At 41.5% G+C, this 144179-nt stretch overlaps 1 protein-coding gene across 1 annotated transcript; it reads left to right on the top strand.

The window, feature by feature from the left end:
- The first annotated feature begins 40405 nt into the window (after positions 1-40405).
- On the top strand, positions 40406-106258 carry LOC130034950 (protein SET-like). Its single transcript, XM_056126454.1, has 5 exons — positions 40406-40425; positions 40803-40863; positions 41392-41523; positions 43795-43982; positions 105153-106258. Exons 1-5 carry the CDS (start codon positions 40406-40408, stop codon positions 106174-106176), a joined length of 1425 nt encoding a protein of 474 aa, XP_055982429.1. The 3' UTR covers positions 106177-106258.
- Positions 106259-144179: the final 37921 nt, after the last annotated feature.

A 144179-nucleotide genomic window follows, 5' to 3' on the forward strand; every position in this document is an offset into this window, starting at 1 on the left:
CAATAGATTTGTAATAACCCATGCTTTCCTGACCAATCTATTTAAAAGTACATCACTCCTTAGCCTATAGTTTAAAGATCAGCATTTGTGTCAGTGCTTAGGAATGTCCTGGTCTTTTAGGGCAGTCCTGGATATTGTGACGTGGGTCTTGTGAGAGGCATCTGGTTATCTTGTCTGACCCGCCCCCCCCACCCCCTTCTTGTGACTTGCAGCTCGGGGCACCTGTATCTGCATTCCTTGCTCAGGGGCAGAAACCAGTTATTTTGCAATGTGGGTTCCTGTTAAACTAAGCTAGATTAATTCCGGTGGTCCATTTTGGGCCTGTCCCTCACAAAAACAGTTATATCCAATAGCACACTTTCTCAAAATTCTTTAAATTGAAACTTTTACCAAAAATGGCCCTTAGTAAAATTTTCTTGCAAATCACTATTTTCTTCGTTTGAGGAGAGGATTATGGGAAGGGAAACGGCCTACATGGCTGTTCTCTGGGCCAGCTCCTGGCTCTGTACTCAGGAATCACTCCTGACTGGGCTCAGGGATCTATAAGGGGGTCCAGGGATGAAAATCAGGTCAGCTGCCAGCATGACCAGTGCCTTATTCACTCTAATTTTTCCCTTAGCCCTTGCCCTTTTTTCAAATCAATCTAAAATTTTTCTTAATAGAATTGTGCTTAACAGCCATATCCTGAACCACATGTCCCCAGCAAGTTACTTGAAAATAGTGATCAGAGCAGCAGTGTAACTGACAATAATAGTTTGTGACTTTTGAAGCTACTGTGGTGTAGAAGACTCTGCATACTATTTCAGACTTTGGATCCAATTAACTTGGTGTCCAAAACATTTGTAAAACTATTATATTGTAGCGATAGCGCTGTGGTAGGGAGTTTGCTTTGCTCACGGCTGAGCCAACTGAGTTGGGTTCAATTCCTCTCCCCTTCTTTGAGAGCCCATCAAGCTACCAAGAGTATCTCGCACTCACAGTAAAGTCTGGCAAGCTATTGACAAATTCAATATATCAAACACAGTAGCAAGTCTCACAATGAAGAGTTTACTGGGCCTGCTTGAGCATATCCATGAACAATGGGAGGACAGTGACAGTGACAGTGATTGTATTGTAGAAATACATTATATTGTAAGTTCTACCATCTGTAAAACTTAGAGTTATGACATGAACAAAATTCACCATTGTTCAATTCTAAAATCCTTTGATTATTCCCATGTGTTTGTTCATGCATTTGTTTTCCATAAACTTTGGACTTGATAAACACAAACTGTTCATAAATGAAGGACTCTTAAAAACTCAGTCTATTTCTGCTTATACTCTAGTTCATGAGGGCATGCTTTCTTAGATTTATAAGTAGAAGGGTCTATACCACACTCTTCCTGCACCTAGGCCTGCTTTGATTTTATGAATTGTCTTTAGGAACCAGCTTTTAGAAACTGACACAAAACCCACGGTGTCTCTTAGAAAGATGATGAAGTTAAGTATAAACAGGAAATGTCATATCTGAGTTTCCCTCCCTGCCCAGAGCAGAGCTCTGGCAGCCAAAGACCTCCAGAACCAGCCACAACCATGCTGAGAACACTCTCCACACACATGAAGGTACCGGCAGAGGAACAAAGGCATGCGGGTCCCGGGGCTGAGATCTCCAAGCCTGCTCGGGTCAGGACTGAGCATCCTCCACCCAGATCCTCCATCTTCCAGTAGGCAGGGGTCACACCCACCAATTGACCTCCAGTGCCGTGTAATCCCATCAACGGCCAGGACCCAGAGACTATAAAACCCAGCTCCTGGAAGCGCGTGGCCACATTTGCAGCTGTGAGACATCTTATTATCTCATTCTTACTTTGGACAACCTGGCAGACTACCGAATGTAATCTGCCCACACGGCAGAGTCTGACAAACTCCCCGTGGCATACCCAATATGCCAAATACCAGTAACAATGATGGGTATCATTCTTATAACCCTGATAGAGCCTTGAATATGGCACTTTTTAAAATCTCAGGGCAAGGACAAAGAGACATTACTGGGGCCTGCTCAAGGCAATCGATGAAGAACAGGATGATCATGATTGTGATCATCATATCTGAAAGAAAAGTTCTGAGAGCAGAAGGGAGAAACTGCTTCTGCTCAGAAAGGGACTAAAGAGAACAGTGTTGCCAAGGTTGAGTGTGACAGCAAAGGACACAACTAAGAGGTGGGGAGCCTCCACCAGGGAGCCAATAGCTGTCTAGGAAGAAACAATTATTCTTCTATCTGATTTGAGGGTAGTTACTCACTATTTTATTTTACTTTGAAAGATGGCATCGTGACCCTCCTGTGTGGACTGGGGATCTCTCATCTCTTACTCCCTTTCATCTAAAGGAAACCAAAGTACCAAATGTCAGAAGCACAGACATTAAAGAGGTAAGTGAGGAAGCTTGGATTGACAGCAATCCATGATATCTTTTTTTTGTATTTGCTATTACTGTTTGAAGAAAAGACCTGGAAATATTTCTTAGACAGATAGTCTCAGGAAAAAAATTAAAGAACAAACCACAGTATCCTAGGTGTTAGCTGAAGCTGAACCAGGAAAATGTTAGAATGGATCTTCAGATTTATATCTGACGATATCAGACCAGATATAGGAGTATCCTGGCTTGGTAGAAGGCTCCAGAGCAAAGCCAGGAAGGTAGTGGCCAGGAGGACCTAAGCCTACAAGCTAAAGAAAATCCAAATAAAGCTACTCTAAGACACATCCTAATCAGAATGATGAAAACCAGAGGTAAAGTACAAACAAAACTTAAAGCAGCAAGACCAAAGAAGAAAATTACTTACAAGGAGCATCCTTAACATTTACCAGAGACTCTTCAGATTCAACGTTTCAAGCCCAAAGACAGTGGTGGGTTAGAGTAAAGAAAAAAACTTGGAAACTCCCCCCCACACCAATCTGAAAGATCAGTGAAACCAAAAGAAGAGCATAAACAAGATGAATAAAGCACTACCAAGACTCAAAAAGAGAAAGGGAGACGGGGAGAGAGACAGAAAAACAGAGAGAGAGAGAGAGAGAGAGAGAGAGGACTCTAATAAATTGAATCAGAATTGAAAAGGGGGACATTACAACAAAAATTACCACATTCCACAGTTTCATCAGAGTTTAATTTGAAAATCATTATGCCTTGAAGAAATGGATAAATTCCTGGATTCCTATAACCTACTACTAAGGCTGAACCCAGAAGGTGTGGAATACAAGAATAGACCTATCACTATGGAGGAAATTGAAATGGTAATCAAATGTCTTCCCCCAAAACCAAAGCCCAGGTTCAGATGGGTTTGTGAGTTAATTCTTTTCAACCCTAAAAGAGGACCTACTGCCAGTTCTTTTCAAGTATTTCCTGAAAACTGAAGAAATAGAAGCACTCCCAAAGAGGTTCCATGTGGGAAACATCCCCTGACACCCAAAGCAGAAGGAAACACCACAGTAAAGAAAGTTACAGACCTATATTTCTGATGAACACAGAACTCCCTTCTGCTATCAGAACTTTTCTCAATAAAATCTAGCAAATAGAATACAACAATTCATGGGGAAAAAATGATGCATCATGACCAAGTAGGATTCATCCAGGGATGCAAGTATGATTTGCCCTTTGCAAGTCAGTAAACACAATACCCCATATCGATAAAAGAATAGATAAAATCCAATTGATCATGTCAATAGATGCAAAAAAAAGGAACTGTCCACGTGCAAGGTAAATGCCCTACTCCTTGTACTATAGTTCCGGGCCCAGGAGTTATTTTTCAAGTGCACCTTCTGTGAAAAATTCAAGAAGTATTCTATGTGTAAGTTACATTTGAAATGCAAAGATAACTATTCTAAAAGTCTAAAATAATCTATCTGACCTTAAAACAGGTCTCCGATATAATTTCCATCTGTTCTTGAAACCCTATACTAAAATGAACATTGAGAGTGCCTCCATATAGAAATATCTCTATATATTTTCTCTGGAACGTTTTTCAGATCCAAATTGCAAAATTTCGGGTTCTACATTACACCACTAACTGGTGTAATTTCCTACTGAGAAAACTTGTGTCTTCCAGGATAATTATTCTATACATTTTTGTATTTTATGTCATAGGTGTTTTTGTTCAAGAACTGTATTAGAGGAAACATATTTCTATTAAGGTATCAAAGTCATAAGAATTAAAAGTTTGCAGTGACAGAAGTTTTCAAGTATAAAGATTATCATAGCATACTTAACATCCTCTCTAATACAAGGAAGGTTTCTATAAATAAATAAATAACAATGATAATCGACCCATAAATTTTTTTATTTTATTTATTTTTTATTTTTAACTAGTGAAACACCATGAGATACAGTTCTAGATTTACAAATTTTTGTGCTTCGGTTTCGATTATACAATGATCAAATACCCATCCCTCCACCAGTGCCCATTTTCCACCACCATAATCCCAGTATCTCTCTCACAACCATCTCCCCCATCCCACCCTGCCTCTATGGCAGGGCATTCCCTTTTGTTCTCTCTCTCCTTTTGGGTGTTGTGGTCTGCAAAAGAGGCAATTGAGTGGCAATCATGTTCAGTCCATAGTCTTCTTTCAACCTGCATCTCCCCTCCTAGGAGGATCCTCCAAACACCCTTTATTTGGTGCTCCCTTCTCTATCTGAGCTACCCTTTCCTCTAGAATGCCTGGCTGGTCTCTAAGCCATGGAGTAATCCTCCTGGTACGGATCTCGGCTATTCTTGGGTATTAATCTCCTATTTTCTTCCTTTATGTCCCCCAGACGAATGCAATCTTTTTATGTCTATCCCTCTTTTTCTGACTCATTTCACTTAGTGTGATACTTTCCATGTTGTACCACTTGTATGTAAAATTCATGACTTCATCTTTGCTAACAGCTACATAGTACTCCATTGTGTAGATGTACCAAAGTTTCTTTAACCAGTCATCTGTTCTTGGGCACTCAGGTTTTTTCCAGATTCTGGCTATTGTAAAGAGTGCTGCTATGTACAAACAAGTGCAGATGTCACTTCGACTATACATATTTGCCTCTCTGGGATATATTCCCAAATGTGATATTGCTGGGTTAAATGGGAGCTCAATTTCTAATTTTTTGAGAATCGTCCATACTGTTTTCCAAAAGGGCTGAACCAGTCGGCATTCCCACCAGCAGTGAAGGAGTGTCCCTTTCTTACCACATCCACACCAGCATCGGTTACTTTTGTTCCTTTGGATGTGGGCCAGTCTCTGAGGTGTGAGATGGTATCTCATTGTGGTTTTGATCTGCATCCCCCTGATCATTAATGATGTAGAGCATTTTCTCATGTGCTTTTTTAACATTTGATTTCTTATTTGAGAAAGTTTCTATTCATTTTATCGCCCCATTTTTTGATGGGGTTGGATGTTTTCTTCTTGCGGAGTTCAACCAGTACTTTATATATCCTTAATATCAATCCCTTATCAGATGTGTATTGGGCAAATGTCCTTTCCCATTCTGTAGACTGTCTTTGTATTTTGGTCACTGTTTCTTTGGAGGTGCAGAAGCTTCTTAGTTTAAAATAGTCCCATTTATCTATCTCTGTTTTCATGTGCTCGGCTAGTGGCGTGACATCTTTGAAGATACCATAAGCTTCAACGTCGTGGAGGGTTTTGCCAACTTTGTCTTCAGTGTACCTTATGGTTTCCGGTCTGATGTTGAGGGCTTTAGTTCATTTTGATCTTACTTTTGTACATGGCGTTAGGCAGAGTTGTGAGCCCATTTTTTTTTTGCATGTAGCCATCCAGTTTTGCCAGTACCATTTGTTAATGAGACTTTCCTTACTCCACTTCACATTTCTTGCACCTTTATCAAAGATTAGATGATCATATGATTGAGGGGAGATGTCGGTGTATTCAACCCTGCTCCATTGGTCTACAGCTCTGCCTTTGTTCCAGTACCATACTGTTTTAATTATTACTGCTTTGTAATAGAGTTTGAAGTTAGGGAGGTTGATTTCTCCGATTTTCTTTTTCCCAAGAATTTCTCTAGCAATTCGTGGGGTTTTATTGTTCCATATGAATTTCAGGAGTGTTTTCTCCATTTCCTTGAAGAATGTCATGGGTAACCTTATAGGGATTGCGTTGAATTTGTACAGTGCTTTGGGAAGTATTGCCATTTTGACAATGTTAATCCTCCTGACCCATGAGAAGGGGATATCTTTCCATTTTCTCATGTCCTCTTTTATTTCCTGAAGTAGCATTTTCTAGTTTTCTTTGTACAGGTCCTTTACTTCCTTAGTTAAGCTGAATCCTAGGTACTTGATTTTCTGGGGCACAATTGTGAACGGGATTGTCTTTTTCATGTCACTTTCTTCTCTCTCACTGTTTGCATATAGGAAAGCCATGGAGATTTAGGTACTGATTTTATAGCCTGCAACTTTACTATACAAGTTTATTGTTTCTAGGAGTTTCTTGGTGGAGGTTATAGGGTTCTCTAAGTATAGTATCATATCATCTGCGAATAGTGAGAGCTTGATTTCTTCCTTTCCTACCTGAATGCCCCTAATATCTTTTTCTTGGCTAATCGCTATTGCAAGTACATCCAGTACTATATTGAACAGCAGTGGAGAGAGTGGGCATCTTTGTCTCGTCTCTGGTCTTAGAGGGAAGGCTCTCAGGTTTTCCCCATTGAGGATGATGCTTGCTGTAGGCTTGTGGTAGATGGCTTTAACTATTTTGAGGAAAGTCTTCTCTATACCCATTTTGGCTAGGGTTTTCATCATAAATGGGTGCTGTATTTTGTCAAATGCTTTCTCTGCATCTATTGATATGATCATATGCTTTTTATCTTTTCTTTTGTTGATGTGATGAATTATGTTGATTGATTTCCGAACGTTAATCCATCCTTGCATCCCTGGGATGAATCCTACTTGGTCATGGTGTATTATTTTTTTGATGAGTAGTTGGATTCTATTTGCTAGTAGTTTGTATAGGATCTTTGTTTTGTGTTCATCAGGGATATTTGTTGGAGTACACGGAGCTTAGGTTTATCAGATTGTGCCCATCACAGTGCTCCCGAGTCACTCCCATTACTTTGTCTGTCTGTAACCTCTTCTATGCTCTCTTCCCCAACCAATTTGTAAGGTCTCATCCTTCTTAGACACTGAAGCTGTACTGTAAGTCAATATTGCCTTTCTCCTCTCCTTATGTCTTTGAGCAGTTTACTTTAATGCAATGTCCTTTTGTATAGATACAGGAAGACAATTAATATTATGCTTTATAACTTAGGAATTGATTGGCTTTGAATATTATTCACTCCCGGGCATCTGCCTTCTCAACTTAAGCCTCAGTTGCCCTCACTTCCTAGCACCCCAAGGGCAGGGTCCCGACGTGGGACTGGATGGAACCAGGGCAAGCCGGTAAGTTATGTGCTACCCTGGCATCGCGATGGGCCAGGCCAAGGTGCCACGATTCTTAACTATAAGTTAAGAGGTTGATCATAGGCATTATGTCATGATCCAATAGTAACGATGAGACTAGGGCCCTGCTGCTAGGAATAGGAAAGATATCTGGCCTGAGCACTGCAGTCTGAGATCGAGATGGCCCTAGGAGAGCAATTCTATAAGCCCAAAGTATTTCTTACTGTGTCCATACAAAATGATTAATATTATGTATGCTTATATGTTGGTTGGACAAGGAGAGGAGAAACAAGTCCTAGAAGCAGTTTTCTGTGTGTCCTGAGTAGCTTGGATGAGACTGCTTTTTTGGAGATGTAGATTCCAAGCTCTAGCCAGGCTGGTCTTTGGGATGCAAATCAAGGTGCTTGCAGCTTGTGAAAGTGCTTGTGAAAGGTTTCAGCTTGGCTTTGTATCTTCTTTCCGGAGGCCAGGATTACTGGCCTGCGGATGTAAGGAAACAATGTATGTTTGCCGCCTCAGTGTTCTTTCTGTAACTCCTTTTGATGACATCATTATATTGCGCCCTTTAGAGGTACTATGATCTATATAAGGGAGATTTCAGGGCTCTCTGGGGGGACACGTGCACCAGAGAACCGGGGGACACGTGCATCAGAGAACCTGGGAAGATGGGGCTGAGGACAGAAGCTGAGAGAACAAAGGCGCACGTGCTCGAGGATTCCTGAGGCCTCCATGACATACATCTCTTCCATGTAATAAATGGCTACTAAGACCAACTAGCTTGGCCTCGTTTCCTTCCTTCACCTGACCATCGCCTTCGACCTCCCTGGAGTGGGGAAACGGCAAGACTGCCGGCCTTTTTATTTTTTGTGTGTTTACACAACTGGCGTCCCTGCCGGCCCTTTTTATTTTTTGTGTGTTTACACAGATATTGGCCTGTAATTCTCTTTTTTGGTGGTATCTCTGTCTGCTTTTGGTATCAGGGTAATATTTGCTTCGTAGAAACTATTCGGAAGTGTTTTTGATATTTTAATTTCATGGAAAAGCTTAAAGAGGATTGGGAGTAAGTCCTCTTTAAAGATTTGGAAGAATTCACTAGTGAATCCATCCGGGCCAGGACTTTTGTGCTTGGGGAGACTTTTTATTACCATTTCAATTTCCTTGATGGTGATAGGTTTGTTCGGGTATTCCAGGTCTTCTTGGTTCAGCCTTGGGAGTCTGTAGGAGTCTAAGAATTTATACATTTCCTCGAGGTTTTTATGTTCCGTGGCATGAAGCTTCTCAAAGTACTCCTTGAGGATCCTTTGAATTTCTGTAGTTTCTGTTGTAATGATCTCCTTTTCATTTCTGATTCGGTTTATTAGGGTTTTCCCTCTCCCTTTCTTGGTGAGTTTTTCTAGAGGCTTATCGATCTTGTTAATTTTCTCGAAGAACCAGCTCTTGGTTTCATTGATCTTTCAGATTATTTTTTGGGTTTCCATCTCGTTAATCTCTGCTCTGTGTTTTATTATTTCCTTCCTCCTGTTCGGGTTGTGCTCCTTTTGTTGGTCCTTCTCCAATCTCTTAAGCTGTGAGGTTAGGTTATTTATGTGGGCTCGCTCCTCTTTCCTGAGAAATGCTTGTAGAGCTATAAACTTTCCTCTTAACACAGCTTTTGCTTTGTCCCATAAGTTTTGGTAACTTGTGTCCTCATTTTCATTCGTTTCTAGGAATATTTTGATTTCCTCTTTGATTTCCTTTCTAAGCCACTCGTTGTTCAATAGTGCACTGTTTAATTTCCAGGTGTTTGATTTAGTTTTCTGTTCTTGTGTGTGATTTAGTTCTAATTTCAGCGCATTATGGTTTGAGAAGATTGTTGATACAATCTCTATCTTCTTAATTTTATGGAGGTATGTTTTGTGGCTCAGCATGTGGTCTATCTTGGAAAATGTTCCATGTATGCTTGAGAAGAATGTGCATTCAGCTTTTTGAGGATTAAGTGTCCTGTATATATCTACTAAGTCCCTTTCTTCTATTGTTTCCCTCAGATGAAGTATGTCCTTGCTAATCTTGAGTCTGGTTGATCTATCAAGAGGTGATAGAGCAGTGTTGAAGTCTCCCACTAGTATTGTGTTGCTATTGATGTCTTTCTCCAAATCTATGAATAGTTGTTTTAAGTACTTTTGCTGACCCATAAAATTTGGAGTGGCATTCATATGTAGCTATATGAGGTATCAGAGAGCTCAGTTTAAAAGTTGTAAGGCATAATAGGTAGAGAAGGATTAATCTCTTCCATTCACGCAAGCACTACTTTTTACCAAAGTTGATAGAATCAGCAGCAAAAAGTCTGCACTAATAATTTGGTCAATGTTTGAAATGACAGAGCTCTTAGAATCATAGCTATTTTCGGTGATTAATGGTGACTTGATTAGGTTAGCATCATTAGTAAGTATTAATTTCAAATGTATGTTAAAATTTGGGCAGGAGTGGAATGGTTTTGTTTAATGTACAGTAAAACATTTCATGGAATTAGTCATACCTACGATAGCATGATGTAGCATTATGTTAGATAGAATGCCTATTTTATCTCCATTGTTTTCAGGAGACAGAATATTCACGCAATGTGCTTCAGGCTGAATTTGAATATGAACTTTGAGTGTTGCGGTCAGACAAGATTTTGTGAGTTGTCCACTAACTCTGGTGCTTATTTTCTGGGACTAAAATTTTCATGCTCCTCTTATGCATTTCCAGTCACACCATGCAGAATAAAGGAGGTAGTATTGCATTCTCATGAAAACAAAGCTTGAATTTCACTGGTTGTTTGACAATATTGTCATTTACAATGTTAAGATTCTGATTGCTTACTTGAAATACGAATGTATTATTCCCCCCACTCTTGCTAATACATTCCTGTATGGAAGAATACTTATATTTATATATGTATATATGTATAAATATTGATTTCTATGCTATTTTTAAAAATATGTTCTTCCTTCTGTTAGCTCTGGGTTTCATCTTCTTCTTTCCAGGTTTTGTAAAGCTGTGTTTAGGTTGATTTGAACTTCTCCCCTCTCTCCAGATGTAGACATATGTTGCTATGAATTCTAGTGTAGTGTAGATTTTGTTGTGTCCCATGGATTCTGAGAGATCATTGTCACACATTTCGAGGAATATTTTCATTTCTTTTTTCTCTAGAGTATTTTTGTATTCAATCTCTGTGAGATAGTTTCAAAGCTTTCATGTTGCATTTCAGTCATACAATGTTTGAATACCCATCTCTCCACCAGTGCACATTTTCTACCAACACTGTCTCCAGTATAAATAACCCTTCCACCAACCCACCTCCCCCCCCGCCTCTATGGCAGACAAATTCCACCCCCAACACACACAAACACACACACCCTCTCTCTATCTATATTAGGGCATAACAGTTTGCAATGCACATACTGAGAGGCTGTCACTTTTGGGCCTTTATCTACTTTCAGTACATATCTCCATCCCGAACTATTTCTCCAACCATCATTGACCTAGATATTTCTTCACTATTCCAGCTGCCTTCTGCCCCAGCTCATGAGGCAGGCTGCCCAGCATGGAGCAAACTTCCTCACCCTGTCTCTACTGTTCTTGGGTGTCAGTCTCATATTATGTATTTCATATTCCAGAACTGAGTGAAGTCATTCTCTATGTCATCATATTTCTGACTCATTTCTCTTTGCATGATATTCTTTATGTCCATCTACCTATGACCATATTTCCTGACTTCATCTTTACAAACAAGTGCGGTGTATTTCATTGTGTATACGTATTAAAGTTTTCTAAACCAGTCGTCTGTTCATGGGCACCCAGGTTGTTTCCAGATTCTGACTGTTGTGAACAGTGCTGCAATGAACATAGAGGTGCAGATGTCATTCCTACTGTGCTTTTTTGCAACTTTGGGACATATTCTCAGAATATGTAAGCTCAATTTCTAGCTTTTAAGGAATGCCCATTAATTTTCCAAAAAGGTTGGACCAGTAGGCATTCCCTCCGATAATGAAAGAGTGTCTCTTTCTCTGCACATCTTCACCAAAACTGGTTGCTCTTGATCTTTCTGACATGTTCCAGTCTCTGTAGTATGAGGTAATATCTCATTGTTGTTTTGATTTGCATCTCCTGAGAATTTCCAATGTAGAATGTCTTTTCACATGCCTTTTAACCGTTTGTATTTCTTTTTTGAGAAAATTTCTATTTAGATCATTGACACTTTGATAATGTTAATCCTCCCTATCCATGACAGAGAATGTGTCTCCATTTCCTACTCTGTTCTTTTATTTTTTGAAGTAGTGTTTTATAGTTTTCTTTGTATAGTTGCTTCACGTCCTTAGTTAAAGTGATTCTGAAGTACTTGATTTTCTGAGGCACTATTGGGAAAGAGATTGGGTTTTGTTGTTGTTGTTTTTTGGTTGTTGATTTTGTAGCCTGCCACTTTACTATACAAATCTATTGTTTCAAGGAGCTTTTCTGTAGAGTCTTTAGGATTGTCTAAGTATTTTCTAAAGTACTCCTCCTTTTCTCTCGGTTGCCTTTGATATCTTTTTCTTGCCTAATTGCTATGGTCAGAACTCCCAGTACTACATTGAATAGGAGTGAGGAGAGTGGGAAAACTTGTCTTGTCCCCGATCTTAGAAGAGAAGGCTTTTAGTGTCTCCACCTAGACAACGATGCTGGCCTTTGGCTTGTGGTAGATGACTTTAACCATTATCTTTTTGATGAGTTGTTAAATTCTATGTGCTAGGATTTTGTTGAAGATATTCGTGTCCAAGTTAAAAAGGGATATCATCCTGTAATTCTCTTTCTTTGTTCTATCCCTGCTTTCATTTGATATCAGGGTAATATTTGCTTCTAGAAACTGTTTGGATGTGTTTCTGGATCTTACTCATGGCTGAGCCCAGGATCAATGCTTGGGGGTCACATCTGAATGTTTTCAGGGAACCATGAAATGCTAGGAATCAAACCAAAACTTGCAGCACGCAAAACCTGAACTCGGGCCATTAGATTATCTCTTTGGTCTCCCACATTTCCTAATTTTTATAGAAAACAGTAATATTAGATTAGAAACTTTGAACTTCAAAGAAAAAACGTGTGGGCATGTGAAAGTTTTCAATGGGTGAGTACTGTTCCACAGGCAGGTCCACAGTGGCTGATGGACAAGGACCTGGGGAATGGAGGAACTGGGCCCAGGCCTCAGGCTGGTCAGCAGACAGTTTATTTCTCGTTTCACCCGAGCTTGTTGATCTCTCTCCTTGAGGCAAAATGGTAGTCATAGTTTTGGTCATAGTCCCTCCCATCATGTTCCATTATCTTAGTCTCCTACACAAATAACATAAAGGAAAGAGTAAAGCAATATAAGATTATCAGTGCTTCCTGGAATCGGGTGTGCCTCAGGAGCACCGTTGTTGGAGTGGCTCAATGAACCTTAATCTCCCTACTGGAGGAGCAAGGAGAACCCAATGTTATCCAACAAGAAACCACCTAAAGGACCATAGTATAAATATTTACTATGTGCATGAGTAGTGCTACTCAATTGAACAGACATAATTGTCTTGATTGAGTGCAGTAACTGAATTAATGGTTCATAATCACAAAATGGGTGAACATAAATCAAGCTTGACACATTGACAAAAATATTTTTGAGACGATATGTGCAACAGATATTTGAACCTCAAAATTGCTCTGAAGATGAAACAGCATTGTGTGACCTAGACTTAAACCTGACAGTTTAGTAACTTTATCCACAGTGATTCAATAATAAATATAAGAAAAATAATAAATAAATAAAGTTGTGAAAAAAAGTAAGATGGAGTTCATGCCCAATTCAATCAGATAATCAGTTGCTGAATAAATAGCAGTACTCCTACATAAAAAAAAATGTTATTTGTTGATATGATGTCCCTAGCTCAAGTTAAGGTTTTTATTTAAAATTGCATATTGAAACACCTCACATTACATTTGAGTCCAAATTTGTAAATCTATCACAGATCTCTCTCCTATCTATGGGGACCTTCTTAAAAGATTAACCTTTGAGTGGAATTTAACTTTCTATCTTTAGGAGGAAAAGAGAAATAAAAGAGAAAAAGAAAAGAAAAAGAAAAAAATTTAACTTTGGAAAGGGAATGTATCCTCAGGCAACACACACACACACACAAATACACACACTCTACTAATACAGGTTGGGAATTGAGAGTTGTCATCCTTCCAGTTTAGAGTGGATTAGGATTCCATCACTATGCATCACATATGATCATTATGTGATATTATACTTATATTTTCATCTGCAGCCAAGCAGTTATGGTGTGTGGGGGTGGAGGGTTGGGGGGAGGGTAAGGAGAAACTGAGTTGGAGATGTTAGAATGTGTCAAACATCTTAGAGTACCAGCAGTTCCCTGAAACAATTTAAAAGATTTTTATGTTTTTTTTTTTACTTAAGAATCATCTGGCAGACCTAAACTATGTCCCCCACTTTCTGGAACTGGCCCTGCCTAGGGGAGGAAGTGATGGCACCTGCTGTGTGTGTGTGGTGTGAGTGTGTATGGAGAAATGTATAACAGCCATGTGTAGAGGGCCATGTGAGCTTGAAGCTTACCTGGATAGGTCACTTGAGGCCCACTGTGACACGCCTTGCATGGGTCTGCTTCTACTGGTGTTGTGATAAGAGATGGAAAGCCAGGGTAGACTTTCTTGCTGAACCCTTAATAGATGCAACCTTTCTCCTGGGAGCCATCCTTAGGGAGCCCAGCGTCATGGGGACTGGTTAGACCCACATGTGATGGGCATCAAACTCTCTGTTTCAGGGGTTTCCCCTCCTGGGGCCTAACTCCTTGGGGGGTTCTGGGTCTTTTTGAGGAGCTGTCCAGACCAAGGTGCTTCTGTGATCTGAGAGGGGGATGGAGTGCAGGCCCCGTGTGGGGCATACTGAGTCACTGAGACCCTGGTGTCTTTCTCCCTCAAGGCCTGAGAAGAGGAATGAAGACACTGGCTTAGACTGCCTTAAATTCTACACCATTGGGGTGTACAATTGAAACCATGCGTTTAGTGGTTAATGGGGACAGCTCAGTCTCACCCCAGCTGAAGTCCCTAGAGGGCTGCTCTCTTCTCTAGGTAACAAGGACCTCAGCATCTACCCACCCACGACCATATGTTCTCCATCCCTCTAGGTAGGAGAGAAGAAGCTTCTCAGGTCAGGGCCATCCAATCCCCAAAGGGGTGGGTTCCCATTTCTCCCAGCTTCAGGCTAGTCAAGACCCCAGCCCAGTCTGTGATGTGTGCTCCAGAGCCCAAAGGGAATTTCAGCCTCTGCATACCCTGGAGCTGTTCGGTTTGGGAAGAGGACAGAGTGTTTTGCCTGTCTGAATGACTGCTTCTGAATTTCTTTTTTTCTGGATGGGCTGTCTTAAGGTGCGATCAGAGGGTCAGAGGTGTGTAAGCAGTCAAGAGACTCTGAGGTGAACAGCAAATCTCTATGATACCATCCCTTCAAAGTAAGAACTAGCACTCAGGAAGAGTGGACCCCACCCTGTCCTCTTACTCAGCAAGGCACAGCACGAGACCACCATCTTTCATGAGAGACCATGAGAGTTATTTGCTTTTATTAGGAGCAGTGTAGAGAGAGCAGCCTCTAAGAGACAGGGCAGAACCTTGAGTGATAGGATATGCGTCTCTGCTTAGAATGGTGTTTTCCAAGCATGACAGGACTCTGCTCATCATTTGGATGTGGGTCTGCAACGTATTTTTGGTGAGGGTGTCGTCCACAATGTGGATGGTGGTCTGAGGCTCCCATCTTCCTTGCCTTGTATTGACGGGGTTTGTCCGCGGTCCCCAGCTCATGTTTTCGAAAATGGTCCTTTTGGGAAAACCCTTTCTTGGCGTCATAGTCGTCGTTCCTGTGGCTGGCTCTTTCCGTGTGGGAGCTATTCGTCACCATTCCCTTTGGCTCTCGGCAAGGGGATCTCGGGTAATGCAAGTGACCACTTCTCGACTTGCTTGCCTTGGAGGTCGGCTGTGGTTGCTGACTGGTAATTTTCTCCTCCAGAATGTTGCCCACAGCAGCCTTAAGTGTCTCTGCTTCTGTGGCGAGTGACCTGCTTTTCTCCGGCCTCCCATGTTTACGGGTAGTGGATGGTGTGGACTGGCACTGGGGCAGCCGGACTTCAGGTCTTTTGTCGGTGCAGGGAGAAAACCACTGCAGAAATTGGGAAAATATGGAGTCCTCTCTGGAGGCACCGTGGAGTTCGGCCTTTGAAACTTCTTGGGCCAAAACATCGGCCACCACATACTCATTATCCTGGCAGTCTCGAAGAAGTGTTTCTGTGGCACTGTTGTGGAGGAGGACCCCACTCGAACAGTCCTGAAGGACAATATCCTTTTCAGGCTCTGGAGCCTTCTTCCAACTCTCAGGCCTCTCTGGGAGTGTGGACGCATGAACATAGTTCTCTTGTGCTGGTGCACCCTTGGAGTCTTGATGATGTGAGAGGCTTTGATGGCAAGTGGACGAGCGTGTTGGGACGTAAACTCGAATGTGTCGAACATAATCACATTCCACGGGGATTTGTAAAGCTGAGAACTCCCGAATGCTGGCCATTTTAGCGTCCTGTCCCACCCCCACCAACTGGGAGCCTAATGTGGCCTCCGGTAGTCCTGCTCGCTGGTAAGTGTCTGGGGAGGGTTCAGCCCTGCTACTCTTCTTCTGGCCAGGAATCGGTGTTCCTGACTTGATGGCATCATTGTGGTCCCCTTCCTTTCTGGCAATTTCATGGTTCCAGAGCTGACTCACCAACCTGTATGGGATGATCTGAGGAGAGGACTTGCTCCTCTGACCTGGCAGAGTGGCTGCTGAGGGCCATTGCACAACCTGCTGTGGACTCAGTCCCAGGTGGTGTGTACTGACGTTCCGTGAGTTCTTATGCACCGGAAGAGCCCTTGTCAGGACTGGGAGAGACCTCCCTGGAGAGCCAACTGATTGTTTTCTGATGGCCCTGTCTGCCAGGCCGGCCAGAGGAGGTTTCTCAGAAGCTCTGGCTGAATTCATTCTGCAATCAGATTCCACTAAAGGACTAGGTGGGCTGGCACAAAGAGTCTCTCGACTCAGGAGTACGTCGAACTTCTGAATCCTTAAAATGTTTATGGACCTGAGGATCTTGAGGGGTAAGAGCCACCTGTGTCTCACCCGAAGTTTTACAACATGGCCCTCCAGCACCTTGATGAACGACAGGATGAGCTCTGGGAGTCTCCGCTGGTTCTCTATGTTAAGCACCCGGGCCTTGGAGGAGACGAGACTTGTTGGCCTTTGGCCAGCATTTGGTTGACCACGATAGTCACCAGGTTCGTAGCTCTGAGCATCTTTCGAGACCTGACTGGCCTTTGTCTCTTCCCATTTCCTGCCTGCACTCCCTTTCAAAAAAGTTTCGAGGTGCCTCTTGTGTTGGTCCGCTGTGGGGAGTTTCAGAAAGTCCCTTCTGGAGATGGTAGGTTTTGAGTGGATGATCTCTACAGGGAAATTGGCTGAGCCGGTGAGAACATCCCTTAGGATCTCCGCCACACTGTGCCCTAGATCCTGGCTCAATTGATTTGTTAATGCCATTTCCCGTGGGCACCTCCACCCATGATCTTTCCTCCATGGGGTAGTTTGGCCCTTCAGAGTAGCTGGTTTTGAGAGCCTGTGACTGTCCTGCATCTTAGACTGCCCTGGGAGCGAGTGGGCCGGGGAGTCTCCAGAGCGCTGGTGGAGGTCAGGAGGGTCTTTATGCTGAGATGTTGTGGCCGTAGGTGGTGAGGTCCCTCCACTTTCTCGTTCTGTCTTTGACAGGTAACCTTGCGTATTTTGTAGGGCACTTGGCGAAGAAGACCCTTTATTAGGCCAGAGTGTGAAGAGAGATTGGTTTAGCTCTCCTGGCGGTGAGGAAGGTGGTGTGAATATGCGACGGACCTCGGTGTCCATCTGAAACTGACTCTGGCACGGGGGCCTGATTGCAAACTTTGGTGGAGGTGGAGGGGGAGGGGGAGGGGGAGGTGGAGGGGGAGGGAGAGGGGGAGGGGGAGGGGGAGGTGGAGGTGGAGGGGGAGGTGGAGGTGGAGGTGGAGGGGGAGGTGGAGGTGGAGGGGGAGGGGGAGGTAGAGGTGGAGGTGGGGCTGCAGCAGCAGGCAAAGGCTCACTTAATGTCTTGAGCTGAGAAGGCCCTGCTTTGAGGATGCGTCTTTTTGCAAGACGGACACGTCTGGGGTTAAAGACAGTCGATGGACCTCTTACGAGAGGGTCGGCGAACCTGACAGGAGCCACTAAGGATTCACTGTGCAGAAAGGGGAGACCCCAGTAGAGCTGCCTGAAAGTCTGCGAAATGCACGCTCTCCAGTCGTCAGGGTGTACAGACTTCTCAGGATCCAACAGTTGCAGTGATCTGCATCTGGTGTTCCAGGACTGGAAACCTGTAGAGTCCTGCTCGCCACCCTGGGATGCCAAAACCTTTGCCCAAGAGTTCACGGGACCATCAGAAAAATCTTCCCTCCTTCCCCTCTTGCAGACATTCTGCTCCACTTTCTTGCTGATGAGCATCTCCAGCAACTCTTGGAAGGCAGGGTTGATGAAAGACAGGCGGGCAGCCTCAGCTTGTTGGTACATTGGCTCTCTGCAGACCAGGGGTGCTGATGAGACACAGGAAATATGCTTCTCCTGGGACTCAGAAGGGGATAAAGCCCGGAGGTTCAGGGTCTTGGTCCTCACCTCCCGCCAGGACAGAGTTGGCCCAGGACTCTCAACCTGGCCAACGCCCCAGAAGGTTTTGATGGAAGAAGCTGGCCAGTGGGCACGCGAGCTGGCGGAGGAGGCATGTGGGGTGCTGGCCAGTGGTGGGGCTTGCGATTCCCCCAGGGAGAGTGAGGTGCAGCAGACAGAGGAGGCTGTGGCGGAGGGAGGACAGCTGTCTGGCTCTCCGGGTGCTGAGAAGTGAGAGCAGAGACGAGGAGGTGGTGGTGGTGGTGGTGGTGGTGCTGGTGGTGGTGGTGGTGGTGATGGCCAGAGGCATTTCCGGGGCAAGGTTGATCTCAAGTTGCTCTGGAGCAAACGGACAGAATTAGAGAAGGTGGTGCAGCTGGGACTGGGAGTGAAGGTCCCAGGAGGTGGCAACTGGGCTGCAGGAGGAGGCGGAGACGGTGGAGAGTCCACAGTTGCAGTATCTTGGCCAGAGTCTGGGTCTGGCCAGGGCGGGTCATGAGCTGAGAGGTTTTTTATTTTTGTGTGCTTCCTTAGTTGTCTGTGGGAGATTGAGGGAACCTGTGTCAGACAGGGCCTCCTGGGCCCGGGAGTGTGGGCAGGCAAGGCGGGCGCATGCAGCCCACAGCACCTCCAGGGTCCCACAGTGATTTCACGACTTCACAATGTGCTTGAAGGCCTCACCCCAGTGCTGAGCCAGGGCCCTCCCTTCAGGTCAGCCTCAGGCTGCCTTAGTCCGGGGATCCTGTGACCCCCAGCCTCCTTCCCCATAAACCCCGAGAGTCCCAGGGGTGCAGAGAATGATTCCTTACCTCTGCATGTCTAACGCCATATTCCAAACCTCATCCAATTCTCTCAGACAGTCCCTGAAAGCTGTACATAAGGAGAGTGGGTGACAGGGTGAAGGGAGACCCGTGTACCGCCCCAGGCTGCCCCCTAACATCTCTCCCCAGGGGAGATCTTTGAGGGATCTGACTGTGGATCCTGAGTGTCAGTGTCCAAGGCCACATGGTGCTGCCTTTGTCTGGCCATTATATCTTGACAGTGCAAGATCACTTACGAACTGCTTCCCCATTCATTGTCCTTGAGGCCAGTGTCCCCTGGGAGGACACATGTTGACAAGGTTGGGACAAAGGGAAGAGGCATAAGCCCCACCTCCCCCTCCCAGGAGAGCAGTTTCAGCACAGCTTAACATCTTGTTCCCACTGGGAACAAGGGGGTTGCTCCTTGACCAGGACTGCAGGTCCACTCCAGACACACAATCCACCAGGTAGGGCCATTCCCGTGCTGCTAGGGGCCTGCGCCTGGAGACCCGAACTGTGGCGAGGTTCCTTGTTCTGTCGAAGCGTCTTCCTCGGGCTGCCTTTTCTGAGGGATGACTCTGCTACTTCCCAACTTTGGGGATCAGGAGGAAAATCCCAGGGGAAGGAGGGGAGGGGTGACGTCAGGGGCTGGCTGTGGCAGCAGCTTACCTTTGACCTTGTCGTGGGTCCTTGTCTTGTATCTCTTGCAAGACTTTCTTCGACCCTGAGAAGGCAGAAAAGGCAGACTCTGGGACTCATCTCTCACTGCTCCCTCTCTGGACTAGCTAAGGACCCTCGTGATCATGAACACATTGGACCTTCACTAACTCAGGACCTGTGGTGGTCTTCTCTTTGACTTCACTCTCAAGAAGAAATATCAGAGCAGGCTCTCGATGAGCACCCCCTCTTCTCCCCGCATTCCTTCCCGCCCTGCTCTGCTACTCAAGAAACACGTATGTTCTCAGGCATCTGGGTGCTCAGATTTGTCAGCTAGGACCTAATTTGTGGGGCCACTTCACAGGGACTCTCATCAGTCACCTCTGTGGGCCACCACTGCACAAATGCAGGGGTCAGATGCCTGCCAGTGGGTTGGGAGCTGACTTCCCACAGACACCCTGAATCTAAGATCTCTTGTCTTTGGTTGCTTCTCACAAAATTTGGGACCACTCCCAGGAGCCCTTCAGGATGCCCACTGTGATGTCTTTGCATAGAAATAGCTTAATTGTTGAATTATATTTTCCCCACTCTGCCTAGGCTGGCTTCTCCCCAGAAAGATCCTGTTTACTCTTTCCTGTGAACAGCTGTTTTGATCTTGCCCATCTCAAAAATATCGCCACTTGGTTAAAGAAAGCAGAAGTAATTAAAAAAAAGCAGAGAGAGAATAAAAAAGAAGAGAGAGAAGCTTGTTTTCTTGGTTGCGTATATGATTTCTTACCTCGTTGATGTTCCTAGGTCTTTCAGGTGGTGGTACGTATGGATTCCTCTGGATAAAAGGCCATATTAGAAGAAAGGTGGTCATAACACAAAGGATGAGAAGGACTGTGGTAATCACACAGTTATTGAGTTTTACATTAAACCAAGCAAGAATCAGGCTTTTCAGAGCAGAGAACAAAGTCGCCATCTGAATCGCACAGGTGCCAGTAGGCAAATGAGCCCTGGGCTTCAGTTTGGCCACTTAAATCTCAGACCCTCATCACTGCTTTGTGACTTGGCACAAAGGACACCAGCCAGCAACATGTGGCTGCAGCAAGTGGAGGTGGATAGTCCCAGCCCTGCCCTCAGCTCCTGCACCCTTCCTTGTCTTTGCTGAACCATCTCTCTCGCTGCCACAAAGACCTAAGCTCATTTCTTGTGAATTCCAATACAACTTGTTATTCCCTGGTTGATTTCGCATGTCTACTTGAGCTACACCAATTTCACCTTCTGAAAAATCTAGACTTGACTTTCATTTTTGTTTTATATTTTCAGGAGACTCTCCTTCCAAATGTCCTGTCTTTAACCCCTATCTTTCCCCCATAATGTGTGTCATTTTGAAGTAACCCAGTCAAGTGACTAATATTTATTATAGTGCATATTAAATTTTCTCATTTTTTTCTATGATTTCAGTTTATTTCACAGTTGTCTCCACTTTGAAAAGTTGTTTGTACAATTCTGTCCCATTTGAAAATTTGAAAAAATTAAACTGGCACTAGACTATTCTTTATTTTTAACTAGAAACACTTTTATATTAAAATTAACGTTTATGATATACAAAGGTAAAATGTAAAAGAGAAACACCTAATTATGTTGAGTATATTTTATGGAAGTGCATCAGGGATATTAGACCGATATTTCCTTTTCCAGTATCATTTCTACTTTCTTTAGATATCGGTATAACATGGCTTTCATAGAACCTACTAGAAAGGGTTCCTGACTCTTCAATATTTGGGAAGAGCTTAGAGAACAAGGGGAGTGAGTTTCCTGTAATATTTCGAGGGAGTTCACCAGTGAACCAATTTAGACCCGGGCATTTGTTCTTCTGGACATTCTTACCTACTCTTTCACTTTCCTTGCTTTTGATTCGCTTGATCAGATTCTCTCTCTCTTCCTCATTAAAGTATGGGAGATTACATGATTCTAAGAATCTGTTCTTTAGTTCTATTTTATAAAACTTTACAGCATACTTTGTTCATAGAGACCTTTATGATATTTTTTAATTTCTCGAGGAACTATTGCAGTTTTTCCTCCTTTGTCCTTGATACACTTTATTTAAAATGTATCTTCCTCTGTTCTTCATGAGTGTAGCCCAAATGATTAGGTTACTGTTTTGTAGTACCAGCTTATTGTTGAAATAACTCTTTGATTACTTTTGATTTCGGTATCAGTGTTATTGTGTCCCCATTAACCACTAAAGGCATGGTTTCAATTGTACACCCCAATGGTGTAGAATTTAAGGCAGTCTAAGCCAGTGTCTTCATTCCTCTTCTCAGGCCTTGCGGGAGAAAGACACCAGGGTCTCAGTGACTCAGTATGCCCCACACGGTGCCTGCACTCCATCCCCCTCTCAGATCACAGAAGCACCTTGGTGTGGACAGCAATTCAAAAAAGCCCAGAATTCCCCAAGGAGTCAGGCCCCGGGAGGAGAAACCCCTGAAACGGAGAGGTTGATGCCCATCACATGCATCTCTAACTAGCCCCCATGACACTGGGATCACTAAGGGTGATTCCCAGAAGAGAGGTTGCTTCTAGTAAGGGTTCAGGAAGAAAGTATACCCTGGCTTTCCATCTGTTATCACACCTGCAGGCAAGGCGTGTCACAGTGGGCCTCAAGTGACCTATGCAGGTAAGCTTCAGGCTCACATGGGCCTCTACACGTGGCTATCATACTTTTTTGCACCCACACTCACACACACAACACCACACACACACACATACACACACACACACACACACAGAGAGAGCGATGCCATCACTTCCTCACCCGGCTAGGTCCTGTTCCAGGAAATGCCTGACTGAAGCTAATGTCAGTGGAATGTATAGACTTGGTGTCCAACAGGGCACATCAGTGTACTGAGACAGCAATGTGGGATGAGATCTCTGTGACTCCGTGCAGTCAGGGTTGTCCCTGGGTCTCCCCAGATACCTTTGACGCTGAGCAAAGCCTGACTGTGCCCCACTAGGATACCTGATTTTCTCTCCACTACTGGCTCATGGGTATATCTCCAGAGGGCAGAGTCTCTGAAGGTTCTTCCTTTTGCCATGTCATGGCCTTTAAGCAAAACTTTCAGACTCCATGTGTGGGGCAGTGATATTCTTGTTTTGCACGGGTGTTTCTATTTTGTGCTCTGAACCACTGTCCAGAGGATCACCAATTTCAAACCTAAGGAAAATATTTTCAGCCTCAAAACAGAGAAAATATTTTATTCGTTTATAACTTCAATCACCTAGGTATGGTGTCATGTGTTTCATTTCATTGGGGACAAGATCTGAATTGAGAATGTCTTGCTTCATTCGAACCTTATGACACCTTTAGTGAAGGGACCTTTGAAAAGTAACTCAGCTGAAGCATTTGCAGTTCTGCCCACCAAAATGGGAGATTGGGAGCCAGCACTTTAGTGTATACACAAAGACTACTGTCCTTGTGTGGGCTTTGTTTTATTCTCAATCAAACCAGGAGAGCTATTATGGAAAGAGTTTTACAAATGACTGTATCTGATGACAGTGCTCTTTTGTCTCCTAGCAACATTCAATTCCTTAACTCTTTCTTCTTTAGAAAGTGGCAGTGACCTCAAATAGAATGTCACATATTTCCGAGATAGGACAAATTCCTAACATTCCACTTAATGAAGTGATAGACTGGTAGAATTCATTTTTTAAACAATCTGGAAATGCACATTCACTTGGCACACATCAAAAATAGTAGGAAGTAACTGTTAGTGGGCATGTCATGTAAAAGGATTCTTAACAACTGCTGGTGGGAATGTTGTCTTGTACCACCTCTGTGGACAACAATTTGGAGCCTTCTTAGAAAAATTAGTGAAATAAAGCACTAGGAAACACAATATTGAAGAGCAATGTTCAATTTTTTCAGGGAAGACAAGCATCATTTTCACGGATTACAAGATTTCTGAGAGTGGCAGAAATTTCTGTTAATTCATAATGGACCTCCCACAGAAAAATTTCATGAAATGTTCCCAGGTGGACATTGTATATGCTCTGTTAAACTCAAAGCAGAGGTACAGTAGGGATTACATGGCACTGTGGCACTGTCCTCCCATTGTTCATTGAATTTCTCGAGCGGGCACCAGTAACGTATCCATTGTGAGACTTGTGGTTACTGTTTTTGGTATATAGAACACTTGAAGACGAGCTTTCCAGACTTTGCCGTGCCGGGGGTATAGTCTACGTAGCTTGCTGGGCTCTCTGAGCGATCGTAAGAATGAAACCCCAGTTGTCTGCATAAAAGGCAAATGACCTACCTGCTGTGCTATTGCTCCAGTCCCGGGATTATGTCGATTGGTATAATTCAGCAGTTCAGTGACAGGAATCTTGGGTCCGGAAGACACAGCCATTCACTGAAATCATACACATGTCAAAGGACATTGACTTGCTTTTTAGTGAAGGTGGTGCCTCTTTTTGGTCTCAGACCCTGGCCTCCTGTCAGCGAATTACTGTTCCTGAGTATGGGATCTCATGTGATCTTAAAATGCTGGCCATTATTGACACTCTCTGAGAAATGAGAATTTGCTCTCTAGAATTGTACGATATGTGCCCGAATCCTCTTGCTCCCAGAGGACAAAGAAATCACAGCCCTACTTTAAATACTTGCAAATGTGACAGACCCAAGTACTAGAAAGTCAACGACAAAGGGAATGAGAACTGAGACTTTGGAGTTTTGGGACTGTGGAACTTTGGGGACTAGAAGGAAGACTAGATGTCAATGAAGATTGGAAGAGGACTAGGAGACTACGAGAAAAAAAGGAAGAAAATGCAAAGTGTTAGAGTGCTTTCAGATCTGGGGGAACACTAGGATGACGGAAATATAATCACTGGGACCACGACCAAAATTATGACAACAACTGTGCCTTAAGGGGAGAGATCAAACACACTGGGGTGGAAAGAAAAATAAACTGTCTGCTGATTAGCCAGAGTCCCGGGCCCTGTTTGTCAGTTCCTCGGGTCCTTTGTTAATCAGCCGCCGTGGACCAGCCTGTGGAAATGGTACTTACCCACCAACAACGTTCACATCCACCGGTTTTTCTTTGAAACTCACCGTTTCTAATCAAACACTAATATTTTCTAATAAAAATTAGGAAATGCAGGAGGCCAGAGAGATAAACTAGTGGCATGAGTTTAGGTATTGCATGCTGTAAGGCTGGATTTTATTGCCAGCATTGTATGGCCCCCAGAAACATTTAGATGAGACTCTCTGCGTTGTACCTGGGTGCACCATGAGCAAGATCCAGAAACACTTCCAAGCACTTTCTAGGAAGCAAATGTCACTCTGATATCCAAAGCAGACCACGATAGCACAAAGATAGAGACTTACTTGCCGAAATCCCTGATGAACACAGACACAAAGATTCTCAACAAAATCCTAGCACAAAGAATTTAACGACTCATCAAAAAGATCATACACCATGACCAAGTAGAATTTATTCCCGGATGCAAGGATGGGTTAACATTTGCAAGTCAATCAACATATTCCATCACATCAATAAAGGAACATAAAAAATTATATGGGCATATCAATAGATGTAGAGAAGGCATTTGACAAATTCCAGCACCTGTTGGTGATGAAAGTCCCAGCAAAAAGGGCATTGACTATATTATGTCAATATGGTCAAAGTCATCTACCACAAGCCAAAGGCGAGCATCATTCTACATGTGTTGACACTAAAAACCGTCCCACTAAGATCGGCAACAAGACAAGGTTTCCCACTCTCCTATTCAATGTAGTACTGGGAGTTCTGACCATAGCAGTCAGGCAAGAAAAAGATATCAAAGCAATGGAGAGGGAAGGAGGAGGCCTTTAGAAAATACTTAGACAATCCTAAAGAATCTGCAGAAAAGCTCCTAGAAACAATAGCTTTGTAAAATAAAGTGGCAGGCTACAAAATCAACAACCAAACAACAACAACAACAAAAACAGTTTCTTTCCCAATGGTGCCTCAGTTAATCAAGTACCTCGGAATCACTTTCAGTAAGGTCGTGAATGAATGTTACAAAGAACTACAAAACACTGCTTCAAGAAATAAAAGAACACACTAGGAAATGGAGAGACATCCCATCTCATGAAAAGGAGTATTAACACTATCAAAATGGCAATAATCTCCAAAGTTCTATTCAGATTGAATGCAGTCCCTATAAGGATACCCATGACATTCTTCAAAGAAATAAAGAAAACCACCCTGAAATTCATATGGAACAATTAACCCCCACGGATAGCTAAAGCAATCCTTGGGTAAAGGAAAATGAGTGCCATCACCTTCCCCAACTTCAAACTGTATTACAATGCAGTAGTAATTCAAAGAGAATGGTATTGCACTAGAAAAACACTGGCAGATCAATGGTACAGAGTTCAATATTCTGTTATTCTGTTGCAGAGTCTCAACTATATGACCACTTCATCTTAGAGATAGGAGCAAGAAATGTGAAATGGAGGGAGGAAAGCCTCTTCAACACATGATGTTGGGATAACTGGACAGCTACCTGCGAAAAAATGAACTCTGACCTCTGTCTAATGCCAGGCCCAGAAGTCAGATCAAAGTACATTAGAGACCTCAATGTCTGAACTGCTTCATAAGGTACAGAGAGGAAAATGTAGGCAGAACCATCCGTGCTATGGAAGCTAAAAGCATCGTGAAGGATGAAACCCCTCTGACCAAGCAAGTGCAAACTCTCCTAAACAAATGGTTCTACATTCATCTACGAGCTCCTACCCCTCTCCGGAAACAGAGAGTCAAATACACAGAGCCCCCGCAGGATGTGGAAAATACTTTCATTACCCATCTGACAAGGGGTTAATGTCCAGGTTATAGAAGACTTTAGTAGAATCATTTGTTTGTTGTTGTTTTTCAGCTATCTTAAATATTATTTTATTTTTATCAAGTTGTTCAAAGTAGTTCATTTCAGATAATATTCAATTCATTATGACATTATGTTCTTTTATATTCAACAAATAAGTGTAGTCATTATGTTCTGTCCCTGACTTTCTGACTCATTTCGTGTAGCATGATATTCTCCCCATCCATCCTCTTATAAGCATATTTCATGACGTTTTCTTTTATAACAGCGGCACAATAGCTTCTTAAACTAGTCGTCTGTTTTTGGGAACGCGGGTTGGATCCTGATTCTGGCTATTGTGTACAATGCTGTTATAAGCATACAGTTGCAGATATAATTCCTATCGTGCTTTTTTGCACCCCAAAGTTACATGCCCAGATGTGGGTCATATGGTAGCATAATTTCTAATATTTGGAGGCATTCCCTAGCAACTGGACCTTCATCCCACTTTTCCAAAATATGTATAGACGGTGTCCATTATGTCTCCCTGTTGGAAGAAACTTCTGCTTCTGTTGAGAACCTCGAACTTACAAGCACATTAACAACATTCACTCTTTATTGAATCACTGTGAGAAAAGTTACTAAGCTTTCAGGTTTAAGTCTCAGTCATACAATGGTCAAACCATTCTCCCTTCACCAGTACTCATTTTTCACTACCAAGAACCCCAATATACCCCTTTCCCACCCTGCCCAATGCCTGTAAGGCAGATGATTTCCACTTCGCTCTTCTCTACATTGATTACATTCATTATTTTGACAAAAGATGCACCATTATTGCTTAGAATTTTCTCCCCAGGTCCTCCTCCAGGACCAACCACCACCATGCTGAGACCACTCTCCGCACACATGAAGGTACTGGCAGAGGGACAAAGCCACGCGGGTTCCAGGGCGAGACCTCCTAGCCTACTCGGATTGGAGTCGAGCATCTTCCACCCAGATCCTCCAAATTCCAGTAGGCGGGGATCACACCCACCACCTGGCCCCCTGGCGCCGTGTAATCCCATCAGCGGCCAAGACTCAGAGACTATAAAATCCAGATCCCGGAACCGTGCGGCTGCATTTGCGGCCACACGACATCTTATCAGAACTTTTTTTTATGACATCTTATTGTCTCATTCCTACTTTGGACAAACTTGCAGGCTATCGAATGTAGCCTGCCCACAGGGCAGAGTCTGGCAAATTCCCCGTGGCGTACCAAATATGCCAAATACCAGTAATAATGATGGGTCTCATTCTCCTAAAGAGCCTTGAATATAATCTCAGGGCTAGCATGAAAGAGACGTTACTGGGGCCTGCTCGAGGCAATCGACGAATAACAGGATGATGAAATGAAATGAAATGAAATGAGAATTGCTGACAAGGCATTGTGAAATACTTTCTTTTCTATAGCTGGTTATGAAAATCGTATTATCTCCTGAGGCCGCAATAGCAGCCTCGTGATTTTGGATTTCTGCAAAGAGCCAGATAATTACGAGATTGGTTTCTGTGCGTCTGGTGTTATTGCTCTACCAGATAGCCGGTCCTGGGTGCAACTTGTGACCTCGTAGGGCGTGAAGGACAAGCAGGTACCGCCCCACTTCCCATGAGACCTTAGTTGCCCCTTCCCTGCTGGCTCATACCTGGCTTTCCGATAAGCTCTGAGGCTGCGGCCAGTCAGGTAGCAAAATTAACAAAAGAAAGCCCTTCCTGACTGCCCATGAGGCTCAAGGATGGAAAAACACCTAGGGGTGGTTCTCTTCTCCTCAGTCCAATAACTTAATTAATCTCTGAATTAACATCTCAATTAACATCTTAATTCTACTTCTTAATAAGAGTTGGACTGTAAGGGTAGCACTGCAGTAGGTGTTTACCTTGCATGCGGCCAGCTCTGCTGAGCTGGGTTCGATTCCTCGCCCCTCTCAGGGTGCCCGGCTAGCTACCGAAAGTATCTCGCCCCCACAGCAAAGCCTGGCAAGCTACCCGTGGTGTAATCAATATGCCAAACACAGTAACAAGTCTCACAATGGAGACATTACTGGGCTCACTCCAGCAAATTGATGAACAAGGGGAGGACAGTGCTACAATATGAGTTACTTTGTATGGACACAGTAAGTGATATATTGAGCTTGTAGGGTGGCTCTCCTGGGAACGTCTCCTGAGACTCAGACTATAGTGCTGAGGTCAGATCTATCATTCCTAACCCTAGCAGGGTCCGAATATACTGATTGCTTTGTGGATTGTGACAGTATTTGTCCATGACCATGCTCTTAACTTATAGTTAAGCGTTAAGGCACTTTGGCCTTTGGATGCCAGGGTAGCATATAGATCACAGCTTGCCCTGGGTCCAACCAGTCCCTCGCTGGAACCCTGATGTGGGGGATCTAGGAAGTCAAGGTAAATAAGGCTTAAGCCAAGAGAACAGATAGATGTCCAGGAGGTAAATATCATTCAGGGTCAATTAATTCCCAAGTTACGAAAACATAGCATTAACTATCTTCTTGTGTCCATGCAAAAAGGACATTGCTCTGAAGTAGCTTTTCAAAGGACATAAGTAGAGGAGAAAAACAATACTTACAAGTCCAGAGAGCACAAAGAAAGAGGTTACAAATAAACAGAGACAAATAGGAGCACTGTGATGGGAGTAACCCAATGAACCTAAGCTCCCTGAGGCGAGGCGGAAAGGACAAGTCAATGTTATTTCCCTGACCTGTCTGAGACACCAAGAAGTACAGCTCATCAGAGGAGAATCTGTATTTCCAAGTAGCTCCTGTAATTTCTTTACCTTTAAAGGCTGAGCTTTCTCAGCAGGCAATTTAGTCTTCACACACCTAAACACCACAGTCTTGAAAGTAAAAACATTGCCAAAACACTATATGCTGATAAACAAAACTCTGATTATGGAATGACAATTTCTAAATGTTCCGAACACACATTCAACCAAATGGGGCGTTTACATAAGGCCTGTTTATAACTGCAACCTGAAAAGCATTTTGAGGACACGCTAAGTTTGGTAGGGGGACATAAGTCTGTTTTATTCATTTTTGAGACCTGATGTTTTACACTACTGTTCATGATAGAGTTTCGTGCATGTCTGCTTGCAACATTCCAATACCACACTCAGCATGTGTGTTGAGAGTGTCTGCTTCCCTCCATCCTTGTCCTGGTTTCTTTTCTCCACCGTTGTGTGGGAAGCTGGCCCTTTGACTGACCAAGAGCCTAAGTGCCTGTGCGGCTGTCCTGACCTATGTGACCCTCAGCAGGTGAAGCCTGTGGCATGGCTATCTTGACCTATGTGACCCTCAGCAGGTAAAGCCTGTGCTAGATAGGGCTATCCTGACCTACGTGACCCTCGGCAGGTAAAGCCTGTGCTTTGTATGGGTATCCTGAGAAAACAATTGTCATGGCTGTAACTGACAATGATTAACTTAGTATAAGCCTTGTAATGCATGGTATGTTAAACTTATAGACTCTGTAACTTTCCTAACCACATTTTGAGTACGACCCTTTGTGTAGCTGCCTCACTATATATACCCCCATCACCCTCAATAAAGCCTGTCCCTTTTTCTCTCTGTTTCTGAGCTGCATTCTGTCTCTTGTGTCTCGTGTTCATTCGGTCGGTCCTTCCCAGCACCTACGGATCCTAGGGCCACCTCTGCAGGCCGGAGAGTGGTCTGGCGGGGCCCCCCCCACCGTTGGTAATCTCAGCTCTGCAGAGTAGGTCAGATATTCTGTTGAGTTTGGCCATGCGATACTTGTGTTTTTATTGAGTTTTAGGAAGTGAGTGGGACACATCTGCCTGTGAGCTGTCATTTCGGAACAGTGTTTCTTTTGCATATGTAGGCAAATTGTATCAACTATTCTTTTAGACCATTATACATTGAAATTAGTATACAAGGGAAAGGGATGTAAGGCTGGTTTAATATATAAATAAATCATCATGGTATGCTCTACCAATGAAAAAATTTATATGATCAAATCAGATATTCAGATACACCATTTGACAAGCTTCAGCAATTTATGATTTAACCATTTATGATTAAAAACAGTCTTGCTAGAATGGGGACTGAAGAAGTCTTCCTCAGTAGAGTTAAAGCCATTTACCATAAAACCAGAGCTCGCATCAAAATAACAGTGAAAAACTGCAAGCCGACCCACAGGCATGAAACCAGTTAATGCTCCCACACCACTACTCTTAAACATAGATAGCACTGGAAGGTCTATGCATGGAAATTAGGCAACAAAGAGATGTTAAAGGCATCCAGATAGGAAAAGAAGAGGTCAAGTTCTTACTATTTGCAGATGATACAATACTGAACATAGGAAACCGTAAAGAATCTACACAAAATCTCCTGGCACAATAGGAATTGTAAAGTGCCAGGCTACAGAATTGACATTCAGAAATCCATGAGTTTTTATATTCAAACCATAAAATAAAAGAGAAAAGAAATTTAAAACATACATATTCTTAGCTTTCATATTCTTGTGTTGAGATTTCCCGTGTGAAGGCAAAATCATTTTAAAATACAGCACTTCAAATAAAGCAGTATTTACCAAAGGGCAAAGGGTAGAGTAGAGCAGGGGACACGATGATGAATCACAGATTACTATGTTTTCTTTGAGGGTGAATTATTAAATATTAAACTTCCACTAAACACTGCATTATTCTTCCTTTAGCGGTATTTGTAGCTTTTATCAAGTTAAAGAAAGTGCAGTTAAACATAAAATAACAATCAATAGAATCAATTCTAACTCATAAAGCTGTTTTAGCTATTTCTGACTTTGAAAACAATCAATAATTAGATTTAATAACTACATATGAATTGCTATTTAGAAAAATCCTTTAGATAAATACAAAGCATGCTAAAAGAACTATCACTTATTAGGTTACTACTGAATATCATATCTGAATTTATCACGAGATGAGGAGGGAATTTTTTATTAATAACGAGTAAATTGGTAAAGTTTACACGGCAAATGTGGGTCATACTGTTCACTAGATCATTTGATCACTTGATATCCTGTTACTCATCGATTTGCTGGAGCGGGAGCCAGTAATGTCTCCATTCGTCCCTGTTGTGTGCTAGTGTAGCCCAATGGGTTCTGCTCATTCTAGGAACACGAAGAGCCTCAAACCGATCGTTCAGGGTCTTGACGAAGAAGTCTGACCATCTCGTAGGTGGGCAGCCACGCAATCTTTTGACGTCCCAGGGAATCCAGTTGGTAACAGCTCTAGTCCAGTGGTCATTGACAAATCGCATTAGGTGTCCAGCCCAGCCGATTTTTGATGCCTTGGCAAACGAGACAGCATCCCTGATTCTTGACAGTGGACCGAGGTCAGAACTCTGGATTCTTTCTCTCATTTAAGTGAAACTTGATACTCCAAGCACAGCTCTTTTGATTCCTCTTTGAGAGACCCAGGTAGCATTCTCATCCTGTTTTCATAGGGCCCAAGTCTCTGAGTCATATGTTAATACAGGTAGAACAGTGGAATCAAAGAGATGTGTCTCAATCCAGAGGTTCTTTGTCCTCTTAGCTATTTCTTCAACGCTCTTGAAGGCATTCCAAGCTGCTCTCTTCCTCCTGTGCAACTCAGGTGCAAGGACATTCATCATGTTGACTTCCTGACCTAGGTACACATAACTGTGGCAATACGAGATGTTTGTCCTGTTGAGAGTGAATGGAAAGTCAGGAATGAGACCATTTTATATAAACATTTCTTCCTGAGATTCAGCACGGTCGAAATCGGTCAGCATTTGTGCCACTTGGCTGATCTTTGGTGTTATTAGAATGATGTCATCAACAAAGCAGAGGTGGTGTAGTTGCCGACCATCGATCTTCACTCACATTCCTTCCCATTCCACTCATCACATGACATTCTCGAGGGTGGCACTGAAGAGTTTTGGAGAAATGGTATCACCCTGTCAAACCCCTCTCTTGACATGGATGATCACTTCTTTGTAGAATGGTGAGATCCTGGTAGTGAATTCGTAATACAGCTCATGGAGGATCCTTATGTATTGAGCTTGAATGCCCTGATTGTCTAGGGCTTCGATGTCTGCTACTGTATCAACAGAATCAAAGGCCTTCTTTAAATCAATCAATGTTAGACAGAGTGGCATCTTTTTTTTTCTTTCTTTTTTATTATTATTAGTGAAACACCATGAGGTACAGTTATAGACTTACAAATTTTTGTGCTTGGGATTCGATTATCAATGATCAAATACCCATCTCTCCACCAGTGCCCATTTTCCACCAACATGGATAATATCCCCCCACCCCCATCCCCCCCATCCCACCCTGCTCTGTGGAAGGGCATTCCCTTATGTTCTCTTTCTCTTTTTGGGTGTTGTGGTTTGCAAAAGAGACATTGAGTGGCAAACATGTTCAGTCCATAGTCTACTTTCGACATTCATCTCCCCTCCTGGGAGGATCCTCCAAACACCCTTTATTTGGTGCGCCCTTCTCTAAGAGCGGCATCTCGAACTCCCAAGAAACCTCTATGTGCTTGGTTATCGTGTAGATAAGGTTGATTGTGCTAAATCCTTTCTGGAACCTGGCTTGCTCGCATGGTTGTCCTTCATCTAGTGTTCTGCCAATCCTATTCAGGATAACTCGAGTGAAGAGCTGGTAGATGACAGACAATAGGCAGATTGGGCGACAGTTGCCAATGTTGTGGATGTCCCCCTTCTTGTACAGTAGTACAGTCCTGCTGATGTTCCATGCGGATGGTATCTTGTATTCAGACAGGTAGCATGTGAAGAGCTGTTCCAGTTTATTGGTATTACTGATAGCATGTTCCTCAGGTGTTCAGGTCTGACCTTGTCTTTGCCAGGTGCTGTTTTTTTTTTTTCCCTTTATGTTATTTTATTTTTTTTTTAAAGTTGTAGATTTACAATTTTTTGTGCTTTGGTTTCAATTATACAATGATCAGATACCCATCCCTCCACCAGTGCCCATTTTCCACCACCATGGATAATATCCCTCCCACCCCCATCCCCCCATCCCCCCTGTCTCTGTGGCAGGGCAATCCCCTGTGTTCTCTCTCTCCTTTTGGGTGTTGTGGTCTGCAAAAGAGGCATTGAGTGGCAAACATGTTCAGTCCATAGTCTACTTTCGACATGCATCTCCCCTCCTGGGAGGATCCTCCAAACCCCCTTTATTTGGTGCTCCCTTCTCTATCTGAACTGCCCTTTCCTCTAGGATACCTGGCTGGCCTCTAAGTTATGGAGTAATCCTCCTGGTGCTGATCTCAGCTATTCTTGGGTATTAATCTCATACTTTGTTACTGTATATCCCCCAGACGAATGCAATCTTTCTATGTCTATCCCTCTCTTTCTGACTCATTTCGCTTAGCATGATACTTTCCATATTGTACCACTTGTATGTAAATTTCATGACTTCATCTTTTCTAACAGCTACATAGTACTCCATTGTGTAGATGTACCAAAGTTTCTTTAACCAGTCATCTGTTCTTGGGCATTCAGGTTTCTTCCAGTTTCTGGCTATTGTAAAGAGTGCTGCAATGAACAAACAAGTGCAGATGTCACTTCGACTATACATTTTTGCCTCTCTGGAATATATTCCCAGGAGTGGTATTGCTGGGTCAAATGGGAGCTCAATTTCTAATTTTTGGAGAATCGTCCATACTGTTTTCCAGAAGGGCTGAACCAGTGGACATTCCCACCAACAGTGAAGGAGTGTCACTTTCTCGCCACATCCACGCCAGCATTGGTTGCTTTTGTTCTTTTGAATGCGGGCCAGTCTCTGAGGTGTGAGATGGTATCTCATTGTGGTTTTGATCTGCATCTCCATGATGATTAATGATGTAGAGCATTTTCTCATGTGCTTTTTTGCCATTCAGATTTCTTCTTTGAGAAAGTTTCTGTTCATTTCATTGCCCCATTTTTGTATGGGGTTGGATGTTTTCTTCTTGTGGAGTTTAACCAGTATTTTGTATATCCTGGATATCAACCCCTTGTCAGATGTGTATTCGGCGAATATCCTTTCCCATTCTGTAGACTGTCTTTGTATTTTGGTCACTGTTTCTTTGGAGGTGCAGAAGCTTCTTAGTTTAAGATAGTCCCATTTATCTATCTCTGTTTTCACTTGCTCGGCCAGTGGCGTGGCATCTTTGTAGATACCATTAGCTTCAATGTCATGGAGGGTTTTGCCAACTTTGTCTTCAATGTACCTTATGGTTTCTGGTGTGATGTTGAGGTCTTTAATCCATTTTGATCTTACTTTTGTACACGGTGTTAGGCAGAGTTCTGAGCCCATTTTTTTGCATGTAGCCGTCCAGTGATGCCAGCACAATTTGTTAAAGAGGCTTTCCTTACTCCACTTCACATTTCTTGCACCTTTATCAAAGATTAGATGATCATATGATTGAGAGGAGATGTCAGTGTATTCAACCCTATTCCATTGGTCTGCAGTTCTGCCTTTGTTCCAGTACCATGCTGTTTTAATTATTACTGCTTTGTAGTACAGTTTGAAGTTCGGGAGGTTGATTCCTCCCATTTTCTTTTTCCCAAGAATTGCTTTAGCTATTCGTGGGGGCTTATTGTTCCATATAAATTTCAGGAGTGTTTGCTCCATTTCTTTGAAGAATGTCATGGCTATCCTTATAGGGATTGCATTGAATTTATACAATGCTTTCGGTAGTATTGCCATTTTGACAATGTTAAGTCTCCCGACCCATGAGCAGGGGATATCTTTCCATTTCCTCATGTCTTCTTTTATTTCCTGAAGTAGCGTTTTGTAGTTTTCTTTGTACAGGTCCTTTACTTCCTTAGTTAAGCTGATCCCTAGGTACTTGATTTTCTGGGGCACAATTGTGAATGGGATTGTCTTTTTCATGTTCCTTTCTTCTCTCTCACTGTTTGCATATAGGAATGCCATGGACTTTTGGGTATTGATTTTATAGCCTGCAACTTTACTATACGAGTCTATTGTTTCTAGGAGTTTTTTGGTGGAGGTTATTGGGTTCTCTATGTATAGTATCATATCATCAAGGAATAATGAGAGCTTGATTTCTTCCTTTCCTACCTGAATGCCCTTAATATCTTTTTCTTGCCTAATCGCTATTGCAAGTACTTCCAGTACTATATTGAACAGCAGTGGAGAGAGTGGGCATCCTTGTCTCGTCCCTGACCTTAGGGGGAAGGCTCTCAGTTTTTCCCCATTGAGGATGATGCTTGCTGTAGGCTTGTGGTAGATGGCTTTGATTATGTTGAGGAAGGTCCCCTCTATACCCATTTTGGCTAGAGTTTTCATCATAAAGGGGTGCTGGATCTTGTCAAATGCTTTCTCTGCATCTATTGATATAATCATATGCTTTTTATCTTTTCTTTTGTTGATATGATGGATTATTTTGATTGATTTCCGAATGTTGAACCATCCTTGCATCCCTGGGATGAATCCTACTTGGTCATGGTGTATGATCTTTTTGATGAGTAGTTGGATTCTATTTGCTAGTAGTTTGTTGAGGATCTTTGCATCTGTGTTCATCAGGGATATCGGTCTGTAATTCTCTTTCTTTGTGGTATCTCTGTCTGCTTTTGGTATCAGTGTGATATTTGCTTCGTAGAAACTGTTTGGAAGTGTTTTTGATATTTCAATTTCGTGGAAAAGCTTAAAGAGGATTGGGAGTAAGTCCTCTTTAAAGATTTGGAAGAATTCACTAGTGAATCCATCCGGACAAGGACTTTTGTGCTTGCGGAGACTTTTTATTACCATTTCAATTTCCTTGATGGTGATAGGTCTGTTCAGGTATTCCAGGTCTTCTTGGTTCAGCCTTGGGCGTCTGTAGGAGTCTAGGAATTTATCCATTTCCTCGAGGTTTTGATGTTCCGTGGCATACAGTTTCTCAAAGTACTCCCTGAGGATCCTTTGAGTTTCTGTAGTTTCGGTTGTAATGACCCCCTTTTCATTTCTGATTCGGTTTATTACGGTTTTCACTCTCCCTTTCTTTATGAGTTTTGCTAGAGGCTTATCAATCTTGTTAATTTTCTCGAAGAACCAGCTCTTGGTTTCATTGATCTTTCGGATTGTTTTTTGGGTTTCCATCTCATTAATCTCTGCTCTGAGTTTTATTATTTCCTTTCTCCTGTTCGGGTTGTGCTCCTTTTTTTGGTCCTTCTCCAAGCTCTTAAGCTGTGAGGTTAGGTTACTTATGTGTGCTCGCTCCTCCTTCCTGAGGAATGCTTGTAGAGCTATAAACTTTCCTCTTAACACAGCTTTTGCTGTGTCCCATAAGTTTTGGTAACTCGTGTCCTCATTTTCATTCATTTCTAGGAATCTTTTGATTTCCTCTTTGATTTCCTGTCTAAGCCACTCGTTGTTCAGTAGAGCACTGTTTAATTTCCAGGTGTTTGATTTAGTTTTCTGTTTTTGTATGTGATTTACTTCTAATTTCAGCGCATTATGGTCTGAGAAGATTGTCGATACAATCTCTATCTTCTTAATTTTTTGGAGGCATGTTTTGTGGCTCAGCATGTGGTCTATCTTGGAGAATGTTCCATGTACGCTTGAGAAGAATGTGTATTCAGCTTTTTGTGGATGAAGTGTCCTGTATATATCTACTAAGTCCCTTTCTTCCATTGTTTCCCTCAGATGAAGTATGTCCTTGCTAAGCTTGAGTCTGGTTGATCTATCAAGAGGTGACAAAGCAGTGTTGAAGTCTCCCACTAGTATTGTGTTGCTGTTGATGTCTTTTTCCAAATCTATGAGTAGTTGTTTTAAGTACTTGGCTGGTCTCTCATTAGGTGCATATACATTTATTATTGTAAGTTCTTCCTGTTGTACAGATCCTGTGATCACTAAGAAATGGCCTTCACTGTCTCTTATGAGCTTCCTCACTCTGAAATCGATGTGGTCTGATATTAGGATGGCTACCCCAGCTTTTTTATGGGAGCTGTTTGCCTGTAGGATTGTTTTCCAGCCTTTGACTCTGAGTCTGTGTTTGCTTTGACTATTGAGATGTGTTTCTTGCAGGCAGCAGAATGTTGGGTTCAATTTTCTAATCCATCCTGCCACTCTATGTCTTTTAATTGGTGCGTTTAGCCCATTGACATTGAGAGAGATTATTGTTATGGGATTTTGTCCCATTGTTCTGTTGAAATTTGGTGTATTTGAGGGGCCTTTCTTGCCTTTAAGTAGCCCATTTAGTTGTTCTTGTAACCACGGTTTTGAGTCTATGAAGTTCCTGAGCTGTTGTTTGTCTGTGAAACTGTGTGTTGTTCGTTCTATTATGAATGAGAGTCTCGCTGGGTAAAGTATTTTTGGGGAGGCATTTATTTCATTGAGTTTTTTCACTATGTCCCACCACTGTTTTCGGGCCATAAGGGTTTCATCAGAAAAATCAGCTGTGAATTTTAAGGATGCTCCTTTGTAAGAGATTTCTTTCTTCGATCTTGCTGCTTTCAGAATTTTGTCTCTGTCTAAGGTTTTGGTCATTTTGATCAGAATGTGTCTTGGGGTATTTTTATTCAGATTTCTTCTAGCTGGTACCCTTCGGGCCTCCTGAATATGGTCACAAGTTTTCTTCAGCTCTGGAAACGTTGTAGCAACGATGTCTTTGACAGTTTCTTCTTCATCAAGGTTTTCTTCCTGTCCCTCTGGGACTCCAATAATTCTTATGTTACCCCTCTTGGCTTCATCACGATCTTCTCTTGCCATCTGTTCCCGAATTGTGAGTCTCTTTTCAATTTTCTGCTCTTTTTTGGAGAGTCTCTGAACTTCATCTTCGAGCTCACTGATTCTGTTCTCAGCAGCTGTTACTCTGCTGCTGAGGCCTTCCACTGAGGTTTTCAGTTCGCCTACGAGATTTTTCAGGTCTGACATTTCTGATTGCGTTTTCCTCATTTCTGCCTTCAAATCCTCTTGTCTTCTATTGGCATTGCTTTCCATTGTTTCTTTTAGTTCCCTAAGCATCCTAAGTAGCTCCCTCCTGAATTCCTTGTCAGAGAGGTTGTCTAACACTGCAGTACTGTTGGTGTCATCTGGGCTAGACTCTTCAATAAGAAAGTTTGGTGGGCTTTTGCGTTGCTTTACCATTGTGAAAGCTGTGGTTTAGTCCTTAACATTCACTGTTACTATTCTGCTTGATATGCAGTGTGAGTTAAGATAGGTTTATGAGTTATTGGCTACTGTGTTTCTAGTGACTGAGTTAAACTAGAGAAGTTTCCATCGAAGAAGGTAGCTTATGGTTCCTATGGCATATGAAGTGGGCTAACGCGGCCGCGGCTCCAGAAAGAGTACCTGGTACTGAGCGAGGAGTTGGGAACGTCAATGGAGCTAGCTGTGCATGGGCAGAGAGGGTCCCAGGCACTTGGGGGCGGGCTGTACCTGGTTGGAATAGGAGCCGTTCGCTTGGTTGCCCAGAGCTGGGCCTCCGGGCCCATCCCACGCAGACCAGGGGTAAAACCGGCTTTCTAGGAGGTGGAGCTAGCTGGGCATGCGCACAGAAGGTCCCAGGCCTTTAGGGGCGGGCTGTACCTGGTTGGAATAGGAGCCGTTCGCTTGGTTGCCAAGAGCTGGGCCTCCGGGCCCGTCCCACGCAGCACGTATATGTTTTCTTTCTGGGAAAATTTGGAGAGATGTCATAATTCTTCATTTTGGCACTTGTGCGATTCAGATGGAGTTGTTTTTTTTCTCTATTCTGAAAAGCCTGATTCTTGCTTGGTTTAAAGGAAAACCCAGTAACTGTGTAATTAGCCCAAACCTTCTCATCCTTTGTGTTGTGACCACCTTTTTTGTAATACGGCCTTTTATCCAGAGGATTCATACGTACCGCCACCTGAAAAACCTAGGAAAAATAATGAGTTAGAGACCATATGCAACCAAGAAAACAAGAATCGATCTTTTTTGTCTTTTTCTCTCCTTTTTATTATTTCTGCTTTTTAAAACTCAGTGGATATATTTCTGAGATGGGGAAGAGAAGGACAGCTGTTCCCAGGAAAGAATAAACAGGATCTGGGCTGGAGCACTAGCACAGCAAGAAAGGCATTTGCCTTGCAATCGACTGACCCAGGTTCAATTTCCAGCATTCCGTATGGTCCCCCAGGCACCACCAGGAATCATTCCTGAGTGTAGAGTCAAGAGTAACCCTTGAGCATCGCTGGGTGTGACCCAGAAAGCGAAATAAATAAACAGAATACTTCTGTGGAGAAACCAGCCTGGCAGAGAGGGGAAGATATAATTCACTATTTAGCTATTTCTATCCAAAGAGATTACAGTAAGTAGCTCTCCTGAGGGGCTCCTGTGAGTGGTCCCAAATTTCCTGAGAAGCAAGTGAAAACAAAATATCTTAGATTGTGTCTGTGGAAGCCAGACCCACAAACCATTGGCATGTGTCTGAACCCAGCATTTCCAAAGTGGTGGCCAACACAGGTCACTGATGAGAGTCCCTGAGCACTCGCCCCACAAATTAGGTCCTAGCTGACCAATCTGAGCACCCAGGTGCCTGAGAACATAAGTGTTTCTTGAGCAACAGAGCAGGGAGGGAAGGATTCTGGGGGTGGGGGGGTGGGGGCGTGGGCGTGCTCATCAAGAGCTTCCCTTACTCCCCTAATGTTTCTTCTCTAGAAATAAATGAAAGAAAACCACAGCTCCTGAGTAAGGGAAGGTTCAACTCTTCATGACCACTGTGGGTCCTTAGCTACTCCAGAGAGGGAGCACTGAGAAACAAGTCCCAGTGTCTGTCTTTTCTGACTTCTCAGGCTCCAAGAAAGGCCTGTAAGAGAAACAAGAGAAGGACCCATGGAATGGTCAAAGGTAAGCGGCTGCCACAGCCAGGACCTGAGGTCCCCTCTCCCCTCCTTCCCCTGGGGTTTGCCTCCTGATCCCCAGAGATGGAAAGTGGCAGAGTCATCCCTCAGAAAACACAGCCGGAGGAAGACGCCTGGACAGAACAAGGAACCTTGCCACTATCTGGGTTTCCAGGCGCAGGCCCAGAGAAGTTCGGAAATGGCGCTGCCTGGTGGACTGTGGGTCTGAGTGGACCTGCAGTCCTGGCGAGGTGTTGGGAACATTCCCAGTGGGAGCAAGAGGTTTAGCTGTGCTCACACTCCTCTCCAGGGAGGGTGAGGTGGGGCAATGCTGCTGCCCTTGTTCCAAACTGTTGCCAACATTTGTCCCCTCAGGGGACACTGGAAGGAAAATGAATGGGAAGCAGTTCTTAAGTGAACCTGCACCCCCAGGATAAAACGGCCCAATACTGATAGCACCATGTTGCTGTAGACACTGTCTCTTGGTGTCCACAGTCAGATCCCCCAAATATCTCCCCTAGAGAGAGATTTCAGGGAGACATCCCAGAGCTTCCAGTGTCTCTCTTCACCCTGTGACCCACTCTCCTTATGTGCAGCTTTCAGGTAGTGTATGAGGAAACTGGAAGGGTTTCAGAACATGGCTTTAATTATGCAAAGGTAAGGAATCTTTCTCCGCACCTCTGAGTTACAGGAAAAATTGGAAGGAAAATTGCAAGGACCTTTTCAGAAAAGGTCTTGGATTACCATAAAGACGGGAATGGTCAAATAGCCCCCAAACTGAGGCAAACTCCTAGAAGGATCCCAGTTGTTTATAAAGCACAAGACAGAGTCAGGCCCTACAAACCACCTATTTTTATGGGACAAAGTAACCGAAGGATGGAAAATCGTGGGTAGAGGTGCCAAAAAGAAATATCATTGGAAAATAATTCGATGCAGGATCTAGGGCACAGTGTGTGTCAAATCCAAAGGATGTCCTTACAGGCTCAGCCCATCAACCAATAGAGATTGTGGACTCATATAATATAAGATCGAGAAGGGAGTTTCTGAATCTCCCCACAATGAATGCAAGCAAGAGGGATATAGGAAAATTTTGAAAGCAAGTTAGGAAATGGATGGAAATAAAAGCAAGTGAGACTTGTAAAGATGCTTATAGCTTCAATCTTGTTACTTATAGTGCTCAAACAGATGCTGGGGAAAAAAGCAGCAAATATCATCTCCTCCGAGGGCCGGTTGCTCAAAATAAACAGCAAACAGAAACCACCGGATTTCATCCCACAATTTATGACGGTGCTAGTGGGCCATATTGTAAAGCTTCAGGTGAGACATAGGTGGCTTTTACCTTTCAAGATCCTCAGTCCACAAATATCTTAAAGATTCAAAAGTTCAAACTTCTCCTCAATCAAGAGACTGTCTGTTTCATCCCACCTACCCATTTAGTGGATACTGATTGTGAAGACTGATAGGAAAATGAAGTTAGCCAGAGTCTCTGAGAAACCACCTCTGGCCAGCCCGGAAGACAGGACAATGAGAATAGAAGCCATTGGCTCTCCAGACAGTTTTCTCCAGGTCCTGAAAAGGGCTCTTTCATTGCGGAAGGACCCACAAAATGGGAGGACACACAACCTGGGACAGAGAGCACAGCATGATGCTCATAGGCCCTCAGGATCCATTCTGCCTGGAAAGAGGAGCAAGACCCCTCCCCAGACCTTCCCATATAGCATTGTGAGCCAAATCAGGAAGCATGAAGTGGCCTTGAATGATGGGTGAAGAACTGAACTCAGGAACACCAATTCCCAGGCAATAGAAGATGAGCAGTGCTCAACCTTTTCAAAATTCTCACCAGCATGCAGGACTGCTAGAGGCCACGTTAGGCACCCAGTTTCTGGGGTTAGGACAGGACATAAAAACGGTCAAATTTAGGAATTATTGTTTCAAGAAGTCTCTCCAGATTGTGATTCTGTCCAAGACATTCAGGTTTCTTTTCAAACAGGCTCTTACACATATTGTCAAAGTCTCATAAAATATACAAACTCTATGGTTGCACCAGCAGAAAAGAACTGTGATCTCTTGTTGGCACTGGCAGAGTTTCCTGAGCCTCGGATAAAGGCCCCAGAGCCTGCCAACGAAATAGTACTTCAGGACTGTAAGAGTGGTGTCCGCCTTCATAACAGTGCTTAGGAGCACTTCTCCAAGAGTGTAAGGCTAATGCATATCTAGCTGCAGATGTTTTGGCATCTGAAGGAACAAAGGCTGACCTTCACAGTGCCTCCAGAGAGGACTCACCCATTTCCCAGGCACTTCATGACATCACGTCAAGGAGGAGAAGCAGCCAGGGGTATCAGGAGTTTCCCAAAATTAGTCAAGACAATACCTCCATCTCTCATGAGAAGAAGGATTCTAAGCATCCCCAAAGTGTGCAAATAGGAAACCAATTTTCAGAAAAAAACGATATGTCAAAGAATGAGCTGGCATGATCCAGATCAGTAAGTGGAGGCCTCTGTGACTGAGTCCCAAGATCTGCAAGAGAGACAAGAACCTCTAGAAAATTTATTCAAAAGCAAGTTCAGAGAATTTCTTGAATTCAGTGCTTTTTCCTCATGAACAACAAGAGACCTGAAAACCTGGTGCCCCAATGCACTCCCAAACAAGCAGAAACATGGGAGAACGGGGAAAAGCAATTCACTCACTTCGGAAGCAGAGGCACTAAACAAGGGTGCTTTTGGCAACATTCAAGAGAAAAAAAAAAACCACCCTTCAGCAACCACAGCTGTCATCCAAGTCAAAGCAAGTACAAAGATAAACACACCAAGTATTTACTTACACTACAAGAGAAACCCTTTCTGAGAGTCAAAGGTTATGTACGTGGAAAGTTACCACACTGACATAGATATCCCCAAAATCGATGTCTATTATGACAAGAACATTTTTTTAAAAGGTTCGTTTTGGAAAAATTGATATGAGGACAGTGGCCAAACTCAGTCAGCACAACTCAAGAGAGACAGGAGGCTCAGACCACCACCCACATGGTGAAGAAACTCTTACCACAAAAAGATGCAGCCTCTCATCCAATAGATCAGCAGATTACTGCCACACATGGAAAAGTCCATCAAAAGGACAGATGCATCTATTCTCACTCAAGATACTCCCTTATGTACTAGAGGCTTATCTATGTACTGTGCTCCTCAGTAAGAAACTAAATCTCATGGTATCATGAGATACGGTGGCCTCTGTCTTTGACTTCCTGCTAAGAGTACAGGGTGGGGTCTAGTTTTCCTGAGACCCCGAAGTTCCTTTGAAGGGATGGGGTCACAGAGAACTGCTCTTAAACATTTGAGTCTCTTAACTGCTTACAGCTCTGAAAAGGGGAGACGAAGGATAGGTCCCTGAAACAGGCAGGTGTACTGGGGGAGGGGAGAGTGTGAGTTGATGTGAAAGGCATCCCAATGGAAGTACAAGTGTTGGCTGAGAATCCTTCTGGGATGGATCTGAAGTACAGTAGTCTGCCTCTGTTGGGGGCGTGGTGGGAAGGTAGAGAGCTGACTTGGAGTGTGGTCTTTCAGAGTCGCTGTGGGTGTCGCTGACATCTAGCAGGAACATGCTGACCTAAAGGACTCTGAGTTCCAGCAGACGCTGCGTTTAACTCCTCCCCTGGCTGGTCTTCCACCTGGAATGGACAAAGACTGCTCTTGTCCTGACACGTCCACTCCACGCTGCAGGAGACAAGAGGCACAAGTTCAGCCAGCAGCGTATGGCAGCAACGGGGAGGGTGGAGAAGGGTGAGCAGCAATGAGAACCTGCAGCCCAGAGCCCCTGCCCTGTCCCCACCTGTCCAGGGTCCCTCCACTGCCCCCACATTTCCCTGACACCTTCACTCCGAGGGCTTTTTCCTACTTGGTGTACTATTCAATCCCCTCTTAGATCTCTCCCAGGAAGCTAGCAGCCATGGGGTTACACCACAGGCCCTGGTAAGCAGAAGAACACGAGAAGGGAAGGGGAGACACATTACCTTTGTGGACGTGCACTGAGGCTCCAGGTCCTACCAATTCATTCAGGTCAACTGGAAATGGGAGGATGGGGTCATGTGATGAGGAGAAGAGGCGAGCGCTCTCGCAGGATGTTACCACCATGTCCATCTATGGGAAACCCTGGGAATTGGGTCAAGCTTAGAGTCATCTGAACCCTGCCAAGAGTTATCTCTGAGTCTAGTACCAGGACTAAGACCTGAGCACATTTTGGTTTGCAACCCCTTGAGCTAAGACCATCCCCAACCCTCAGTATGTGCACTTACAAGAACATTTGATTAAGTGTCTTTTTTGTTAAGGGTCTTAATTAAAGGAACTGTACGTGAATGTGCTACTATTGCTAACATGACATTGTAGGTAAGGGCTTTGGTGTCAATATGTGCTTTGGCTAAGAGAGGCTTTGCTATGGGACTTATATCTGGAACCATAGATATTAACAGTCATTTTTCAAAATGTCTTATTGCTAAAAGCACTGATACTGAGTGGAAACTGGATAAGTAATATTTTTGGTACAGATATTTTAAAAAATGTGACTCGTGTGTTCCATTTATTGGTGTTAACGTTTCAGCTCGGAAAAACATATTTATAGAGCTTTTATTTAATTTTTTAAATTTTTTTATTAGTGAAACACCATGAGATACAATTATAGACTTACAAATTTTTGTGCTTGGGTTTCAGTTATACAATGATCAAGTACCCATCCCTCCACCAGCGCCCATGCTTCATCATCACGGGTCCCAGCATCCCTCCCATCCCCATTCCCCCCATCCCAACCTGTCTCTGTCTCAGGGAATTCCCTTTTGTTCTCTCTCTCTCCTTTTGGGTCCTGAGGTTTGCAAGAGAGGCGTAGAGGGGCAATCATGTTTGGTCTATAGTCTATTTTCAGCATGCTTCTCCCACCCTGGGAGGATCCTCCCAACACCCTTTATTTGGTGCTGTCTTCTCTATCTGAGCTTCCTTTTCCCCTAGCACATGTGGTTGGCCTCCAAGACAAAGGGCAAAATTACTGGTACTAATCTCAGCCACTCCTGGGTATGAGTGTCCCCTTTTGCTGCTTTATGTTCCACAGAAAAATGCAGTCTTTCTGTGTCTATCCCGCTCTTTCTGACTCATTTCGCTTAACATGATAGTTTCCATGTAGTAGTACCACTTCTATGTGAATTTCATGACTTCATCTTTTCTAACATCTACATAGTACTCCATTGGCTACAGACCTTTTAATCACGACTTATTCCCTAAAACTAAATGATATGTGAGTAGATGCTAAGAGCACTGTATTTGACATTTTTTACGTGATAGAGCATGGTTTGTATTATAGTCTTTGGAAGTTCTTTTTTCGTACAAAAACAGCTGCAATATTGACATTCCATTTTGGATGTCAAAAGTCAAATTTAATTACACATCCAAATTAGATCTGTAACCAAATTGTAACATTTTTGTTCCACACATTCTTTTATCTGAAATATTTTGGAGTTTGTAGATTTTTTCCATCGATGCTTTTCAATTTTCAAGACACTCCTCTGAATGGGAAGTTTGAGGTGGGAGAAGAATGACTTTAGGGGACTGAAGAGACAGAGTACAGTGAATTGGGCTCTCGTCTGGCCCATGTTGAGCCTAAATTCTATCCCCAATACTCCATGTGGTCCCTGAGATCCATCAGGACTGATCCCTAATCCCTGAGAGGATAGTCAAGAGAAAAGCCCAAGAATCAGTGGATGTGATCCAACACCCTGTACCCAAGAAAAGGGCAGGTTTTTTGGATTACTAAAGAGCCTATAGATCCCCTCAAACATTCACTGCCCATAACCAGACTTCAGTTCTAAGAAGGTGACCTTAAGTCCCCAATAAGATGAACATATGAAGTTTTGTACATCTCACTTCAATCTATATATCCAAGTCCTTTTCATTGAGGAAAATATTCATTTTGTCATAGAGACTAAGAGAGAGATGTTAATACTTGCCAAACATCAGAAGCAGAAAAGATAGTAGTATGTACACTCCAGTATGTACCTTATTCCCAATCATGGCTTGGAAAACTGGAATGATCAAGGCAGCATCATGTAGGATCTCTAAGACAAAATAGCAAATAAGAAAAGAATAAAGGCCTGAAAGTCATACTTTGCACTTACGGACATACTGCTTTTGTTGTCTTGGTTTGGTTTTTCAGTCGATCCCTGCAGAGTTCAGAGTTATTCAGGGCTCTGAACAAAGGATCGACTGGGAAGCTATTTGAGGAACAAGTCGGGGGACTGGGGATCAAAAATTGGCCAGGGACAGGGCGAAACAAGCAGTCCATTTTCTTACTAACCCTTCAGGCACCTGTTTCAGTACCATGCAAAATTTAACTTCCCCTGGGAGATGCCTGCCACAATCCCTTCATGGTATAACTGAAGCTGTCCACAATGTCTCCACAGTTTGAGGCCAGTTCTGAGTCAGGGCGGATGCCTGTAATTTGTCCGTATGAGCCTGGAGTTGTTCAGTGTTACAGCTCCTAGTTAAGAGCTCAAATTGGTCGGATGGCCATGGAAGACAGGAAAGAAAAGGCGTTCCTTGGACAACCCCTCTTACCCACACACACACTCACACACAGAGACACACACACAAACACATGCACACACTGCAACAACCTGTAGCCTCGAACACTCCCTTATAAAGTGCCTGGGTTTATAAATATTCTCTCTCCTTACCCTCACTTGTTTCTCCCATCAGATTGCAACCACCAATCTGGCCACCTCCTCTCAATTAGAGCTTAAGCACTAACAGAAACTCCCAACGGCCACAACTGTCACTCCTTCCTTGCAGTGCCCTCTTTACTCTGCCATTTGATTGCTTCCTGGGATTGGCCAATGTAATGCTTGTGAGGAGCTAACGAAAGATGGGCTCTATCCAGCTCCTGCCATCTCATCTCATTGGACCCACCCTTTATATATCCTCTAACCTGCTCCCTGCTTCATGATTTCATGATTTCACACCATATATATATAGTTACTTACAATCTCTACATGATGTTGCTTTGACGATTCACCATTTCCATATTATATATATATATATATATATATATATATATATATATGTATTCTGCCTTTCAGGAATTTAGTAGCAAGAGTCAGGTAAAAAAATATTTGTATTGCAAGTTATCCATCAGAAATTCAACATTGTAAATATCAATATCGTCAAATTTCCAGTGTATTTCAAGCCAAAGTGCTAATGAGAATGCAAAACTACTTTCATAATTCTGCTTCATTTGACTGGAATGCAGAAAAAGGAACTTGAAAATCTTTAGACCCAGAAAATGAGCACCATAGTTAGTTCAGATCTCACAGTATATTATCTCAGCTTATCCTTCAAAAGTCATATTCAAATTTTACAAGTAGCAAGCTCAGTGAATATTCTCAATCACCTTAAATGAATGGAGGGAAAAGTGGCATTACATCTAATAGAAATTTTACAGCATGCTATCTGAGGTATGATTAAATCCATGAAATTTTTTAATGCACTTAAACCGAGCCATTCTACTCCTGCCCCATTTTTAATATGTGTTGGCAATTAAGCATGACTAATGATGGTAACCGAATCAACTTACCATTAATGATTGAAGATTGCTATAATTCTAATAACTCTGTAGTTTCAAACATTGACCAAATAATTAGTACAGACGATTTGGTGCTGTTTCTGTCAAACTTGGTACAAGGCAGTACTTGCGTGAATGAAGAGACTAATTCTTTTCCTACCCATTATACATTTCCAACTTTTAAACATGAGCTCTCTGGTTCTTCAAATAGCTACATGTGAATACCAATTCAAATTTTATGGGTTGATTATTGTAGCACTGCAGCACTGTCCTCCAGTTGTTCATCGATTTGCTCGAGCGGGCACCAGTAATGTCTCCATTGTGAGACTTGTTGTTACTGTTTTTGGCATAGCAAATCCACCATGGGGAGCTTGACAGACTCTGCTGTGCCGGCAGGATACGCTCAGTGGATTTCTGGGCCCTCTGAGAAGGACGGAGGAATCGAACCCGGGCAGCCCAATGCAAGGCAAATGCCCTACTCCCTGTGCTAACCTTCCAGCCCAGTGTTGATTATTACTGTTATTTATTTATAGAAATCTTACCTTTACTATACTTGATGCTCACTATGTTCAAGTATCTTCATTTTTTAATTAATTTATTAATTTATTTTTTTAATAGTGAGACATCATGAGGTACAGTTGCAGACTTACACTTTTTCACTCTTGGGTTTCAATTATACAATGATCACACACCCATCCCTCCATCAGGGCGCATTTCCCACCACCATGGACCCCAGTATCCCTCCGACGCCCCAGCCCCCATTTCACCCTGCCTCTGTGGCAGGGCATTTCTCTCTCTCTCCTTTTGAGTGCTGTGGTTTACAAAAGAGGCATTGAGTGGCAATCATGTTTGGTCGATAGTCTACTTTCAGCGTGCTTCTCCTATCTTGGGAGGATCCTCCAACCACCCTTTATTTGGTGTTCCCTTCTCTTTCTGAGCTCCCTTTTCCCCTAACATGTGTGGTGGTTCCCAGGTCATTGAGTAAAATTCTTGGTACTAATCTCTGCCATTCTTGGGTGTTAGTTTTCTATTTTTTTACTTTATGTCCCCCAGATGAATGCAATATTTCTACGTCCATCCCTTTCTTTCTGAGTCATTTCGCTTAACATGATACTTTCCATGTAGTACCACTTTTATGTAAATTTCATGACTTCGTCTTTTCTAACAGCTACATAGTACTCCATTGTGTAAATGTTCCAGTTTTTATACTTGAACATTTCCGTCACTGAACTCTTTTAATTCTTATACTTTTGATACCTTAAAGGGCTGAACTGATAGTACAGTGGGGAGGGCGTTTGCCTTGTACACAGCTGACCCGGACGACCCAGGTTCGATTCCTTCGCCCCTCTCAGAGAGCCCAGCGAGCTACAGAGTGTATCTCACCCGCAGGACAAAGCCTGGCAAGCTACCTGTGACGTATTCAATATGCCAAACACAGTAACTAGTGTCACAATGGAGACGTTACTGGGCCTGCTCCAGCAATACAGATGAACAACAGGAGGACAGTGACAGTGACCGTCACCTTAATGGGAATGTGTTTCTTCTAATAATGTTCTTGAACAAAAAATCTGTGAGTGATGTAATAAAGAATCAAAAAACATAAATATAAAACAGACCTGATAATTATCCTTGAAGACTCAAGTTTTCTCAGTAAAACATTACACTGATATACCGTTAGCAACCTGAAAATTTGTCATTTGGACTTGAAAAAAGGTTCCAAAGGAAATATATTGAGATATTTCTACATCTGTGCCTCTCTCAATGTCAATTTTAGTACACCATTTCTCAGAGTTAGAAATTATATCAGATACTTGTTGTAAGGTCAGAGAGATTGCTTTAGACTTTTAGAATCGTCATCCTTGTATTTCAAGTGTGACTTAACGTATGAAATACTCCTTGAATTTTTCGGAGAAGGTCCAGTTTAAAAATATGCTGGGCCAGGAGCTATAGTACAATGCATAGGGCATTTGCATTGCTTGTGGACAAATCATTTTTCTCCATCTTCTGGTACGGTCATTTGGATTTTATATTTTCTTTTATTGATATGGGGTATTGTGTTGTCTGACTTGCAAATGGTAAATCATCCTCGCATCCCCGGGGATGAATCCTACTTGATTGTGGTGCATGATTTTTTCCCCCATGAGTCATTGTATTCTCTTTGCTAGTATTTTCTTGAGAATCTTTGCATCTGAGTTGATCAGGATTACAGGTCTATAACTTTCTTTTTTCTGGTGTTTCTGTCTGCCTTGGGTGTCATGGGGATGTTTGTCTCATAGAAAAACTTTGGGACTGTTTCTGTTTCTTCACTTTTCAGAACATGGTTGAAAAGAATTGACAGTATTCCTTTGGGGGGAACTCTTTTGGGATTGAAATGAATTCCCTAACAAGTCCATCTGGGCCTGGAGTTTTGTTTGGGGGAAGACATTTCATGACCATGTCAATTTCCTCAATAATTATAGGCCTATGATGGTAATCCAAATCTTCTGGGTTATAGGAATCTAGCCTTGGGAGGTTTTAGAAATCCAGGAATTTATTCATTTCTTCAAGGCATAAGGATTTCCAAAGTAATCTTTGATGATTCTAAGGATTACTGTACTTTCTGATGTAGTGGACCCCTTTTTATTTCTCATTCAGTTTATTAGATTTATTATTAGAATCCCCTCTCAGAGTGCCCAGCAAGCTACCAAGAGTATCTCACCTGCACGGCAAAGCCTGGCAAGTTCCCCAAGGTGTATTCAATATGCCAAACACAGTAACAAGTGTCATAGTGGAGACCTTACTGGGCCCACTCGAGCAAATCGATGAACAACGGGAGGACAGTGACAGTGATTATTAGAGTAAATTAATAATTATTAGTAATTAGTAAAGTATCAGAATTCTCTCTTTATCTACATTCCTCTCTCTCTTGTTTTAAGTCTTGCTAGATCTTTATTGATTTGTTTATTTTCTCAAAGAATCAGCTCTTGGTTTCATTGATCTTTCAGATTTTTGGGGGGTATTCCAACTTTGTTTTTACTCTATCCCACCACTGTCTTTGTCCTCAAAGATTTAAATCTGATGAGTCTGTGGTAATTCTTAAAGATGCTCCTTGTAAGTCCATTTCTTCTCTGATCTTGCTGCTTTGGGTATTGTTTGTATCTTTATCTATAGTTTCTTCATTCTGATTAGGATGTGTTTTCCAGTAGTTTTATTAGGATTTCTTTTAGTTGGTATACTTAGGGACTTGCTGGCTTTGCTCTGGAGTCTTCTACCATACCTGGATACTCCTATACATGGTCTGAAATCTTCAAACTGAAATCTGTAGATGCATTGTAACTTTTTCTGTTACAGCTTAAACCTAGGAGAATGATGTTTCATTCTTTCTTTTTTCCCTTGAGGCTTTCTGTCTAAGGAATATTTCCAAGTGATTTCTTCAGAAATGGTCACTGTCACTGTTCTCCCGTTGTTCATGGATTTTCTCAAGCAGGCCCAGTAACGTCTCCATTGTGACACTTGATATTGTGTTTGGCATATCGAATATGTCATGGCGAGCTTGTCAGGCTTTGCCATGCGGGTGAGAAACTCTCAGTAGCATGCCAGGCTCTCCAAGAGGGGCAGAGGAGTAGAACCCATGTCGGCCTGGTCAGTTATGTGCAAGGCAAGTACCTTATCCGCTGTGCTATCGCTCCAGCCTTTCTTCACAAAGTACACGTAAATAAAAACAAAAGATGTTATGAATTGCTGTTGATTCAAGCTTCCTCACTTATCTTCCTTATGTGTTTGTGCTTTCTCATTTGTGGTACTTTGGTTTTCTTGAAAGGAAAGAGTAAGAGAAGGGAGATCCCCCAGTCCACACAGGAGGGCCACAACGTTATCTTACAAATTAAAATAAAATAGTGAGTAACTACCCTCAAATATCATGAGCCATTGTTTCTTTCTTCCTAAACAGTTGTTGGCTCCCTGGAGGAGGCTCCCCACCTCTTAGTTGTGCCTTAGGCTGTCACACCCAACCTTGGCAACACTGTTCTCTTCAGCCCCTTTCTGAGCAGAAGCAGTTTCTTCCTTCTCCTATCAGAACTTCTCTCTCAGGTATGACCTTTCCTATTTACACTTAACTTTATCATCTTTCTAAGAGACACCGCGTGTTTTGTCTAAATTTCGAAAAGCTAGTTCCTAAAGACAATTCATAAAACCAAAGCCAGCCTAGTTGCAGGAAGAGCATGGCATAGCCCTTCCTAGTTATAAAGCTAGGAAAGAGCACCCTTATGAACTAGAACGCAGGCAAAGAAACAGACTGAGCTTTGAGAGTCTTTCATTTATGAGCAGTTTGTGTTCAAAATAAATTAGAGACATCAGACCAGAATCCGTAAGGTACACTGAAGAAAAGTTCAGCAAAACCCTCCACGACATTGAAGCTGAAATTATCATCAGAGACGAGATGCCACTTACCATGCAAGTGCAAGCAGAAGTAAGCAAATGGGACTATATTAAACTAAGAAGCTTCTGCACCCCAAAATAAACAGTGACCAGAAGAGAATTACAACGAGAGAATGGGAAATCATATTCACCCACTACTCTTCTTCATAAGGGGTTAATATTAAGGATATGCAAGATTCTGGTTGAAATGTACTAGAAGAAAATATCCAATCCCGTCATAAAATGAGTTGGGAGACGAGATGAATGTAAGATTTCCCTAAGAAGAAATCTGAATGACCAAAAGGCACATGGTAACATGCTCTCCATCACTAATGATCAAGGAGATGCAGAGCAAAATAGCCATGAGAGGTAAAAGGGTACAGTAGAAATGGCATCTGCACTTGTATGTTCATTGTGACACTGTTTACAATAGTCAAAGTCTGGAAAAACAACTGAGTGCCCAAGAAAGATGACTGGTTAATGCAAATTTGGAACATATACACATTGGAATACTATGAAGCTGTGAGAAAATATGAAGTCATGACGTTTGCGTATACATGGATCAAGATGGAAAGTATCATGTTAAGTGAAATGAGTCACAAAGAGAGGGACAGACATAGAGTGACTTCACTCATTTGTGGAAAAGAAAGTAGAAGAATGGGAGACTAATACCCAACAATAATAGAGATAAGGGCCAGAATGTTTGCTCCAAGGCTTGCAGGCTAGCCTGAGATGCAGGGGGTGAGGTAGCTGGGATAAAGAAGGTACCACTAAGTGAATGATGCTTGGAAGGCTCGTGCGGGATGGGAGATGTGTGCTGAACATGGACTATAGACCAAATATGATGGCTACTTACTACCTATGTTGCAAACCGTAAAATCCAAAAGGGAATGTGCCTGGCACAGAGGCAGGGTGGGAGGGATGGGAAGGGGGTGGTTGGAGGGATTCTGGGAACATTGTTGGTGGAGAATGGGCACTGATGTAGGGATGGGTACTCGATCATTGTATGGCTGAAACGTAATCATGAAATTTTGTAAGTCTGTAACTGAATCTCACAGTGATTTATTAAAAAACATTTAAAAATTATATCCTCTAGAAGATGTAGAAATTTTAGTGGGTAAAATGCATACGTTAGATGCAGTAGACCTGGGTTTGACCCCTGGACCTGCAGATGGTCTCCAAGCATTGCCAGGAGTGATCCCTGTGAACATAAGCAGCAGTAAACTCTGAGCACCTCAGGCTGAGACCACCAAACAAAAACAGGCTACTAATGAACGACCAAAGGGTCCTAATTTGTACAGTTTTACATTTTTTCTTTATCTTTCACCCCTTTTCTACCTAGAATTTCCTCTCTAATCAAGCAGAAAGATTTTCACTTAGTCACTGAGTTCTTTATGGATTCAATTATCCTGCAAACTAAACTTAAACTACAAATATAGAGGCATACACTGTGTTTACAGGAACTAAACCCACGAAAAAAGGAAATGGATTATTGCCATAGATCCTCACACTTAGAAGGCAGAAAGACGTTAGTTCCATACCTAAACATGCTGCCAATATTATCAATGTTTCATTAGCTATGTTAAGCAGAAATCTATATTCTGGAAATTTGTGAGTAGAACTGGCAGAGTGAATTGTAGAATTTCCTCATAAGAAAATGCCTGAATACTTTCACGTATATGTTTTCTTTATGGGAAAATTTGGGGAGATGTCATAAATCTTCATTTTAGTTGAAGTCGGAGAATGGCTCTAAGCACGGTTTCATGAATTCTTCATATGTTGTTCGATTTCATTTAAAAATAGTATCTCTTCAAAAAAAAACAAATGTTAGGATTCATAAATATGAAGAACAGGAAGCAGTGTCTTTGACTAACAGTTCTAAGGATTTTATATATTCCTGAAACATTTGGGTGTGGGTCACAGAAAGGACCTCTGAGAAAGAAGAATCACTGGAAAGAAAGCATTACATCCGCTCCCTGTCTCCAAGGATATATGTTCACTTGGAAAATTACTCTCGATGCTGCTTGCAGTGTTTAGTGGACATGAAATATCAAGTGGCCAACATGGCCGACCCGAGTTCGATTCCTTCGCCCCTCTCGGAGAGCCCGGCAAGCTACCGAGAGTATTCGATATGCCAAACAGAGTAACAACAAAGTCTCCAATGGAGACGTTACTGGGCCCGCTCGAGCAAATCGATGATCAACGGGAGGGCCTTTACCTTTACCTTTTATCATCAAATATTAAAAATTGAAAAAATAATTTAACAGCCTAGAAATTTCAACAAATCCTGTGTGCTATAGATAACTGAGCAAACAATGGTACGCTGCTCTCCATAGCTACACCCCATGCTGGGGCCTACTCTGCTGCACCCAGTACATGCCTCGGGACTCCATGTTGTGCTAGCCATTAAATCCAGGTCAGCACATGCAGGCATGGACCTTGATCCATGAACTAACACTGAATATCTTATTTCCTAGGGTATACATAATCTCTTTAAGGAAATTATTTTGCTACCTGTGTGATGGGTTAAACGGGTTAAAATGTCCTGGAGACCTTTATAGTCATTCACAGTGACTGAGTACAGGGGCTGCATCAGGTGTGGACCATGCTTACATATGCTTCACCTTAAGAGAAATTCATGTTGAAAATCATGAAGGACTAGAGAAAACCCATGAGGATGAGGTGTCCTTCTGTATTACACAGTACGATTCATCCTCGCCCTGGGGAGCCTTCAGTACACAGCACCTGAGCTTGGGTGGAAGAAGTCCCAGCTGAACATGGTCCTCAGAACTCCTGTTGGACACCATGCTCTCCCACTTGTAGTCACTAGCACATTTGCTTATAAATGCCCGTGAACAAAACATCTCATCTTCCAGGAGCTTTTCTTTAACAGGCATAGAAGCCCCCCAAAAAACTGTAGTATAATGATGCAGTTTTGTGGAATTGGGCGAGTGAACTCTGTCTAGGACTCGTCAGTGCAACACCAGGGTTTGTCACATAGACAGAGATGTATCCTGGATGACAGCCAGCGCTCACTCTCTGAACTCTCAGAAAAGGAGTTCAGTTAGCAAACTTCCAGAAGACTCTGTCAGAAGCCTGCGGTCATCCTTCTCATAGACATCACACATGGTTCCCCAGCATCACGTATGGTCCCCCAAGCTCCATCAGGCGTGATCCCTGAGTGCCAAACAGGAATAGACTTTGAGCACCACTGGGTGTGGTCAAAAAGCCAAAGAAAACACATACCTTTTATATCTTTGATAATTCTCAGTTCAATCTAGTTCATCTGATTATGCATTGATAAAGAGACTCCAGAAAGTCTAACAAGCACTTTTGCATTTGGTATAACTCAAGATAGTTAAAACATCTTATTGAAAACTTGTACTGTCACAATTAATTTCCTCAGACCTCATTTGCGTTTTAGACAAAGTGAATAATAGCACTGTGCTGCCCAATCTTGTTGTTCACTTACAATATTTGATCAGTCTCCTCATTCGTGAACACCAAAGTTTCCTTGATTGAACTCACGATTTTCTCTTACTGATATTTTTTGAAGTCCATCCAGTTAGAAATATTTCTGGATCATTGGATCACTGGATCATTGATATTGATTTTTTTGGCACATGTCTCATGCATGTGGCCTGAGGCAGATACAAGTGAATGCAGTTAATGTGCTACAGCTGAATCTTATGAAGACAATGTTTATGAGAAACAGCCTCTTTCCTGACGCCCCATTCACTCTCAATGGAACGACCATCTCCGAATGCAACAGCTATGTGTACCTAGGTCGAGAAGTCAACATCACAAATGACCTGGCACCCGAGCTGCACAGGAGGAAGAGAGAGGCTTGGATCTCCTTCAAGAACATTGAAGAAATAGCTAAGAGGATGAAGAACCTCTGGCTCCAGGCACTTCTCTTTGATTCCACTGTTCTTCCTGCATTAACATATGCCTCAGAGACCTGGCCTAATGCAAACAGGATGAAAACACTATCCGGGTCTCCCAAAGAGGAATTGAAAGAGCTATGCTTGGAATATCACATTTCACTCAAAGGAGAGAAAGAATCTGGAGTTCCAACCTCTATCGATGATCAAGAATCAGGGACGCTGTTTTGCTTGCCTAGGTGTCAAAAATAAGATGGGCTGGTCACATAATGCAATTTAAAGATGACCGCTGGACTAGAGCTGTCACCAACTGAATTCCAGGGGATGTCAAAAGACCACGTGGCCACCCACCCAACAGATGGTCAGACTTCTTCATCAAGATCATGAACGTATTCCTAGAGTGAACGGACACCATTGAGCTATACTAGCACGCAACAGGGACATATGGAGACGTTACTGGCACTCACTCGAGCAAATTGACGATTAACGGGAAGTTAAGTGATCAAGTGATCAATATCTTTATCAACAATGTTTTTCAGAGATACACTTAACATTGATCTCACTGATAGAGCCCTCTTAATAATCTTGTCTTTCATAAAAACCTTAATGAAAATGACAAACAAATGGAACAATTTAAATACATTCATTAACTATATATCTTTATCACACTAATCTTTAGCTAGTAATCCACTCAGTACTTGAGCTTTGAGCAACAAGACACTGAACAAAAATGATCCTTAGAAATCATGGTTCTGGACACAACTGTCATAGCCAAGATGCCCTTAGCTATAGCATTCATTGACAGAGATACTCTTAGCAAAAATTTCATATTATATTAATAGCACACTTTCTCAATACTCGATGAATCAAAATTTTTAACAAAAATGACCCTTAGGACAATTTTCTTGCAAATCATTATTTTCTTCTTTTGAGGAGAGGGGTGTGGGCAGGGGAACAGCATACAGGACTGTGCTCAGGGCTAGCTGCTGGCTCTGCACTCAGGAAACCCTCCTGACTGGGCTCAGGGGTCTCCTTGGGGGCCCAGGAATGTAACTCAGGTCAGCTGCCAGCATGGCCAGTGCCTTAGTCACTCTAACTTTTCCCTAACCCTTGCACTTTTTACAAATCTATCTAAAACTTTTCTTAATAGAATTGTGCTTAGCAAACATATTCTGAATCACATGTCCCCAACAACACCTAATGGAAATAGTGAATAGAGCAGCAGTATAACTGACAACAATACTTTGTAACTTTTGAAGCTCCTGTGGTGTAGAAGACTCTGCATGCTGTTGCAGACTTTGGATCCTCTTAGCTAGGAGTCCAAAACATTTGGTGAATTTTTATATTGTAAGGATAACACAACGGTAGGGCGTTACTCTTATGCAAGGTGAAACGACCCAAGGAATCCGGTTTAATTATTCAGCCACTCTGGGGAGTCCAGCAAGCTACGGAGAGTATCTTGCCTCACGGCAATGTCTGACAAGATATCGATGTACTCCATATGCCAAACACAATTAACAACAAGTCTAAGATGGAGATTTTCCAGGGTCTGCTTGAGCAAAGAGATATACAATGGGAGGACAATGACAGTGACAGTGATTGTATTGTAGAACTAGTATATTTTGTATGTCCTACCATCTGTAGAACTTATAGTTTTGACTTGGACAGAATTCTAGACTTTTTAGTTCTAAAATCCTTTGATTATTCCCATGACTTTTGTTCATTAATATAATATCTTGTAATAATCTATATCTTGTACAAAAACTTCAGACTTGACAAAAACAAACTGTTCAACTTTGGATCCTCTTAGCTTGGAGTCCAAAATGAAAAACTCATAAAAACTAACTCGGCTTAGAGAGACTGAGTTTTTAAGAAAGAGAGAGAAAAGACTGAGTTTTTTTAAGAGAGAGAGATAGGAAGAGAGAGACAGAGAAAGAGTACAGAGAGAGAGAGAAAGAGAGACAGAGAGAGAAATCTAATAAATTAAATCAGAAATGAAAAGGGGGACTTTACATCAGAAACTACAGAAATACACAGGTTCAACAGAGCTTACTTTGAAAAGCATTATGCCTTGAAGAAATGGATAAATGGATAAATTCCTGGATCCCTATAATCTTCTATGGCTGAACCCAGAAGTTGTGAAATACCGGAATAAACCTCTCACTATGGCAAAAATTGAAATGGTAATCAAAGATGTTCAGCAAAATCAAAGCACAGGCTCAGATGGATTTGTTAGTGAATCCTTTCCAACCTTAAAAGAGGACCTGCTTCCAATTCTTTTTCTTTCTTATTTTTAAATTTTTCTTAGTGAAATACCATTAGGTATAGTTGTACACTTAGAAATATTTGTTGCTTGGGTTTCGATTATATAATGATCAAATACCCATCCCTCCGCCAGTGTAAAATTCTTGGTACTAATCTCTGCCATTCTTCGGTGTTAGTTTTCTATTTTGTTACTTTATGTCCCCCAGATGAATGCAATATTTCTATGTCTATCCCTTTCTTTCTGAGTCATTTCGCTTAACATGATACTTTCCATGTAGTACCACTTGTACGTAAATTTCATGACTTCGTCTTTTCTAACAGCTACATAGTACTCCATTGTGTAAATGTTCCAGTTTTTATACTTGAACATTTCCATCACTGAACTCTTTTAATTCTTATACTTTTGATACCTTAAAGGGCTGAACTGATAGCACAGTGGGGAGGGCGTTTGCCTTGTACACAGCCGACACGGACAACCCAGGTTTGATTCCTTCGCCCCTCTCGGAGAGCCCAGCAAGCTACAGAGTGTATCTCCCCGCAGGACAAAGCCTGGCAAGCTACCCGTGACGTATTCAATATGCCAAACACAGTAACTAGTGTCACAATGGAGACGTTACTGGGCCCGCTCCAGCAATACAGGTGAACAACAGGAGGACAGTGACAGTGACTGTCACCTTAATGGGAATGTGTTTCTTCTAATAAAGTTCTTGAACAAAAAATCTGTGAGTGATGTAATAAAGAGTCAAAAAACATAAATATAAAACAGACCAGATAATTATCCTTGAAGACTCAAGTTTTCTCAGTAAAACATTACACTGATATACCGTTAGCAACCTGAAAATTTGTCATTTGGACTTGAAAAAAGGTTCCAGTGGAAATATATTGAGATATTTCTACATCTGTGCCTCTCTCAATGTCAATTTTAGTACACCATTTCTCAGAGATAGAAATTATATCAGAGACTTGTTGTAAGGTCAGAGAGATTGCTTTAGACTTTTAGAATTGTCGTCCTTGTATTTCAAGTGTGACTTAACGTATGAAATACTCCTTGAATTTTTTCGGAGAAGGTCCAGTTTAAAAATATGCTGGGCCAGGAGCTATAGTACAATGTGTAGGGCATTTGCATTGCTTGTGGACAAATCATTTTCTCCATCTTCTGGTATGGTCATTTGGATTTTATATTTTCTTTTATTGATATGGGGTATTGTGTTGACTGACTTGCAAATGGTAAATCATTCTCGCATCCACGGGATGAATCCTACTTGATTGTGGTGCATGATTTTTCCCCCATGAGTCGTTGTATTCTCTTTGCTAGTATTTTCTTGAGAATCTTTGCATCTGAGTTCATCAGGATTACAGGTCTATAACTTTCTTTTTTGTGGTGTTTCTGTCTGCCTAGGGTGTCATGGGGATGTTTGTCTCATAGAAAACCTTTGGGACTGTTTCTCTTTCTTCACTTTTCAGAACATGGTTGAAAAGAATTGACAGTATTCTTTTGGGGGGAACTCTTTTGGGATTGAAATGAATTCCCTAACAAGTCCATCTGGGTCTGGAGTTTTGTTTGGGGGAAGACATTTCATGACCATGTCAATTTCCTCAATAATTATAGGCCTATGATGGTAATCCAAATCTTCTGGGTTATAGGAATCTAGCCTTGGAAGGTTTTAGAAATCCAGGAATTTATCCATTTCTTCAAGGCATAAGGATTTCCAAAGTAATCTTTGATGATTCTAAGGATTACTGTACTTTCTGATGTAGTGGACCCTTTTTTATTTCTCATTCAGTTTATTAGATTTATTATTAGAATCCCCTCTCAGAGTGCCCGGCAAGCTACCAAGAGTATCTCACCTGCACGGCAAAGCCTGGCAAGTTCCCCAAGGTGTATTCAATATGCCAAACACAGTAACAAGTGTCACAGTGGAGACCTTACTGGGCCCACTCGAGCAAATCGATGAACAACGGGAGGACAGTGACAGTGATTATTAGAGTAAATTAATAATTATTAGTAATTAGTAAAGTATCAGAATTCTCTCTTTATCTACATTCCTCTCTCTCTTGTTTTAAGTCTTGCTAGATCTTTATTGATTTGTTTATTTTCTCAAAGAATCAGCTCTTGGTTTCATTGATCTTTCAGATTTTTGGGGGGTATTCCAACTTTGTTTTTACTCTATCCCACCACTGTCTTTGTCCTCAAAGATTTAAATCTGATGAGTCTGTGGTAATTCTTAAAGATGCTCCTTGTAAGAACATTTCTTCTCTGATCTTGCTGCTTTGGGTATTGTTTGTATCTTTATCTATAGTTTTCTTCATTCTGATTAGGATGTGTTTTCCAGTAGTTTTATTAGGATTTCTTTTAGTAGGGACTTGCTGGCTTTGCTCTAGAGTCTTCTACCATACCTGGATACTCCTATACATGGTCTGAAATCTTCAAACTGAAATCTGTAGATGCATTGTAACTTTTTCTGTTACAGCTTAAACCTAGGAGAATGATGTTTGATTCTTTCTTTTTTCCCTCGAGGCTTTCTGTCTAAGGAATATTTCCAAGTGATTTCTTCAGAAATGGTCACTGTCACTGTCCTCCCATTGTTAATGGATTTTCTCAAGCGGGCCCAGTAACGTCTCCATTGTGACACTTGATATTGTGTTTGGCATATCGAATATGTCATGGCGAGCTTGTCAGGCTTTGCCATGCGGGTGAGAAACTCTCAGTAGCATGCCAGGCTCTCCAAGAGGGGCAGAGGAGTAGAACCCATGTCGGCCTGGTCAGTTATGTGCAAGGCAAGTACCTTATCCGCTGTGCTATCGCTCCAGCCTTTCTTCACAAAGTACACGTAAATAAAAACAAAAGATGTTATGAATTGCTGTTGATTCAAGCTTCCTCACTTATCTTCCTTATGTGTTTGTGCTTCTCATTTGTGGTACTTTGGTTTTCTTGAAAGGAAAGAGTAAGAGAAGGGAGATCCCCCAGTCCACACAGGAGGGCCACAACGTTATCTTACAAATTAAAATAAAATAGTGAGTAACTACCCTCAAATATCATGAGCCATTGTTTCTTTCTTCCTAAACAGTTGTTGGCTCCCTGGAGGAGGCTCCCCACCTCTTAGTTGTGCCTTAGGCTGTCACACCCAACCTTGGCAACACTGTTCTCTTCAGCCCCTTTCTGAGCAGAAGCAGTTTCTTCCTTCTCCTATCAGAACTTCTCTCTCAGGTATGACCTTTCCTATTTACACTTAACTTTATCATCTTTCTAAGAGACACCGCGGGTTTTGTCTAAGTTTCGAAAAGCTAGTTCCTAAAGACAATTCATAAAACCAAAGCCAGCCTAGTTGCAGGAAGAGCATGGCATAGCCCTTCATAGTCATATAGCTAGGAAAGAGCACCCTTATGAACTAGAACGCAGGCAAAGAAACAGACTGAGCTTTGAGAGTCTTTCATTTATGAGCAGTTTGTGTTCAAAATAAATTAGAGACATCAGACCAGAATCCGTAAGGTACACTGAAGAAAAGTTCAGCAAAACCCTCCACGACATTGAAGCTGAAATTATCATTAGAGACGAGATGCCACTTACCATGCAAGTGCAAGCAGAAGTAAGCAAATGGGACTATATTAAACTAAGAAGCTTCTGCACCTCAAAATAAACAGTGACCAGAAGAGAAATACAACGAGAGAATGGGAAATCATATTCACCCACTACTCTTCTTCATAAGGGGTTAATATTAAGGATATGCAAGGTTCTGGTTGAAATCTACAAGAAGAAAATATCCAATCCCGTCATAAAATGAGTTGGGAGACGAGATGAATGTAAGATTTCCCTAAGAAGAAATCTGAATGACCAAAAGGCACATGGTAACATGCTCTCCATCACTAATGATCAAGGAGATGCAGAGCAAAATAGCCAAGAGAGGCAAAAGGGTACAGTAGAAATGGCATCTGCACTTGTATGTTCATTGTGACACTGTTTACAATAGCCAAAATCTGGAAAAACAACTGAGTGCCCAAGAAAGATGACTGGTTAATGCAAATTTGGAACATATACACAATGGAATACTATGAAGCTGTGAGAAAAGATGAAGTCATGACGTTTGCGTATACATGGATCAAGATGGAAAGTATCATGTTAAGTGAAATGAGTCACAAAGAGAGGGACAGACATAGAGTGACTTCACTCATTTGTGGAAAAGAAAGTAGAAGAATGGGAGACTAATACCCAACAATAATAGAGATAAGGGCCAGAATGTTTGCTCCAAGGCTTGCAGGCTGGCCTGAGATGCAGGGGGTGAGGTAGCTGGGATAAAGAAGGTACCACTAAGTGAATGATGCTTGGAAGGCTCGTGCGGGATGGGAGATGTGTGCTGAACATGGACTATAGACCAAATATGATGGCTATTTACTACCTATGTTGCAAACCGTAAAATCCAAAAGGGAATGTGCCTGGCACAGAGGCAGGGTGGGAGGGATAGGAATGGGGAGGTTGGAGGGATTCTGGGAACATTGTTGGTGGAGAATGGGCACTGATGTAGGGATGGGTACTCGATCATTGTATGACTGAAACGTAATCATGAAATTTTGTAAGCCTGTAACTGAATCTCACAGTGATTTATTAAAAACATTTAAAAATTATATCCTCTAGAGGATGTAGAAATTTTAGTGGGTAAAGTGCATACGTTAGATGCAGTAGACCTGGGTTTGACCCCTGGACCTGCAGATGGTCTCCAAGCATTGCCAGGAGTGATCCCTGTGAACATAAGCAGCAGTAAACTCTGAGCACCTCAGGCTGAGACCACCAAACAAAAACAGGCTACTAATGAACGACCAAAGGGTCCTAATTTGTACATTTTTACATTTTTTCTGTATCTTTCACCCCTTTTCTACCTAGAATTCCCTCTCTAATCAAGCAGAAAGATTTTCACTTAGTCACTGAATTCTTTATGGATTCAATTATCCTGCAAACTAAACTTAAACTACAAATATACAGGCATACACTGTGTTTACAGGAACTAAACCCACGAAAAAAGGAAATGGATTATTGCCATAGATCCTCACACTTAGAAGGCAGAAAGACGTTAGTTCCATACCTAAACATGCTGCCAATATTATCAATGTCTCATTAGCTATGTAAAGCATAAATCTATATTCTGGAAATTTGTGAATAGAACTGGCAGAGTGAATTGTAGAATTTCCTCATAAGAAAATGCCTGAATACTTCCACGTATATGTTTTCTTTATGGGAAAATTTGGGGAGATGTCATAATTCTTCATTTTAGTTGAAGACGGAGAATGGCTCTAAGCATGGTTTCATGAATTCATCATATGTTGTTCGATTTCATTAAAAAATAGTATCTCTTCAAAAAAACAAATGTTAGGATTCATAAATATAAAGAACAGGAAGCAGTGTCTTTGACTAACAGTTCTAAGGATTGTACATATTCCTGAAACATTTGGGTGTGGGTCACAGAAAGGACCGCTGAGAAAGAAGAATCACTGGAAAGAAAGCATTACATCCTCTTCCTGTCTCCAAGGATATATATTCACTTGGAATATTACTCTCGATGCTGCTTGCAGTGCTTAGTGGACATGAAATATCTTCTAGTTATCATCAAATATTGAAAATTGAAATAATAATTTAACGGCCCAGAAATTTCAACAAATCCTGTGTGCTATAGATATCTGAGCCAACAATGGTACGCTGCTCTCCATAGCTACACCCCATGCTGGGGCTTCCTCTGCTGCACCCAGTACATGCCTCGGGACTCCATGTTGTGCTAGCCATTAAATCCAGGTCAGCACATGCAGGCATGGACCTTGATCCATGAACTAACACTGAATATCTTATTTCCTAGTGTATAAAAATCTCTTTAAGGAAATTATTTTGCTACCTGTGTGGTGGGTTAAATGGGTTAAAATGTCCCTGGAGATCTTTATAGCCATTCACAGTGACTGAGTACAGGGGCTGCATCAGGTGTGGACCATGATCACATATGCTTCACCTTAAGAGAAATTCATGTTGAAAATCATGAAGGACTAGAGAAAACCCATGAGGATGAGGTGTCCTTCTGTATTACACAGTACGATTCATCCTCGCCCTGGGGAGCCTTCAGTACACAGCACCTGAGCTTGGGTGGAAGAGGTCCCAGCTGAACATGCTCCTCAGGACTCCTGTTGGACACCATGCTCTCCCACTTGTAGTCACTAGCACATTTGCTCATAAATGCCCGTGAACAAAACATCTCATCTTCAAGGAGCTGTTCTTTAACAGGCATAGAACCCCCCCCCCCAAAAAAAAACTGTAGTTTTGTGGAATTGGGCGAGTGAACTCTGTCTAGGACTTGTCAGTGAAACACCAGGGCTTTGTCACATAGACAGAGATGTGTCCTGGATGACAGCCAGTGCTTACCCTCTGAACTCTCAGAAACCTAGTTCAGTCAGCAAACTTCCAGCAGACTCTGTTAGAAGCCTGCGGTCATCCATCTCATAGGCATCACATATGGTACCCCAGCATCACGTATGGTCCTCCAAGCTCCATCAGGCATGATCCCCAAGTGCCAAACAGGAATAAACTTTGAGCACCACTGGGTGTGGTCAAAAAGCCAAAGAAAACACATACCTTTCATATCTTTGATAATTCTCAGTTCAATCTAGTTCATCTGTTTATGCATTGATAAAGAGACTCCAGAAAGTCAAACAAGCACTTTTGCATGTGGTGTAACTCAAGATATTTAAAACATCTTATTGAAAACTTGTACTGTCACAATTAATTTCCTCAGATCTAATTTGTGTTTCAGACAAAGTGAATAATAGCACTGTGCTGTCCCATCTTGTTGTTCACTTACAATATTTGATCAGTCTCCTCATTCTTCAACACCAAGGTTTCCTTGATTGAACTCAGGATTTTCTCTTACTGATATTTTTTGAAGTCCATCCAGTTAGAAATAGATCATTGATATTGATTTTTTTGGCACATGTGTTATGGATGTGGCCTGTGGCAGATACAAGTGAATGCAGTTAATGTGCTACAGCTGAATCTTATGAAGACAATGTTTATGAGCAACAGCCTCTTTCCTGACGCCCCATTCACTCTTAATGGAAGGACCATCTCCAAATGCAACAGCTATGTGTACCTAGGTCGAGAAGTCAACATCACAAATGACCTGACACCCGAGCTGCACAGGAGGAAGAGAGAGGCTTGGATCGCCTTCAAGAGCATTGAAGAAATAGCTAAGAGGACGAAGAACCTCTGGCTCCAGGCACTTCTCTTTGATTCCACTGTTCTTCCTGCATTAACATATGCCTCAGAGACCTGGGTCTTAGGCAAACAGGATGAGAACACATCCGGTCTCCCAAAGAGGAATTGAAAGAGCTATGCTTGGAATATCACGTTTCACTCAAATGAGAGAAAGAATCTGGAGTTCCAACCTCTGTCGACGATCAAAGACCACGTGGCCACCCACCCAACAGATGGTCAGACTTCTTCATCAAGATCATGAACGATCGGCTTGAGGCTCTTCGTGTTCCTAGAGCGAACAGATGCCATTGAGCTATACTAGCATGCAACAGGGACATATGGAGACATTACTGGCGCCCACTTGAGCAAATCGATGATTAACGGGAAGTTAAGTGATCAAGTGATCAATATCTTTATCAACAATGTTTTTCAGAGATACACTTAACATTGATCTTAGAGAAAAGTCACTGATAGTGCCCTCTTAATAATCTCATCTTACATAAAAACCTTAATGAAAATGACATAAACAAATGGAACAATTTAAATACATTCATTAACTATATATCTTTATCACACTAATCTTTAGCTAGTAATCCACTCAGTACTCGAGCTTTTAGCAACAAGTCACTGAACAAAAATGATCCTTAGAAATCATGATTCTGGACACAACTGTCATAGCCAAGATGCCCTTAGCTATAGCATTCATTGACAGAGATACTCTTAGCAAAAATTTCATATTACAGTAATAGCACACTTTCTCAATACTCGTTGAATCAGAATTTTTAACAAAAATAACCCTTAGGACAATTTTCTTGCAAATCATTATTTTCTTCCTTTGAGGAAAGGGGTGTGGGCAGGGGAACAGCATACAGGACTGTGCTCAGGGCTAGCTGCTGGCTCTGCACTCAGGAACCCCTCCTGACTGGGCTCAGGGGTCTCCTTGGGGGCCCAGGAATGTAACTCAGGAATCTAATAAATTAAATCAGAAATGAAAAGGGGGACATTACATCAGAAACTACAGAAATCCACAGGTTCATCAGAGCTTACTTTGAAAAGCATTATGCCTTGAAGAAATGGATAAATGGATAAATTCCTGGATGCCTATAATCTCCTATGGCTGAACCCAGAAGTTGTGAAATACCGGAATAAACCTCTCACTATGGCAAAAATTGAAATGGTAATCAAAGATGTTCAGCAAAATCAAAGCCCAGGCTCAGATGGATTTGTTAGTGAATCCTTTCCAACCTTAAAAGAGGACCTGCTTCCAATTCTTTTTCTTTCTTATTTTTAAATTTTTCTTAGTGAAATACCATTAGGTATAGTTGTACACTTACAAATATTTGTGCTTGGGTTTCGATTATATAATGATCAAATACCCATCCCTCCGCCAGTGCCCATTTTCCACCACCATGAATCCCAGTATCCCTCCCACCCCCATCCTCCCATCCCACCCTGCCTCTGTGGCAGGGCATTCTTTTTTGTCCTCTCTCTCCTTTTGGGTGTTGTGGTCTGCAAAAGAGACACTGAGTAGCAATCATGTTCGGTCCATAGTCTATTTTCAACATGCATCTCCCATCCTGGGAGAATCCTCCAAATACCCTTAATTTGATTCTCTCTTCTCTATCTGAGCTGCCCTTTCCCCTAGAATGCCCAGCTGGCCTCTACTGCTTCCAATTCTTTTCAAGCATTTCCTGAAAAGTGAAGAAATAGAAACACTCCCAAAGAGTTTCCATATGGCAAACATTCCCTGGCACCCAAAGCAGACAGGAGCACCACAAAAAAGAAAGGTACAGACCTATATTCCTGATGAACACTGATGCATGATCCTCAATAAAAAACTAGCAAATAGAATACAACTACTCATGTAGAAAAAATGATGCACCATGAGCAAGTAGGATTCATCCCCGGATGCAAGGACGATTTGCCCTTTGCAAGTCAGTAAACACAATACCTACTATCGATAAAATAAAAGATAAAATCCAAGTGATCATAGCACAGTGGTAGGGCAATTGCCTTGCATGCGGCCAACATGGCCGACCCGAGTTCGATTCCTTCGCCCCTCTCGGAGAGCCCGGCAAGCTACCGAGAGTGTCTCGCCCACACGGCAAAGCCTGGCAAGCTCCCTGTGATGTATTCGATATGCCAAACACAGTAACAACAAAGTCTCCAATGGAGACGTTACTGGGCCCGCTCGCGCAAATCAATGAACAACGGGAGGGCCTTTACCTTACCTTTACCATATCAATTTATATAGAAAAAGGGTTTTTCTATGTGCGAGGTAAGGTAAGGTAAGGTCTCTTTTGTTCATTAATATAATATCTTGTAATAATCAATATCTTGTAAAAAAACTGTCACGTGCTGTGCTAGTGTTGCCCAATGGCGTCTGCTCGTTCTCGGAACACAAAGAGCCTCAAAAAGATCGTTCAGGGTCTTGACCAAGAAGTCTGACCATCTCAACAGGTGGGCAGCGATGCAATTTTTTGACGTCCCATGGAATCCAGTAACACTAGCACAGCATGTGACAGTTCACGTGCTAGTGTAGCCCAATGGCATCTGCTCGTTCTAAGAACACGAAGAGCCTCAAACCGATCATTCAGGATATATTTTTTGTTAAAAAAAGTGACAGTGAAAGTGACAGGATTTTTTTTCTTAAAAAAAAGTGACAGTGACAGGATTTTGTGGAGGTTTTTGTGTCTCTTCCTCAGGGATATCGGCTTTAATTCTCGATCTTTGTGCTATCTCGGTCTGCTTTGTTATCAGGCTTCTATTTCCTTCCTAGAAACTGTTTGGAAGTGTTACTGGTTCTTGCTCATAATGGACCCAGGTTCAACACTGGGGGTCACACTTGAATGTTTCAGCGGACCATTCAATGCTTGGAATCAAATTCAATCTTGCAGCATGCAAAACCCGAGCTCAGGCCATTAGACTATTTCTCTGGCCCCTTACGTTTCCCAATTTTTATTTGAAAACATAAATATTAGGCTAGAAACTGTTAATTTCATAGAAAAATGTGTGGGCATGTGAACGATTTTGGCGAGTGAGTACTGTTTCCACAGGCTGGACCACAGTGGCTGATGACTAAGTGCCCCGGGAATGGAGGAATTGGGCCGGGCCTCTGGCTAGTTGGCAGACAATTTCTTTCTCTTTCCTTCCCATTGTGTTTGATCTCTCTCCCTCAGCCACAATTGTTGTCAAAGTTTTGGTCCTAGTCCTGGCTATCATAGTTCCATCATCCTTGTGTCCTCCCAACCTCAAAGTCCTCTAACTCTTTGCATTTTCTTCCTCATCTCATAGTCCTCTACTTCCAGTCTTCATCCTCCTCTAGAACGCCTTCTAGTTCCCAAAGTTCCAAAGTCCCAAAGTTTCCAAATCTTAGTTCCCATCCTCTTAGTCGTTCACTTTCTAGTTCCCACTTACCCCTTACATCATAGATATACAGAAATCATGAAGTGTGGGCAGACGCAAAAGTGGGGTTAAACTTTATGTTAACAACAAAGAGATGTAAAATCATTCCTCCCAGACATTAACTCAAGGAAAAAAACCTCATCTGGAGTTTCAGCACCCAGATGACTAGGTGATCGGCTCAAGGGCAGGATTCCATCCAGGGTGTATGGTTCTCTCTTTTCCTCAGCTAGTAATCCATTTACACAATCATAGTAAATTTACTTCTTACACTATTTCTGATCATTTTCTGTAAACAGATAAGAGATATACTAAGATTAAAGTTAGGCTCTTCCTGGGAATATCTCACTATCTATGCTATAACACAGTCCTCAGGCCAGGTTAGCTTTTCGAAACCCCAGCAGGGTCCTTATTCAATTACTTCTTTTTGTTCATGGCAGATTGTGTTTTTTGACCTCCCTTTTACCTTATAATTATGGTGCTTTGCTTGTTCTCTTTCGATGCCAGGGTGTCTTTTTTTATTTTTGAATCTCTGGAATTTTACGCACAGTTAATGTTTTACACATTACAGATGATTTTGAAAATACTCTGAATCTTCACCCTTTTGGTGTTCTGTGAAAATTAAAAAAGAAAAGCAGTGCAGCCTCTAGTGGCTTCATGGGTATTGCAACTATTTTTGAAATAATTCTTTATTATTATTATTATTATTATTATTATTAGTGAAACACCATGAGGTACAGTTGTAGATTTACAATTTTTTGTGCTTGGGTTTCGATTATACAATGATCAAATACCCATCCCTCCACCAGTGCCCATTTTCCACTACCATGGATAATATCCCTCCCACCCCAATCCCCCCCATCCCACCCTGCCTCTGTGGCAGGGCAATCCCTTGTGTTCTCTCTCTCCTTTGGGGTGTTGTGGTCTGCAAAAGAGGCATTGAGTGGCAAACATGTTCAGTCCATAGTCTACTTTCTACCTGCATCTCCCCTCCTGGGAGGATGCTCCAAACACCCTTTATTTGGTGCTCCCTTCTCTATCTGAGCTGCCCTTTCCCCTAAAATGCCCAGCTGGCCTCTAAGCTATGGAGGAATCTGCCTGGTGCTGATGTCAGCTGTTCATGGGTATTAATCTCATATTTTGATACTTTATATCCCCCAGATGAATGCAATGTTTCTATGTCTATCCCTCTCTTTCTGACTCATTTCGCTTAGAATGATACTTTCCATGTTGTACCACTTATATGTAAAACTCATGAATTCATCTTTTCTAACAGCTACATAGTACTCCATTCTGTAGATGTACCAATGTTTCTTTAACCAGTCATCTGTTCTTGGGCATTCAGGTTTCTTCCAGTTTCTGGCTATTGTAAAGAGTGCTGCAATGAACAAACAAGTGCAGATGTCACTTTGACTACACATTTTTGCCTCTCTGGGATATATTCCCAGGAGTGGTATTGCTGGGTCAAATGGGAGCTCAATTTCTAATTTTTTGAGAATCGTCCATACTGTTTTCCAGAAGGGCTGAACCAGTCCACATTCCCACCAACAGTGAAGGAGTGTCCCTTTCTCGCCAAATCCGCACCAGTATCGGTTGCTTTTGTTCTTTTGAATGTGGGCCAGTCTCTGAGGTGTGAGATGATATCTCATTGTGGTTTTGATCTGCATCTCCCTGATGATTAATGATGTAGAGCATTTTCTCATGTGCTTTTTTGCCATTCGGATTTCTTCTTTGAGAAAGTTTCTGTTCATTTCGTTGCCCCATTTTTTGATGGGGTTGGATGTTTTCTTCTTGTGGAGTTCAAGCAGTATTTTGTAGATCCTTGATATCAACCCCTTGTCAGATGTGTATTCGGCAAATATCCTTGGGATACACTCATGAAGAACAGAGGAAGATACATTTTAAATAAAGTGTATCAAGGATAAAGTAGGAGAAACTGCAATAGTTCCTCCAGAAATTAAAAAATATCATAAAGGTCTCTATGAACAGAGTATGCTGTAAAGTTTTATAAAATAGAACTAAAGAACAGATTCTTAGAATCATGTAATCTCCCATACTTTAATGAGGAAGAGAGAGAAAATCTGATCAAGCGAATCAAAAGCAAGGAAATTGAAAGAGTAGGTAAGAATGTCCAGAAGAACAAAAGCCCAGGTCTAGAGAGGTTGCGTCTAGTAAGGGTTCAGCAAGAAAGTATACCCTAGCTTTCCATCTGTCATCACACAAGTTGAAGCAGTCCCCTGCAGGCAAGGCATGTCACAGTGGGCCTCAAGTGACCTATCCAGGTAAGCTTCAGGCTCACATGGCCCTCTACACGTGGCTATCATATTTTTCTGCACCGACACTCACACACACCACACACTCACACACACACACTTACAAGCGATGCCATCACTTCCTAACCCGGCTAGTTCCTGTTCCAGGAAGTGCCTGACTGACACTAATGTCAGTGGAATGTCTAGACTTCATGCCCACCAGGGCACATCTGTGGACTGAGACAGCAGTGTGGGAAGAGATGTCTGTGACTCCGTGCATTCAGGGTTGTCCCTGGGTCTCCTCGGAGACCTTTGAGCATAGCCTGACTGTGCCCCACGAGGATCCCTGAGTTTCTCTCCACTACTGGCTCATGGGAATCTCTCCTGAGGGTAGAGTCTGTGAAGGTTCTTCCTTTTGCCATGTCATGGCCTTTAAGCAAAACTTTCAGACTCCATGTGTGGGGCAGTGGTATTCTTGTTTTGCACGGGTGTTTCTATTTTGTGCTCTGAACCACTGTCCAGAGAATCACCAATTTCAAACCTAAGGAAAATATTTTCAGCCTCAAAACAGAAAATATTTTATTCGTTTATAACTTCAGTCACCTAGCTATGGTGTCATGTGTTTCATTTCATTGGGGACAAGATCTGAATTGAGAATGTCTTGCTTCTTTCGAACCTTATGACACCTTTAGGGAAGGGACCTTTGAAAAGAAACGCAGCTGAAGGACTTGCAATTCTGCCCACCAAAATGGGAGATTGGGAGCCAGCACTTTAGTGTATACACAAAGACTACTGTCCTTGTGTGGGTTTCGTTTTATTCTCAATCAAACCAGGAGAGCTATTATGGAAAGAGTTTTATAAATGACTGTATCTGAGGACAGTGCTCTTTTGTCTCCTAGCAACATTCCTTAACTCCTTAACTCCTTAATTGTCAGATTAAGGATTAATTGACTCCTTAATTCCTTAATTCCTTAACTCCTTCTTCTTTAGAAAGTGGTAGTGGTGTCAAATAGATTGTCACATATTGTCACATATTTCTGAGATATGACAAAGTCCTCACATTCCACTTACTTGAAGTGATAGACTGGGAGAATTCATTTTTTAAACAATCTGACAATGCACATTCACTTGGCACACATCAAAAATAGTAGGAAGAAATTGTGTTAGTGGGCATGTCGTGTAAAAGAATTCTTAACAACTGCTGGTGGGAATGTTGTCTCATACCACCTCTGTGGACAACAGTTTGGAGCCATCTTCGAAAATTAGTGAAGTGAAGCACTGGGAAACACAATATTGAAGAACAATGTTCATTTTTTTCAGGGAAGACAAGCATCATTTTCACTGATTACAATATTTCTGAGAGTGGCAGAAATTTCTGTTAATTTATAATGGACTACCCACAGAAAAATTTCATGAAATGTTCCCAGGTGGACATTGTATATGCTCTGTTAAACTCAAAGCAGAGGTACAGTAGGGATTACATGGCACTGTGGAACTGTCCTCCCGTTGTTCATGTAATTGCTCGAGTGGGCACCAGTAATGTCTCCACTGTGAGACTTGTTGTTACTGATTTTGGTATATCGAATACATGTCCACGAGCTTTCCAGACTTTGCTGTGCTGGGGGTATAGTCTAGGTATCTTGCTGGGCTCTCTGAGAGATTGGAAGAATCGAACCCCAGTTGGCTGCATAAAAGGCAAATGACCTACCTGCTGTGCTATTGCTCCAGTCTCAGGATTACGTAGATTGATATAATTCAGCAGTTCAGTGATGGGAATCTTGTATCCGGAAGACACAGCCATTCACTGAAATCATACAAATGTCACAGGACATTGACTTGCTTTTTAGTGAAGGTGGTGCCTCTTTTTGGTCTCAGACCCCGGCCTCCTGTCAGTGAATTACTGTGCCTGAGTATGGGAACTTGGGCTGGAGCGATAGCACAGCTGTAGGGCGTTTGCCTTGCACGCAGCCAACATGGCCGACCCGAGTTCGATTCCTCCACCCCTCTCGGAGAGCCCGGCAATCTACCGAGAGTATCTCGCCTGCAAGGCAGAGCCTGGCAGGCTCCCTGTGACGTATTTGGTATGCCAAACACAGTAACAACAAAGTCTCCAATGGAGATGTTACTGGGCCCGCTTGAGAAAATCGATGATCAACTGGAGGGCCTTTACCTTTACCTTTAGCTTAGTATGGGAACTCATGTGATATTAAAATGCTGGCCATTATTGACACTCTCTGAGAATTGAGAATTTACTCTCTAGAATCCTAGGATATGTGCGGGAATTCTCTTGGTCTCAGAGGAAAAAGGAGTCACAGCCATAGTTTAAGCAATTGCAAAAGAGACAGACGCAAGTACTAGAAAGTCAACGACAAAGAGAATGAGAACTGAGACTTTGGAGTCTTTGGGACTGTGGAACTTTGGGAACTAGAAGGAGGACTAGATGTCAATGGAGACTGGAAGAGGGCTATGAGACTACGAGAAAAAAAGGAAGAAAATGCAAAGTGTTAGAGTACTTTCAAGTCTGGGGAAACACTAGAATGACGGAAATATAATCACTGGGACCACGACCAAAATTATGACAACAACTGTGCCTTAAGGGGAGAAATCAAACACACTGGGGTGGAAAGAAAAATAAACTGTCTGCTGATAAGCCAGAGTCCCGGGCCCCGTTCATCAGTTCCTCGGGTCCTTCGTCCATCAGCCGCCGTGGACCAGCCTGTGGAAACGGTGCTTACCCACCAACAACGTTCACATCCACCGGTTTTTCTTTGAAACTCACAGTTTCTAATCAAATACTAATATTTTTTCATAAAAATTTGGAAATGCAGGAGGCCAGAGAGATAAACTAGTGGCATGAGCTCAGGTATTGCATGCTGTAAGGCCGGATTTGATTCCCAGCATTGTATGGCCCATGAAACATTTAGAAGGGACCCTCTGCGTTGTACCTGGGTCCAACATGAGCAAGAACCAGAAACACTTCCAAGCAGTTTCTCGGAAGCAAATGTCACCCTGATATCCAAAGCAGACAGCGATAACACAAAGAAAGAGAATTACTTGCCGAAATCCCTGATGAACAGAGACGCAAAGATTCTCAACAAAGTCCTAGCACAAAGAGTTTAAGAACTCATCAAAAAGATCATACACCATGACCAAGTAGAATTGATCCCTGATTCCAACGATGGGTTAACATTTGCAAGTCAATCAACATATTCCATGACATCAAAAAAGAACATTAAAAATTATATGGACATATCAATAGATGTAGAGAAGGCATTTGACAAGTTCCAGCAACCATTGTGATGAAACTCTCAGCAAAAAGGACATTGACTATATTATGGCAGTATGGTCAAAGCCATCTACCAAAAGCCAAAGGCGAGTATCATTCTCCATGTATTGACACTAAAAACCGTCCCTCTAAGATCTGGAACAAGACAAGGTTTCCCACTCTCCTATTCAATGTAATACTGGGAGTTCTGACCATAGCAGTCAGGCACGAATAAGATATCAAAGCAACCGAGAGGAAAGGAGGAGGCCTTTAGAAAATACTTAGACAATCCTAAAGAATCTGCAGAAAAGCTCCTAGAAAAAAATAGCTTTGTAAAGTAAAGTGGCAGGCTACAAAATCAACAACCAAACAACAACAACAACAAAAAACAGTTTCTTTCCCAATGGTGCCTCAGTTAATCAAGTACCTCGGAATCACTTTCAGTAAGGTCGGGAATGAATGTTACAAAGAACTACAAAACACTACTTCAAGAAATAAAAGAACACACTAGGAAATTGAGACACATCCCATCTCATGAAAAGGAGTACTAACACTATCAAAATGGCAATAATCTCCAAAGTTCTATTCAGATTGAATGCAGTCCCTATAAGGATACCCATGACATTCTTCAAAGAAATAATGAAAACCACCCTGAAATTCATATGGAACAATCAACCCCCACGGATAGCTAAAGCAATCCTTGGGTAAAAGAAAATGAGTGCCATCACCTTCCCCAACTTTAAACTGTATTACAATGCAGTAGTAATTCAAAGAGCATGGTATTGCACTAGAAAAACACCTGCAGATCAATGGTACAGAGTTCAATATTCTGTTATTCTGTTGCAGAGTCTCAACTATATGACCACTTCATCTAAGAGAAAGGAGCAAGAAATGTGAAATGGAGGGTGGAAAGCCTCTTCAACACGTGATGTTGGGATAACTGAACAGCTCCCTGCGAAAAAATATGAACTCTGATCTCTGTCTAATGCCAGGCCCAGAAGTCAGATCAAAGTGCATTAGAGATCTCAATATCTGATCTGCCTCATAAGGTACAGAGAGGAAAAGGTAGGCAGAACCATTCGTGATATGGAAGCTAAAAGCATTGTGAAGGATGAGACCCCTCTGACCAAGCAAGTGCAAACTATCCTAAACAAATGGTTCTACATTCATCTAAGAGCTCCTAAACCTCCATGGAAACAGGAAGTCAAATACACAGAGCCCCCGCAGGATGTGGAAAATACTTTCAATACCCATCTGAAAAGGGGTTAATGTCCAGGTTATAGAAGACTTTAGTAGAATCATTTGTTGTTTTTCAGCTATCTTAAATATTATTTTATTTTTATCAAGTTGTTCAAAGTAGTTCATTTCAGAGATTATTTAATTCACCACCTCCACCACAAGAGGAAACTGTGTAAATATTGCTGCATTTCATCCTGGAGCCATTTAAGCCCTTGTATATGGGATTATAAACATATATTTTAAACCAAAACAAAAATCCACTACCTTTTTTATATCAGTGGGGCAGAGTAGAAGAGGTTGCATGGCGACATTCATGGCCTGGACCCCAGAATTTTCTGTGTTGCTCCCTTCCAGGAGCTTTATTTCATGGTCTCTAGATCTTGACTGCAGATAAGACAATATGGTGCCAGAGTCAGTTTGTGGGTGTCACTGTCAAGCTACTGGAAAACTGGGGAGTCGATGGGAGGAGCCCTATTTCTGGTCTGAAGGAGCTTTGGAATTTCAGTCATGGGTCCTACGTACCTGTGTTTTTCTGTAGTTTCTCCCCTCGATGAGGTAGTCCAAGTCTCTGAAAAGCGACCTTGAGCATGGCAGTTGGATGGGCTCTGGATGTTTCAGCTGCCGTGGTTCTGCTGGGGCATGGAGGGAAAATCAACACACCCCACTCAGAGTTCCCCCAGTGAAGACAGCCTTAAATTGGCTCAGAATTTTCTGTATTGCTCTCTTTCAGGAGCTTTACTTCATAGTCTCTGAATCTGGCGGTTGACGAGATTACATGGCACAGAAAGCAGTTTGTGGGTCTGACTGCCAAGCTACTGGAAAACTGGAGAGGAGACCCAATCCTGGTCTGAGCAAGCTTGGGACCTCAGTCACGGGTCCTACAGAACTGGGAAAATGTGGACTGAAAGTAGATAAAGACCGAACGTGATAGCCACTCAGTATCTGCATTGCAATCCACAATGCCTTGCTGTAAAGAGATAGAGATAGAGAGAGAGAGAGAGAGAGAGAGAGAGAGAGAGAGAGAGAGAATGTGTATGTGTATTGAGGGTGGATTTGTCTGCCACTGATGCAAAGGCAGAGATGGGTTATAGAGTAAATTATACTGGAGACACTGGTGGTGGAAAATATGCACTAGTGGACGGATGGGTGTTCAAACTGAAACTCAAATATGAAAGCTTTCAAAGTGTATATCATGGAGATTGAATACAAAAATGCTCTAATGAAAAAGACATAAATAATATTCTCGATATGTGTGCAATGACTCTCAGAATCTATAGGACACAACAAACTCTACAATAAACTGGAAATGTATAGAAACATATGCCTACTTCATGAGAGACAGGAAAAGCTCAAATCAACGTGAACACAGCTTTTACATACCTAAAGGAAGAATAAAGTTGAATTTCAGAAATAGCTGAACGAAGAACATATTTTAAAAAATAGCAGAGAATTCAATATATACACGTATATAAATATAAATATTCGTCCTAAAGAAATGTATTAGGAAGAGTGGGGCAATAATACATTCATATTACAAGTAATCAATCAATTTACCAGAAGATCAACATTGTACATGTCAATATCATCTAACAGCCAGTGTTATTCAAGCCAATATTGTCATGAGAATGCAATACTACCTCCATAATTCTGCATTGTTTGACTGGAATTGCATAAGATGGCACTTGAAAAGTTTTAGACCAAGAGAATAAGTGCCATAGTAAGTTCAAATCTCATAGCATCTTTTTGACCATACCAGTCAAAGTTCATTTTGAAATTTGGCCTGAAGCACATTTCATGAATATTCTGATTCTCCTTAAATGAATGAAGATAAAATTGGCATTCTCTCTAACATAATGCTAAATCATGCTATCTGAGGTATGAATAATTCCATGAAACTTTCCACTGTACAATAAACCGAGCCATTCTACTCCTGCACAGATTTTACCATACGTTTGAAATGAAACCTTACAAGTTATGGTGCTAACCTCATCAAGTTACCATGAATCACCAAAAATTGCTAGGATTCTAAGAACTCTGTCTTTTCAAACATTGACCAAATTATTAGTGCAGACTTTTTGCTGTTGTTTTTGTCAACTTTGGTCCAAATTAGTGTTTGTGTGAATGGAAGAGATTAATCCTTTACCTACTTATTATGCATTTGCAACCTTTAATCTGAGTTCTCTGATACCTCAGATAGCTACATATGAATTTCACTCCAAATTGTATGGGTAGATTATCATTTTTATTTATTTAAAGAAATCTTCCTTTTATTAGAGTGGATGCTAACTACAATAATCTTTATACTTGAATATTTCTGTCTCTGCAAACTTTTCATTCTTATTATATTGATGCCTTAATAGGAATGTGTTTCTTCTAATAAAGTTCTTGAATCAAAACCCTTGTGACATAAAATATAAAAATACGCACAATAATTATCCAGGAAGACACAAGTTCTCTCAGTATGCCGTTACACCACAGAGTTACCATTGACAATCCGAAAGTTTGCAATTTGGATATGAAAAACGTTCCATTGGCAATATACGGCTCAGAGTCCTGGGCCCTAAGAAAATAGGATCAAAACGCTCTTTAGGTCTACCCAAAAGGAATTGAAAGTGCTGTGCTTTGAGTATCATGCTTCACTCAAATGACAAAAAGAATCAGGGTTTCTGACCTCCATTGAGAGTCAAAAATCAGGGACGCTGTCCCATTTGCCAAGGCGTCGAAAATCAGATGGGCTGGAACCGTAATGCAATTTGGAGACGACCTCTGGACTAGAGCCATTGCAGACTGGATTTCAGGGAACAGCAGCAGATCGCGTAGCCAACCACGAACAAGTTGGTCAGACTTCTTCATCAAGACCCTGAATGATGGGGTTTGAGGCTCTTCGTGCTCCTAGAACGAGCAGACGCCATTGTGCTAGCTAGCACGTGACAGGGATGAATGGAGACGTTACTAGCACCCTCTCAAGCAAATTGATGAGTAACGGGATGTCAAGTGATCAAGTGATTTCTATTTCAAGTTACTCTCATCATTCATTGTAGCACAGAGTTTCACGAACCTTAGAAATTATATCAGAGACCTGTTATAAGGTCAGAGAGACTGCTTTAGACTTTTAGATAGTCATCTTTGCATTTCAAATATCACTTACACATACACTATTCCTCTTTTTTTTCAGAGAAGGTGAACTTGAAAAATACTTCCTGGGTCCGGAACTACAGGACAAGGAGTAGGGCATTTACCTCGCACATGGACAAACTCTTTTTCTGCATCTATTGATATGATCACTTCGATTTTATCTTTGAGTTTATCGATATGAGGTATTGCGTTCACTGACTTGCAAAGGGCGAATCATCCTTGCATCTCCGGGATGAATCCTACTTGGTCATGATGCATCATTTTTTCCCCGAGAGTTGTTGTATTCTGTTTTCTAGTCAATTATTGAGAATCATGCATCTGTGTTCATCAGGAATATAGGTCTATATCTTTCTTTTCTGTGATGTTTCTGTCTGTTTTGGGTGTCAGGGAAATGTTTGCCACATGGAAACTCTTTGTGAGTGTTTTATTTCTTCACTTTTCAGGAAATGCTTGGAAAGAAATGGCAGTAGGTGCCCTTTTAGGGTTGGAAAGAGTTCACTAGCAAATCCATCTGAGCCTGGACTTTGGTTTAGGGGAAGATATTTGATTACCATTCCAATTTCCTCCATAGTGATAGGTCTATTCCACATCTTCTGGGTTCAGCCTTTGGAGGTAACGGGGATCCAGAAATTTATCCATTTCTTCAAGGAATAATGATTGTCAAAGTGATCCCTAATGAACCTGTGGATTACGGTAATATCTGTTGTAATTTCACCGTTTTCATTTCTGATTCCATTAATTAGAGTTCTTTCTTCTCTGTGTTTGTGTCTCTCTCTCCTTAAATTTCTCTCTCTCTCCCTCTCTCTTTTTCTTTTTGACTCTTGGTAGAGCTTTATTGATCTTGCTTATTCTCTCAACGAACCAACTTTTGGTTCATTGACCTTTCAGATTTTGGGAGGGGGTGCGGAGCCAAGATTTTTTCTTTATTCTAACCCAACACTGTCTTTGGGTTTGGATGCTTGAATCGAATGAGGCTCTGGTAAATGATAAGCATGCTCCTTGTAACAAATTTTCTTCTTTGGTCTTGCTGCTTTAAGAATCGTTATCTGTGGTTTTCATCATTCTGATTAGGGGTTGTATCTTTGAGTAGCTTGATTTGGATTTCTCTTAGCTAGTAGACTTAAGACCTCCTGTCCACTACCTTCCTGCCTTTCTCTGGAGCCTTCTACCATAACAGGATACTCCTATATCTGGTCTGAGATCTTCAGACAAAAATCTGAAGATCCATTCTAACATTTTCCTCGTTCTCCTAATACCTAGGAGAATAATGTATTGTTCTTTTTAAAAAAAAATTTCCTGAGACTTTCTGCCTAAGAAATATGTCCAGGTCATTTTTCAGACATTAAAAGCAAATAAAAATAAAAGAGATCATGGATTGCTGTCAACCCAAGATTCCTCACTTATATTTCTAATGTGTCTGTGCCTCCTATATGGTGATAATTTGATTTCCTTGAGAGGAAAGGAAGTAAGAGAAGGGAGATCCCCAGTCCACATTGGAGTGCCACGATGCCATCTTTCAAAAGAAAATAAAATAGTGAGCAACTACCCTCAAATGAGATAGATGAAAAATTGTTTCTTTCTTCCTAACAGTTTTTGGCTCCCTGGAGGAGGCTTCCCACCTCTTAGTTGCATCCTATGCTGTCACACCCAACCTTGACTACACTGTTCTCTTCATCCTCTTTCTGAGCAGAAGCAGTTTCTTCTTCTGCTATCCGAATTTTTCTCGCAGATATGACCTTTTCTGTTTATACTTAACTTTATCATCTTTCTAAGAGACACAGCGGGTTTTGTTTCAGTTCCTAAAACCTGGTTCCTAAGGACAATTCATGAATGTAAATCAGGCCTAGGTGCAGGGAGGGTGTGGCATAGCCCCTTGTAGTCATAAATCTAACAAAGTGTGCCCTCATGAACTAGAGTGTAGGCAGAGATGAAGACTGAGATTTTAAGAGACTTTCATTATCGAATAGTTTGTTTTTGTCAAGTCTGAAGTTATGTCCAAATATTCATCTCTTAGTCTCTTCACTGCTCTCACATCTCTGACCCTCTAATCGCACCTAACACTGCCCATCCAGGAAAAAAGGAAGTCAGAAGCATCCATTGAGACACGCAAAGTTCATACTTTGAAGCGATGGAGAAATAGAGAATTGCTATTTAGCTCAGAGTCTCTTAACTGCTTACAAACTTCTGACCCTCTGATAGCACCTCAACACTGCCCATCAAGGAAAACAGGAATTCAGAAGCATTCATTCAGACACGCAAAGCATGCTGTCTTCTTCCAAAGCCGGAGAGCTCCAGGGTGTGCAGAGGCTAAAATTCCCTTTAGGCTCAGACACACACATCACAGACTGGGGTAGGGACTTGACTAGCCTGAAGCTGGGAGAAATGGGAACCCACCCCTTTGGAGATTGGATGGCCTGTACCTGAGAAGCTCCGTCTCCCCAACCTAGAGGGATGGAGGACATGTGGTCGGGGGTGGGTAGATGCTGAGGTCCTTGTTTGCTAGAGGAGAGAGCAGCACACAAGGGACCAGAGCTGGGGTGAGAATGAGCTGTCCCCATCTATCACTAGACACGTGGGTTCAGTTGTACCCTCAATGCTGCAGAGTCTAAGCCAGTGTTTTCATGCTTCCTCTCAGGCTTTGAGGGAGAAAGACACCAGGGTCTCAGTGTGCCCCACATGCACTGGCACTCCATCCCCAATGAGAACACAGAACCACCTTGGTCTACACAGCTCCTCAGAGAGGCACAGAACCCCCCAAGAGCCAGGTCCCAGGATGGAAACCCCGGAACCGGAGAGGTTGATGCCCATCACATGCATCTCTAACCAGCCGCCAAGGCACTGGGCTCCCCAAGGATGGCTCCCAAGAGAGAGGTGCCATCTGGTTAGGGTTCAGGGAGAAAGTCTACTTTGGCTTTTGATCTGTTGTCCCAACATCAGTAGAAGCTGGCCCCTGCAGGCAAGGGGTGTCACAGTAGGCCTAAAGTGACCTATCCAGGTAAGCTTCAGGCTCACATGGCCCTCTGCACACGGCTGTCATACATTTGTCCATACACACTCACCACACACACACACATCCACACACACACACACACACACACACACACAGCAGCTGCCATCACTTCCTCCCCCCAGACAGGGCCTGTTCCAGGAAGTGCCTGACTGAACCTAATGTCCGTGGACTGTCTAGACTTGGTGCCCATCAGGGCCCATCTGTGGACTGAGACAGAGCAAAGTGGGCTGAGGTCTCTCTGAGTCTCTGCAGTCAGGGCTTTCCCTGGGTCTCCCCAGAGACCTCTGATGCTGAGAATAGCCTGAATGAGTCCCACTAGGAACGCTGAGTGTCTCTCAACTACTGGCTCATGGGACTGTCTCCTTGGGACAGAGCTTGTGAAGGTTCTTCCTTCTGCCATGCCTTTAAGGAAAATTTTGAGACTCCATATGTGAGGCAGCGAAACTCTTATTTTCCACAGGTTTTTCTGCTTTGAGCTTTGACCATAGAATCACCAATCCCAAACATAAGGAAAACGTTGCCAGCTTCAGAACAGAGAAAATATTTTATTCTGTTTTAATTTCAGTCACCTAGGAATGGTGTCGTGTATTTTATTTCACTGGGGACAAGATCTGAATTGAGAATGTCTTGCTGACTTCGAGCCTGATGACAACTTTAGGGAAGCCTGATAACACCTTTAGGGACCATGGAAATGAAATGCAGCTGAACCACTTGCAATTCTGCTCACCAAAATAGCCTTTGGGAGTAAGCACTTCTGTTCACACAAAGGCTGATGTCCTTGCGTGGCCTTTGTTTTATTCTCAATCAAACCAGGTGAGCTACTATGTAAAGAGTTTTACAAATGACGTGTATCTGGCAAAGGTCCTCTTTTATCTCCTGACCACATTCTATTCCTTAACTCTTTCTTCTTTAAAATGAGGTAGTGAACTCAAATAGAATGACACATATTTCCAAGATATGACAAAGTCCTAACACTCCAATTACTTAAACTGATAGACTGGGAGAATTCATTTTTAAACAAATCTGATAATGCAGATTCTCTTGGCACATATCAAAAATAGAAGGAAGAATCTGTGTTAGTGCGCATGTCGTGTGAGAGAACTCTTAAGCACTGCTGGTGGGAATGTTGTCTCGTACCAACTCTGTGGAAAACAGTATCGAGCGTTCTCAGGAAAGTTAGTGAAGTGAAGTGCTGGGAACCACAATATTGCAAACAATGTTCAATTTTTATCATGAAAGTCAAGCAATATTTTCATTGATTACAATTTTTCTGAGGTTGGCAGAAATTTCTGTTCCTTTATAATGCACTTCCCACAAGAAATACTTTATGAAATGTTCCTAGGTGCACATTGTATACGTTCTGTTACACTCAAAGCAGAGGTGCAGTAGGGATTACATAGCACTGTGGCGCTGTCCTCCCATTGTTCATCGATTTACTCGCGCGGGAATCAGTAATATTTCCATTGTGAGACTTGTTGTTACTGCTTTTGCATATTGAATATGTCACGGGGAGCTTGCCGGGCTTTGCCGTGCAGGCGGGACACTCTGGATAGTTTGCCGGGCTCTCTGAGAGGGAGGGATAAACCGAACCCGGGTTAGCTGCATTCAAGGCAAATGCCCTGGCCGCTGGGCTTTCACTCCAGCCCAGAGATTACATAGATTTGTATAATTCAGCAGCTCAGTGACGGGAATCACTGGGTCCTGGAGACACAGCAATTCATTGAAATCACACAAACATCTCAGGACAGTGTGTTGCCATTTCATGAAGTCGGCGCTGGTTAAGGTCTCAGACCATGGTTTACTGACAGGGATTTACTGTTTCTGAGTATGTGAAATGTTATTTGATATTATTATTAAATTGCTGGCCATCATTGCTTGAGCTGACGCTTTCTGAGAATTGAGAATTTAGTCTCTAGTCTCCTAGGACAGGTGCGGGAGTCCTCTTGGTCCCAGAGGGCAGTGGATTCACAGCCATAGTTTCAGCACTTGCAAAAGCAGCAGATCCAAATTATGATTCCAAAGGCAGATGGTAGAGCCCTCAGTACAGTGAAACTGTGGGATGAGGTGACAGAGGGACTTTTCCAGACCAAGGGGCTCACATGTCTGTGTATGTTATTTTCCAGAAGGGATGCCTAAACCTTTGACAGACTGCTCACCTTAACACTCACCAGATACCCACCTCTATGAACATTTATTTATATAAACTATGCAAACGCTGCCAATCTACAAATGGAAACTCTGGACATTAGGTTCAGAGAAAACACTTGCCAATTTCTCTAGCTGTGTGTGCTCATTGCACAGTGGATCGTTTTTGTTCAGCTGCCTGCTCTTCTTGCTGTTTCGTCTTCAAAGCACCTTTGAGGTTCCAATGTCTGCTGCACATGTCATCTCAAAAAACATCTTATTTTTGTCCACGTGTCAAGCTTGATTTATGTTCACCCATTTTGTGATTATGAACCATGAAATCCAGGCAATGCAATCAATCAAGACAATTTAGTCTATTGAATTGAGTGACACTCCCCATACACATGTTAAACATGTATGCTATGGTCCTTTAGGTGGTTTCTCGTTGGATAATATTGGGTTCTCCTTCCTCCTACAGCAGGGAGCTTAAGGTTCATTGAGCCACACCCACAACAGTGCCCCTGAGGCACATCAGATTCCAGAAAGCACTGATAATCCTATATTGCTTTACTCTCCTTTACTCTGTCATTTGTGTAGTTTATTTAGCAATGTGCATTCGGTATAGACACGGGAAGACAGTTCGTGCTATGCTTTGTAATTTGGAAGTTAACTGAGGCCAAAATAAAAATCATGGGCTGAAACAGTAGGACAGCAGTTAGGACATTTGCCTAGCACATGGCCAACCCAGGATTGATACCCTTCAACGGGTATGGTCACCCATGCACTGCCAGAAGTAATCTCCGAGTGCAGAGCCAGGAGTTACCCCTGAGTATTGTTGTGTGTTTCCCAAAAATCAAACAATTAAGATAAGAAAAATAATATTGTTTACTACTGGGCATCTGTATTTACTTGTCTTAAGCTTCAGTTGCCCTTCATTCCTAGCACGCCAAATGCAGGGGCCGAAGAAGGGACTGGATGGACCCAAGGCAAGCTGTAAGATACCCTGGCATCGAAAGAAGACAAGCAAAGCACCATAATTATAAGGTAAGAGGGAGGTCATAGAATAAAATATGCCATGACCCAAAAGAAGTAACTGAATAAGGACCCTGATGGAGTTTCGAAAAACTAACCTGGCCTGAGGACTGTGGTCTAGTATAGATAGCGAGATATCCTCAGGAAGAGCCTACATTTAATCTTAGTATATCTCTTATCTGTTTACAGAAAACGATCAGAAATAGTAGTAAGAATAGTAGTAAGATATATATAGTAAAGGTAAAGGTAAAGGTAAAGGCCCTCCCGTTGATCGTCGATTTGCTCGAACGGGCCCAGTAACGTCTCCATTGGAGACTTTGTTGTTACTGTGTCTGGCATATCGAATACTCTCGGTAGCTTGCTGGGCTCTCCGAGAGGGGCGGAGGAATTGAACTCGGGTCGGCCATGTTGGCCGCTTGTAAGGCGAACGCCCTACCCGCTGTGCTATCGCTCCAGCCCACAATCATAGTAAATTTACTTCTTACTACTATTTATATCTTACTACTATATATATCTCGCTCGAGCAAGATATATATAGTAGTAAGATATAAATAGTAGTAAGAAGTAAATTTACTATGATTGTGTAAATGGATTACTAGCTGAGGAAAAGAGAGAACAACACACCCTGGATGTAATCCCATCCTTGAGCGGATGTCCTAGGCATCTGGGTGCTGAACCTCCAGATGAGGTTTTTTCCTTGAGTTAATGTCTGGGAGAAATGACTTTACATCTCTTTGTTGTTAACATAAGTTTTAACCCCACCTTTGCGTCTGCCCACACTTCATGATTTCTGTATAGCTATGCTGTAAGGGGTAAGTGGGAACTAGAAAGTGAACGACTAAGAGGATGAGAACTAAGACTTTGGAGACTTTGGAACTTTGGAACTTTGGGAACTAGAAGGAGTTCTAGAGGAGGATGAAGACTGGAAGTAGAGGACTATGAGACTACGACAAGACGAGGAAGAAAATGTTAGAGGACTTTGAGGTTGGGAGGAGACAAGGATAATGGAACTATGATAGCCAGGACTAGGACCAAAAGTTTGACAAAAATTGTGGCTGAGGGAGAGAGATCAAACACAATGGGGAGGAAAGAGAAAGAAACTGTCTGCCAACTAGCCAGAGGCCCCGCCCACTTCCTCCATTCCCAGGGCACTTAGTCATCAGCCACTGTGGACCAGCCTGTGGAAACAGTACTCACTCGCCAAAAACGTTCACATTCCCACATGTTTTTCTATGAAATTAACAGTTTCTAGCCTAATATTTATGTTTTCAAATAAAAATTGGGAAATGCAAGGGGCCAGAGAAATAGTCTAATGGCCTGAGCTCGGGTTTTGCATGCTGCAAATTGGATTTGATTCCAAGAATTGAATGGTCCACTGAAACATTCAAATGTGACCCCCAGTGTTAAACTTGGGTTCATTATGATCAAGAACCAGTAACACTTCCAAACAGTTTCTAGGAAGGAAATAGAAGCCTGATAACAAAAGCAGACCGAGATAGCACAAAGATCGAGAATTAAAGCCGATATCCCTGAGGAAGAGACACAAAAACCTCCATAAAATCCTGTCACTGTCACTTTTTTTTTTAAGAAAAAAAAATCCTGTCACTGTCACTGTCACATTTTTTTAAGGAAAAAAAAAGACCCTGAATGATTGGTTTGAGGTTCTTCGTGTTCTTAGAACGAGCAGATGCCATTGGGCTACACAAGCACGCAACAGGGATGAATGGAGACTTTACTGGAGCCCACTTGAGCAAATCAATGAGTAACGGGATATCAAGTGATAAAGTGATATATACATGCATATAGATATAAATATTCCTCCTTATTGGAATGTATTAGGAAGAGTTATTGGAATAATACGTTCATATTACAAGTAATCTATCAGAAGCCTAACATTGTAAATGTCAATATCGTCAAACAACCAGTGTAATTCAAGCCAATGTTGTCATGAGAATGCAATACTACCTCCATCCTACTGCATGGTTTGACTGGAAATGCATAAGACAGAACTTGAATCGTTTTGACCCAGAGAATAAGCGCCATTTGAAGTTCAGATCTCAGAGTATCTTGTCTGACCATACCACTCAGAGTTCATTTTCAAATTCAGCCTGAAGCACATTTTGTGAATAATCTCAGTCTCCTTAAAGAATGGAGATAAAATTGGCATTCTATTTCACATAAATTCCACACCATGCGTTCTGAGGTAGGAGTAATTCCATGAAACTTTCGATGGCCCTTCAACAGAGCCATTCTACTACTGCCCCAATTTTAACATACGTTTGAAATTAAATCTTATTAATGATGCTAAACTAATCAAGTTACCAACAATCAGCGAAAATTGCTATGATCCTAAGAACTCTGTCATTTCAAACATTGACCAAATTATTAGTGCAGACTCTTTGCTGGTGTTTCTGTCTACTGTGGTCCAAAGTAGTGTTTGCATGAATGGAAGAGATTAATCCTTTTCCTACGAATTATGTATATGCAACCTTTAATCTGAGCTCTCTGCTGACTCAGATAGCTATATACGAATGTCACTCCAAATTTTATGGGTGGATTATCATTGTTATTTCTTTAAAGAAAACTTCCTTTTATTAGAGTGGTTGATAACTATGATAATCTTTATACACGAACATTTCTGTAACTGCAAACTTTTAATTCTTATAACATTGGTAACTTAAGAGGAATGTGTTTCTTCTAATACAGTTCTTGAACAAAAACATCCGTGATATAAAGTATAAAAATATACAGAACAATTATCCTGGAAGACACAAGTTTTCTCAGTAGGCCATTATACCACTGAGTTACCGTTAGCAACCCGAAATTTTGCTATTTGGATCTGGAAAAGGTTCCAGAAGAAATATAGGGCTCAGAGACCTGGCCCCTATGAAAACAGGATGAGAATGCTTTTTGGGTCTCCCAAAGACGAAATGAAATAGCTATGTTTGGAGTATCACGCTTCACTCAGATGAGAGAAAGAATCCGGAGTCCTGACCTCCGTCGACAGTCAAGAATCAGGGATGCTGTCTCGTTTGCCAAGTTGTCGAAAATCAGATGGGCTGGACATGTAATGGGATTTAAAGATGACCACTGGACTAGAGCCATTACTTACTGGATTCCATGGGACGTCAAAAAATCGCATCACCGCCCACCTGTGAGATGGTAAGACTTCTTGGTCAAGACCCTGAACGATCTTTTTGAGGCTCTTTGTGTTCCTAGAAAGAGCAGACGCCATTGGGCAACACTAGCACAGCACGTGACAGTTTTTGTACAAGATATTGATTATTACACGATATTATATTAATGAACAAAAATCATGGGAATAATCAAAGGATTTTAGAACTAAAAAATGGAGAATGCTGTCCAAGTCAAAACTATAAGATCTACAGATGGTAGGACATACAAAATAAACTAGTTCTACAATACAATCACTGTCACTGTCATTGTCCTCCCGTTGTTCATCTCTTTGCTCAAGCAGACCCTGCAAAATCTCCATCCTAAGACTTGTTGATAACTGTGTTTTCATATCGAGTACATCGATAGCTTGCCAGCCTTTGCTGTGAGGCAAGATACTCTCGGTAGCTTGCTGGACTCCCCAGAGTGGCGGAGTAATTGAACCCGATTAGTTAGGTCATTCGGCCTTGCATAAGAGTAATGCCCTACCATTGTGTTATCGCTACAATATAAAAATTCTACCAATATTTTGGACTCCAAGCTAAGAGGATCCAAAGTCTGCAACAGCATGCAGAGTCTTCTACACCACAGGAGCTTCAAAAGTTACAAAGTATTGTTGTCAGTTATACTGCTGCTCTGATCACTATTTTCATTAGGTGTTGTTGGGGACATGTGGTTCAGGATATGTTTGCTAAGCACAATTCTATTAAGAAAAGTTTTAGATAGATTTGTAAAAAGTGCAAGGGTTAGGGAAAGGTTAGAGTGACTAAGGCACTGGCCATGCTGGAAGCTGACCTGAGTTACATTCCTGGGTCCCCAAGGAGACCCCTGAGCCCAGTCAGGAGGGGTTCCTGAGTGCAGAGCCAGCAGCTAGCCCTGAGCACAGTCCTGTATGCTGTTCCCCTGCCCACATCCCTCTCAAAGGAAGAAAATAATGATTTGCAAGAAAATTGCCCTAAGTGTCATTTTTGTTAAAAATTCTGATTCATCGAGTATTGAGAAAGTGTGCTATTACTATAATATGAAATTTTTGCTAAGAGTATCTCTGTCAATGAATGCTACAGCTAAGGGCATCTTGGCTATGACAGTTGTGTCCAGAATCATGATTTCTAAGGATCATTTTTGTTCAGTGTCTTGTTGCTCAAAGGTCTAGTATGGAGTGGATTACTAGCTAAAGATTAGTGTGATAAAGATATATAATTAATGAATGTATTAAATTGTTCCATTTGTTTATGTCATTTTCGTTAAGGTTTTTAGGAAAGACGAGATTATTAAGAGGGCTCTATCAGTGACTTTTCTCTAAGATCAATGTTAAGTGTATCTCTGAAAAAACATTGTTGATAAAGATATTGATCACTTGATCACTTAACTTCCCGTTAATCGTCGATTTGCTGCAGCAGGCGCCAGTAATGTCTCCATTGGTCCCTGTCACGTGCTAGTATAGCTCAATGGTGTCTGTTCGCTCTAGGAATAGGAAGAGCCTCAAGCCGATCGTTCATGATCTTGATGTAGAAGTCTGACCATCTGTTGGGTGGGTGGCCACGCGGTCTTTTGACATCCCATGGAATCCAGTCGGTAACAGCTCTAGTCCAGCGGTCATCTTTAAATCGCATTACATGACTTGCCCATCTGATTTTTGACACCTTGGCAAACGAAACAGCGTCCCTGATTCTTGATCTTCGACAGAGGTTGGAACTCCAGATTCTTTCTCTCATTTGAGTGAAACATGATATACCACGCATAGCTCTTTCAATTCCTCTTTGGGAGAGCCAGATATGTTCTCATCCTGTTTGCGTAAGACCCAGGTCTCTCAAGCATATGTTAATGCAGGAAGAACATTGGAATCAAAGAGAAGTTCCTGGAGCCAGAGGTTCTTCGTCCTCTTAGCTATTTCTTCAATGCTCTTGAAGGCGATCCAAGCCTCTCTCTTCCTCCTATGCAGCTCGGGAGCCAAGTCATTTGTGATGTTGACTTCTCGACCTAGGTACACATAGCTGTTGCATTCGGAGATGGTCCTTCCATTGAGACTGAATGGGGCGTCAGGAAAGAGGCTGTTTCTCATAAACATTGTCTTCATAAGATTCAGCTGTAGCACATTAACTGCATTCACTAGTATCTGCCACAGGCCACATCCATGAGACATGTGCCAAAAAAATCAATATCAATGATCCAGTGATCCAATGATCCAGAAATATTTCTAACTGGATGGACTTCAAAAAATATCAGTAAGAGAAAATCCTGAGTTCAAACAGGGAAACTTTGTTGTTCAAGAATGAGGAGACTGATCAAATATTGTAAGTGAACAACAAGATGGGAGAGCACAGTGCTATTATTCACTTTGTCTGAAACGCAGATTAGGTCTGAGGAAATTAATTTTGACAGTACAAGTTTTCAATAAGAAGTTTTAACTATCTTGAGTTACACCACATGCAAAAGTGCTTGTTTGACTTTCTGGAGTCTCTTTATCAATGCATAAACAGATGAACTAGATTAAACTGAGAATTATCAAAGATATAAAAGGTATGTGTTTTCTTTGGCTTTTTGACCACACCCAGTGGTGCTCAAAGTTTATTCCTGTTTGGCACTCAGGGATCATGCCTGATGGAGCTTGGGGGACCATACGTGATGCTGGGGATCCACATGTGTTGCCTATGAGAAGGATGACCGCAGGCTTCTGACAGAGTCCGCTGGAAGTTTGCTGACTGAACTCTGTTTCTGAGAGTTCAGAGGGTGAGCGCTGGCTGTCATCCAGGACACATCTCTGTCTATGTGACAAAGCCCTGGTGTCGCACTGACGAGTCCTAGAGAGAGTTCACTCGCCCAATTCCACAAAACTGCATCATTATACCACAGTTTTTTGGGGGGTGGGTTCTATGCCTGTTAAAGAACAGCTCCTGGAAGATGAGATGTTTTGTTTACGGCATTTATGAGCAAACGTGCTGGTGACTACAACTGGGAGAGCATGGTATCCAACAGGAGTCCTGAGGAGCATGTTCAGCTGGGACCTCTTCCACCCAAGTTCAGGTACTGTGTACTGAAGGCTCCCCAGGGCGAGGATGTATCATACTGTCTAATACAGAAGGACACCTCATCCTCATGGGTTTTCTCTAGTCCTTCATGATTTTCAACATGAATTTCTCTTAAGGTGAAGCATATGTGACCATGGTCCACACCTGATGCAGCCCCTGTACTCAGTCACTGTGAATGACTATAAAGGTCTCCAGGGACATTTTAACCCATTTAACCCATCACACAGGTAGCAAAATAATTTCCTTAATTATTATTATAATAATTTCCTTAATTATTATTTCCCTGGTGGGAACGCCGACTAGTTCAGCCCTTTTGGAAAACAGTATGGACGTTTCTCAAAAAATTAGAAATTGAACTCCCATTTGACCCAGCAATACCACTCCTGGGAATATATCCCAGAGAGGTAAAAATGTGTAATCGAAGAGACATCTGCACTTGTTTGTTCATTGCAGCACTCTTTACAATGGCCAGAAACTGGAAGAAACCTGAGTGCCCAAGAACAGACGACTGGTTAAAGAAACCTTTGTACATATACACAATGGAGTACTATGTAGCTCTTAGACAAGATAAAGTCATGAAACTTACATACAAGTGGTACAATATGAAAAGTATCATGCTAAGCAAAATGAATCAGAAAGAGAGGGATAGACATAGAAAGATTGCATTCATCTGGGGGATATAAGGTAACAAAATATGAGATTAATATCCAAGAATAACTGAGATCAACACCAGGAGGATTACTCCATAGCTTAGAGGCCAGCTAGGTATTCTAGGGGAAAGGGCAGTTCAGATAGAGAAGGGAGCACCAAATAAAGGGTGTTTGGAGGATCCTCCCAGGAGGGGAGATGCATGTTGAAAGTAGACTATGGACTGAACATGTTTGCCACTCAATGCCTCTTTTGCAGACCACAACACCCGAAAGGAGAGAGAGAACAAAAGGGAATGCCCTGCCACAGAGGCAGGGTGGGGGGGGGGTGGGCATGGGGGGGATATTATCCATGGTGGTGGAAAATGGGCTCTGGTGGAGGGATAGGTATTTGATCATTGTAAGACCTAAACCCAAGCACAAAGATTTGTAAATCTACAACTGTACCCCATGGTGCTTCACTAATAAAAATAATAAAATAAACAAATAAAAAAAATTTCAGAATTTCAAAATCACATGGCCACTACTGCAACCACGTGACATCATGTTATTCATAACCAGCATATAGAAAACAAATTGTCTACTGTTGCCTTTTCAGCAGATCTGAGTGTTGGGGTAAAATCTTAAATAATAATGATGGGTCTGGTGTCAAAATATTGAATGTGTGATCAAAGTAGGGAGAGAGAGTAATATGGAAATCATCTGCCCCACAGGTAGGGGGAAGGTGTGGATAGGGGTATACTGGGGTTGTTGGGGGTGGAGAATGGGCACTGGTGAAGGTATGGATGTTTAATTGTATGACCAAGACTTAGACCCGAAAGCTTTGTAACTGCTCTCATGGTGATTCAATAAATAAAATTATAAAAAAGGTAAAGACCCTCCCGATGATCGTCGATTTGCTCGAGCGGGCCCAGTAACGTCTCCATTGGAGACTTTGTTGTTACTGTGTCTGGCATATTGAATACTCTCGGTAGCTTGCCGGGCTCTCCGAGAGGGGCGGAGGAATCGAACTCGGGTCGGCCATGTTGGCCGCATGTAAGGCGAACGCCCTACCGCTGTGCTATCGCTCCAGCCCAATAAAATTATAAAAAATGAAAAAAAAAAGAGTTCAGTGACGGAAATGTTCAAGTATAAAAACTTGGAACATTTACACAATGGTGTTCTATGTAGCTGTCAGAAAAGACTAAGTCATGAAATTTACATAACAAGTGGTACTACATGGAAAGTATCATGTTAAGCGAAATGACTCAGGAAGAAAGGGATAGACATAGAAATATTGCATTCGTCTGGGGAACATAAAGTAACAAAATAGGAAACTAACACCCAAGAATGGCAGAGATCAGTACCAAGAATTTTACTCAATGACATGGAGGCCAACCACACATGTTAGGGGAAAAGGGAACTCAGAAAGAGAAGGCAACACCAAATAAAGGGTGGCGGGAGGATCTTCCCAGGATAGGAGAAGCATGCTGAAAGTAGACTATCGACCAAACATGTTTGCCACTCAATGCCTCTTTTGCAAACCACAGCACTCAAAAGGAGGGAGAGGGAAATGCCCTGCCACAGAGGCAGGCTGGGATGGGGGCTGGGGGTTGAGGGAGGGATACTGGGATCCATGGTGGTGGGAAATGCGCACTGGTGGAGGGATGGGTGTTTGATCATTGTATAATTGAAACCCAAGAGCGAAAGTGTAAGTCTGCAACTGTACCTCATGATGTCTCACTATTAAAAAAAATAAATTAATAAATTAATAAAAAAATGAAGATACTTGAACATAGTGAGCATCAAGTATAGTAAAGGTAAGGTTTCTCTATAAATAAATAAGAGTAATAATCAACACTGGGCTGGAAGGTTTGCACAGCGGGTAGGGCATTTGCCTTGCTTTGGGCCACCCGGGTTCGATTCCTCCGTCCTTCTCAGAGGGCCCAGAAATCCACCGAGTGTATCCTGCCGGCACAGCAGAGTCTGTCAAGCTCCCCGTGGTGGATTTGCTATGCCAAAAACAGTAACAACAAGTCTCACAATGGAGACATTACTGGTGCCCGCTCAAGCAAATCGATGAAAAACTGGAGGACAGTGCTGCAGTGCTACAATAATCAACCCATAAAATTTGAATTGGTATTCACATGTAGCTATTTGAAGAACCAGAGAGCTCATGTTTAAAAGTTTGAAATGTATAATGGGTAGGAAAAGAATTAGTCTCTTCATTCACGCAAGTACTGCTTTGTACCAAAGTTGACAGAAACAGTAGCAAAACGTCTGCACTAATTATTTGGTCAATGTTTGAAACTATAGAGTTATTAGAATTATAGCAATCTTCAATCATTAATGGTAAGTTGATTCGGTTACCATCATTAGTAAGGCTTAATTGCCAACACATATTAAAAAATGGGGCAGGAGTAGAATAGCTCGGTTTAAGTGCATTAAAAAATTTCATGGATTTAATCATACCTCAGATAGCATGCTGTAAAATTTCTATTAGATGTAATGCCACTTTTCCCTCCATTCATTTAAGGTGATTGAGAATATTCACTGAACTCGCTACTTGTTAAATTTGAATATGACTTTTGAAGGATAAGCTGTGATAATATATTGTGAGATCTGAACTAACTATGGTGCTCATTTTCTGGGTCTAAAGATTTTCAAGTTCCTTTTTCTGCATTCCAGTCAAACCAAGCAGAATTATGAAAGTAGTTTTGCATTCTCATTAGCACTTTGGCCTGAAATACACTGGATATTTAATGATATTGATATTTACAATGTTGAATTTCTGATGGATAACTTGCAATACATATTTTTTTACCCGACTCTTTGCTACTAAATTCCTGCAAGGCAGAATATAATATATATGTATATTATATATATATATGTAATATGGAAATAGTGAATCGTCAAAGCAGCATCATGTAGAGATTGTAAGTAACTATATATATATGGTGTGAAATCATGAAATCATGAAGCAGGGAGCAGGTTAGAGGATATATAAAGGGTGGGTCCAATGAGATGAGATGGGAGGGGCTGGATAGAGCCCATCATTAGTTAGCTCCTCACAAGCATCACATTGGCCAATCCCAGGAAGCAATCAAATGGCAGAGTAAAGAGGGCACTGCAAGGAAGGAGTGACAGTTGTGGCCATTGGGAGTTTCAGTTAGTGCTTAAGCTCAAATTGAGAGGAGGTGACCAGATTGGTGGTTGCAATCTGATGGGAGAAACAAGCGAGGGTAAGGAGAGAGAATATTTATAAACCCAGGCACTTTATAAGGGAGAGTTCGAGGCTACAGGTTGTTGCAATGTGTGCATGTGTTTGTGTGTGTGTGTGGGTAAGAGGGGTTGTCCAAGGAACGCCTTTTCTTTCCTGTCTTCCATAGCCATCCGACCAATTTGAGCTCTTAACTAGGAGCTGTAACACTGAACAAATCCAGGCTCATACGGACAAATCACAGGCATCCGCCCTGACTCAGAACTGGCCTCAAACTGTGGAGACATTGTGGACAGCTTCACTTATACCATGAAGGGATTGTGGCAGGCATCTCCCAGGGGAAGTTAAATTTTGCATGGTAGTTTAACAGGTGCCTGAAGGGCTAGTAAGGAATTGGACTGCTTGTTTCGCCCTGTCCCTGGCCAATTTTTGATCCCCAGTCCCCCGACTTGTTCCTCAAATAGCTTCCCAGTGGATCCTTTGTTCAGAGCCCTGAATAACTCTGAACTCTGCAGGGATCGACTGAAAAACCAAACCAAGACAACAAAAGCAGTATGTCCATAAGTGCAAAGTATGGCTTTCAGGCCTTTATTGTTTTCTTATTTGCTATTTTGTCTTAGCAATCCTACATGATACTGCCTTGATCATTCCAGTTTTCCAAGCCATGATTGGGAATAAGGTACATACTGGAGTGTACATACTACTATCTTTTCTGCTTCTGATATTTGGCAAGTATTAACATCTCTCTGTTAGTCTATATGACAAAATGAATATTTTCATCAATGAAAAGGACTTGGATATATAGATTGATGTGAGATGCACAATACTTCATATGTTCATCTTATTGGGGACTTAAGGTCACCTTCTTAGAACTGAAGTCTGGTTATGGGCAGTGAATGTTTGGTGGGATCTTTAGGCTCTTTCGTAATCCAATAAACTTGCCCTTTTCTTGGGTACAGGGTGTTGGATCACATCCACTGATTCTTGGGCTTTTCTCTTGACTATCTTCTCAGGGATTAGGGATCAGTCCTGATGGATCTCAGGGACCACATGGAGTGTTGGGGATTGAATTTAGGTCCAACATGGGCCAGACTAGAGCCCAATTCACTGTACTCTCTCTCTGCAGTCCCCTAAAGTCATTCTTCTCCCACCTCAAACTTCCCATTCAAAGGAGTGTCTTGAAAATTGAAAAGCATTGATGGAAAAAAATCTACAAATTCCAAAATATTTCAGATAAAAGAATGTGTGTAACAAAAATGTTACAATTTGGTTACAGATCTAATTTGGGTGTGTAATTAAATTTGACTTTTGACATCCAAAATCGAATGTCAATATTGCAGCTGTTTTTGTATGAAAAAAAGAACTTCCAAAGAATATAATACAAACCATGCTCTATCACGTAAAAAATGTCAAATACAGTGCTCTTAGCATCTACTCACATATCATTTAGTTTTAGGGAATAAGTCGTGATTAAAAGGTCTATAGCCAATGGAGTATTATGTAGATATTAGAAAAGATGAAGTCATGAAATTCACATAGAAGTGGAACTACTACATGGAAACTATCATGTTAAGCGAAATGAGTCAGAAAGAGTGGGATAGACACAGAAAGTCTGCATTTATCTGTGGAACATAAAGCAGCAAAATGGGAAACTAACACCCAGGCGTGGCCAAGATTAGTACCAGGAATTTTGCTCTGTGACTTGGAGGCCAACCACATGTGCTAGGGGAAAAGGAAGCTCAGATAGAGAAGAGAGCACCAAATAAAGGGTGTTGGGAGGATCCTCCCAGGGCGGGAGAAGCATGCTGAAAATAGACTATAGACCAAACATGATTGCCCCTCTACGCCTCTCTTGCAAACCTCAGGACCCAAAAGGAGAGAGAGAGAACAAAAGGGAATTCCCTGAGACAGAGACAGGTTGGGATGGGGGGAATGGGGATGGGAGGGATGCTGGGACCCGTGATGATGAAGCATGGGCGCTGGTGGAGGGATGGGTACTTGATCATTGTATAACTGAAACCCAAGCACAAAAATTTGTAAGTCTTTAACTGTATCTCATGGTGTTTCACTAATAAAAAAATTTTAAAAATTAAATAAAAGCTCTATAAATATGTTTTGCCTAGCTGAAATGTTAACAGCAATAAGTGGCACACATGAGTCACATTTTTTTAAATATCTGTACCAAAAATATTACTTATCCAGTTTCCACTCAGTATCAGTGCTTTTAGCAATAAGACATTTTGAAAAATGACTGTTAATATCTATGGTTCCAGATATAAGTCCCATAGCAAAGCCTCTCTTAGCCAAAGCACACATTGACACCAATGCCCTTACCTACATGTTAGCAATAGTAGCACATTCACGTACAATTCCTTTAATCCAGACCCTTAACAAAAAAGACACTTAATCAAATGTTCTTGTAAGTGCACATACTGAGGTTTGGGGATGGTCTTAGCCCAAGGGGTTGCAAATCAAAATGTGCTCAGGTCTTAGTCCTGGTTCTAGACTCAGAGATAACTCTTGGCAGGGTTCAGATGACTCTAAGCTTGACCCAATTCCCAGGGTTTCCCATAGATGGACATGGTGGTAACATCCTGCGAGAGCGCTCGCCTCTTCTCCTCATCACTTGACCCCATCCTCCCATTTCCAGTTGACCTGAATGAATTGGTAGGACCTGGAGCCTCAGTGCACGTCCACAAAGGTAATGTGTCTCCCCTTCCCTTCTCGTGTTCTTCTGCTTACCAGGGCCTGTGGTTTAACCCCATGACTGCTAGCTTCCTGGGAGAGATCTAAGAGGGGATTGAATAGTACATCAAGTAGGAAAAAGCCCTCGGAGTGAAGGTGTCAGGGAAATGTGGGGGCAGTGGAGGGACCCTGGACAGGTGGGGACAGGGCAGGGGCTCTGGGCTGCAGGTTCTCGTTGCTGCCCACCCTTCTCCACCCTCCCCGTTGCCACCATACCCTGCTGGCTGAACTTGTGCCTCTTGTCTCCTGCAGCGTGGAGTGGACGTGTCAGGACAAGAGCAGCCTTTGTCCATTCCAGGTGGAAGTACCCCAGGCCTGTTCCAGCAGAGACCAACTAACGCTTTTTTTTCAGGGATGTGATCTGGCACAACTCAAAGACCTCTGGGCTTCTTTGTAGCATTAAGAAGTTATGACCTTGTTTCAAGAGGTGTTGGAATGGTTCCAAAACTTTGCAAAATTTTGTCTGCCCTCAAAATTGGGGTCAGTTATTGTTAGAACCATTAATAATAATAACTCTTGTTGAAGTTTAGGCAACATGTTTATAATAGTGTTGATTTATTTGATGAGTTACCATTCCTCCCCATTCCTTAAGTTACCCATGCTCTTATGCTATTCTTGTCTGCCTTTCATCCTCCCATATTCACTCCCTTCTTACTTGATAATTTCAGGTTTGTAATTCATAGCCTTGGGTTTGTCTTCACTTGATACCATTTCTTTGTTTTCTCTCTATAGATACCACAGATGAGTGATATCAGTTGGTGTTTGTCCTCTGACTGATTTATTTTTGGTTCTTGGCCCACTCCTGGCAGTGCTCATGGCCTACTCCTTTCTCCTCGCTAAAGGTTCACTCCTGGTGGTGCCTGGGGACCAAACTCAGTCCTCATGTATGCAAAGCATGTCCTCTGGGCCACTGAGCTCTCTCTTTAGCCCTTTCTTCTGACTTCTTTTATTAGCATCATACCTTCCAGTTCTATGTGTGTTTCGGCAAACTGCATCAGTTCATCTTTTCTATTTTTTCTTTTCCCCTTTCTTTTTTTTTTAATTGAATCATAGTGATATACATATTTACAAAGTTGTTCATGATTGGATTTCGGTCATATAATGTTTCAATACCTGTTCCTTCACCAGTGTGCTTTTTTAACCACCAATGATCCCAGTTTCCCTCCTGCACCCGACCCCTCTCCCACTGTCTGCCACTAAGGCAAACACCTCTCTCTCTCTCTCTCTCTCTCTCTCTCTCTCTCTCCCTCCCTCTCTCTCCCTCCCCCTCTTCTTTTGGGCCTTATGGTTTTCAATGCAGATAGTTTATCTTTTCTTATAATTGCATACTATATCATTGTGCATAATAGAAATTCTTCGTCCACTCATCTGTCACTGTACATTCTAGTTGTTTTCAGGTTCAGGTTATTTCTCTAAGTGATACAATGAACATAGATGTGCACGTGTCTCTTCAAGCTAATATTCGTGTGTGGTAAATGCACAGAGAAGGAATCTCTGGTTATATGGACACTCTAGTTTTATATTTTTGGATTTCCAGACTACTTTATATAGAAGCTACCAGATGACTAGTCGATGAGGGTTCCTTTTACTACTGGTTGTTTCCCGTCTTTTGATAACGACATTCTCATTGGTGTGTGATAGTATTTCTTTGACATTCTGATTTACATTTACCTGAATAAAAGTGATGATGAACACTTTTTCATATGCCTGGCCATCCAAATGTCCTCTTTGAAGGAAGTGTTTTTTCACCTCCTCTCCCACTTTTGATGGTATCATTAAATTTTTGTTATTGTTGAGTTTTATGAGTACTTCTGTGTCTTGAGTATTAGCCCCTCATCTAATATATAGTGTGTGAACATTTCTTCCATTTAGAAGGGTGTCTTTACTTTTATCCCGTTTCTTTTGGTATGTAAAAAAATTTTAATTGGTATAGTGCAATTTTCTTATTTTTGTTATCTTTGCTAATGGAAGCAAATAACTGAAGGCACCTCTGAAATCCATATCCTAGATAGCTCTGCCTGCATATGTTCTTCTCAACATGTTCTATGGATTCAGGTTAATCTTGATGTCAGTAATCCATTCTTAATTAGTTTTTGCATATTTTATGCAAAAAAGGTTTCTTTTGTATATACCTATCCAGTTTGCTCAGGATGAATGAAGGGGCATTCCTTGCTCTACTGAGTATAGCCAGATTATTTATTTATTTATTTATTTATTTTTAAATTTTTATTAGTGAAACACCATGAGGTACAGTTGTAGACTTAAAAATTTTTGTTCTTGGGTGTCAATTATACAATGTTCGAGTACCCATCCCTCCACCAGTGCCCATTCTTCAACACCACTGATCCCAGTATCTCTCCCACTTCCCTTCCCCCCCCCCCCCATCCCACCCTGTCTCTGTGGCAGGGCATTCCCCTCTGTTCTCTCTCTCCTTTTGGGTGTTGTGGTTTGCAAAAGAGGCATTGAGTGGCAATCATGTTTGGTCTATAGTCTACTTTCAGCATGCTTCTCCCATCCTGAGAGGATCCTCCCAACACCCTTTATTTGGTGCTCCCTTCTCTGTCTGAGCTGCCATTTCCCCTAGCGTGTGCTATAGCCAGATTTTTTTTTGAAATTTTTAAAAATTTTATTTTAATGAAGCATTTTTTAATAATTTTATTAGCCATTTAGTGGTGGCAAGCAATATAAAATAAAATATTGTGGACCTGCTGTAGGGGCAGGCTTTGAGGAATGGTTAGGAAAATGGAGACAATGGTGGAGGGAATGTCACAGTGATTGTGGAATTGGGGTTGGAATATTGAATGCCTATAACAAACGCATCATAAACAACTTTGTAAACCAGTGTTTAAATCAATTGGGGGAGGAGAAAAGGAACCGGTACATATGCACAATGGAATACTAGATAGGATGAAGTCCTGCGATTCTCTGTTAGCTGGATGGAACTAGAGGGTGTCATGCTGATTGAAGTCAATCAGAAGGAAAGGGACAGATAGAGAATCATTTTTCTCATGTGTGGATTACAAAGAAACATAAAAGAGAATAACAAAAGGCTAAAGTGAATAACGGCCAACGTAACAGAACCTGGGAGTAGTTCTAGAGAACTAAGTTTGCCAAGATGGTGGGAAGGGTCCTTTAGACACTGGTGGAGGGACAATGGCACAAGTGGGAGGTGTGGTGTTAGAACACTGTATGCTGCAAAGTTTATTATTAGTAAATTTTGATCTGGCACTATAGCTGGTGGTGCTCAGTGCTTATTCTGGCTCTGCACTTAGGGATCACTCCTGGTAGAGTTTGGGAGACCACATAGGCGAATTTTTTTATTATACATTAGCTGTACATAGATCTGAGGACTTATCTCTTGGATCTCATTTCTATTCTACTCATTTGAGGGTGCATCTTGACTCCAGTTATGCACACACAAATGTATGTTTTTTATAGCTTTATAGTATAACTTAAATTCCAGAAATGCAATACCTTCAATGTTCTTTACAATTAGAACTGCTTTGACAGGGATTCTTTGATACCACACACAGTTTAGCCAAAAGGGAGTAAGTTTTATAGCAGTCAGGGATGCCATCAATACTGCCATGAAATATTTCCTGGAAGAGGCATGTGTGACATTTTATACATTTCTCAACATAGAAAAGAGCAAAGACAAACAAAACATAAATTTTGGGGCCATATCCCCGTATACTGTGTTTATCTATCTAATGAAATAGGTAAAAAAAAAAATAAGTACTACCGGATGATTTTTCCCGAGGTAATTTAGCTGAAAGAAATGTAATCTGTGACTTTACTAATTTTGTTTTTTCCTTTTTCATATTTAAATGTTTTTATTTATTTGTTTGTTTCTTTGGTTTTTGGGTCCACATCCAGCAGTGCTCGGGGGTTACCTCTGTCTCTGCACTCAGGGATCATACCTGATGGGGCTTGGGGGACCATATGGGATGCCAAGGATAGAACCTGGTAGGCCTGCATGCAAGGCAAGTATCTTATCCACTGTGCTATCTCTCCAGCCCCCAAATGTTTTTGTTTCTTTCAGTAATGACTAGCAAGAGCATTTGCTAGTTGAAGCTGTTTCTAAGAAGTCCTACATCGTCAATCCCCCATATTCTTTACTATTCCAGAGGCATCGTTCCACAATCTGCTAAGGCTTATCTTGATCCCCTTCCTGTGCTTCTGTCAGGAAATGCCGTCTGGGGTCACAGCTTGCCCCTGCTTAGCCACATTCTGAGGAAACATGAGCCCAAGCGTGAGGGCACAGCACGTCTGATCACAGGGCATGTCAGGAGCCATAATCTCAATTTCATAATCTTGCCTCTTTCATTATGTTTACATGCAGCTTTTTGTGTCATGCAAATCACATTTTTATTTATTATATACAAAATTATTTTTACTATGGACAATGCATAAATAAACTATATTACCACCAAGGCAAAGAAAACTCTCATTAACAATGTCGTATTTTTCTTACCTCCCTCTTGTTTCTATTTTTATTTAGGCTCTAAATTACAAAATGCTTAATAAAAGGGTTTCAAGCATACACTATTCCAACATCAAGTTTTTGCTTTGCAACTTTTAAAAAGGCAGTATTGAAATTTTCCTAAATATAGGTATTTTTTTTTTACTTAGAGCCTTAGCAGTTTATAGCTACCATACTGTTCAGCATTTGAGTTTCTAGCTGACCTCCTCGGGCAGTTAAGTAGGGAAATAGCTACTCTACTATACACATAAATAAATAGCTTGTTAAGAAATAAATAGTTCAACTAGATTATTGGTTCATTTTCCTTTGGGCCATATCCAGTAGTGCTCAAACATTATTCCTGACTGTACTTAGGGTTCACGCCCAAAAGCGCTCAGCAGTATACATTCAGAGCAGCGGGTCTAACCAAGTCTGTCACATGTAAGGCAAGTACCTTAACCCCTGTACTATCTCTCTGGCTCTGATTCACTTTTCTTTACACTGAAAGCACACATGAAATTCATCTGAGCCAATTTTACTTTCCCACACTTTTCACTAATAATAAATACAAAAATACATTATGTTATTTTTTCATCCTCTGGAGTTTAGAATTTTTACATTAGTTTGTTTTACTATGTGGGGAACTGGAAAATAAAAATTAAATAAGAAATATAATCATTTAGGGGAGGTGATGGAAGGGAAACTGAGACATTGCTGGTGGGAAATGTACACTGGTGAAGGAATGGGTGTGTATGACTGAAACCCAATCATGAACAGTTTTGTAATTGTGTATCTCACAGTGATTCATTAAAAAGGGGGGAGGGAGAAACAAAATTCCTTTGGAATAAAACCCACAAGTGATCATAACAAGCACCAGCTTATAAAAAATGAACAGGGAAAACATTAGAATATAAAAAATAAAAATATTTCACTTTATTCTATTAAGTAACCATATGTGCTGTTAATCCTTACTCTGTTGTTACTCAGAACTTTAGCTGTAAGTGAAAGTGAAGGTTATATTTGAAGTTTTTAGAGAATTGAACCCAGAAGCACTGCTTACTTTGTAGGTAGGAATTTCCCTGTAAGAGAAAATACAAAGTTTATATAGGCAAAGTGCCTTCCATTGATAAACTACTTAATTAAAAACATTTTCCTAGAAATTTAAGGAGTAGAATTACTTTAAAAAATTAAAATTTATTATTTTTTTCAATGTAGGATTATTGCTATTCATTCAGCCACTGATTAAGCTGATTTAAGCTGATTCAAGCTGGTATAAACTTCACTAATAATTTTTTTGTTGTTGCTTTTTGGGTCACACCCTGCGATGCACAGGGGATACTCCTGCTTCTGCACTCAGGAACCACCCCTGGCAGTGCTCAGGGGACCATATGGGATGCTGGGAATCGAGCCTGGGTTGGCTGCGTGCAAGGCAAATGCCCTCCCCGCTGTGCTATTGCTCCAGCCCCAAACACTAATAAATTTTTTAAAGAAAAAAATATGTGAAAGGGAGGGATGCCTGCACTGCTAGTAAAGATGTACAAATATTCATCTACACTGGTATCTCATAGCTTATCGATCTGGGAGATGATTGGGCAATCTCTTCAACCTAAAAAGGAAAGTAAAGTAAAGGCCCTTCCATTGTTCATTGATTTGCTCCAGTGGGCCCAGTAAGGTCTCCATTGGAGATTTTGTTGTTACTGTGTTTGGCATATCGAATACATCAGAGGTGGCTTGCCAGGCTCTGCCGCAGGGGCGAGATACTCTTGGTAGCTTGCCAGGCTCTCCTCTCTAAACCTAAGTGTTGTTTCCTGGGGGCCCAAAAGCTGGATGCAGTTTGGGACACAGACTCTATTGCCCTGTTGCCTTGCTCCTCCCACAGGTTGGGGTGAGTGACTGCTCCTGTGACCGCCAGTTAATTTCCCCCACCCTATCTCATTCAGGGAAAGAAGATACCACCATCCCCAAACCCCGCCAGCTCCTTCCCAGGCAGTGAGGGGGATTAGGCTAATAGCCTGCTAGAAAGAATCAACCTCCAGAGTACAGTGGGCATCATAGGTAAACAGCGCAGAAAAACACAATGAGGAGTGGATGAATAGAGGAGCCCTGAAACTCACATAGGTAATCTCTCTGAAGAAAATTCAGAAACAAACTAGTGAGAATGCTTAATGAGCTCAAAGATACAGTGGAATGGGCAGCCAATAAAATACAGAAGGAAATTAGACTAGTAATAAGAAAATTGCAAACAGAAATCCATTAATTAAAAATTTGGTAGATGAAATAAAAACTCAATGGGTGCCCTTAGCAGGAGAGTAACAACGGCTGGAGATAGAATCACTGAACTTGAGGATGAGATGCAGAAAACCTCTAAGGAACATCAAAAGATAGAGAAAATCCACAAAATAACTCCAATCTAGATCAGAGAACTCTGGGATGAATTGAAGAGGAACAACAAAAGAATCATTAGAGTACCATGGGGGACAGGGAGACAACCCCAAGGAGATATTAGTAGGTAAAGACATCATTCCCAGTGCTGGAGAATGCAGACATCCTGATCCAAGAAGACCACAGAGTACCATCTAAAATAGGTCCTAATAGAAAAGACCCCAAGGCATATTGTAATCAGAATGACAAATACCGTAGATAGAAATACAATACTGAGAGAAGAGGTGGAGGTGGAGGCGGAGGAGGAGGCGGAGGAGGCGGCGGCGGCGGAGGAGGCGGCGGCTCGGAGAGCGAGCAGCCAGCTGGAGCACGAGCGTGAGTGAAGCCCGGCCGCCCACCGCCCGCCTGCCCGCTCGCCGCCCCCGCCGCCGTCGCGCCGCCCGGGCCCGGCCCGGCCGCCGCGCCGCACCAGCCCCGCCGTCGTCGCCAGGCCGCAAGGGCCGCGCGCGCCAGCCGCCGGGGAGCGAGCGAGCGAGCGAGCGAGCCCGGGAGGAGGCGGCCGGAGCGAGCGAGGAGCTGCGCGTGTGGCGAGAGGGGAAGCCGCCGCCGCCGCCGCCCCCCCCCGCCGCCCGTCGCCTGCCCTTCGCGCCTCCCCGCCCGCCCCCCGCGGGAGCAGCACCACGTCGGCGCCGGCGGCCAAAGTCAGTAAACAGGAGCTCAACTCCAACCACGACGGGGCCGACGAGACCTCAGAAAAAGAGCAGCAGGAAGCGATTGAACATATTGATGAAGTACAAAATGAAATAGACAGACTTAATGAGCAAGCCAGTGAGGAGATTTTGAAAGTAGAACAGAAGTATAACATACTCCGCCAACCATTTTTTCAGAAGAGGTCGGAATTGATCGCCCAAATCCCCAACTTTTGGGTAACAACATTTGTCAACCATCCACAAGTGTCTGCGCTGCTTGGGGAGGAGGATGAAGAGGCGCTGCATTATTTGACAAGAGTTGAAGTGACAGAATTTGAAGATATTAAATCGGGTTACAGAATAGATTTTTATTTTGATGAAAACCCTTACTTTGAAAATAAAGTTCTCTCCAAAGAATTTCATCTGAATGAGAGTGGTGATCCATCTTCAAAGGCCACTGAAATCAAATGGAAATCTGGAAAGGATTTGACGAAACGCGCAAGTCAAACACAGAATAAAGCCAGCAGGAAGAGACAGCATGAGGAACCCGAGAGCTTCTTCACTTGGTTCACTCACCATTCGGATGCTGGTGCAGATGAGCTCGGCGAGGTCATCAAAGACGACATTTGGCCAAACCCATTGCAGTACTACTTGGTTCCTGACATGGATGATGAAGAAGGGGAAGGAGAAGAAGATGACGACGATGATGAAGAGGAAGAAGGATTGGAAGATATAGATGAAGAAGGGGATGAAGATGAAGGTGAAGAAGATGAAGATGACGACGAGGGAGAGGAAGGAGAGGAGGATGAAGGAGAAGATGACTAACGGAACACTGACGGATTCCAATCTTTTTTAATTTTCTCCAGTCCCTGGGAGCAAGATGCAGTCTTTTTTCTTTTCTCTCCCCCTTCCCTAGCCCTGCCCCGCCACTCCCTGTGCTCAGTCTGTCGCCCTGTTTTTTGAGGTCTCTTTTTCTCTCCTTTACACCATGGTTCTCTACCTAATTCGGGGAAATACCTTGAACAGAATTCAGTGGGGAAAGACTACTGGTTTCTGTTCCAAATTAAATTTTATCACTTCTCGTCTCAACACAGACTTGATGGAATCTACACCACCGTGCGCTGCGGGGAAAAAAGAAAGACCTTCTGCACCCTTAGCTCTGCTGAAGCTGGAGGGCCAGGCCCCTGTGTAGTAGTGCATAGAATTCTAGCTTTTTTTCTCCTTTCTCTGTATATTGGACTCAGAGATGACACTGTGTCTCTATGTGAATATGGACAGTTAGCGTTTACCAACATGTATCTGTCTACTTTCTCTTGTTTAAAAAAAGAAAAAAAATCTTTAAAAAAAATGGTGTTATAGAAGGTCAGCAAAAGGGTGGGTTTGAGATGTTTGGGTGGGTTAAGTGGGCATTTTGACAACATGGCTTCTCCTTTGGCATGTTTAATTGTGATGTTTAACGGACATCCTTGCAGTTTAAGGTGACACTTTTAAAATAAAATTCTCTCCTAATGATGACTTGAGCCCTGCCACTCGATGGGAGAATCAGCAGAACCTGTAGGATCTTATTTGGAATTGACATTCTCTATTGTAATTTTGTTCCTGTTTTATTTTTAAATTTCTTTTTTTGTTTCACTGGAAAGAAAAGATGCTCAATTTTAAACGTTAAAAAGTGTACAAGTTGCTTTGTTACAATAAAACTAAATGTGTACACAAAGAAAAAAAAAGAAATACAATACTGAAAGAAGCAAGATCAAAGAAAGGAATTACATGCAAAGATTTACAGCATGTAATTCCTTAGATTTACAGCGAAACTATTGAATGAAACCCTGTAATCCTGAGGACAGTGGTGCGATATAGTTCAAAAACTTAACAAAATGAAGGCTTCACTAAGATTCTTATTCAGATTTGAAAGAATGATAGAGAAATTCACGGCTAAACAATAGCTCAGGAACTTCATAGGCTGAAAATCAATCTTAAAAGAAAAACTCAAGGGGTAACAACTGTAAGGCAAGACAAACTCCATAAGCATAAAATCCCTCTAAAAGAAAGATAGCACAAAACCCCATCACAATAATCAATGATGTAAATGTATTGATTATAAGACACAGGGTGGCAAAATGGATTAAATAATTGAATCTAAAATTCTGCTGTCTACAAGAAACACATTTGAATAGTTCAGGCAAACACAGACTCAAAGTGAAAGCCTGGAATGTAGTTCTTCAAACAAACAACTTCCTCAAAAAAGCCAGGGTGATCATACTAGTATCCTGCGACATGCATTTTAGGCTGAAAAAGGTTACAAGAGACAATGAATGTCATTTATTAATAATCAAGGCATGCATATATCAGGAAGAAATTACACTCCTGAATGTGTATGTGCCCAATGAGGGACCAGCAAAATACTTAAAACAACTACTAATAGACTTGAGGAAAGACATTGGAAGCAACACATTATTAGTTATAGACCAGTACTGCCCTGTCACCCCTTGATAGATTAATGAGGTTAAAACCCAGCAAAGAAATACTGGATTTAAAGGATGAAGTGGGATAGAGGGAGTCAGTAGATATTTAGGGCCCTTCATCCCCCAAAAGCTGAATATACATTCTTCTCCAATGAACATGAAACAGTTTCCAAGATAGATTACATGCTTGGACACAAAACACACCTCTAAAACATTAAGAGGACAGAAATGGTATCAACTCTCTTTTCAGACCATGAGGCACAGAAATTAGAAGTTAGTAACACACATAAATGGAGAATCAAATTAAATACCTGGTAAATAAACAACTGGCTATTGAGCAATCAGTGGGTTAGAGAGGAAATCACAAGATTCCTGGAAGCAAATGAGAGTGAGGACATGAGATGGCAGAACTTGTGGGATACCGCAAAAGCACCTTTAAGAGGAAAGTCTATAGCTCTGCAAGCATACATCAGGAAGGAAGAAAGGCCCACCTAAATAACCACACAGCTTAAAATCTTAGAAAATAGACCAACAAAAGGAGCCCAAATCAGGCAGGAGGAAGAAAGAAAAAACAAAACTTAGAGCAGAAATTAACAAGCTGGAATCCCAAAACACAATCAAAATGATCGATAAAACCAAGAGCTGGTTCTTTGAAAAAATAAACAAGACCGCGAAACCACTAGCAAGACTCACACTAAAGAGAGACAGAGAGAAAGAGAGAGAGAGAGAGAGAGAGAGAGAGAGAGAGAGAGAGAGAGAGAGAGAGAGAGAGAGAGAAGAAAAGTACCTGCCACGGAGGCAGGAGGTAAGCTGGTGCTCTTGGTGGTGGGAAATGTACACTGGTGAAGGGACGGATTTTGGAAAAAGGTAAAAAAATAAACCATTGTGTCATGATGCTGGACTGGAGCAATAGCACAGTGGTAGAGTGTTTGCCTTGCATGCAGCAAGCCCGGCCAAGCCGGGTTCAATTCCTCTGCCCCTCTCAGAGAGCCCAGCAAGCTATAGAGAGTATCTTGCCCTCACAGCAAAGCCTGGCAAGCTCCCTGTGACGTATTCAATATGCCAAACAAACACAGTAACAGCAAGTTTCAAAAATGAAGATGTTACTGGACCCGCTCGAGCAAGTCGATGAACAATGGGAGGACAGTGTTTGTTGGACAGTTTGTCATGATACTAGTTTTTAAAGAGCAATTTAGGAAGTTATGAAATTGACTACCAAGCAGTCAATAATGGAAGATATACACTTGTTATATTCTCTTAATGTACCTGACTCCGGTTTATACTTTTCATTAATTTTGATGTCATGATTTCTCCAACATTCCAATGGTATATATGTATACAACTATATGTGTATATATATATATTTCATCCTTTATAAAATATTTTTACATTAAAATTCTCATAACAGAGGAATTAAGACACATTCCCTGTACATTTAAAATACCAGTTTAAAGTCTATGACATCTGAAAAAGGAATCCTCATTTACTATTCAAGGGAATTTTGTCTGTTCAGCCTCTATGAAAAATAGTATGGAGAATTTTCTAAAAAACAAGAATGAAATATCCATATGGCCTAGTGATTTTACTTTTCAACATCTATCCTCTAAGTACCAAATCTTTAATTTGAAAGATATATGAACACCTATCTTATTACAGCACCAACTGCAATAGCCGCACTATTGAAACAACCTAAAGATGAATGGATAAAGAATTTGTGGTATGTGTACACAATGGAATAATAGGCAGCTATAACAAAAAATGAAATCTTTTAGTTCACCTCCGTTTGCCTGGAACTGGACAACATAATATCAAGTGAAATAAATCAGAGGGAGAATAAAATATCAGATGGTCTCACTCAACTGTGATCTACAAAGAAACAGAGCGATGAAATGTTACTATCAAATGATAACAACTCTTATTACAAAACTGGTACTACGAAACAAGGGGAAGAGTTGGGGGGAGATAAAGAGGATGGAGGTGACACAGTGACATTGGTGGAGGCTTTGAGGAACTTTGATGGTGGGGAGTTATATTAACTGTACACACTCAAACTTTAAATGTTAACACTTGTAAACATGTGAAAACCATAATGATTAAATTTAATAAAATTAAAATCTATTAAATCTTAAAATTACTAAAAAACTTGATTAATTTATTTTTGTGTGTGAAGCAAAACAGTTTTATATTAAAATTTCCACAGAGAAAAGTAAAGGGAAAACAGGAGAGAAAGAAAGACATACCTAAGAGAGAACACAAGTTTCTTCAGGGCAGGTGGAAGTCTTATTTTCTTCTCTTGGTTTCATATAGGAAATTTGACACTAAAATCTAAATGTGGGAAATTATTTCTGTATTCAAATGGCAGTGGAATGACACAAATCTATCTGGAGTGTCTTTTGAATTCCAGTGCAGCTACTATCACTCAACACTGTGCCAACCATCTTCCTGAGATGAGAGAAAATAATAATGCATGACAAGTTGCAGTTTCCATGTGTATGTCCGCATTGACAGGTACAAAGAAGAACATGCTTTTTGTAGCTGTAAATTCATACTAATGGAGGATTGTTTTCTCTCTATTTGCCAAATGAACAAAATGACAGAGGGAAAAAACTTAGAGTCAAGTACATCTGGCAATGATGAGCACATAAGGTCATTGGGACCAAAGCCGTAATACAGTGGGCAAGGTGTTTACCCCCACCCGGAGTGATCCCTGAGCATAGAGACAGGAGCAAGTCCTGAGCATCACTGCATATGGGACAAACACAAACCAAAAATAAAGAGGCAGAGAAAGAGTATTCACTATACAAAATCTCCTCATTAGGATGGTTTCACACACACTATCTTCTGTGCTCACTGTTTAGAAATCACACAATGAAATTCTGTCTATGGGCCTATTCCAATAATTACAAAGAAAGAAAGCAGGAAATAACATGAAAAAGAAAAAGGGTGGGCTGCTGGAGAAAAAATACAAAGATTCTGTTGCACATGACCAACCCTACTTGGATCCCTGAATAGCCAGAAACTGAAAACAACTCGGGTGTCCGAGAACAGATGACTGGTTAAAGAAACTTTGGTACATCTACACAATGGAATACTATGCAGCTGTTAGAAAAGATGAATTCATGAAATCTGCTTAAAAGTGGTTGGTCATGGAGAGTATCATGCTAAGTGAAATGAGTCAGAAAGAGAGAGACTGGCATAGAATGACTGCACTCATTTGTGGAATATAAAATATCACAATATGAGACAAACACCCAAGGACAGTAGAGACAGGGTCAGGAAGATTTGTCCATGGCTGAAAGCTTGCTTTATGAGCTGGGAGAGAAGGCAGCTGGGACAGAGAAGGGATCCCTAAATAAATGGTGGTTGGAGGGATCTCTCTGGGTGGGAGATGTGTGCTGAAAATAAATAAGGACAAAACATGATGGCCTTTCATTATTGCAAACCATAATGCCCAAAAGGAGAGAGAGAGAGAGAGAGAGAGAGAGAGAGAGAGAGAGAGAGAGAGAGAGAGAGACTGTCTTCCATAGAGGCAGGGGGAGAGGTAAGGATACGAGAACATTGGTCATTGGTGATGGAAAATGTATACTGGTGGAGGGATGGGTGTTTGATAATTATATAACTGAAACTCAAACATGAAAGCTTTGTAAGTCTAGCTCATGGTGATTCAATCAAAAAAGATAAATAAAAATGATAAAATATTATTCATGAATCAAAAAAGAAGATAATACACTTTAACAAAATTGAAGGAACTCTTCATCATTGGTGGGAATGCAGACTAGTTCTGTCATTTTGGAAAACAATACGGGTATCCATCAAAAAGCTAAAAATTGAGCTCCATCCAACCCAGCAATATCATTTCTGGGAATACTCTCCAGGAGCACCAAAACACAGCAGATGTGCTATCTGTACTTCTATGTTCAATGCTGCACTACTCACAATAGCCAGAATCTGGAAACACTCCATATTTCTGAGAACAGATGATTGATTAAAGGAACCATGGTATATCTACACAATGGAATAATATGCAGCTGTTAGAAAAAATAAAATCATGAAATTTTCTTATAAATGGATGGACATGGACAATATCATGCTGAGTGAAATGGGTCAGAAGGAGAGGGATAGACATAGAACGGTTGCACTCCTGTGGGATATAAGAAACATAGTACGAGACCACTATGCAAGGACAACAGAAAGAAGAACCAGGGAACCAGGAGGATTGGTTCACGGTTGGAAGCCAGCCACAAGTGCTCGGGGAGAAGGCAGTTGGGATAGAGAAGGAACCGCTATGACAAACAAAGTTGGAAATGATCATTCTGGATAAGAATTGCGTGCTGAAAATAGGTAAAGGAACAAACAGGATAACCTCTCAGTATCTGTACTGCAAACCATAATGCCCAAAACGAGAGAGAGAGAGAGAGAGAGAGAGAGAGAGAGAGAGAGAGACAGAGAGAGAGAGAGACAGAGAGAGAGAGAGAGAGAGAGAGAAGAAAAGTGCCTGCTAGAGAGCCAGAGAGAGCCAAACTAGGGAAAGGGTAGCAGGAGGGAAACTAGGGGCACTGGTGGTGGAAAATGTACACTGGTGGAGGCATAGGTGTTGAAACACTCTATAACTGAAGCCCACTCATGAACAGTTTTGTAACTCTTTGTGTCATGGTGATACAATTAAAAAAAAGAAAATTAGTCAAATATTTTTCTATACATTTCTATAAAAATGATTATATAGTATTTCTCTTTCCTTTTTTTAAAGTGCTGAATTAGATTAATTCATTTGCACATACTAAACCATCCTTGCATCCCTAGATAAATCCCTCTTCAGTGTATAATGCATTGTTGTATATAATCTTTTTGTTTTGGATCTCACCCAAAAGTCCTCAGTGCTTACTTCTAGATCTATGCTTAGAGGTCACTCCTGGTTGTACTCAAGGAACAATATGTGGTTCAGGGGTTGAGTTGAGTTTGGTCATATGTGAGATCAACTGCCTTTTAGACCTTCAAATCTCTCTGACCACTTTGCATGGTTATTCCTGTCCCAGATAGCATATTTTTAATCTGAAGTCTATGCTGTCTAATTCAAGTAAGACCACACCATATATTTCAGGAATTGTTTGTCTTTAAGATTGTTTTCCAGATTTAGATGTTTACCTTTTATCACAATATGTCTCTTGTAGGAAGCAGAAATTTTGATTCAATTTTATGATATATCTGGCTCCTCTTTGCATTTGATTGATAAGTTTTGACTGTTGACATTAATTGAGACCATCGAGATGAAGAAATTCATTGGCATAGTTTGGTATAAGTTATTGATGTTTGTGAGGCTTGTTTTTTGGTCTTTTTCTTTGGTTGGAGGGCACACCTGGCAGTGAGGGCTGAAATAGTGAATTTACTTTTCTGTCTCTTAGTTCCCAGCACATCCCATACTTGGAATAGATCCCTCCAGATTCCTTTACCCTAACTTGTCTTCTCTCCTCTGGGGGTTAGGGGTGGAGTAGGAGACAGATGTTACCACTTGTTTCTAGTTCAGTGACTCCCAGGCCCCACAAAGCCTTTGTCCAGTTTTGGAAACTGAAAAAGAACAAGCATGAACTGTGTCTGAGTTGTAGACATAGTTATTTCCTTAACTCTGAGTGAAGACTCATTAATAAACTCAACTTTACCTCCAAGGTTTAATGAGGAATAAATTACAAAGGAAGCAAGAGTATGCACTTTCAGTGTGAAAAAGGAAACAGTGCCACCTGGAGATCGTACCAGGAATACAAGCGTTTAGGGGGTGGATGATTTCAAGTGATCTGGTGTTTTCCATGGCTAAGCCTGGAGGCTCAGCACTCGTTTTTAGATGAATACCTGTCTCCAAACTTCTCACTAGGAATTATGAGGCAGGCAGCACACTTTGGAGGCAGAGGAAGGTAATGTGGTAGGGCAAAGAGAAAGACAAAAGATGGTTGTCTGGGAATTGCAGAACTCAGATGTCTCCTCTGTTCTTACCAGTTGTGTGGCGCCAGCTCATGCTCTGAAGTTTTTGCCTGACAGAAGATGAGCTCCGAGATCTCTGACAACCGCACTTCCCTTAGTGATCATTGGCCTCTGTACATGCAGACACACAGACATTCCCACCCAACACAGCCACACAAACACAACAAAGGAGAGATCTTTGCAATGTTTACCATCTCTCTCTAGGGAATGAGCATGTATGGCCAGTCTAGTGGAGAGGGTCTCAGTGCTGGAGCTCAACAGAGTAGCAGGGTGGGACAGAGGGTAGTACCGCAGAGGCCTGAGGGGCCTGCAGGGAGAATGGGGCTCTGCAGTGGTGTCTGAGGTGAGGCATGGGCGTTCTGAATTGGGTTTTGAATCCCTATCACCAAACTGGTAGGGGCATGAAGGTCCGATCCCTGGAAAGAGCTTTTCATTGCCGATGGAGGTTTCCTTGGATTCATTCCTCCAGGAGGAGTCTGGCAGAAGCAGATCCACACCAGCCATTGCATTAGGGTCTCCTGCCATTTCAGAAGCCACCGCCCTGGTCAGACTCCAGTATGACGACTGATAATACTTGCTGTCCCAAGTCATGTCATTGGTCGGGTTGCTGAGAACAAAGGGATGCAGGGGCTGGGCTGTTCCTTCTGCCCTGGGCATATGGCCTGGGGCTGAACAAGGGCCCCACTGGTTGCTGTTCATGCCACTATCCTGCTTGCCTTGGCCAAGGCCATCAGAATGCTCTAGCTGGGACCAGAGCTCTAGAACGAGATATGTGTCAGTCTCCCTGGCATTTTTGTGAGACCCACACTCCAGTAACATTCCCCACATCAGGTCTTAATGATGAGTAGGACCAATGGAAGGCCAACAGGCATATGGCAAAATGCTCATTATCACTTATTATTGGGGAAGTCCAAATCAAGGCAACAATGAGATATCATCTTACTCAGTGAGAATGGCACATATCAAAAATATTGGGAATAATTTCTGCTGGTGGTTATGGGGTGATAAAGGAACCCTCATCCACTGCTTGTGGAAATATTGTCTGATCCACCTCTATGGAAAACAGTATGGAGAGGACTCGTAAAATCAGAAATGAGCTCCCATATGGCCCAGCAACTCCACTTTTGGGTATCTATCTCCAGGACAGAAAAACATTTATTCAAAAAAACAAAAATTGTTCATTGAGACACTCAGTTCAATAGCTAAAATTTGGAATCAACATAGATGTCCAGTGATAGATAAGTGGATCATGAAGATGTATTGTATATACACTAGGACTACTACACAGCTATAAGGAAAAATGAAATCATGTAATTTGTGGAAATATGGATGGGACTGGAAGACATCATGTTGAATGTAGTAAGCCAGAAGAAGAATGATAAACACAGGATGATATAACTTATATGGTATTATAGAATAACTGGATTATGAATTTAATGTTTTAAGGGGGGATGCCCAGATAAACCTTGGCCCCAGAGTATAATGAGGAGAAGGAAATAAAGAGGGGAGTAGTGGGAAGGGAGAAAAAACACATGAGAAGCAGCAGGGGCCAGGTTAGGGAATTCAGGTACAAAAGTGACATCAAGGGTTGACAGAATTCAATATCCAAGTCACAGAGATAACAACGCTGATATCAAGAGACCCAAACTTTAACAACTGAACTTAGAAAGGTGCCTGTTAAGAGGGGACCCTGAAGGGGACAGGAATATGAGAGACAACAAAGGAAGTTGACGCTGGCAGTGGAATCAGTGCTGCAGTATTGTATGTCTAAAACAACTATAAATGACTTGTAAATCACAGTGTTTTTTAATTGAAGAAATAAAAAAAGATAAGAGGAATGTAAAACTAAACATAAAAGCTTCATGTCCTCATTTCCCCCCATAAATCTATAGATGAATGCTATGTATTATTGGTTTGTTTCTCTTCATGCTTTCAGACGTTTTGTGTGCTAATATTAGTATGTTTATCATTTGTATGTTTATGATTTGTATGTTTATGATTTATATATGTGTTTTATATATATCGTTATATATACATATATGTAATATATAAACATATATAAACATTTATATGTTTATATATTTATATATAAACATATATATATGTTTCTTATTTCCTCATTCTTAGTAATTTGTCTTCATTTCACTTACTGTTTCTTGTACACAGCGATCAATATACCTTTTTCCATGCATAATGACTCCATGTATAGCTTTTCTATAATTAAACAGTAAATTAATGTTGAGATTTATTTTTAACAAGATATAGCTATAAGGATACCAAAATATATCTTGATTTTTCTTAAATTATAAGTGGAACTGATGACTAAATTTATTTATATATATTTTTTAATTTTTTTATTTTATAAAGTAGTTCACAGTATTTGATCAGTATGGTGGGTAAGCCAACATCTTGTTATAATGAATTCCTTCTTCAAGGAATTTTCTGTTCATTTCTTCCTTCCATTTTTGATGGGATTGGATGATATTTTCTTGTAAAGTACTACCAGTGCCTTATATATCTTGGATATTAACACCTTATCAGATGAGCATTAAGTAAATAACTTTTCCCAATATGTGGGCTGTCTTTGTACCTTGGTTGCTGTTTCTTTTGAGATGCAGAAGTTTCTTAGCTTAATGTAATCGCATTTGTTTATCTCTGCTTCCACTTGCTTGGTCAGTGGCGTTTCATATTTGAATATGTCTTGAGCTTCAGTGGCATTGAGAGTTCTAACTATGTTTTCCTCCTTATGGATTGAACCTTATGTATTCAGGTCTGATATTGAAGTCTTTAATTTATTTTGCTCTGACTTTTGTGCCTGGCATTATAAAGAGGTCTGAGTTTGAAATTTTGGATGTAGTGCCCAGTTTTCCCTGTACCACTTGTTGAAGAGGTTTTTCCTTGCTTCATTTTATATTTCTTGCTTCTTTTTCAAAGATTAGGTAATCATATATTTGAGGATCCATGTCAGGATATACACTCTGTTCCATTGGTCTCTGGTTCTGTCTTTATTATATTATTTAAACCAGGCTGTGCTTTAATTATTACTGCTTTTGTAGTGCAGTTTAAAGTTGGAATGGTGATGTCTCCTATATTCTTTTTTCCCCCAAGGATTGCTTTAGCTATTCATGGGGGTTTACTGTTCCATATGGGTTTCAAGAGTATTTGATCTTTTCTTTGAAAAAATATCATATATATCCTTTTAGGGATTGCACTGAATCTGTATAATGCTTTGGGGAGTATTTGGGGAGTATTGCCATTTTGACAATGTTAATCCTCCCAATCCATGAGCAAGGGATGTGTTTTCGTTTTCTCATATCGTCTTTTATTTCTGGAAGTAGTGTTCTGTAGATTTCTTTGCAGAGATCTTCAATTTAGTGAAATTGACTTCTAGGTACTTAATTTTCTGAGGCACAATTGTATTGTGAATGGGATAGTTTTCCAATTATCTTTCTCTCCTCTTTCATTATTTGTACATTGGAAAGCCACAGACTTTGGGGCATTGATTTTGTAACCTGTCATTTTACTATACAAATCTATTGTTTATAGATTTTTTGTATTTTGGGGGGATTTTTTAAGTATAGTATCATGTCATCTGCAAATAGTGAAAGCTTGATGTTTTTCTTTCCTATCTGTATGCTCTTTATATATTTTTCTTGACTAATGGCTGTGGCAAGTACTTCCAGTATTAAGTTGAATAGGACATGTGAGAGCTGGAAACCTTGTTTTGTGTCTGATCTTAGGGAGAAAGCCATTAGTTTTTTCCTATTGTGAATAATGCTTGCTGTGGGATTGAGGTAGATGATTTGACTATATTGAGGCAAGTCAATTCCCATTTTGTTGAAAGTTTTACCATGAAGGTGTGCTGGATCTTGTCAAATGCTTGTCTACATCTATTGCTATGATTACCTAGTTTTAATTTTTCTTTTATTGATATGGTTTATTATGTTGATTGACTTTTTTTTTGGCTTTTTGGATCACACCCGGTGATACACAGGGGTTACTTCTGGCTTTGCACTCAGGAATTACTCCTGGCGGTGCTCAGGGGACCATATGGAATGCTGGGAATCAAACCCGGATTGGTCACGTGCAAGACAAACACCCTACCTGCTGAGCTATTGCTCCAGTCCCTTGCTTGACTTTTAAATGTTAAACTATCCTCGCAACCCCAGGATGAATCCTACTTGGTCATGGTATATGATTTTTCTGATGAGTTGTTGGATTTATTTGTAGTATTCTGTTGAAGATCATTGCAGCTGATAAATATCGGGATATATATGGTCGTGATCTTCCCGTTATTCATCAATTTGCTCAAGTGGGCCCAGTAACATCTCTATCGTGAGACTTGTTGTTACTGTGTTTGACATACTGAATACGTCATGGGTAGCTTGCCAGGCTTTGCCGTGCAGGTGTGATACTCTCAGTAGCTTGCCGGGCTCTCCGAGAGGGGCAGAGGAATCGAACTCGGGTCGGCCATATTGGACGCTTGCAAGGCAAACGCCTTACCTGCTGTGCTATCGCTCCAGCACAGGATATATATATGTATGTATATATATATATATATATATATATATATATGCATTGTATTTATTTATTTATTTATTTTTGTGGTGTCTTTGGGTAATATTTGCCTCATAGCAATGTTTAGGAGTGTTTCTATTTCTTCAGTTTCCAATCTTTTCCAAGAAAAGATTGAAAAGTATTGGCAGTAACACTGCACTCCCATTGTTCATTGATTTGCTGCAGTAACATCACCAGTAACGTCTCTATTGTGAGACTTGTTACTGTTTTTGGCATATCAAATACGTCACGGGTAGCTTGTCACTCTTTGACATGCGATACTCTCAGTAGCTTGCTGGGGAGAGGAATCGAACCGGGGTTGGCCCAGGTCGCCTGTGTGCAAGGCAAGCATACTACCCGCTGTGCAATTGCTCTAGCCCTGTCCTTTTAAAGGTTTAAAGGAAATTCACTGATGAATCCACCTGGGTCTGAGCTTTTGTTTTTGGAAAGACTTGAGTATCATGTCAAGTTCCTCGATGGTGAGATGCGTCTGTTCAGGTATTCCAAATCTTCTTGGTTCATCCTTGGGAGGTAAAAGGTAAAGGTAAAGGCCCTCCCGTTGATCGTTGATTTGCTCGAGCGGGCCCAGTAACGTCTCGATTGGAGACTTTGTTGTTACTGTGTTTGGCATATCGAATACTCTCGGTAGCTTGCCGGGCTCTCCGAGAGGGGCGGAGGAATCGAACTCGGGTTGGCCATGTTGGCCGCTTGTAAGACGAACGCCCTACCCGCTGTGCTATCGCTCCAGCCCATCCTTGGGAGGTAATAGGAATTATTGCAATTTATCTATTTCTTCTAGGAATACAGGAATTTATCCATTTTCAAGGTTCTCTGGTTTCATGGTTTAATGACTCTCAAAAAATATCTGAATATACTGTGGATTTCTGTAGTTTTTGTTGTGATGTCCCCACTTCTTAGTTCTGATTCAGTTTATTAGGGTTCTCTCTGATTCTTTTTTGAGTCTTGCTAGTGGTTTATTGGACTTGTTTATTTTCTTAATGAAATAGCCCGTGGTTTAATTGATATTTTGGATTGTTTTCTGGGATTCCAGCCCAATGATTTCTGCTCTGTGTTTTATTATTTTCTTCTCCAGGGTGGTTTGGGCTTCTTTTCTTGGTGATTTTCCAAGATCTTAAGCTGTGAAGTTAAGTTATTAATGTTGTCCCTTCCTTCATGATGAATGCTTGCCAAGCTATAAACTTTCATCAACAATGCTTTTGTGTGTCCCACAAGTTCTGGTAGCTCGTGTCTTCATTCTCCTTTGTTTCCAGGCGTCTCTCAATTTTCACTTTTATTTCATCTCTAGCCTACTAGTTGTTCGGCAGTGAGCTGTTTGATTTCCAGGTGTTTGATTAGATTCTCTATTTCTGTGTAATTCACTTCTGTTTTCAGTGCGTCATTGTATGAACAGTTAATTGATACTATTTATTTCTATCCTCTAATTTTTTGGAGGTAAATTTTTTGGCCCAGCATGTGGTCTATCTTGAACAATGTCCAATGTGCCCTGGAAAAGAATGTTTATGCAGCTTTGGGGGCATAAAAAAATCATAAACATACACACACACACACACACACACACACACCTCTTCATTTCTTCTCTCAGATAAAGTATTTCCTTGCTGAACTTTAATCTGGTTGATCTATCAAGTGGTGACAAATCAGTGTTGAAATCTTCAACAGTTATTGTGTTGCTATCAACGCCTATCTTTCAGTCTGTTAGTAGTTATTTTAGGTATTTTGCTGGTCCCTCATAAGTTGCATATATATATATATATATATATATATATATATATATATATTTAACAGTGTGAGTTCTTCTGACGTACTGATACCTTGATCATTAAGGAATGACCTTCACTCTCTCTTATAACCTTCTTCAGCCTGAAGTCTATGTGTTTGATACTAGTATATCCATCTTGGCTTTTTTTGAGGGGGTTGTTTCCTTGTAGAATTGTTTCCCAGTCTTTGACTTTGAGTCTGTGTTTGCTCTGACTATTCAGATGTGTTTCTTGCAGGCAACAGAGTTTGGCTAAAATCTTTTTTTTTCAAAATTTTTATTAGTGAAACACCATGAGGTACAGTTTTAGACTTACAAATTTTGTGCTTGGGTTTCAATTATACAATGATCAACTACCCATTCCTCCACCAGTGCCCATTTTCCACCACCATGGATCCCAGTATCCCTCCCACCCCCCCCATCCCCCCCATCCCACCTTGCCTCTGTGGCAGGCCATTCCCTTTTGTTCTCTCTCTCCTTTTGGCTGCTGTGGTTTGCAAAAGAGGCATTGAGTGGCAATCATGTTTGGTCTATAGTCTACTTTCAGCATGCTTCTCCCATCTTGGGCAGATCCTCCTAACATCCTTTATTTGGTGCTCCCTTCTCTATCTGATCTGCCTTTTCCCCTAGCATGTGTGGCTGGCCTTCAAGCCATGGAGGAAACCTCCTGGTACTTATCTCGGCTATTTTTGGGTATTTGTCTCCTATTTTGTTACTTTATGTTCCCCAGATGAATGCAATCTTTCTATATCTGTCCCTCTCTTTCTGACTCATTTCGCTTAACATGATACTTTCCATGTAGTACCACTTGTATGTAAATTTCATGACTTCATCTTTTCTAACTGCTACATAGTACTCCATTGCGTAGATGTAGCAAAGTTTTCAGCAGTTTATTAACTGTAACTGTAACTGTAACTGTCACTGTCACCCCATTTTTCATCAATTTTCTCGAGCAGTCCCAGTAACATCTCCATTGTGACACTTGTTACTGTTTTTGGCATATCGAATACCTCACGGGTAGCTTGCCAGGCTCTGCCATGCGGGCGCGATACTCTTGGTAGCTTGCCGGGCTCTCCGAGAGGGGTGGAGGAATCGAACTCGGGTCGGCCATGTTGGCTACATGCAAAGCAAATGCCCTACCGCTGTGCTATTGCTCTAGCCTTTATTAATAACAAACAATATAAAATAAATTATTTTGGTTATGCTTTGGGGCAGGGTTTGGAGTTCATGATTGAGACCTCCAAAATATGGTGATGGGGAGGTAGAATGCTGGTGGAATTGGTGTTTGAATATTAAAAGTAAGTAAAGTAAAGTAAAGGCCCTCCCGTTGATCATCGATTTGCTCGAGCGGGCCCAGTAACGTCTCCATTGGAGACTTTGCTGTTACTGTGTCTGGCATATCGAATACTCTCGGTAGCTTGCCGGGCTCTCCGAGAGGGGCGGAGGAATCGAACTCGGGTCGGCCATGTTGGCTGCGTGCAAGGCAGACTCCCTACCCGCTGTGCTATCGCTCCAGGGTTTGAATATTAAACGTAATCAAATATTGTGTACTACTTCATAAAAATAATTAAAATTTAAAGAGAATTTTAACAATGTTTTTGTAATTCCCTCATGATATATATACATACATACACATGCATATTTATGTTGTATAAACATATAAATGATTTGTTGTCATTGAGACATGGCCTTTAGAAGTTCTTATTGTGTTTCAATAACAGAGGCATAGTAGGTTTTCTCTTTTAAATGATTAAAAAATATTTAATGTAGCCAAAAGTTACAGCTGGATACAATTCTAGAGTTAAAATCAATTAGACAACAAATCTGTAATATTAAAATTGATAATTATAAAAAGTCAATTTTTATATGAATACTTTTATAGTTTATCCCAGGGTTGTTAAGTCCTTGTCCAAGAGACAACTAAGCTGTTTGTTGAAAGAAGAGTTTTCTGTGTTGTTTTTTTTGTTGAGTTCATTGAGTTCTATGTTATTTTCCCATCGAATTTGGTATATTTCTAGGGCATTTTGTTATTGAAGAATTAAGAGGTGTTGCACGGTCACATGTGTGACCTAATGAAGTCCAGAGACTATGGCTGGACCAATGAGTTGACATGGTGGCAGACATGGAAGTTGCACATGACTGCTGGGGTTTCTAGAAGTATGTGGGGTCTGGGGGAGGCTGCAGGAGGCTGCCCATCTGACTCTGAGAATACATCAGAGTTCTCAGCCTGGTCACAAGAGTGCCTGAAATAGTTCGCAGTTTGGCACCTCTGCGTAGTATGTTCATGAAGCAATGGAGTTGAGCCCTTCACGTGGCTGCAGTGGTGGGTGTGGGTGTGACTGCTCAGGCTTTGGCAGGGCAGGGAGTCAGCCCACACATCTTGAGGGACCCATTGTTTTCACAATAGGGACCAGGGTTTCCAAGAATTTTGTTTTATTTATTTATTTAACTTTCCATTTGTCTTATATATTTAATTTTTTTTTATTAGTGAAACACCATGAGGTACAGTTGTAGACTTACAAACTTTCGTGCTTGGATTTCAGTTATACAATGATCAAGTACCTATCCCTCCACCAGTGCCCATTATACACCACCAATGAACCCAGTAGCCCTCTCATCCTTCCATCCCCCCACCCACCCCACCTCTGTGGCAGGGCTTCTCTATTGCTCTCTCTTTCCTTTAGGGTGTTGTGGTTTGCAATAAAGGTACTGAGTTGCCATTGTGTTCGGTCTATAGTGTACTTTCAGCATGCATCTCACATCCTGAGTGAGTCCTCCAAACACCCTTAACTTGGTGGTCCCTTCTCTAACTAAGATGCCTTTTCTCCCCCAGCATGTGCTGTGGCTTCCAAGCCATGGATAAGATCTCTTGATACTTATCTCAACTATTCTTGGGTGTTCGTCTCCCATTCTGTTACTTTATATTCCCCAGACGAGTGCAGTTTTGCTATGTCTGTCCCTCTCTTTCTGATTCATTTCACTTAGCAAGATACTTTCCATGTAGAACCACTTGTTTGCAAATTCCATGACTTATCTTTTCTAACAGCTGCATAGTATTCCATTGTATAGATGTACCAAAGTTTCTTTAACCAGTCATCTGTTCTCGGGCACTCAGGTTTTTTCCAGATTTTGGCTATTGTGAGCAGTGCAGCAATGAACATAGAAGTGCAAATGTCATTTAGACTATACTTTTTTGCCTCTCCAGGATAGATTCCCAGGAGTGATATTGCTGGGTCAAATGGAGCTCAATTTCTAATTTTTTGAGAATTGCCCATAATTTTCCAAAAGGGCTGAACCAGTCGGCATTTCCACCAGCAGTAAAGGATAGCCCCTTTCTCCCCACATCCACAGCAACACCGGTTACTTTTTGTTGTTTTGTTGGGGGGGGGGGCCAATCTCTGTGGTGTGAGATGATATCTCATTGTTGTTTTGAATTTTGTTTTATTTTTAAAAATAAAATAAAACTTTTTTTATTTTGTCACTTAAAACGCTGTGATTTACAAAGTTGCTAATGGTGCGTTTACTACAAGCATTCAATATTCTAACCCCAAATTCACCACCTCTGTGACTTTTGTTTACCATTATACCCATTTTCCCAACCACCCTCAAGCCTGTCCCCATAGCAAGCCCCAAATAATTTATTTCATATTGCTTGTTACCACTAAATGGCTAATGAAATGACAGAAAAAAATATGTCAGTAAAGTTGTGTGAACACAGAACAAACTATTGCACAAATCTGGGAGCATTCCTTGAGGTTTCTTCCTGTGGGAATTCATTACCTGGTATTTTAAACTGAAACTTCTATAAACATCCAGGGAACTAATCATAAAGGTCAAGATTGTAGATGGATTACTTTAAAACTGACCTTTAGCCCTTCGAGTATTAAGAAGACATGACAGGGACTGGAGTGATAGCATAGCTGGTAGGGCGTTTGCCTTGCACACGGCCGACCCAGGTTCCATTTCCAGCATTCCATATGGTCCCCTGAGCACTTCCAGGACTTATTCCTGAGTGCAGACCCAGGAGTAACTCCTGTGCATCACCAGGCATGACCCAAAAAACAAAAAACAAAACAAAACAAAAAGAAGTCATAAGATAATCATCATCCTGCTATGTTGTGTTCTGCTGTGCTTGGCTTAATGAAAGGATTATTTTATATAAAAGTACAAATTTTAAGTACAAATTTTCACATATCTCAAATGTTATATCTATTATATGTAGATTAAAGACAAATGTCGACAATGTCTAAGTACTTTTTGGTTCTTGAGCATGAAATACTAATTATTTTTCCCCTGTCCTACCAGAATATTCTATAATTACTGAAAATTGATCAACTGGTAAATGCTTAAGATCCTAAAGAGTAACTTTGGGGTTTATGTGAAATTTGTGAGTCAACATCTCTGTGGACCCTGTATGGTGTCCTAAAGTGCAATCTCTGGACAGGCAGACCCCTGTGTATACAGTCTCTAGTGTTGATGCAGTCCTGAGGTTCTGTGGGATCTCACAGCCTGAGGTCTCTATTCTCTTGAGTGAGGTTCCTCATGAAGGTGTGGGGTCTATCTGAGGTCTGTGAAGGAAATCTGTGAAAGAATCACGCAAATTTTGTCTTTCTGTGAGGCAGCGTAAGATCCAGTGTCTCCCTGGGAGCATTATGTGACCTCTGGGACAGAGTCCTCTGTTCAGAGGTTGTTTTGAGAGATTAAAGCGTGACTTTCCCTGTTTCTGATTTACCTTATGGAGAGCTGAGCTGCAGGGTGACAATGAGTGTGTTCCTTTGTCTGTTTCAGCAACCTCATTAACAGGTTCTTTTTTTAAATTATTATTATTATTATTATTATTATTATAGCATTACAATATTGTTCATGACTGGATTTCAGTCATACGGTATTTCAACACCTGTCCCTCCACCATTGTATTTCAACATACGGTATTTCAACACCAGTGTCCCCAGGTTTCCGCCCCATCACCCTTTACCTCCAACCCCCTGCCTGCTTCTATGGAAGTTGCTTTTCGTCAATGAGGGAGGGTTGTTTTTTTTTTATGTAGGAGTACTGCTATTTATTCAGTCACTGATTAGGCTGATTGAAACTAACAGGTTCTTAATCAGAAGGACTCATAGGATCTGTGTCCAGCTCCTCCCAACGCCTGGTAGTCATAGGTCTGAGTGCCTGAGAGGACCAAACAGTTGCCATGTCAGTTCTGTGCAGTTATGAGTTTCCAGGGCTTTGTAATGTGCTCTGCTTAGGGTGACTCACCCTCTGCAGTCTCTACTCTGGAGACTCCTGCACAGTGTATCTTTCCAGACAAAAAGCCTGGTTCTAGGGAGAAATGGCAGTGTAAAGGCCATGTACCATGTGTTGGGGCCTCGCAGACATGTATTGGTTGTCATACATTGGATTGCATTTGAATGAGGGTCAAACCTAGAGTATCATTATCATGGGAATGATCCCACCACCTGTGCCCCCTATCTGCCTTCTGTGATACATAGTGGAGAAAACATTGAGACCTTTCTACTTGTCTGACATTTTCTTTCATGTACAGGGATCCAGATTAGAGAATAGTTTGACATCAAGCAGAGACAACATTTCTGAACTTTCTCTCCTCTCCTCACATCATTTTGGACGGATCACTTCCAGTCACCCATGTGACAAATTTTATTCAATAGTTTTTTGCTTGAGTCAGGCAAGACTTAAATGTCCAACGTCAAACCCTTGATCACTGTTAAGTTTCTACCTTTCCCTTGAGTCCTGTCCTTGAGTCATATTTATGTTAGTTTCCAGACTGGGAAAACACCTACTGGATTACCTAGAATCATTTTTCCCAAATAGGAGATATAATAATGTGCAACATAAACATATTGAGATTAGACTTACCTTATTCTTATATATTTTTTCTACTCTGGCCCTAAATGTGGCTTCCCAAGTCAGTGGTCTGTGAGATTGTATAAGATGAGACCCTGGATGTGATTTCAGTGAGTTTTTGAGCCTCTAACTTCTTTTTTTTGGTTTGAAGATAGTAATGAGACATGTGGGATGCCTTGCTCATTGCATCATTTATGGACACTTTCCTTCCTGGGATCCATTTAAAAAAATATTAGTGAATCACTGTGAGGTACAGTTACAGACTTACAAACTTTTGTGCTTGCGTTTCATTCATACAATGATCGAGTGCCCATCCCTCCACCAGTGTCCATTTTCCAGCACCAATGGTCCCAGCATCCCTCCCACGACCCCCACCCCATCCCTCTACCCCACCCTGCTTCTGTGGCAAGGCATTCCCTTTTGCTCTTTCTCCTTTTGGGTGTTGTGGTTTGCAATAGAGGTATTAAATGGCCATCATTTTCTGTCTATAGTCTACTGTCAGCCCACATCTCCCACCCTGAGAGGGCCCTCCTGGCACCCTTTACTTGGTGGTCCCTTCTCTATCTGAGCTACCTTTTCTCCCAGCATGTGAGGATGGCTTCTAAGCTGTGAAATAATCCTCCTGGTACTTATCTCTACTATTCTTGGGTGTTAGTCTCCCATTCTGTTACTTACTATATTCCACAGATGAGTGCAATCTTTCTACGTCTGTCCCTCTCTTTCTGACTCATTTCTTAACATGATACTTTCTATGTTGAACTTGGATCCATTTTTTAACTGCCATCTCACCCAGGTTTAAAGCAGCCAAACAAAAGATATAGAAAAGACATAGTGCTATGTTCCTGCTCCACCTACTCAGGTTTCTTCTCTGGGATAAACTTCAGTGGAAAACTTGGAAATTAGTGAAAAGACAGTTTACTTGATGCTGGGGAAAAAGAAGCTACCTGCCTCCAACCTCCCTTAAGATTCCCCATTTGCTCATACAGTTTGACAGAACATCCTTACTGCTGTCCTCAAGATAGGAAAAGAGAGAGCTCAGGGGTGGGGAACATCAAAATGTCAGTAATACAAAGAAAATTGGTTGGAATGGCCCTTTTCTTAATAAAATCATTCCCTAGGGAGAGAAGATACATCCCTAAAGGCAGTTGGCATTGTTTCTTACCAGCATTTCCAAGGACTAAGTGCCTTCTTCTGAATTATGCACCCGTACCCATCACTACCAATTTGCTGTGAGATGTGAAGCCTCTTGGCTCTAATGCTTCCTGAGCTTGACCAGGACAGTGTCCAGCCCTGTCGTGCCTTTGCAAACCTGCCCTCGACAGATGACTAACTTTCAAAGGATGGAGGCTGACAAGAATTCACAGACATTATAGTTTTGTTTAAAATAATTTTTGGTACTTGTGTAATGATTATATGTTGGTAAGAAGGTATTTGGAACAAAGAGGTAACTCACAATGCCACTGTCAACGTCCCTCCATTCCCATTTTTTCTTTTTTATTAACAATTTTTATACATTTTATTTTCATAAAGTAGTTCACAATGGTCCATTACAGATAGTATTCAAACACCCACCCAACCAGTGAGCATCTTCCCGCCACAATAAGAGGGAAGTGTGTGAAGGTTGTTGACTTCATTGTGGGGCCACTTAAGCCCATATACACGCAATAATATTAAATATAATAATATGTGGGGACATTTAAGCCCATATACAAGCAAGAATACAAGCAAGTATATTAAAACCAAACACATGTATGCTGCTTTAGGTACATCAGTGGGCTAGAGTATAAGTGAAAAAGGCTCTAGGAAAAACTGTGTCACTCTCTTCCGGAAGCTTTGTTTCATAGTCTCTGGATCTTGGCTGTCGATGAGATTACATGGTGCCGGAGGCACGTTGTGGGTGTGACTCCCAAGCTACTGGAAAACTGGGGATCTGGGTGAAGGAGGCCCAGTTCCAATCCAAGTAGGCTTGGACATCTCAGCCACAGGTCCCACATACCTGGGTTCCTCTGCCGGTTCCTTATGAGTGAGGCTCGTCCGAGCATGTGGAGAGTGGCCTTGAGCATGGCTGTGGCTGGGTTCTGGAGGTTTTCAGCTGCCAGTGTTCTGATTGGGGCAGAGAGAGAAACTCAACCCGCCCCCTCTGAGGGGGCCCCGGAGGTGAAGACAGTTTGGCAAGGGGGCAGGAGATTCTGCCCATTCCCATCTTTTCAGGGAGCCAAACTACATACAAAGCACAGCACAGACAGAAGCTTCCATCAGAGAAATCACAACACAGACATGACCTTAATGAAAAATCATATTATATTGTAATACATATGGATTATAAATCTGAGTTCTAATAAACTTTGTTTTCATTATGAGGAAAACTAGCTTTCCATACCAGGAAAGGCTAGAGAAGCATTTTAGGGTTTGCCAGATACAAAACTTCCCTTTAGAAAACAGTGCCTTGGGCAGTGTTGATAATGTCTGTGGGCACCTGGGACTTTTGGCTCAACTTGGCAGGGACTGACTATGGGCACAATCTTCTTCATATAGGGGATGGATTTATTTCATGCTCATTTCCCCTTTCTCAAATCTAACCTTTTTAAGGACTCTTGATCTCTAAGGATTTTCACCTTTGGGGTAACTGGGGTGCTGTCAACTGTATTTTTCCGTTATTTAGGGTTGAATTGGGCCCTGTGAGAATATAAAACTCCATACCCAGAGAATTAAATTAATAGCTCGTGTTCTTCACTTATCACTTAACTTCCCGTTAGTCGTCGATTTGCTCGAGTGGGCGCCAGTAACGTTTCCATCTGTCCCTGTCACGTGCTAGTGTAGCCCAATGGCATCTGTTCGCTCTGGAACATGAAGAGCCTCAAACCGATCGTTCATGATCTTGACGAAGAAGTCTGACCATCTGGTAGGTGGGCGGCCATGCGGTCTTTTGACGTCCCGTGGAATCCAGTCAGTAACAGCTCTAGTCCAGCGGTCGTCTTTAAATCTCATCACGTAATGAGCTCGTGTTCATTTAATATAATAATTGTGCTCTTTTCTCCTCTAGGATCTATCCAATAGCTGACATTAGTGCCTGAGACTCAGACATGTGGCCATCATTAACCTGCCTTTGCATGGTCCTTGGCACTTTGTAGAGGCTCCTGGCATTTGATTTTTTGCTTTATAGAAAGGCAGTCAAAATATAACCCTATTTTTTGAGAAAAAAAATTCTGAATGAACCTCGTTTTGGCGGCATTTACTCTCAGGAGAATCCAGTATTGACTAAAATGGAAAGAGGCGAGTCCCATTTCTCAGTTGAGAGGTCTGCAGTTCTTCAAACTCTTTAGGTTTTCTGGGGCTGGGATTTCTACACTCTATCATATTAGAGTCACTCATCTTTCCTTGCCTCTTGAAAGAGTCCTTATAGGTAAAATTCACAGGGCTTCTCTGTTCTAGGGTGTCTCTTGCTCTTTAAAAAAAAACACATAGTACTGGGCAAGCTAACTGGTCTCCAGTGGGATTTCTTTGGACATGGTAAAGGGGAACACAAGAAGGAAAGTCCTGTGCACAATGGATCACCTGTTTGGGATGGACTAAAGGCTGATTCTCCATATGGATTTGAGCACGCAATACCTCTATTAATGCATGATTGTCTGGATGCTAGAAAATTGGCATATCAAGGAATAATGGGTCTGGAATGGTTCATGATTATTCATTAGCCTTCTTGGGGATATATTTAATGTGGGTTTCTTGTAAAAACTCAATTTGAATGCATTTTTACTCTATTTGTTTGAGGAACAGGTGACTACTTGGCCTCTACTCTCCCCATGGTCTCTTTGGTTCTCAAATATCCTAACTTCATCTCCACTGTTTGTTCCCTATGGCAAAGATCCTGTGGCACCCAATTGCTATTTTCCAATCTTGATCCATTTCTAGAACTTTGACTCAACTTTGAGCTGCTCTTCTTAGCACTTCCTGCAGATTCACTCTGCCAGCTTCTGGCCCTGAAGGAATGTCAAGGAACTGGTTGGCTAACTGTATTCAGTGGGCCCAGACAGAGATATCCTCGTGTAACCATGGTTGCCACCAAACAAGTTCTCTCAGCACACCTTCAGGATTATCTCAGACACAGGAGAAGTGACTGGGCTGTCCTCTCTGGAGTGGAAATTGGTTATTTATTTATTTATTTGTTACTTTCTCTCCTATATGGTTCTGAGGAAATTCTCTCTGGAACTTGGTAAATTCACTTGAGTGGATCCCAGGTGTACATGCAAATTTCAGGTGAGATGAATATTGAATCATTCCTAAACTAAAAAGATCGAAGGACTTGGTAACATTGAGTGATGACCACCACCTTTTGTTTGACCCAAACTTTACAATATGTGCTTTTTACAGGGGATCTTGTAAAGAAACCTGGAATCAGCTCTCTCAGACTTATTCCCCCAGTTTTCACTTTACTTCCAGATTTTGGGGCTTCTCTTTTTCTCACGTGGCTGCCAGTGCATTCTTTCACCAGTCAGTGCACAGCCTTGGGTGTCAAGACTGACCCCTTCCCGTAATGTTCTGGCCCTATTTCCCTGCTGCTGTTTTATTTCCAGTCTCTCTTGGTACTTGTGAGCAGCTTCCAGTGATCTTGGATCAGGCACTCTTGGAGAAGTTTCTCCAGTTGCTGCTGGAGGTCAGGAATGATTGTAGAATTTGGGGGGAATAATGGAAGCTACCAACCTATCCTCAAGAGGACTGGAACTGAAGACACTAAATGTTTCCTGAGATCTTTCTGCTGTAGGAGATAAGGTCTACCCATTTCACAATTGCTTCTACATCAAGAGTCATTCTGGCTGTGGAATCTCAAACTGTCTGAGAGGTTCTGGTTTATTTTCTGCTCAAGAAAAAGCAACTTCATAAGATGCACTCTGAGGTGGAGAAGTTGGTATGTTTTGGAGAAAAGGTTGAGCCTGAATCACTATTGAAGGTGTCTGGCATTGACTTAAGCATAGACTTAAAGTTAGGATAGAATCAACAGAGGGGATGGGTCTGTGCCTGGGAAAGCAGTGGGGATATATTTGCCTGCAGTTGCCCCGGTCGGCATCAACTATGCCATTGAATAAATGAGAAGAAGACTAAGGTTTGGGCTATTTCTGCACAAGGGAAAGGTTAAAATTGGGTCGATTGAGTGGCCAATGCCTGAGATGATACAGCATGAGAAACTGGTCAAGTGTATGTATGCGAGGGCTCTGTGGCACAGTGCCCAGTGAAGTGCCAATGAGTGACACTGGAGAAGAATCTGAGTAGAGTTCAGCGATGATGGAGCAAGGGGATTTGGAGGACAGGTTCCTGAATGAGGCAGGGGTATTGAGGGAGGGGAGAGGGAAAGTGATTTAGGTGATGGGCGTTGCAATTGATGAGTATTCGTCATTAATGGATCTTAACTGATGACTTTGGGCTTCATGAAAAGATAGAGACTTGCCTTAGAGAGTGGTTAGTCAAAGGAGCTGAGGGAGTCCCTGTGGATGTAGCTGGAGCATCTGTTTACACATGCTGTTCTAAAAGACACTGACTTCCAGCTGATGTAACTTTGTACTCCTCACCAGACTGGTCTTCGCGTGGGAACAAATGAAGGCTGCCCTTGTCCTGTCACTTCTGCTTCCTGCTGCAGGAGATAGAGACACAAGTTGAGCCTGGACTATACAGCTTAGGAGAGTAGAGAGGTGTGAGCAACAACGAGAACCTGCAACTGCCCCCACCTATCCAGAGACTTTCTACTGCCCCCCACCTCTCTAAACCCCCTCCACTGCTTCCATCTTTCCCAAAATCTTCACTTCATGGGGGTTTTCACACTTATTCTGTAACACTCACCCTTTCAGGTTAGCCTCAGGCAGTCAACAGCCTTGGTTACACCACAGGCCCTAGTACAAAGAAACACACAAGAAGAAAAGGAGAAGATGTCTTACCTTCACAGAAGTCAAATCAGGGTTTGAACTTCCTCCAGTTCTTTCAGGTCAACTCTCTAAGGTGGAAATCAGAGAAAATGGGATCATTTGATGAAGAGAAGTGGCTGGACTGTTTTCAGGGTGTTAGTGCCATATCTCTCTAGGGGAAAATCTGGAGATTAGGTTCTGCTGCCCAAGACTCAGTGCCCAAAGGCACATAGAAGCTAAAAATGAACAGTTACTTTAGAACTAATGAAGCAGAAAAGGACTGTGGTCACTTTCCAGTGGAATCCAGTGGAATAAACAATTTGTCTCTCGTTAGATCCAGGCATTCCACTTCCCAATTCAAGTATGATTGTTGCACTGCAGCCAACATACTTTGACTGGGCAACCGACCATTTCCTTGATTCTCATGCTTCCTTCTAGCCTACACATCAGAAAATACTATGTTCAACCACTTTTCATGGACACTGAGTAATGAGGTCTTCCACTGACACCCTCAGATCATGGAGTTGGACTATTAGAAGAGTACAGATGGGAGATATCTCTTTAGGGAATTTGGGATTGAAGAGTAGAAGCTTACCATTCAGAGCTTAACTTTTCTTCCTCCTCTTCTTCCTCTCTCTAGACACAGTTTGATGTTTCCTGAAAGATGAGGAAGAAATGAGGGGACTAGTCCCCAATCTCACTCTCTTCGGCAAGGTTAAAAAGTTATTTTTTAAAAATAATTTGACTACCTTCCATGAATAGAACTTTATTTCTTTCCCTTTTAGTCTCTTTAAAGTGAGTAAAATGTATTTTGTTTGAAGGCTGAAAAGAATTTTTTCTGAACTTCCAGCAGGTGGGGTGCTTGCCTTGAATCACTTATAGTCTTGAGCCAGACTTGATTTAGTTCACACAATTTAAGTATAACCAAGTTATAATCTATTATTTCTAAGAATGCAAATGATATCATCCCTATCTCCAAGTTTGTTCTGTTTTATAGAATGACTCATTTTTTGAAAACACGATTATTCTTTGATGCAACAAATAAGCTCTGTGGACATACCAACCTCTGCAGAGATGTCCCTGTGGGCTCTATTGCTGTGGCATCTGTCTCTAGTGGGTGCAGGTCTCCCCCTAGAGGTACTGAAAACCACGTATTTCTCCCAAAAGCTTTTGATTGTTTTAGGACACTGGAGGGAATTTTTCTCTTCTAATCCATGTTGTTGCTCAGTAAAAAGATATTTAAGAACCTAGATTAAATGGTCAGTTATGAGTAACTTTCTAGAGTTCCCACATGTTATAAACAATGGCAGAGGCATAATATAAGACCTTGATATTTTTTTATGTACACAAACACATTATCCATAGCCTTGTTAATTTAGAAAAGACTTTATGGCTTAGTAATTTTCTATATAATAATCAGGATGCTTAGTCATGTGCCAAACACATGAAGCAATGTTATCATGACCACACAGTCTGAATAACCACAGTCATTTTCAACTGCATTGAATGAATTATAAAAAGGCAATTCTTGAAGAGAAATTCCAAAAGGAAAAAATGTAATTTTTCAAAGTAAAGTGAAGACAAACAGACAAATAGACACGTGTAATGCCTACAGGCAGAGATTGTTTTATATAGAAGAATAGTATTCACATGACTGATCATTAATAGAACATTTGGAGTGATAGCACAGCGGTAGGGCGTTTGCCTTGCATGCAGCCAACATGGCCGACCCGAGTTCTATTCCTCCGCCCCTCTCGGAGAGCCCGGCAAGCTACCGAGAGTATCTCGCCCGCACGGCAGAGCCTGGGAATCTCCCCATGACGTATTCCATATGCCAGACACATTAACAACAAAGTCTCCAATGGAGACGTTACTGGGTCTGCTCGAGCAAATTGATGATCAATGGGAGGGCCTTTACCTTGCCTTTACCTTGTTCTTCAATATTTTCTTTAGTTCACAATATTTTATTACAAATAATACTCAAACACCCACCCTACCAGTGAGCATCTTCCCACCACAAGAAGAGAGAAGCGTGTGAAAGTAGTTGTTTTTCATTCTGGAGCCATTTAAGCTCGTATATAAGAGAATACAGCACATATGATAAAACCAAACAAATGTGTGCTACTTTAGGCACATCAGTGGCCAAACGCTCCAGGAAATACTGCATCGCTCTCTTCGGGAGCTTTATTTTATAGTCTCTGGATCTTGGACATTGCTGAGATACATGGCGCGGAGGGTGGGGGCGCAGTTTGTGGGTGTGACTGCCAAACTATTGGAAAACTGGGGAGCTGGGGGGAGGAGACCCAGTCCTAATCCAAGCAGACTTGGAGATCTCAGCCATGGGTCCTGCATACCTGGGTTCCTCTTCCGGTTCCTTCATGTATGAGGCTCATCCGAGTGGTGGAGAGTGGCCTTGAGCATGGCTGCAGCTGGGTTCTGGAGGATTTCAGCTGCTGGGGTTCTCCTTCATCTTTCTTAGTATTAGAAAATCTCAATTGAATAAATGTTTTAAGACAAAGAGACTCCGCACCAGGCTATTTTCACACCAGGCGCTTCAGAGGGGATGGATGAGAGCCCTCCCCGCCCCAAGGGACCCAGCCCTTGCAGCCCTTGCAGCCAACCTCCACTATGCAACCGCTGCCATGCTGCAGGCTGCTTTCTAGACCACGTGGCCACTTTGTGGCCACACAATACATCATAAGACACTTCCTACCCCATAATTACCACACCATGTTTGATGAAATTCAGACAGTAGACAACAAATCATAGAGAAAAAAAAAAAATATATATATGCCTCTCAGAGAGCCTGACAAGCTACCGAGAGTGTCCCACCCACATGGGCAGAGCCAGGCAAGCTCCCCGTAGTGTATTTGATATGCCAAAACTAATAACTATAATAGGTCTCATTACCCTGGCCCTGAAAGTACCTCCACTCATTGGGAAAAATGAATAAGAAGAGGCTGCTAAAATCTCAGGGTTGGGATGAATAGAGACGTTACTGGAACCCGCTCGAGTAAATCAATGAACAACGGGATGACAGTGATACAGTAATTAAGACAAAAAAAACCTATTAAATATATTTTTGGCAAACAAAATTAGACTAGCTGCTAAATAAAATGATTAAATAAATTACAAATTTTAAGTGCCCTTCCATGACAGATTTAATTGATTTTTCTAATCTTGTAGAAGAGCTAATCATGCCTTATAATTTGAAATGGAATTGTATTCTTTATATGTATATGAACATATAACTTCATATTTTTAATACTTTTGTAAAGAATATTTCATTTCAGTCAGCATGTTAAAATTAATTTTTAAATTGTGTATAATGTAAATAAAATACTGTTTGTTAGTTGTTTCCTTAAGTGTTTTTTGGTTATCTCAATCACTTGTCCCCAAATTGTGACGTATACATTTTGAAAATGATACCTCTAGTGGCAATATGGTTAATAAGAAATAAACACAAGATTTTAAGAAATCTTGCATTTCTTAAAAATTACAATAAAATCTCTAGACAAAATAACAGATATCAGATCCTTCTACAAATTGAGTGGGTACATGCAGACTTAGTATGGAGATGAAGTCAAAGGATGACTTACTGTTAAATTCCCTAAATTTTCTTCTTCCTTTATTTTAGCTTCTCTTCCACTGCCACCTTCATTCCCTACTCCCCACCCTGCTTTCTCCACCCCCTTGTCTTCCCAGTTTACCTCCTCTTTCTCCTCTATCTTCTTTTCTTATATACCTTCATTTCTTATATACCCATTCAAGAGCTCTGCAGGAACTTTGAATTGGCATGTAGAGAGAAAGCTCTACCAGAATCCTCTTTCTTTTCAGAGTACCAGGAATGTGGGTTTTACAGAGCATGGTTTAGTTTGGTTTGGTTTCTCCTTCTTTCACCTACAAATCTACCCATTCTTTTGATAATCTATCCCTGGGCAACAAATGAAAGTCTTCCACTTCAAACAGCATGGCAAACATAATTCTCAAGATAAGTTTTCGGTGCCAGAAACCAGATAAGTCTCCCATCTCAAGTGGGCTATCCAAACACCCTTTACTTGGTGGTCCCTTCTCTGCCTGAGCTGCTTTTCCCCCAGCATATGAGGCCGGCTTCCAACCCATGGAGCAAACCTCCTGGTACTTATCTCTACTATTCTTGGGTGTTAGTCTCCCATTCTGTTACTTTATATTCCACAAATGAGTGCAATCTTTCTATGTCTGTCCCTCTCTTCCTGACTCATTTCACTTAACATGATACTTTCCATGTTGATCCACATATATGAAAATTTCATGTCTTCATCTTTTCTAACAGATCCATAGTATTCCATTGTGTAGATATACCAAAGTTTCTTTAACCAGTCAGCTGTTCTTGGACACTCATGTTTTTTCTAGATTCTGGCTATTGTAAACAGTGCTGAAATAAACACACATATGCATTATGTCATTTCTACTGTACTTTTTTGCATCTCTGGGATATTATTCACAGAAGTGGTATTGATGGGTCAAATGGAGCACAATTTCTAATTTTTTGAGAGATGTCCATACTCTTTTCCAAAAGGGTTGAACCAGTCGACATTCTCACCAACACTGAAGGAGAGTCCATTTCTCCCCACATCCGTGTCAACATTGGTTGCTTTTGTTCTTTTGGATGTGGGCCAGTCTCTGTCCTATGAGATGATATCTCATTGTTGTTTTCATCTGTATCTCCCTGACGATTAGTGATGAAGAACATTTTTCATGTGTCTTTTGGCCATTCGGACTTCATCTTTGAGAAAGTTTCTGTTTATTTCATTGCCCCATTTTCTGATGGGATTGGATGTTTTCTTCTTGTAGAGTTTAACCAGTGCCTTGTATATCCTTGATATCAACCCCTTATCAGATGGATATTGGGTGAATATACTTTCCCATTCTGTAGACTGTCTTTGTATTCTGGTCACTGTATCTTTTGAGATGCAGAAGCTTCCTAGTTTGAGATAGTCCCATTTGTTTATCTCTGTTTCTACTTGCTTGGTCGGTGGCATGTCATCTTTGAAGATACCTTTAGTTTCAATGTCGTGGAGGATTTTGCCGCCCTTGTCTTCAATGTACCTTATGTGTTCTGTTCTGAGGTCTTTATTCCATTTTGATCTGACTTTTGTACATGGTGTTAGTTAGAGCTCTGAGCCCATTTTTTTTCATGTAGCTGTCCAGTTTGGCAGCACCATTTGTTAAAGAGACGTTTCTTGTTCCACTTCACATTTCTTGCTCCCTTATCAAAGATTAGATGATTATATATTTGAGGGTGTGTGTAAGGATATTCAACCCTATTCCAATAGTCTGCAGCTCTGCCTTTGTTACAGTACCATGCTGTTTTTATTATTATCGCTTTGTAGTAGAGTTTGAGATTGGGGAAGGTGATGCCTCCCATCATTTTTTAAAATTTGTTAAAATTTTATAAGTTAGCTCATAATACTTGATTACATTTAATATTCAAAACCAATCCCACCACCATTACACCTTCCCACCACGAAATTCGAGATGTTTCTATCCCAAGTCCCAATCCTTGTTCCAAAACACAAACTAAAGAATATATTTTGTATTGTCTGTTATGAAGAACTGCTGAACTTGCTTACAAAAAATTGTTCGTATAGGAAACAGTGTGTAGATTTTTTCATTTTGGCAGGAGCCATTAAGACATTCTATAAGATATCACTAACATGTTGTTAAAGTTTGGTTGATGTGAGCTTTGGTATATTTGTCTGAAAATATGTATGTATGCATATATATATATATATTTCTCTCTATGATTTGCTGCCTACTGTCTGAACCCCATAAAATATGGCGTGGTAATTACGGAAAATGGATAGAGAGTGCCTTATGATATGTCCAGGAATATGTTCACTCATATGTGAAACTCGGCCCAAGTGTGTGGAAAGCGTCCTGGAGTGTGGCAGCGATTGGGTTGTGGAGGTGGGAGGTGGCTTATGGATGTCACCCATGGGTCCCGAGAGACTGGGGGAAACGGGCAGAGGATATCTGCTCCCGGGTCTCGTTGAGCCCAGTGTCCAAGGGCACAAAGTTCAGCATTACCTGGCTTCTGTAGGACTTTACTCATGCTTGAGGCTCCGCCAGTGCATGCAGAAAGCAACCTGGAGCATGGCGGCAATTGGTTGTGGAGGTCGGCTGCTGGGGCTGGGTCCTTGGGGCATGGAGGGCTCTCACCCGCCCCCCTCTGGGGCGCCCCAAATGAAAAAATCCTGGCATAGAGTCCGATGGCATGGTTATGACCTCCCATCTTCTTTTTCCCAAGAATTGCTTTAGCTATGCATGGGGGGTTGTTGTTCCACATGAATTTCAGGAGAGTTTGATCCATCTCTTTGAAGAATTTCATGGGTATCCTTATAGGAATCACTTTGAATCTGTATAATACTTTGGGGAGTATTGCCATTTTGACAATGCAATTCTCCCACTCCATGAGCAGGGAATTTGCTTCCATTTTCATGTTCTCTTTTATTTCTTGAAGTTTTCTTTGTACAGGTCCTTTACCTCCTTAGTTAAGCTGATTCTGAGGTACTTGATTTTCTGAGGAATTATTGTGAGTGGGATTGCTTTTTTCATGTCACTTTCTATTCTCTCATGATTTGTGTATAGGAAAGTCATAGACTTTTGGGTATTGATATTATAGTCTTGACTTTACTATACAAGTCTGTTGTTTCTAGGAGCTTCTTGGTAGAGGCTTTAGGCTATATATAGTATCATATTATCTGCAAATAATGAGAGTTTGATTTCTTCCTTTCCAACTTGGATGCCCTTAATATCTTTTTCTTGCCTAAACCGCTATTTCAAGTACTTTCAGTACTATATTGAACAGAAGTGGTGAAAGTGGGAATCCTTGTCTTGTTCCCAATCTTAGAGTGAAGGCTCTTAGTTTTTCCCCATTGAGAATGATGCTTGCCATAAGCCTGTGTTAGATGGCTTTGAATTATATTGAGGAAAGTTCCTTGAAAACCCATTTTGGTGAGAGTTTTAATCATTAAACGGGTGGTGGATCTTGTCAAATGTTTTTCTGCATCTATTGATATGATGTATTGATCTGCATCTATTGATATGATTTTATATTTTCTTTTGTTGGTATTATGGATTATGTTGATTGATTTCCAAATGTTAAACCAACCTTGCATCCCCGGGATGAATCCCACTTGGTCGTCGTGTATGATGTTTTTGATGAGTTGTTGGATTCTATTTGCTAATATTTTGTTAAGGATCTTCGCATCTGTGTTCATCAGGGATACGCCAGTGATTTTTTACTTGTGGAGTCTTTGTTCGCTTTTGGTATTAGGGAGAAATATGCCTAATAAAAACTCTTTGGGAGATTTCTGTTTCTTCAATTTCCTGAAAAAGATCGAGAAGAATTGGCAATAGGTTCTCTTTAACTGTTTGGAAATATTTGCTAGTGAATCTATCTGGACATGGGATTCTATTTTTGGGATGAATTTTGATTAAAGTTTCAATTTCCTTGATATTTATAGGTCTATTTGGGTATTCCAGATCTTCTTGGTTCAGCCTTGGGAGATTATAGGAATCCAGGTATTTATCCATTTCTTTTAGGTTCTCTTGTTTTGTGGCATGCAGACTTTGAACGTAGTCTCTGATGATCTTTTGAATGTCTTTGGTTACTGTTGTGATGTCCCCCTTTTCATTTCTGGTTCGGTTTATTAGGGTTCTCTCTCTCTCTTTCTTTATGAGTCTTGCTTATGGTTTGTCAATCTTGTTTATTTTCTCGAAGAACCAGCTCTTGGTTTCATTTATCTTTCGAATTGTTTTTTGGGTTTCTATGTCATTGATTTCTGCTCTAAGTTTTATTATTTCTTTCCTTCTGTCTTGTTTGGGCTTCTTTTCTAAGAACTTGAGCTACGAGATTAAGTTATTTATGTGGACCCTTCTTCCTTCCTTTGAAATGCTTGCAGAGCTATACATTTTCCCCTTAACACGGCTTTACCTTCCTCCCACAGGTTCTGGTAGCTTGTGTCTTCATTCTCATTTGTATACAGGTACCTTTTGATTTCTTCCTTGACTTCCTTCCTAACCCTCTCGTTGTTGAACATTGAGTTGTTTAATTTCCAGGTGCTTGATTTGGTTCTTTGTGTCTGTGAATGATTAACTTCTACCTTCAGTGCAGCATGGTCTGAAAAGATAGTTGATACAATTTCTATTGTTCTGATTCTATTGAGGTATGTTTTGTGACCCAGCACGTGCTCTATTTTGGAAAACGTTTCATGTGAACTGGAAAATAATGTGTATTCTTTTTTTGGGGGGGGGCATGTAAAGCCCTGTATAGATGTATTAGTCCTTTCTCTTCTATTTCTTCCTTCAAAGTCTGTGTTTCATTGCTGAGTTTTTATCTTATTGATCTATCCAGAGGTAATAAGGCAGTGTAGTATTCTCCAACTACTATTGTGTTGCTCCCAGTGTTCTTAAAATCTATTAGCAGTTATTTTAAGTATTTAGTTGGTCCCTCACTGGGTGCATGTATGTTTAGGAATGTGATTTCTTCCTGCTGTACATATCCCTTGATTACCAAAAAATGGCCTTTGCTATCCCTTCTAATCTTTTTCAACATGAAATCTATGTTGTTGCACACTAGTATGACCATCCTGATTTTCATGAGGGAGTTTTTTGCTTGCATGATTGTTTTCCATTCTTTGACTTTGAGTCTGTGTTTGTTCTGACTTTTCAGATGTGTTTCTTGTAAGTATCAGAATGTTCGGTTCAGTTTCTGAATCCATTTTACCACTCTTAATTGGTGCATTTAGACCATTGACATTGTGAGAGATTATTGAATGAAGTTTGTCCCATCTTTCTCTAGAGGTTTTTGTGTTTTTAGGGGTTTTCTTGTCTTACAGTAGCCCCTTTAAGCCTTCTTTTAAGTTTAGTTTTGAGTCCATGAAGTTCCTGAGCTGTTGTTTATCCATGAAATAGTGTATCATTCCTTCGAGTTTGGTGAGAGTTCAGCCGTATAAAGTACCTTGGTAAGGTATTCACTCCATTGAGTTTTTTTCAATATATCCCATCATTGTCTTCAGGCTTTGAGGGTTTCCTCTTATAGATCTGCTGTAGATCTATGGGGTGCTCCTTTGTATGTGGGTTCTATAGTAGTGGGTGAGAATTGATATGAGTAATGCAGTAGTGTAAAAGAGGAGTCATTTTATAACTGGTATTACCAACTCCCAGAGACAACTCAGTCACTCCCCAGTGATACATTCTCTGCTTACTCCCAAAGCACTTTCCTCTGCCTGAGCATGATCTGAGCCAGAATCTGTGACCTAGTATGGGTGTTTACTGACCTTACTCTGGTTCTGGGGAATGAGACCCCCACTCCTTCTAGTGTCCCCTGATGAGATGGCACCTGTAACTATACCAGTTCAAGTTAGATTGGGAGCAGCTAGCAAAGTCACCCAGGGGGCCACAGGAGTTTGCCTGTCACAAACTCAGTACCAAGAACTTTCTGCCCAGGCTTAGCAGGATCTCAGATGTTGAAAGCATAGTGAGGGGCCTGTAGGGTCAGGCAGATGTCTTAGTTTCAGGCTGGGAAGTTTTGAGAGCCCCTAGACCAGCATAGAGACTGTATTAAGACACAGGATGTAGACTCAGGGAAAATATTGATGGAACTGGGTCTCATGGATGGTTTCTCTGCTGGGACCCATTTCCACAGTGATGATAACACTTGTTTGGGCCCTGTCTACTCAGCATATTTATAATACCGCCCATGCTGGAGGCTATTATGTTACTGCATTTCCTGATCTTTAGGAATTGCTTTAGAGTGCTCATGTCTTGGACCCTAAGAAGTAAAGGCACCAAAAGGGGCTGGGATGATGAGGAAAAGAGATGCCTTTCCATATCTCAAACAGGTGAACATCAAGCAGGCAAACACCAGAGAACAGCACAGCCGAGTCTGGGAGACACAGAATGAAGTGCATTCAGGAAATCCTTGAGATGGTCAGTCTCACTTTGTAAACTTGGCAATCAAGGAAAATACCCAAGATGTGCTCATCTTCTTGAGGGGGTCTAAACTCTGCTTTGCAAAATAACATGAGTGGAATTTCTACTTCTGTATTCTCTTGCCAGCTGCCTGCAAATACTCCAATCCCCACTTTAGAGAATAGATATATAAAGTGAAGCTCTCACCTTTGTTTCAACTCTGTTCTTTTGAAGCATGGGTTCTGCTATTACCACCAGTCTAATACACCAATGTTTCCCTCTTCTCAAGGTGTGTTGCTTGTCTTCCATTTCACCTGAAACCTAGATATTACCTGGTTCTCTTAGTCCCTAGAGATCTTGATTTGTGACCACCAATGCCTTATCCTTTTAAGATATAAGTTAGCATTGGAAGTCAAGTGATATTACAGAGATTTGTATTCCTGGGTTCTCCTTGACTACAAATTTCCCACATAATATTTTCCATTATAAATTGAGGTACCAAAATTTAAATTCTTTTATACTAACTTATATAGTTGTAAGTTTTGGAAATTTTGTGCAGTTTTGTTCCTCTTTGAATCAAAGAGACCTTTACACAAAACAGTACAGCAACGATTCAAAATTCATAAATCTGGTGGTTTGACAATGCCAAGAAGTTTCTTTGGTGTAGGCAACCTGGGTCTAATATCCGGGTCTGCATTGTTCTTGAATACCCTGAGAGTGTTTCCCCAGCACAGAGATGGGAGTATCTCTGGAGCACCAGTGAAAGCAGCGTAAAACAAGGAAACCCAAAGTCATTATTGTGACCGTTGAAAGAATTATGAGTAGATAAAGTTTAAAACGATAATGCTACTAGTTCGTGGCACTTATAATTCTGGAGCTGAATAGAAATTTGGGGATGAGTTATACATGTACAAAACACACGAACACATCCTTCAACAATATACTTTGAACATAAGTTCAAGAATACTTTTCTCTAAAATCTGTTCATATAATGTCAAACCAAATTCTTATTTAACTAAAAATAATACCCAGTCCCATACAGTTTTATTATTGTTCCGTTGACAACACAAATGAGATTTAAACAAGAGATTAAAAACAAAATCTTATTTCTTACACTGCTAGAGGCTGGAAAATTTAAGAACAAGTGCAGTTACATTTCCATGAAGTACTTCATGTGGGTTCAGATCCATAGTCTCCATGCTGTATCCTCAGACGATGGTTCGGGAGTAGTGATCTCTCAGAGACCTCTTTTTATAGAGATATTTCTTTGAGAAACCTCCAAAGATGAGTTTTCGAATCTAAGAACCGAAATACCTCCCTGTGGCCCCAGTTCTTATCATCTTTCACAGTTAACAATTTCAACGTTTGAACTTCAGGGGAGTCTTGGGAGGAATAGAGACATTTTATATATATAAATACGTGGGCTATACCCAGAAACCTACCTTGCATTAGGTTGAGCTAAGGTAATGACCTCATAAGGTATCTATGGTGGAGAACAAAACTGGTTGGTCAAAGTCTTAGGGCCACATCAGTTCTTAAGTAGCCTCTTTAGATGCCTCTAATGTGGCCTATAAAGACTACGAAATGTGCTCTGACTCCCCTCCCATCTTCATCAGATCTGTGGATTCTTGAGTTCAGTATCTAGAGAGAGAAGTTTCAATTATAGCATTTTACAGAAACATTCTCAGTTATGCAAACTGATTTTATTTCTATAACAAATAAATATAAAGAGAATGGCTCATTGTGAGGTAAAATGGCTTTTGTTATTCCCCCATCATGTTTACTACTATTCTGGGTATGAGTGAGACCATTCTGTGTGGCTCTCTCTCCCTCTGAGTGACTGTACTCAGATAATGTTCTCTAGATCCATTCATGTATCCACAGAGTGCATGATATTATTTTATGGCTCAATAATACTCTATTTTTGTAAGCACTGTAGTTTCTTTATCCACTCATCTCTTCTTGAACACTTAGATTGATTTCAGATTTTGGCTATTGTCTCTCCAGTGCTGCAAGGAGAATAGGGGTGCAAATGTCTTTTATCCATATTTTTGACTCTTTGTGAATATTCCAAGAAATAGAATGATGGGTCAAATAGAAAATCAATTACTAGTACCCCCCCAAATGGAGGCAAGAATATGAGAACTGATCTTCAGTAGTAAGCATGCTACTTGGCAGTGGTTGAGGAGTGGGGAAGATAACAGTGGGCTAGAACAATTGTGGAGGAAACTTTCACAAAGGAGGACGAGGGGTTGCTGAAAGGTGGTTAAGTGTTAGGCATGAAATCCTTTCAGTAAAGCATTGTAAACTACAGCGAAAATTTTTAATTTTTTAAAAAGTGCCGGTCTT

Source organism: Sorex fumeus, unplaced genomic scaffold (genome assembly GCF_029834395.1).
Source record: "Sorex fumeus unplaced genomic scaffold, SorFum_2.1 ptg000063l, whole genome shotgun sequence".
NCBI classification, from domain to species: Eukaryota; Metazoa; Chordata; class Mammalia; order Eulipotyphla; family Soricidae; genus Sorex; species Sorex fumeus.

Excerpts from the sequence above, each read along its gene's own strand:
- LOC130034950 (XM_056126454.1), top strand. The coding sequence starts at position 40,406 with ATGGCGCTGCCTGGTGGACT. Across the intron at positions 40,864-41,391 it reads ATGGCTTTAATTATGCAAAG|ATGCTGGGGAAAAAAGCAGC; the intron begins GTAAGGAATCTT and ends GTGCTCAAACAG. Across the intron at positions 41,524-43,794 it reads GCCATATTGTAAAGCTTCAG|CAGGAACATGCTGACCTAAA; the intron begins GTGAGACATAGG and ends GCTGACATCTAG.